The sequence below is a fragment of the Chiroxiphia lanceolata genome, chromosome 5 (assembly GCF_009829145.1).
Source record: "Chiroxiphia lanceolata isolate bChiLan1 chromosome 5, bChiLan1.pri, whole genome shotgun sequence".
Lineage (NCBI taxonomy): Eukaryota > Metazoa > Chordata > Aves > Passeriformes > Pipridae > Chiroxiphia > Chiroxiphia lanceolata.
In genome coordinates, this window is record NC_045641.1 from 43,530,945 (window position 1) to 43,675,123 (window position 144,179).

At 37.6% G+C, this 144,179-nt stretch overlaps 1 protein-coding gene across 2 annotated transcripts; it reads right to left on the reverse strand.

The window, feature by feature from the left end:
* Window positions 1–1,383: 1,383 nt before the first annotated feature.
* Window positions 1,384–58,676, reverse strand: KITLG (KIT ligand). 2 transcript variants are annotated; one of them, XM_032689323.1, is made up of 10 exons: window positions 58,400–58,676; window positions 33,291–33,404; window positions 23,407–23,469; window positions 18,709–18,888; window positions 16,651–16,813; window positions 15,671–15,766; window positions 8,819–8,928; window positions 8,096–8,172; window positions 6,526–6,610; window positions 1,384–5,359 (listed from the first exon to the last, which is right to left on the reverse strand). In XM_032689323.1, exons 1-9 carry the CDS (start codon window positions 58,412–58,414, stop codon window positions 6,571–6,573), a joined length of 858 nt encoding a protein of 285 aa, XP_032545214.1. In that variant the 5' UTR covers window positions 58,415–58,676; the 3' UTR covers window positions 1,384–5,359; window positions 6,526–6,570. The 2 variants fall into 2 exon arrangements, with proteins under 2 accessions (XP_032545214.1, XP_032545213.1); XM_032689322.1 differs by having other exon boundaries at window positions 1,384–5,362.
* Between the last annotated feature and the right edge of the window lie 85,503 nt (window positions 58,677–144,179).

The following is a 144,179-nucleotide window of genomic DNA, read 5'->3' on the forward strand; positions in this document are numbered from 1 at the left end:
ACTCTAAGTACTAGAAGGCTGTAATAAGGTCTCCCCAGAGCCTTCTCTTCTCCAAGCTAAACAGCTCCAACTCTCTCAGCCTTTCTTTATAGGAACATATTTCATCCCTCTAACCATTTTTGTGTCCCTCCTCTGGACCCTTTCTAACAGGTCCATACCTTTGCTATGCTGAGGACCCCAGAGCTGGATGCAGTATTTCAGGTAGGGTCTCAGGGCAGAGTAGAGTCATCTCCCTCAACCTGCTGGCCACAGTCCCTTTTTATGCAGCCCAGGGTGTATTTGACACCACTCAGATTGGTGTTGTCTGCAAACTTGCTGAGAGAGCACTTGATCCCACTGTTTGTGACATTGATATTAAACACTACTGTTCCCTCCTCTGAGGGTCACCCCTCACCAACAATCCCCACACCACAGTCAATCTGGACATTGAAGCAGATTATCATTTACCAGCTCCTGACTCCAGTGAGAGTTGTTTTGTTAGCTAAGAATTCTTACATCTCATTTCCAGGTACCTAGCTGTCACTTTTGCCATCTTGAAATACCAAGTCAAATCTGCCTCCTTTATGTTGCATGAAGTTTGCAGCTTTCACATGAAGTTTGCTCATTTCCAACTCTGCAGCTACATGGTACTCATGTAGCCCTAGCTGAACTGAGCGTCCATCATACTGTTGACCCACCTGAGCCACCAGTGCTGCTCCTCAGGGCACAATTCCTGCTACAGCATCAGTGCTACTCCACTGCTCCATGGCCTCCTTCAAGTCCATCTGCTCTGCCTTTCTGGGTGTGTCCAGACCAACAGCCACAACTCTCATTCTTGTCCATACCCTAAATTCTGCTATGCCCAAATCCTGCTGCCCTGTGTCCCAGTCCACTAATCCTGCTCTCTACCCTTCCTCACCAGTCCTGTCTTTACCTCACTCTTATTTCCAGCTGTATCTGACTACTGCAGCTTCACCTCTCTTTCTTCCAAGGCTCCTTAATGCTCTCCAAGGAAGGCTGAAAGTCTCAGCAGGTTTCTCTCTTCCTCTTAGGCCAGCATCCTTTCATTCTCTCTCAGGAATGAAGATGTGCCAAAGCTCACTGAGCAGCTCAGTTTTTTCCTCTCAAACTCATTCTGTCCTGGACTTCTTACAGAAAAGTCACAATAAACTGTTGAAACCTGAAAGAAAGGATGCCATTCTCACAGAATAAGCTCTGGTTTCTACTGAAAAACCCTGGTGAATGCTACTTACTGCGCAAGAAGTGCACCAGCAACATTCATGAAACGCATTATGAAGGAGTCTGCATCTAGTAGCATACGTTCTGACGGAATTCTTCCAGGTGATACAGGACTTAAAGAAAGGTCTTAAATGGGATTGACACAAAGCAATATAGTAATTATTTGGCAGTGCATAATATCTTTATTTAGAACAATAAAGTATATGTATATAATGTAAATTCCAAATTTGAACTGATATAAAAAAGGATGTGGGAAAACATCTATCTTCAAGAGGACACATATGTACACACATCACATTTTATAAACTTTGTTGATTACCTTCAGCCAGAATGTAACTATGCAAAACTGTGCTGACAGTTACATTTAAATAAATGAATTTGCCCATGATGCAACCAGCAAATGTCTGTGTCTCTGTCACTAAAGAGCCTGAAGTTTCCGTGTTCCATCAATTTGATAACATAATAGCAACATGTCACCATTACTGTAGATCTGCATTTAAGGCAGTTGAATCAAATTCCTGAATTGAAGAATGTTGGATAATTTTTAAATGTAAATCTAACTCAAAATATCAGTATTTTATATATACAGTTAGATTTTCAATTTAGTAGTTGTACTGTGTGTACTGAACAGTTTCAGCATATTACAAAGAGAGAGCAACAGAGAAAACAGAGCTGGTGAAGATGAGAACCTAAAAAAATGTGCAGGTTGTACACATACTCCATAGTCAAGCACATTTATAGTCAAGTACATTTTATAAGAAAGCTTATAAAATGACCTTGTGATGAAATAAGTACCATTAATTCATTCAAGTAAACACAAACCTAAACAGAGTTACTCAGCATATCACTATCTGTTTGTTGTTTTTTTTATCACAAGGCCCTTAATAATTGCATGCAAAAGTGAACTATTTCAAAGGAAACTTAAAAATGTTAAGTTTCTCACCGCAGATATCCAAAAGCCAAATTTGGCTGACTTTTGTATAAAAAAAATACAACACCCATTTTCCCCCAATTTCATTTTAAGAGGAAAGGTGTTAGTTTTCCAACTGTGTTAATGCGTAGGCTCTGTCTAACCAAAAAGAAGACTGAAAAACTGATCACTCTCCAGGAGTTAAACAGCTTACAATGGAATACAGAGACAGTTAAAAGTCTATTTCTGCTACCCCAACTCCCACTGAGCAGTAACTTTTTCTATTTCCATTTATTTCAAAGATGTCTCACAAGTCAGTTGTCTTTCAAAATGTCACTATGTCCAAAGTAAAGATCTCCTCGGTGGCCACAGAAAGTTTCCAATAAATTCACAATCCCATTTCCAATGCCATGCTATCTACTGTATCTATAGAACGTCTAGAAGTGTCCTGCTTTGCAAGAGGACCGAGAACACCTGATGTTATGTTCAGATCTCTCAAAAGGCAGAGAACGGGAAAACAATGAGGTCGAACAACAGTTCTGCTACTCCATGTGTCATACGTCTTTGGTACGTATTCAAAGAACAAAGTTTGTGATGTGAAGGTGGAAAGTTTGTATATAAATTTTCTTTCTGTTCTCATATAGCCTTAAATTTCCCTTGCTCCGCAGAAAGATTAAAGCATCTGACATTATTTGAAAGTGATTTAGCTACTTTTTTCTGATATTGCTCTTGGAAGGTGAATTTTTTGTCGAATCTGTGTTTAATGCATGTTTCAATTCATAGCTGATATTTTCTGTAGTATTGAATAGTGGACTAAGAAGCCTAAAATATTGCACATTTTGAATATTGAAGTATAATTTGGGGCACACCAATGTGCAACATCATTGTGCATTTGATTTTCTGGACAGAATGCATTTAGGAACAAGAACATTAATAAATGCAAGGTTATTGTTTGACTGAATCTAAGAAAATTTTTTTAAAACTTCAAACGCATAAGCTTGCCTTAATATCATATTGTATGAAGTATTTAAGGTTTTTGTACAATGTGTAAGGATAACTGCTTCTGGACACTTTTCCGTTCAGTCAAAACTAAAACACAGTTATTCTCTACATTACTGATAAGGTGCAAATTTCCATCAAATAGGTCATACTGAGATTTTTTTTAGGGTAACTCTTAAATAGGTTTGAAACTCAGAGTCTGAGGGCCTTGTGAGTAAAGAACGACAAAATGTCAAAGGAAACTTAACTGCAGATGGGGAATTCTGTTATTTGAGGAATGCACTTGCTTTTTAGATGTGATTATTAATTGGATGAGTTCTACAGGAGCATCTTTCTGAATAAACATGAAGCTTCTCACACTAAGCTTCTTTTGATCTTGTCTAAGAGAAGTTCCTCAGATGATGCAAAGTTGTGTTATACTTAATGGAATTATGTTAATTTATACCAGCTGAGTAGGACTTGAAGACCCTTCTCTGACATCCAGGAAATGCAAAAAGGGCCCAAGTATAAATAAAAATTCCACATGATCAAATCCTTGCATCAGTAAATTCATGAGAAGTTTTAACAATGATCTCATAGAGTAAGAATTCCACACAGAGTGGCTACATGCACACATCAGCTCTGTCATCAAACATGGTAAGGTTCTGAGGTTTTGTCTTTTTAATAAGTATGCAAGACAGTTTTACCAATAATACACACACACTCACACGCGCACACACACATACATGCACACATACGTATATATTACATGTATGATATATTCTTTTTATGCATGGTTCTCAGAAAATTCAGCAGAAGAAAAAAATTCCACAGAACTCTTAAAAACTTTAGTGACTATACATTTTAAAGAGAACTCAAACTTTATGCAAAACATTAAAAGGGATTTTTTTTCTTTTTTAAATTTCTTAAGTAACTTAAAGTAGAACTCTTGCTGACCTGGTCAATTTGATGACAGATGACAGTTTGTCATCTGAAGTGAGCCTTGACCCTTTTGGGAGTAAACCCCCTTAATACCGATGAATAATCACAACCATTATTCGGAAAGAGCCAAGATGAAAAGATGCACAACTACACTTGTAACTTTTACCATGGTATTTTTAGGATTTACTTGAAAATACATGTCTGTACATCAGTCCTGTACATATTCCATTGATGCTATAACAGCAGAAGACAAGTGAGAAACAAAGGCTTTCTCTTTTGTTTCAAAAGAATTAACCTTCAAGAGTGGAGAATGCCAGGATATTAAAGCTTACTTATCACTTAAAACACAATGCAAACATTAATTATAGCTGATGTAAGTAAAAGCTAAATACACTCTCAGTATCTTTCAGATTTCCTACTCTAGACATTTAAAGACAAAGTATCAATGGCATACATCATCAGAATTTAAAACACATTTCACGGATTTGTCTTTATTCTGATGTTTGAACGCAATTCAGACTCTTTACTTTCCCTTAGCATGGCTGGAAATTTCACCAGTGTTCACATCCCCAGCAGTTACTCTGAATGCTTCGAAACTCTGTGAGTTACATTCACCTCTTGTTTACTTTGTCTTCATCCAGTATTTGCTTCTCCTGAACAGAGACCATCAACGCTGATAAATTCTTGAGGCTTTCTGGGGTGGGCAACCAGCCACCTGGCACCTGACAGAGACCACATGTTGCTGTACACACGACCTTTGCCAGGCATAAACACAGCTCCTTATAAGTAAAAGTCTAGAACTCTAGTTCATGGCATGACCTTACTTTCAAGTTTTATATACAATATCGAACAGTATGTTATCTGTATCCATTTCTGCATTTTCTGTCAGTTCAGAGATCTCCATCTGAAGACATCAGTGTAAGGTAGAGAACACAAAATTTAAATAAGGGTGGAAAGGTATTTATGACTTGCAATGATTATACATAGTTGGAGGCATTTGAAAGATGCTTTTTGTTCAGGACATACTTTGTTTGCCAGAGTCAGATGAAAGTATTAATGCAATTAGAAATCCTCAAATGTCACACAAGGTAGATATTCATATAAGAGACAGTTCTGCTAAGTGCACACTCTTCTTTAATTGTTCAATTCACTGTTGGTTTCACAGTAACAAACACAAATTGTCCTCGTTTCTATATCATGTCTACGAAGTCATGGGCAGCAACAACAGATGCAGACTCAGTCTGTCACTCCAGAAGGAATACGAATGTGCTTAAAGCTGCTTCATTTATGAAGCGAACATGGAACTGTTACCTGCTTGAAGAGAAAAACAGAAACTGATTTTGCTGATTAGTCTTCCTCCCTGTAAAACTCACAGACATATAACAGAGATGTTTTTTCCTTATAATTTTGGAACTAGATAAATTTAATGACACTTGTATAGACATTTCTTTACTCAGAAAGAAAAATGTTATAAGATATACTTTCCTGGTCAAGAACATCTTTGCCTGCAAAAGCTCATTGAAGTCATCTAAGGTGATGAAACAACCGTCGTGGTTTTACAGAAGTGTTGTTTGTGCATTTTGGTATCGGCAATCTCTGGCAGCAAACTTCCCCTTGAAGTCATCTTGGACAAGTCAATACCAAACTGAGTTTACATGTTTGGAAAAATTGAATGACTTGTCCAATGCAGTGACAATTTACCTTCTCACTGAGCAGGTGTTAGAACAAAGCAGCTAAGGAGTCTGAAACTCACTCAAGTTGTAGCTAACATGATCACATCAAACACTTGAGAGTGACCGCTACAGGACAAACTGCAAAACCTGGATTACCTGTTTACTTTTACATTGTTCTTTCCATTCATGATATAAAATGAACCATTCAGTGCTGTCTGAATCTTCCAGACTCTTTCATACATGGGTTAAGAACAGCACAGTTCCTGTGGTAAGAAGCCTCTTGCCAGAGAAGCACATCATTTTGCAGAGGACAGCTGTGACTGAGAAACCTCACTTGCCTTTGCTGTTCACTCTTGCATACTAAAGCAAGAATGATGAATCTGATGAGGCTACAGACTGCAAACTGTGCTGACCAAGCAACAATTAATAAAAGCTCAACTCTGTTTGACCTGTTCTCCTACGCTCACCTGCTACTTTTAGCAGATTGTGTTTTTAGTTCACATTGCTTTCAAACTGCTGTAGGACAACAGCTGAAGGCTTCTCCATCAGCTCTTGAGACAAAAAGGAGTAGCAGTAGCTGTACTTCACTTTGGAATTCTTGCACGTTTCATTTTCAAGCATTCAAGTTAAAAGTCAAGCGTCTAAATTAATGGTACAGGATTAATTAAAGTAGTTGCTAAAGATCTTATGCACAAATCAAGCCTACTGACAGCAAGACATATTCTTTTTCCCAAAATGGACTGCTGAATTGCAGAAACTGAAAGTAATTAAGTCTATGGTAAGATTGTTACCAGAAGAACTTACCAGTACATGAAACAGTAACAGTGTTGAGGGGAAAAAAAGCAACAGCTACACTTGTAGATGTTTCTTTTCTTTTTGCTGCAACATACTGGGGGAAAAAAAAGGTACTTTATTACTATAATACTAGTTTTTTAATTCCAATAGAATAGAAGGATCTGTAAGTTACTTAAAATAAAAGGGAACCCAAAGTATTATAATTTATGTTTGCTATTAGTTCTTTCTATTTTTAGATGAATATTCCAAATTTCTCAGGAAGGAGAAATTTCTACTACTCATCTGTGCCATATATGCCAACACATATGCCACATATTTAAGAAGACATCTGATGGAGAATGCAGTCTGTCTAAATTTCCTGCTAAGGTCCTCTCCTGCATTTAACTAATTTTTTCCTCTTTTCTTCATATAAAACAGTGTTTTATATTTCCTGTGAAGTTTAAAGGAAGATGCATGTTCCATTTCACAGGTTTTAATATCTGTGAGGATGAGGTGCAGAATGAGTTACTCACAGCAACTAATATATTTGGTGAATATACAGTCTTTCATTCTATATACTATACATGAAGTAAATTTGTTTTAAGAATTTATTATTTTAGCAAGCCTAAACACTGAAAATTTCAGCTCCTGTGACCAAACTCCTAGATCAGAACTTTGCCTGTTTCTGCATTCAACAACAGGCATTTCACACAGTGTGAGAGGACTACAGTATGTGTCCTTCTACCAACCGCATCAGATCTTTTCGTAAGTCCCTCATAGCTAAAATCTGACAAAACGTCATGAAATATGAAGTTAAACAGTACTCTCAAAATGCTAGAGCATGAATATCCCTAAGTCCTTTTCTGAATTCCACAGAATTCTTTGCGCAAGTCATATCCAAGGAACTTCAAAGTCTTTAATTGTTCTTTCTAAGGTATATTTGATTGGCTGAGTTACACAGAACTTCTTCTGTTTAAAAGTCTGACAAAGCCACGTTTAAGTATGAGTTTAACTATGAACAGAGCCCTGAATTGTTTCAGGATGACCACAGGAAGTGATTAGGATTTAAATGAGTCCTTGTCAACTTTCTACAAGCATAAAAAAAAAAACCTGGAAAACACAATACCCTGGGGAATACAAAAAAGTAAAAGAACACAAAAAATGTTAATGTAAAAAGTATTTAAAAGGATTTAGAAACACAACCAGGAAGGCACTGCTTTCTATTTATTTCCAAATCCTAGCTTTACACTGTAGTGTCAGCCTAGCTTTACACCACACAGCAAATGACAACATTCATTTTATTTTGTTGCTTCCCCTATAGGTCTCAGCAATCCTTTCTCACAATGGGAGTAAGGACAGACAAAGTAAAGGTAATGTCTTCTTTATAAAATTTTGTAAGCAGAAATATTCTCCATATGAATTTCTATATTTACACCAAAGGGTCCTTTAAAGGACATATTTTAAGCACATATTTTACGTCTGCAACAAGACCCCATGTTTGCAGGTTTTTGTGTTTGTCATAGAGCTAGAGAGTAACAGGAAGTAGCTCTCAAAGATAAAATCACATTTTCAAATGTAAATATCAAGTGAAATACTATACCTTATCTCATTTTCCTCTTGACAGTCATGACACTGCGTAGTTTCAACACTTTCTGGTCTGGATTCGGGATGTGTTTTCTAGGAAGAAAATGCATTAAATATAAATATTCTAAAGCTTTCTTTAGTAACTCCCTAAACAATTGCAGTATGTTTCAATTTGCTTCATATTTTCAGTATCAAAGTCAGCTTGCACAATGCAGGTCAAATCTTGCCCTCTAACATACATCTGCTACTGATATAATTTTACTATTGAAGTCTTTTTATTGAAGGGACAAAAGCAAAAAAAATCTATTCTCAATATACAATAGGAGAAATGGAGAATTGGGTGAATCCCACATCGTGCCTTGCAGAATATACCACCTAAGGAATCTTTCTACTGTGCCTTTTGCAACTGGATGTGCCTATTTCGTATTGGCCTTTTTAGCCACCAGTGCGCTTGTAACAAACGTGGGTAGAGCGCTCCCCAAATCTTCATTCACTAAGCCCAGCCATGATGAGTTTCCAATTAGGTGGCGATCATGCTGATAAGACAGGATTTGCACTTTGACAGTGGAATTCAAGAATTTGACATCTGCATTTTATTTACATCTACATTCCACAGTTCAGTGAAAATCAGAAGAGGTGTCTCCTGTTTTCAAATGCAGAATGGTTCTGTTCTCTCCACCTTCCCCTAGCTAAGAAATGTAGTATCACTAGGTAAACAATTAAATGTAGTATTTCTTACCTTCCAGTATATGGCTCCCAAAATAAAACCAAGAAGAAGAGACAGCAATGATGTCAATGCTATGCTGATCCCTTGCAGGCTGGAGCTGCTAATGAAGCCAAGTGCTTCTTCTGTAATTAAAGATACTCTGTTAGTGAAGGCAGATTTATAGAAGAAAACTCTCTTCAGGGCAACACTATTAGCAAGAGCACTTTCAAGCACCACCTACATAACAGCATCTTAAATAGCAGAACAGATACTTCTGTGCTATGTACATGAAGAGCATGTACATATGTACAGTGCTATGTACATGAAGAGCACTTCATACAAAATCTTACAGGAAGTTTTTGACCACGAGGATGCTTCACCCAATTCTGAAATAACTGTGTTGAAAAGTACCAACACTAATTCTCTTTCTGTCACTTGTAGAGAATTCTCTCTTTCCCACACTTCAAAGTTTTGGATTTATTAATTCTTGGAGGTCTTATTTTGAAACGCAAAGTAATTATTTGCAAAACAATATATGTTAATTTGTGCATTTTCCTATGTTCCATCAGAGACCTCCCACTGACTGCAGACAGACACTTTTCCTTGCCACTAATGAATGACCAACATGAGGCCACTTGAGGGTGGTTAATTTAACAAAAGCCTGACCATTTCTAACATCTTCTTGGAAAGGTGCCACTGACTTCAGCAATATCAAACCCTTGGTACCTTGAGGTCTGGCTGTGTGCTATTTGGTTATAACCATTTCTTGATAGCTTTTAACATTTTAAACAGAAGAGCAGCAATCCTAGTCTTTCCATTCCCCTCACAGGAAGCTGCACGCATGCTGAGACTAAAATTTGGCCCTGCAGTTATTTAATGAAGAGCAGGATGTGAAAAGTCCTAGAGAGTCACCTGGGGATTCTCCTTCTGAAATGCAAAGTGAGCCATAGCAGACTGTTAGTTTAGACACCATCCACCCCATTTTGTTTCATTTTAAGATTGGGAGTCTGCAGTTCCAGTAGTGGATATATTGTCAGATTACAGGAAAAGAACCAAACTGTAAGTGCTGGAAAAGTATAGCTGATTGGATATACGGAAAGAAAAATGAACTGACAGCACTCCAAATTTGTGCAACTGATGCAAACACAAATGTCTAAGCACATACAGTCTGATATACTGGGTCAAACAATGTGTTTAGTGCATTACTAAACAGCTTCCAAAAAACACTTCAGTTTAGAAAGGAGCATTCTTACAATTACCTAACAACTAATTTTCAACTTTCTGAGATTTTCTGGTTGACATTTAGTAAATTTTAGACAAATATCCTTTTAATCCCTGAAATTCAGCTGTGTTTTCTAGGCTCAATGCAGACAGAACTAAAAAGTAAGACAGCATAAAGTCTGTATCTTATATATTCATATAATACATAGCTCTCTCTATCTCATACACTGTTTACAAAGTATAGGTTCTGACTGTAGTGGCTTGAATTTCACTTAAATCTGGTAAGACTCGGCACACTAAAAGGAAGCATCAGTCAAGCAGAACCAATGCTAGCTTACAGTGAAAGAAATCTGTCTACAGAGGAGAAGGGAAAGATAGCAGATAAAGTTCTACAGAGGTGAACATCAACTGAAAAAGAGAGGCTATTGATTAATCTACCTCTGCCTGCTCAGAAATTAAAGCCAAGGTCAGAAAATAATTGGGGGGACATATCTTTTCTAACTTTTTCTCCCGGATTAGGCACAGAGAATGTTTGCTTGCAGAACTGATCTTCAGAAAAACTGGGTAAACTCAAGTGGGGTAAAGCTAGCCTGAACAACTCAAAAAAGCATTCCTGTCATTACTTTATCTGAACTGTATTCTCAGAAGAAAATTCCTACATTGCTCTTGTGCTCTAGGCAAGAAAAGTGTAACCCTCATTTGCCTAATGCCATTCCTCCCAGTGAGAGACTACTGAGTTACACAACTAAATTATGTAAATCGTATGGAGATGGTCATGTTTTCCAGATTCTAACCTGCAAACTTCAGAAAAAAATTAAAAAGTTAAATAAAAATCAAAGGAAAGACTCTTCAGGTCATTTAGAAAATAATGTATTTGATAACATTATGGTAGAGTGTATAACCTCAAAAACCCTCTACCTACCTGCAATGCTGGGCAGCATGTCATGGCAAGTATGCTGTTTTCTAAATGAACTTCTAGAGAAACGTTCTGTATGCAGGGCAACCAGTGATAGTTTAGCACCCTTGTTTTTAACAGTATTTTTCACAAATTTAATGGAATACTACACTATAGAAGAGACCCTTTAAAATGAAGTATCTCAAACTGAAAAAAAAAAATCTGATTTTTGAGAACTTATCTCCAATATAGATGATTTCTGCATCATCTATGGAAAACTGAAAGGAATTCATAATAAGCTTTCCATGTGGGGACCTGTAACCCAGAAACAGAGCCTAAATACAGACTCATTGTGACATCCTTCCCAGTCCACCTTCTAAAAATGACAATAGATTTACTTTTTTCATGACTTGATATATCATGCATGAATTAATTTGAAAATTAAGTAACCCTTAACTACCTTAAAAAACAAACAACAACAGATTATTTAATTTTACACTGAAGTCCTGAAAAAAGTCTCTTGAAAGATCTGGGGAGAATGAAATGAGTCATGACAGGTTCCTTCATTGTCTTTTATTTATATTAATATCTAAAACAGAACAGGTTGGAGAATTATCTGTCTGGAGAACCTCATGGAGACTTGTGTCCTCATGAAGAAAAGGGAGATAATGAGAGCAAAGTGGCTACCATTAAGTTTTTGTTCCTTTCATAGAGACCGTTTCCTCTGTTAGAAACTTAAGAGCTCTACACAGAAAGATTCTGACTCCCATCAGTTGAAAAGACAGAGCAAGACACCAGGTGTAACAGGAACTCTGTGAACTCTTTGGGCAATACTAGAGAAGGTGCTGGCTTTGTAGTTAGTATATTATCTACTTTAACAGACTCTATCCAGCAAAGTACAAAAGGGGAGTGGATACAGGCCACCACCTCTCAGAGCTCTCACTCTGCATCTCATGGAAGATACCCTAAGGAGTCGAGCTCAATTAATGCTGATTTATGTGTAGTCTTCATGGACATTGGGATGTTCAAGTCATGAACAAAATATATTTACATCAAAAGCCACTCAGCTACACAACTAAGTTACTGAGCTGCTTCCTACTTGAGCCATATGTGATTATGATTCAAAGCACTGACTTGATTTTTTTTTTACCATATATGTCTCAAAGGAATTTGAAGTTTACCTCTGCTCAGCTCCAACACAATTACCACAAGATCTTATCTATAAAAATGCAGAGCAGCTCTCACCTGTTCATTAGGGTTTTCCATTAACTACGAAGTTGGAACAAAGGAACAAAGGCACAGAAGGCAACACAAATTGCATTAAGCCACGGGTGAACATTTTCAAATTGTAGTGCAATTACTGAATTAAACTATGGTATTCTTTGCTTAATTAAAAAAGGAGACCTTATTCCTAAAAGCAATCATAGAGATCTCTGTGTTTACACATTCTTTGAGCTTCTTGGTACTGAAAAACAAAGCTAAATTATTATGAGAAAATGATAGGCAAAAATGGAAGAAGGAACTACTGAACTTCTCTTGAAAATATAAAGAACATCATGGCATTAAATTGAGGAATAAATGTTAGTAACAGCTACTAAATTCAAGCTTTGATCAGAGCAATATGAAATTAATCTTATGGGGAAAAAGATAAAAGACTACTATTTAGTGTTTTGTTCAACCACTGAAAGAAGAGATCAGGACTCAAGTCTTCCTATCCTAACGCTTGTTCTTCACACAGGAACCATCTCATCTGAATTCTCTAGACTATGTGAGGTATAATGATCCAGAGAAATACCAGCAAGACTGGGACTTAAACAGTTAAATGGAATTTCAATTGGACTACAGTCATGGAACACAAAGAGAAAAAAAACAAACCTCTTTAAATAAATTGGGAATGCTGGTGGTGGTGTCTTGAGAATTCTATGGAGGAAAAGATGGAGTGGGAACATGCCACAAATCTACATTCAATATTACAGGAATGAAAACAACACTACTGCCATTCAAAAAAAAAAAAAATAGAATAGCATAATTGTTCTATTTTACATTTAGTTGGGCTAAGATTTTTGGTGTAGATATAGTTAAGATTCTACTATATTATCATCCTTTAGTTTTACTGTCGTGTAAAAACAACAGAGTCGTGAAACATGGCACTTTCAACAAAAGCAGGAACAACATTAAGACACATAATTTAGCTTATTTATATACAATTTATATGATAATTATTTCACAAATTATTTTATTAGATGATGCACTTCAGATTTGTCTAAGTTGAATTTAGAATGAGGAGCAGTCCAAGTCATCTGACTACACAGATTTTATTAATAAATTCAAAATTGGTTATTAATCTGGAGGGGTTCTTTTGCAAACACTGAATGCTTCTAAATGCTCTAGAAACTACTAAACTAAAAAATAGCTCAATTTAAAACTATTTAAAATTAAAGAGAGTTATTTTTTAAAAAAATTACTGCAGTTCATGACTGAAGATGTTTTTTTCAGGCCTCCCCTCTTCTCTAAATGTTTTTCTTTTCGAAATTTGAATCTAGTGGTGCTGTCCTGAAAACAGTACTGAAGCCAGGGAACCCTGTGCTAGGGAGTCTTCACATGGGAAATAATAAGGTTTATTCATTGTTGTTCCTTCCAAGAAGATAAGGATTAACTAAAACCAAAACTTCCTCAGCAATAAAGTCAAGACAAAACTAAAATCAGTACTGAAGGCCATTTCAGGGAGTAAAACGGAGATGCCAATAAAGATTTCACAGCTCTCTCCCTGCAAAAAACTCCAAACAAATAACTGTAGTCTAACCAGTGAGCATTCAAGTTAATGTAATTTAATCTGATTATGAGTTCAAACTGTCTCCAGCCCCAGACACGCAGTCCTCATGTCATTTCTACATAAGGCTGTTAACTGATATCCAATTTTCCAATAAATTGCTTAAGAGAATGATAATCAGTTAAAACACACCTGCACAGCATATGGCAGCCAAGCAATTTCTTTGACTTACTGCATTATTTTAATTAGGATTTTTTCCTACTTGATTATCAGTCCCAATTATAAAACAAGATTAATAATCCTGCTTCTGTGCTCTCCTCCACAGTACAGACACAGGTGCCACACTTCACTGCACTGCCCGGCATCCCTCCTGATATTGTACTGGGTCCAAATCCTTTTATCTGAACTACTCCTGTAATCTCTCTATCTGTCTTTTGGCTCCTTGATCCATTCCCATTGCTCCAGGCTGTGGCTGAATATTTTTCCTCTAACAGTGACAGCAAAAATTATCACAAGTTCAGACCCGAGAGAGAAACAGGTATGCATTCTTTAACCTCCTCCTGGTGCCTCACAGTTGGCCCTGAGCTCAGTAAGTTGCTCGCTGAGGTCACAGCTCTGCGACCTCTTGGCAGGGAATCTATGGCAGGGAGGCTTCTCTTTTCCAGAGAGGTAGGCTAGCAGCCAGGAGTTGAGGGTGGTTTTTTATTCCAGCCTTCTACTCTAAGAGTTCTGGGATACGATGACTTAAGACCTTCTCTTAATTAGAAAGCAATCAGGAAGGGCTTCAAATCTGATAGCCTCTGTGAGCCAGCTAAGAGATAGCATGCATGGTGCCAAAAGCCTAGAGAGTAGATTGCACATTCCCAAGAGAAGGAGCATGAGCAGAAACTCAGGCTTAGTAGTATCTGTCCCACCAACAGGACAGATTAGGCTGCCAACAGGCTGTGTCCAACAGGCTACATTAGGCTGCCTCCTTGCACATGATTTCTTATGCACAGGGATTACCAGCCATACGCTTCACCATCATACATTATGATAACATAGATGTTCGTGAAGTGAAAACTGGAAATTGTAAAGAGAGACAGACACACATTGTTATCCTCACGTGTCTGGGAAACAGGAACAAGGAAACAATAGCACGATTGAGCTTTGATCACCATTTCAGAAATCTCTAAGGAAAATCCCCTTCTTTTGTTCACATGGGAAGCTCCAGAGATTATTCACCTTGTTGTACGATGTCACTAAAAGCCCCTGAAATTTCACTGTTTCCTCCCACCTCAGATTCCTACACCCCTTCTGACCTCACGATGGGTAACCTTGAAGCTCTTACATCAACAGTTCTGGGCTCTCTTGACAGATAAGTGACAGATAAGACATATAATACAGTGACTAAGACAGATGAGAAACGTGGAGATGATTATGCAAGAGAGAAAACTACAGCCTGCCAAAAGCATAGTGGCTTTGTCATTGACCCCAACCGAAAGCATACTGATTGTGGAGGCAACCCTACTGCAACTACAGCTAGCAAACATGGGGACTGTCTTCAGGTCTGGTGTAAAACCAGATTGACAGTACTACCAAAATGCAATGTACAGGCAATCTCTTTGTCCATGTGAGTATCCTCAGCTGATTTATAATAGCTATTCTGTTCACTTGGAGCAACTTCCTTTTCAGAGAGTTAAAATGAAGTGTCTGGGACAGCCAAATTTGCTGAGGCCACATGACTAGTGAGACCTCACGACAGCCAAAAGAAAGAGGCCTGCCCTCTTCAAGTTGTAGAGAGCTGTCACATCATTGTAACTCGATAGCATCTATACATTTTGGTTAGATAAGTTCATTGCATTTCAATATGACAGCTGAGAAACACATAGTACACCATTAGGATCATGTAACTTCCCATTAATTTGCACAATTAATGACATTCTTTTCCTCTGAGCTCTCATAAAAATCAGCTACTAGAACAAAATGGAAACACATATATTCAATCACTTGTACTTACTGTTACTGCTAGTGCTACTGCCAATGCTGTCATTCCTAAGGGAGCTGGCAGCAACAGGAGGAAACAAAAATGTGTTTGTGACAGCGACTCTGGAATCTAAATAGAAAATGAGTGTGTCAGTATTATGAAACTTAAAATACAGTTCCCTCTATATAAGATGATGGGCTATAGGGCTACTCTGATGTGGCTATAGGATTGTTTTTCAAAATTGGATGTAGGGCTGTTTATAAAGTGGATTAAGCAAAAAAAGACAGTTTCATTAAGAAGCAGTAGTGTCTACACGCTGAGATGCTGTTGAATAGCTAATCTGGAAAAGCAATTGCTGCAAACAAGCTCTTAGGTTATGGTACTGATCTACTAGTGGTGTAACTGTGCAACTGGATATGTTGCCTTAATTAAAAAGCTAATAGCTGTCACTAGAGACAGTAAAAGAAAAGATAATAAAAAACTTCCTTTTACCGGAAGGATGAGAAAAAACTGCAGGAGCCTAACTCGAGCTTGTTAAAATTTTTGAATGAAGTAAACATGGCCCTTTTCAGTATAGGGGAGATGAATATGAAGACGACTTGAGGTTGCTGCAATTTGCAGCTTGTCCTGTCTTCCTGTTCTTTCAGCAGTGCAATCTTAGGCTCCTTTGCTGCCTTATAAAAACTAAATAGAGCATTAAAAGAAGATAAGAGCAATGTAAAAAGACAATCCAGGATATATTTGGAATGAAAAGAAGCAGAGCGATGCACTGTGAGGTTATCTGGATTATATCAAGGAATGATGCCTCTAGGAATGATGACACTACTTTTTCTGTCACACAGAATTTGCCTTCAAACAGAAATACAACCTTCAGTGTCAGTAGTAATTCTAACTTGCTCTAAAAAAGGTGACATGGAGGTACAGTATCAGAACCTTAGTATCTCCGAAATTCAAGCAAAATCACCCATTTATATCTACTTAAATTCTTTTCCCCAAAACAAGAGCCATCTTACCATTCTCTGGTGTTTCTACTGTTGAAGGCAGAATGCAGTCATTCTTATCCAGTGTGTCTGCAAACTCCTTGTAGACCTCAATGGTACTATTAAAGTGCCTAAAAAAATCCTCAGGAATGAAGCGACCTTCTTCATAAAGGTGACCATTTTCTTTTACAAAATCCTAGCGTAAAATACAGAATTCAGTTTGAAAGAAGGTCAAGAGAGATGTTCATTTCAACACCTCAACAGATGATAAAAATATCCCATGATGACACAAAACAGTTTAAATTTTTAACCTGCAGAAGACCAGTTGGCTGTGTACAATCTTCATAAAACATACAAGTCTTCTGATCTGAGGATTTCAAATTAGCTTTGCAAATAGAAATTAATTATTAATGTAGCGTTGTAAAATTGCCAAGGAATGAAAGACAGTCTCCCATCCTACATTGAAAATGAAGAGATGCTTTTTTAATTCCACTCATTTAAAAAAATACCTTGGTTTCACATTACTTTGCAATGTTTCACATGATTCTTTTAATCTGAACACATGAAAACAACACAATCATTGGTATTGTCATTAAGAGAACAGGGAACAGAATACAATAGCTGAAATACACCACTGCACAGAAGCTGGCTGAGATCCCTGATAATGTACCTAAAAATAAGAGCAGGACTATAAACAAGGAAGCCAATCACTCTGAGGCCTAACAGACAAGTGTGTTATGCCATACTAAACAATAAGATTGAGATCTATGTTAAGATGATTGAGAGTCATCTTTTTTTTTTTCTTTTTACCTGATTCTGGCTTTCATAACAGCTGTTTCTTATGCCAGGACGTCAAATTTGGCCTGGGATTAATCTGTACTCCCAAGAAGGAAGACAGAGGTAAGAATGTGGTTTAAATAAGTCCTAAGGAAAACTTCCTGGTTTTGGCTCCAAAATTATTTTATATTTAATGCTGAAAGTGGTCGACTAAAGATCATTTTTCTCTGAGGAAATCATTAGCTAGTTGTTTCTCTGAATTACAGGATATTTACTTCTCCATTCTACAAAATAAAATTCCTTTTCCCCAACCACATCCCAGCTGAGTGCTTTGAATCATCAAGACAAAAATTAAAAATAAAAAAAAATTATATATACATTGAAGATTTGACAGAATTCAGTTTGAAATGGAAAGCAGGGAATGTCTAAATACTCTCACCAATGTAACGCAAATACATGACAAGGTTACACAGTTTTTGCTCTCTAAATGCACCTGAGTGTTTTAATTCATTTGATTCATTCTGAGTGTTGAAAAGGTACAATTACAACAGCTAAGAATTTAGTTGACAAAAATAAACATATATGGAAGATGAAATTCTTGCTCTAAAGAACATGATAGATTTTGCCTGTTTTATTCAGTGGAAAAAAACTTCAACTACTGAACTTACTTTTAATTACTGATTACAGATATATAAGGGACTAGAAAATTAATTTCCCCCCCCCTTCACACAAGAGAATCAGCTGTCTCTTGAGTGAGACACCTGGAATCCTTCCAGCTGCTGTAGGAATCCAGAAACACATGGAATGGGCTGATATGCTATGGTCTTTGCTGTGCCTTTGTATAAAAAAGTTCATTAAACCGTGGTGAAGCTTACAGAGCTTCACATACTAAGAATATATTAATAGTTTCAACCATATCATCTTTAAATTTACATTAAGATCACTAGCAAAATGAATCATTCAAGCTGGGTACACAAGGAAGATATCTGCTCATTTCAAACAGTCCAGGATGAATGAATTATCCTAAATATGATGGTCATATTTTCGACTATTTAAATAACTGTACACAGGTCATTTTATACACTGTAATTCCCTGTAAGCCATTTTTGTTTGAAGCAAGAGATAACATCTAGCCAATGTTAGAACAGTGTAAACTGTTTCTAAACAAAGTAGGGTTTCAGAGGTACAGGAATAGAAATGAGAACAAATCTAAGGAATCTTTTTAAAAATTTTTAAACTACTACTGAGTACTGCATAACAGAAAGTAAGAATAAAAATATCCAGTATAAAAGCAGAAACTCTGTGTAAGATTACCTTGTTTTTATCAAAAGCAAGGCATGCCATAAGATCATTAATTATCCTTGTGAGATTATTGATGATTGAATAGTTGCTTAAAACATCTGACATATCTGAAATATCTGAAAATTTCTGGAGAAGATTATGCAGACTCCTTGAAAATTCAGGCACCATCAAATGCAACCAACAGTGATCAGGCTGTCAGGGGAAAAAAAGAGAAACAGAGGTAGATTAAATATCAGACTTTTGTAAAAACTGGTTAAGCAGCTCAATGTGCAAAAGTAGATTAGACTGTTCTTTCCAATTTAAATTATCTCAAGAGTCTAAATTAAAATTATTCTTCTTTAGTGTGGCCAACTTTCTCTTCAGTCCTTTTGGTCAAATTTCTATTCTCACTGATACTGACATATTTATGGTTGTCTGTTAAATGACATCTCTTCATTAAAATTCTTAATGAATGCCGAATGTCAGTCTGTTAAGAATTTGAGCCTTGGGACATGTTACTATGAACCCCTAATCCATGGTTTCATTAACCTATTTATTTTATTCAAACACCTACTGCTTTAACAATTTTTTAAACCAGTATCAGTTTTCATTTTATTATTGTTACCTTATATGACTCAGTTAACCCCCAAAGATCCTTGATTTAAATTTCTTCTGGGGAAGGTTTCCAAAAATATTTTGCATGAAATCCTTGTGTGCTTTCATGCACCTTTAAACTAGTTAGCTTAGTTAATTTCTTCTCTTCAGCTTTTTCACTAAATGCCATTACTGGGAACAGTTTCTAGATCTAAACAGTTTCTAGATCTTTTTTTCTCTGACAAAAGGTTTTCAATGACAAAAGCATTCTGTGCAGCCTGTTGCTGTATGTGCCACTGGAATAGAGTTCAAATCCTTTCACTGACACCTATGCAATTAGTTTGCAGAAAAAGTTTGTACAGCTGTTCACATGACTGAAATCTTGTAATTCATCTTGCTGTCTTAGAGGGAGTCATTAACTTCTTTTACTTAGATTTACATAACAAATAGATAAAACAGTGGCCCAACCCTGGAAAAACCCTAAGTCAATATGATCAGCAAAAATACAGGTAATGCACTAGTCACACTGCAACTCTTATCTGGAAATCCCTTCCCAATAAATGCTGAATTTTTACTGGTAAACGTTATGGGAATTTATTCCATATGTGAAGTTATTTTTCCATTGTTGAAAATGTCTTAGGATCATTAAAGCCTTCCAGATACAAAAATCTTGGCCCAACAAAACCTAAGTACTCTCAGTATCACTAAACCAGTTTCCAACTGCTGCCCAGCGCATGGGCATCATCCACCGAATCCATCTCCTGCAATGCATAGCAAATGTTTGGTGATGTATACACTTCTAGGCTTAATCTCATTTTACTCAATTTCTTTAATAAACCCTCATACAGAATCTTTATTAAAAAAAAAAATTATCCACAGGTGTTGTGCTGCTTTGATGTGTAAATGTTTTTGACAAGAAAAAATACACTTCATGTTTTTGAAGAATAATCAGACTATTAGGCTTTCAGGCTTAGAGAACTAAATGTAAATACATTGTTCAGCTCCATTTGACTTTCCACTTCTGTGTATGACTCTCACAAAATGATAACAAGTGGAAAATCAGTGATACCACCTTCTGTAATTATGTCAATTACTTTTTCTTTAAGAACGAAACAAAAAGTGGAATGGATGGCATCTGGCCTGATTCAGCTTCCCTTTTTTCCTTCAAGCATAACAAGGTGAGGGGAGAGATAGAAGCAAATAAATCAGAGAAAGCTTGTTGAAACATATTCCGTTCAAGCAGCATATGTTGTGGAACGTCCCACTGCCACCACAAGAGAGACTGCATTTTTTTTCTTCTGCTTTGGTGTAGGAACACTGACACAGAACTGTGCTTCTCTGAACTGGAAACCCTTTTCCTCTGAGGTTTTGAGGGTGAGCATTCTCCTCTGGCAGGAACTAGAAGCTTGTTGCTTCTCCTAGTAAGCATTTGGCAATTCCAGCAGGGAGTCTATTTTGTTGCTCCCGCGGTTTAGCATGTGTGTGGGCGTCTCCTCTGAACTGTTCTCACCTACAAAGCTGTATTTCATGAGAGCTCTTAAGTTTTCTTTTCACTAATATCAAGCTGTGCAATCACTTGCTACCTCAATACCTACCAAAACAAGTATGAAACTGCTCAAATTGAAAAATTTGATGTTGTTTGCTAGGAGAAATGGAGGTTTAACTCTCAGTTTTTTGTGTAAACTTTGACCAAGATTTACATTTTAGGGAAATTGCAAACCTGACTTCTCTTTTACTTCCAGGTAGCCCTCAGTTAGCTTTTACTTTCTTCACCTATGTAACAGTTTGAAGTTTATATCATCTTCTGAATTCAGCCTCTGCTGCTGTCATCTTTGCCTTTTAACCTGCAGGTTAGACTACACAGTTCATTCTACGGAAGACTACTTTTAAAGCCGCTCAGTTACCTTGAGCTCATGCATAATGCAACAACCCTTCTCATTAATGGATTGGTCAGTCTGTTCCTGTTACATGCACTACACTGGATTCCCGTCTGCTTTGTGTTTACCCTGCCTTTCTACCTCTAGTCATCTATATTTGAGACTTGCTACTTCGGGTACACTATCCACTTTATGCATGCACAGAAGATTGAAATCTATTGAAAAAAAATTGCAGAGCACCATTTCAATCCCTTCAGAGACAAAAAGAAGGGCATTTATTTAAGGCAAAGCTGTGGGTTTCCCAGCTTGCAGGAACCTTGCAGAACTCAAAGCAAAGCCTACTTATTCAGCCAGCCTTTGCTGTGGTATGCATAACACAACCTGAAATTCCCAGAGAGAAATTTGGCAAAGTGGGATGTGAATACTCCTGCAAAGGCATGTGGCCAAGAGCCCAAGAGCCGCATCTCCCATTATGATGACTGAAAGTGGCATACCAGTCAAGGGAACATGGAAATCTCAGCTCTGAACTTCTTCCTATTTATTTCTTGGCTGCTCGTCATAAATGTAAACTGGATCTAAGTTTCTGGATATGACGCATCAAGATGACATGGCATTTAAACTACAGAAAAGAATCTGCATATTGGCAGTCAAAACTGAACAACAGAGAGAGGCAAGAATTAGACAGTGAGAACAGCCAGGACTCATCGCTCGAGCAGGCTGCCTGGCCTTCTTCAGTGACAACCTCTCCAGGAGCGCAGCGGAGGGAGCAGCCTCAATCCAGCCCAACAGCTACTGTGCTCATTCTGGAAGCTGGGGGAACAGCACTCAGGCTATGGCTGCCCTCCACAGATGTGAATCTCATCACATCAGGCACCAAAATCATTGAATTTCGAAAAGCACAGCAGCCAGGGGATGGTGGCAGCCAGTCTTACTTCCTTTTTCTCTGAATATGGGCCATTATAAGAAATGGAAATTTTTCCATTAGTTTTATTTATATAGGATCTAGTACCTGACTTCCATAGCTTTTGTTTTAAAGAGTTTTTCTCTCTAAAGAATAAAGTTTGAACTTTATTCTTTAAACTCTAAGTTTTAGTAAAAGCCTCGAGCTTCCAACAAAACTCTTAACAATTCTACATCTGGCATAACCCTTCATATCCTCACAACTCAGGGCCCTCCACTATCCCTCAGCCTCCTTTTCCTCCTCCCATATTCTTGTTATTCAGGACTGAATATTGCTTCTGGCATCATTCTCCACTGTCAATATGGAATATTGCTAGATTTGCTACAACGTTGTAGGATAGGGTGCATTTTTAGATGTTTATCACACAGGAACTGGACTTTCCTAATGAAAAACTTGTAAGGACACAAAACCAGCTTCTTATATCTAGCAAATGATTTTCAGGTACTGATGTATGTACAATGATTAATTCTTAAGACAGGCACAATATTGTTAAGTTTACTGACAAAATCATCCTTTTCTTACTTTTTTCCTTTCCTTAAAACAATATAGCATTCAGCACAACTTGTATTTTCACCTTGTTTCTTTTTCTCCTTTTTCTTGCAGTGTATGCAACAACCAAGTGAGTATTTACAGTACAGCATTCTAAAATGATTTTTTTGTTAAATTGAGGAAAACCAAAAAATACTTAGTAGATTAAGCAAGAAGATGATATGATTTTAGTAGAAAATGTTATAGAATTTTAAAGTATATAGATGATGCTTATTTAATAGTATCACTATGTATTAAATATGGGATTATACAGAAAGAATAATACAAAGCAGGTTTGAAACCCTAATGTGTTGTTTATTTACTGACGCTACCTTTTGCTGAATTTAGGGTTCTCCTTACTGGCTACTCACTATTTGTTGTGCTTTAATGGCACTTCCACTGGCTGAAACAAGAAGGCCATTGTGTAGTACAATTAGAGAGAACCTACGCAGGAAATTATTGGTAAGAAAAATTAATTTTCAACTGACACAATGAAATAATACTGTAGTTTACTTTTTCCAGAAAAAAAGGTTAAAAAATTTAATATGAAGAAACATTTTTCTAAGATTCCTGTAATTTAAAAGATTTTAAGGGACTATGGGAATCTCTCTACATTTTTTTTTAATAAATACTTGGGAAGCATATGAAAAATTAAATAGCCAACATTTAACTGTAACTTACTAAGCCATGGGACTAGGCACAAAATGTTACAGCCACCACTGCTTCCAGTGGGCTATTTTGTTGGAATTAACTTGAAGTGGTTGTACATACCAGACTATCCATCTTTGGGACATATTTAAGGGTTATCATATAATCATTTGGGAGATTTCCAACCTACAATAAAAAGATAATAAAAATGTTATTACTGACTACACAAAACAACACAATTTCCACTACCATATTCAACAAAAGCTATCAAATATTCAACAAAAATTTTCAGTAATTTGCCAGGTGCAGGTGAAGTTAAAGGTTTGCCTCCAGTAAAGGTGCAGGTAAAAAAGGTTACTTTCATATTCGGTTTCCTGTGGAACCACTATTTACCCTTATTTGTTCACAAGTGAACCACTCTCCACCGTAATATACCCAGCTCTGATCTGATCATGTTCAATGCTACCACTTCCCAGCAGAATTAAAGTCAACAATGTATTGAGGAGTAGTGATCTGAAGTTATTCATTACTAGAGAAACTCTGCTGCATTTTCATCTTTTAATGGCATGTCTTGAAGTGTTTACCTGACAATTTCTACATAACTCCAACCGCTGTAGACAGTAGAGGACACAGAGGTATCTAACCCTTTTTCCTTCAAATAATTTCCAACTTCAATATGCATCTGAACCTAAAGAAATACTTACTTGCCTTGTGGTTAGTTATACACCAGGTCAGAAAAACACTTGTTCACAACTTTAACTTTGAAGTTGTTCCTCCTACTAGTGATGAGCAAAATAATTATGTCATAGCAATGTCCTGGGGCAAAGGAGAACTTCCACACTTTAGCTGAGTGTGGTTTTGCAGATGTGGGAGAGCATGGAGTGTGGTGCAGCAAAGACAAGGAGTGGAAGAAGGGTTCTTGTTGAATTATACAAACCAATCTGCCACAGATGGGATCCAACACTACTGTGAGACACGGTTGAACATCTGGGGAATGTGAAGAGTTGGGAAATGAACAGTCCAACAGTCACTGGACTGCCACAGTCTTCTGAAGTATTTTTTCAAAAAGTTTACCAATAATGTGATGCTTAATGATAGAGTAAATCTATTTTCTTTTGTATCAGTGAAAGATTCAATTAATGTTTCTCATCCTTGTTTGAAATCCATTTACTCAAAAACAATACGCACAGACATAGATCCTCTGGTGCAAAAGCATTTTTACTTCAGGTTAAAGATCATTCTGTTATGGTGATGGTTTTGATTTTGCTGCTATAGCAACCAACACGGGGATCTTTTTTTTCCCCTGTGCAGTTTTTAGGTAATATTTTTTTTGACAAAATATAATGTCTGATTTGTTAATTAAAATTTAGTTTCAAATAAATAAAAATTAAAACAGCTATTTCAAAATATTATGGTTCCAGAAATGATCAAGGACAATACTTATGCACAGTCAAACACAAGTGAATTCCAAGTATTTTTTTTTTTTATTTATCTGGGCTAAGTCACAGCCTTTCAGTTCAGTCTCACTTATCTTTCTCCTACATCTTTAAAAAAAGCAGTTGTTCTACAAATGATCCTGGTAAAATTCTTTCCAGATATAAGTTTTTTCTTTTTTTTTTTTTTTATACCTACAGATTCCCAAAGCATCAATTCCAGAAGTGTCATTAAATTTTCTGTATTTCTATTTACCTGAAATTTTGAGGAGTTCATTCAAAACGCTATAAATATTGAAAAATATTTGTTCTCTCTTTAGAGCATCTGATTTATTCTAAATCCTCATCCAAATTTTTTGTCTATTTTTCCTTTTTCTAAAAATATGGCATCATGACATACTAATGGGTAATCCAGTTTTTTTTCTAGCTTCCTTTGCGTGCCTAGAGAGGTAGGATTAGCAGCGCTTCAAGCAGCATAGATAGTGAAGATGCTACTCTATGTGTGAAGTTTCCCATACTCACTCTAGAGGGATTCCATACTTAGCAATATCAGCAAAACCACTGCTCTGTAAGAAAGGTCACTGGAAGATTAAATTTGTTCCATATCAATGAACACTACAAGAATTGATATGCATTATGTATACAATCTACTTTCATGGCATGAAAGCCTGCGAAACACTTTCCATGCATAGTTAAAAAAATTGAACTGCCCAAGAGCTCAACTTCTCAATCAAAGCTGGAGAATACAGCTCAGCCTCAGACATTTTTTTCCTTGACAGACTGTGAATCAGGAAAGATATTTTTAAATTTACTACTAAAACTGAAAATCACTGGGGAGAGCATGTCAAAGACAAAATATATGCCCTGCCTCAAGGTGGAACTTGTTAGTTTTATCGACTAAACTCCACATCAGGTACTCTGCTGGTAAATGATGGATCTCAGTCAAAGTGAGAGAGTTATACTTGTGTCTCTCTTGGACTTCCTAACTCATACGCAGAAAATAGGATAAAGCCCCTGATGCAAGAGTGAAGGATATGTCTGTACTAAATCTGCGCATTTTGTACTCTCTTGCTTTCCTGAAATGAATCTTGACATTTCGTTGAACGCTAGCCATCATTAGTGAGCTGCTGAAATACTCCTGAAAGGAATGAAAGCAGTCTGCATAGCCACTCAGTGCAAGGTGCCTGGCTGCTGAGGCTTCCACAAGGAGCAGATGATGAGGGGGTTCTGACCTGCTGGAGCAAGGGTGGTTGGAAAACGACTGTCCCCTGAAACTCCCTGCATCCTTGAATGGCTTTTCTATTAGTTTCTCTACTCAACTCCTTAAGTACAGTGACTAATTCTGGGGGCCATAAAACACCTGCCTGCATGACTTACCTAGGTTTAAACAGAAGTAACACTTTTGATGATTATAGAGAACATCAACAGATAACCTTGGAAAGGAATGCATAGAACTAAAGGAATTCTGCATTGCAGTTAAAATGTCACAATATCTTTATCTGATTTAGTGTGTATGTGTGATTGTAGAAATCCTATTAGGCTCTGAGAAAAGGTGAAGAGCAGAGAATCCACACTTATGTCTTCAAATACATATAAAACCAACACTAAGTGCTATATTCCCAGCTGTAACGAAATCTCAAACTCAGGAATGTAAGATTACTTTTGACATAGAGACATCTGAATATTTAATACAGCACTGTTAACATTGCATAACTCAAATATGCTTTAAAAATATGCTTACAATCACATAGATGGGGAAAAGAAAAAAGGATACAAAAGTGATTTGGGTTCCATAAACTACTCTTTCATCGCAACAGCAGAATTAAGAGAGATGACCTATCTCTGCAGTCACATGCTTTGAAATGAGGGCTACTGTTCTGGCAACTTCTCTTTATTGTGACTGTTCTGAAAATTATAAATAGACAAGCATATATGTCATTATTTTTTTATACATATTTCAAAGATAAAGGAAGTAAATAAAAGTTACCATTTCCCATTGCCAGTGTTTTCTTTTTTTACTCTGAGGCATATGATGGGAAAAAACATACTATGCTTTTGAATATCCTTTCTACCTCCCATTTCTCTCTACTTGTTTCCCTTTTCTTATTCTTTTCATGGAATCTGAGAATGGTTCGGGTTGGAAGAGACCTTAAAGATCATTTAGTTCCAACCCCTCTGCCATGGACAAGGACAATTTCATTAGACCAGGTTGCTCAGAGCCCCATCCAACCTGGCCTTGACACTGCCAGAGATGGAACATCCATAACTACTCCAGGTAACCTGTTCCTGTGCCTCACGACCCTCACAATAAATAATTTCTTCCTTATATCTAATCTAACCTGTCTCTCTTTCATTTTAGAGCCACTCCCCCTTGTTCTATCCCTAAATGCCCTTGTCAAAAGTGCCTCTCCAGCTCTTTGCACTTCTCTGTCTTCCTTACTGCATCCCAGGCTTTTCTTTTCCTGCAGTAGCTTCCACTCTCTCTGCTTCTATCATCTCTGCAATCTACTCCATCTCATTTGTTAATGAAACAGTTAATAAAATCTTCATCATTTGGCTTAAGACAACATGCTAATGATTTCCGTTCACACTTCTTACAGTCACACTGGCAGGTTATTTGCAAGATAACAACACTGGATAATTTTTTACAACCCCTTCATGCATGAGAGTTAGATCCATTTTAAAATAAATATCAAATGTTGCAGAGAGTGTAAAGTACATATTTACAGCAAAGATGTAATGTGAAAGCAAAGTATTTGAAACAGCATGTCTCAAACAAGCAACCTGGTCAGTAAATGCTGACTGTTATTTGGGCTTCCAACATTCAAAAGTAGAAAATTGCTTTAGAGAAGTAAATCATGAAAGAAGAGGTATCTTAGATTTAGTTGATGGACAAAATCAAAATATCTAGATATATTCTATACATACTGCAGAGCTCAGTGACAATTCTATTTATATGTAGGTTTGATATTAATATTTAACAAATATATATACAACAGATTCCTAATTCTTATGCAAAATTTAAGTCACAATTACAGCGATGCAGCTTTCTCCTGACTTACTGTGCTGAAAAGAACAATGGGGACAAGCTTTATTGACAGGTGCTGCAATTACAGTTTTATAATACAGAACATTTGTTCATCAAGTAATGTGTTTCCCTCCAGACATCTTCATTAAAAAAGAAGCAGGAGTTCAAGTGATTAGTAATGCAGAATGAATAGTCTCTAAATACTTTCATTCTGTATAGGTATGAAATTGCGCTCTTTAAAAGTTCTCACTATTAAAAAACAAAAATGATTGTTCAGTTGTTCTTTGCTTCTTAAAATCATTTTACTTAGGGCATATTCTTCATATGACAGAATTATATTACATAGATGTTAATAAATTTAATCTTACAGAAAATACAAGTCACTTTTTTAAGAACAGATACCAGTCTGGTTTGGTAAACCTTATTGTTATTGAATTTGCTCCTTCTTTATGATTCTATCTTCTGGTGTAAGTCTAGGATGATGCTAGTGAAAATCCAGATTAAGACCACTGAAAACAAGTTACGCCACACATCTGTCCTCAATTTATTACTCAACACAAAGTTGATTAGGCAAATGACCCACATTTTCAGGCACTGCACAGCATGCCTTATTTATTCTCCGATAGCTTAGGCTTAGTAGACATCCCTGGTCTATATTCACAGGGCATCTTGACTGAGGCATGTACTTCTCATATCCCTATAATACAATACAGCTGAGCAGAACACAGTCACAGCCATGCTGAGGACTTTCTAAAAGCAATGACGGGGGTTTACAGTACTTGGAAGAAGCCCAGTACCAAATAAAGGAAGGCCAGGTTGTAGGGAATTGTGGCACTGTTTTGAAAACTGCAGGTACGCTGCAGTAGGAATAGGGAAAAACATAGCAGGAATAAGAGAAATGAGGGACATGGATTCATGCTGCAAAGAATTTTAGCAAAGATAGGAAAAACACGAGAATCTGCCTGGAGTACATCAAGGAGCATCTTTCCTACGGCCACAGTGTAACAGATACCACGGATATGATGAGAAGCTGGTACGAGAGGGCAAACTGAACATGTGTTACAACAACACAGGTAGTGTTAATAGTACCTTTGAAGATAAACCCAAGAAGCTTGCCACTGAGACTGAAAAAAAAAAGGGAAGAACAGCTTGAAGGAAATAAGAAGATAAAGGGTCAGAGCAGCAGGTTAACAGATAGAAGGGTAAAATTACGGAAGTCAAAGATAGAAAAGACTTTTCATGGACTGGATTTTTATCCACCAAGAATTTGGAAGAAAAATGTACTTATATGGACAGAGAGCTACAAAAAACCCCACATTTTTCCTATTGTGACAGGAAAAACAATGAAGGTTTAAAAAGTGAACTCAGAAGGGTCTATGAAGTATCAAGAGAAAAGGTCCAGGGAACACTAATATTCTGGAGACACAAAGAAATCATAATCTACCTTAGTGGAGAATTCAGACCAAACTGAATCTAGGCTGATATCTAAGAATTTGTGATGAGACAGAAGGAAGAGAAGCCAATATCCTAAGCTAAATGATGCAATTTGCACACTGCTGCCAAACAGATAGTTCACTGCACACAGATATGGGACTGTACTCATGACTGTGGACAAAAAGGTTTAAAGAACATGACAGTCTGTCTGAGAATAAAGCATTTAGAAACAACTATTGTATCACTGCTGGCAAGTGTGATGGAGTTTGTGGATAACATCACAATAAATTATGAGCAATAATTTTACACATAACCTTCTCTGAAATCCTCTGCGCTACAACTTGTTCTCAGTGTGAAAGAGGAGGATATTTTTTAAAGACACTATGTTGTACTAGCACAGGTTCTTTGGATCAGCAAAGAAATAAGACTTTCAAAGGCCAATAGGATCTCCAGTCAGAGGGAAAGTCTGTGAATCTAGTCTACATGGACTTCAGTAAAGCCTTTGATACTATCTCCCACAGCATTATTCTGGGGAAGCTGGTAGGTCATGGCACTCTTTGTTGCGGTGAAAACTGGTTGGATGGCCAGGACCAGAGAGTGGTGGTGAATGGTGTCACATCCAGTTGGCAGCCAGTCACTGGGGATCAGCCCTGTTTAGTATCTTTATTGATGATTTGGTCAAGGGGATCAAAGACATTCTCAGTTCACAGACGACACTATGTGGTCGGGTCGGCAGGATGATCTGCTGGAGGGTAGAAAGGCTCTGCAGAGCGATCTGGACAGGCTGGATTAATGGGCCGATACCAACTGCATGAGGTTCAATAAAGCAAATTGCCAGGTCCTGCGCTTGGGTCGCAACAACCCCACGTAGAGCTACAGGTTGGGGGAAGAGTGGCTGGAAAGTTGCCTGGAGAAAAAGGACCTGATGGTGCTAGTTGAGAGCCAGCTGAACATGAGACACCAGTGTGCCTAGGTGGCCAAGAAGGCCAATGGCATCCTGGCTTGTATCAGCAATAGTGTTGCCAGCAGTGATTGTCCCCCTGTACTTGGCATTGGTGAGGCCACACCTTGAGTGTTGCATCCAGTTCTGGGCTCCTCACTTCAAGGAAGACATTGATGTGCCAGAGCGTGTCCAGAAAAGGGCAATGAAGCTCGTGAAGGCTCTAGAGAGTAAGTCATATGAGAGGTGTCTGAGAGGTTGTTTAGCCTGGAGAAAAGGAGGCTCAGGAGAAACCTTATCACTCTCTACAATTATTTGAAAAGAGGTTGTAGCAAGATGGAGGTCAGACTCTTCTCCCAGACAACTCCCAGAACAAGAGGAAATGGCCTCAAGTTGCACAAGGGGAGGTTCAGGTTAGACATAAGGAGGAATTATTTCACTGAAAGGGTGGTTAGGCATTGGAATGAGCTGCCCAGTGAAGTGGTGGAGTTGCCATTCCTGGAAGTGTTCAAGAAACATCTGGACACCACACTTAGTGCTACAGTTTAGTTGGCTTGGTGGTGTTTAGTTGAAGGTTGGACTTATCTTAAGAGGTCTTTTCCAACCTTAATGATTCTAGGATTCTAATAAAGAACCCAACCACATATGGGTGCAATATCTAATTTTGAAGATACACGTCATCAGAATGTCATTCCTTAATTCAATGAGTATATTGTGTTTCGAAAAGCAGAAGTGGTGCAAAACTTTTATTGCAATTTACATGAGTTGTAGGGTCTCCTGAACCATGTTTTTAAGCAATATAATGTTAGAGTCCCTATTATATGTACTAAGGAAATAGTACATATAGCATAAAATATTGTACTTGCTGCAAAATGATGTGATCATTCAGTATTCTCTGTGTACTTCTCCCTTCTTGTATTTACACTGTCAGCTAATGATATTTTGTTTTAAAAGTATTTTAAAACTTATTATATATTTTTTTCATTTCATTCTCAGTGTCAAGTTGTCATGGTGTAGAATTTCAAAAGAAAATGACCAATACCTACTACAGTCACATTAAGTGAAACAAAGAGTTCTTATACAAAACTGAAGGTACTAAACTTATTTTCACCTTATCTTTTCAATTCTCAAGTGGCTTTATTGAAATTGTTTCTGCAAATATTAATACAGACAAAAGAGGGAGACAGACTTTCCTCAAAACCTTCTCTAACAACTCAAGAAACTCAAAACAAAGACAATCCATGTGTCTGGGCTTTGTATTTCCTGTATCTCTCTGTTCTTTCTCCAATTCAAAATATCTTTGAACTTGCTAGTTAACTTCATCCAAATTTTGCATTTGGTAGGAAGATCTGAAAGGTATGGGTCTAAGTCACGAGAAGGACCATACAGCATCCTCATGGAGGAGCATCTGGAGGAGCTCAGCCCTACCCCACTCTGCTCAGGGTTGGCAGCAGAAGCACAGTGTAACCTGGACAGTTGGCAATGGTTTTCTTGCAGGATATGCAGCACATACACCATAACAATCACCACACAAAGTCCTTTCTGCCCAGCCAGCAGCCCAAGCAAAAGGGGCTATAAATCCAGCAAGCACTGGTAGGCTCCATGCCTCGGGGGCATGGGAGGGAACTAGTCACCATGCTGCATGTGGAGAGCTAAGAGGGCATGTGGAGAACTAAGAGGGTATGTGGAGAACTAAGAGGATATGTGGAGGGTAGGGGTATGAAATAATAATGCTGTGGGGATATGTACAGGCAGTGCAGCTGCTGGACTCCAGAAGATGACGTAGGAAGACGATTTGAAAAAACACAGTCAAATTAAAGACTAACCTAATTTTTACAAGATTAGGTTTCCTTTAGAATTTATCTCAAGAGCAAAGCTTGTTCAAAAGCAAAGGTTGTCCAAGCTACATGCAAATTTTTTGTAACCTGTATTTATACACTCTTAAGTTTAAATTGTACTAAAGGGAAAGTTAGAGCACTTGTTCTGAGGACACTTAAGTGACAAAAAGTTATTGATAACCCTGCACTGCACAATTTCACCAGCTCTCACAGGAATTCTTTTGTTCTTGCATGCTTTCAACAGATTTACAAAACTTAATACTCTTCCAACAGATGAAATATTATCTGGAATAAATATGCCAGTACTTCAAAATTCTGCCTAAAAAGACTAATTTGAAGCACTAAGTAAGCATTCGAGTAAGACTATAGAGTATCCCTAGAGATTTACGCTATGTGCCAATATGTATAAAAATGTTCAAAGAAGAGTTAAGAACACTGCGCTGGCAACAAATGCTAGGGACTCCAATTTAGGTGTTTGATAATAATAACACTGGTGTTGCAACTCTTCCCACAATGAAACAAAAATTTTCAGCTAGATTCCATATGTAGATAAAGATATGCTTTTTAAGTGTTCGGTGTGTGTTACTTCTTAAAAACTTTGGTATTATATCCCACACTACTGCAAGTTAGCATAATTGCTGACTTCAGTGGAGTTAAATACCAACTGACATCAAAAGAAGATGTAGTTTTTCAGGTTAATGTAGCAGTCAATTAAGTAGTTAAAATCTGCTTAAATGAATTCAGTTCTTATATGAAGCTGCGAGTCCTTTAGACTTAAACTTCTGGGTACAGTAAGTAGAGAAACATTTAACGAGTGTAACCCACTCACACCTAAAGGCTGCAAAAGCTGTTCAATCATTATTGTCTTGATTGCTACAATGTTGTCTAACATCACACTAGTTTTACATATGGCACTAGTCTCATACACATGAAGTAAAGACTTTTGGTTCAATTCAACTAGTTTGCCACCAGTCTGCTCCACACAAATCAGTAGCACACAGACAATCATCTTTCATCTGCCTGGGAAACAATCTGATCTGAAAGAATGTTTGATGAAATTAAGGCTGTTGACAATTTTTATTGAAGTTTGGAGTCAGGAAACCACATATGTACATACACTCCGTCTTGGTCAAGGTCATGTCCTCAATGAACACTGAAACTACCCTCCAATCTTCGCAAAAAAGGTTTTGTTCAAGTGACAGATGTTGATGGATTAGTTTTTCTTTTAATATGCCACCGGTTCTAATATAGATTTACTAACTTCACTTAGAAATATGTGTCATTAGACACTGATTGTTTAACATAAAGAATAATTTAAAATAAAAGCTACTTACCAATTTTGCAATGTCATTCACATCATCTGTGACTGGATTCCCGCAGGAACTCTGGGCTTTGGCAAGAGGATTAAGTAGGAGTAGTTGAAGACAAAAGCAAGTGATAATCCAAGTCTATTTAGTAAAAAAAAAAACAAAAAAAAAAAAAAAGAAAGGAGACAAGAAACCCCAAGTAAGCAATCGCCAAATGTGAAGTAACTAGAGATTGTAGTAAGGTTTTTCATATATGAAATCTAGATGCAACAATACTCTTTATCTTTCACAAGGACATACTCATAACTGTATAACATAATCTTCATGGCATGAATCCATGGAAATGCACTTAACTGATCTTTTCTGGAAGCAACTATCTTTAGAATCTTTGAAGTAATAATGGAAAATTTGGTATCGAGCCATCAGATTACTTGCACAGGATCCTGCTTAGTTTGAGTTTTTGTAAAATTTTCAGATACCAAAGAATAGAAAGATATAAACCGTCGTGACAGAAAGCTCTGGAATAAACTTTGCAATATTCTTTATCAACAAAATAAAGTTGACTAAATGCTTGTCATTCACTTGACAATGTATTCGATAAATCTGCATCTCTAATGCGATAATGGTTGATAAGGAACAAAATTATACCAGACCACAGCAAGATAAAAGGAGAAAGTTCATAATCATAGCCATTTCATTTGAGTACTTAAACTGCAAGCAAACCCACTACTGGACTCTGCCCAAATACTGAGATCTCAAGTAGCACTGCAGTACATTTTCTCCAAGTGACATACCCTGGTGTCTCAGAAGTGCCAGCTTGGCTTTGGCACTACATTCCCCTCCTAAATCCAATTAGAAACAGCAATGTAATGTACTCACACAGGCTTGCGAGACTCAGCCAGAAAAGTACCAGATAACTAGCTGTGATCCACCTGGGTGTCTCCTTGGCTACACTGCCTGAACTTCCTTGCCTTCTGTTGTTCCTTGTGTTTCACTGGTTTCCCACAGAGTCCTGTGCCAAGTTTAAGCTGCAGATCTTTATTTCCAGAATGTTAAAGCATTTAAGCTATGGATAATCAAAAGTTGCCTCAGGTTGTGAAGCTTTTTGTGCCAGCTGACTGAAGCTGTCAGCAAAAGCGGATGATGGTGTACATTTATGGCAAGTATGGAATTTGCCTGTGCAGGTTCCTCAGCCTCCATGAGGGAAGGACTGAGATCAGACTTTGCTTTTACACAAACCATGATACATTTCAGCCCCTTCTGTTCCCTGTGACAGGTAAAAACCACCAGGTCTCTAGCCTTACCTTCATACACTATCCAACCTTTCAATTTAAGACCAAAACAAATGAAACAACATAGACAAACTTTCTAGGAAAACAAGAAAAAACCCACAGATTAAAAAGATAAAGTATCATTATAGTAACCTAGAGGGCCTAAGAAAGTATGATAATAAAGATCGGTCAGGAACTACATAAACTTCACAGAACAGTGCCAGGCACTTTACCTAAAAGAGTTTCAAGAGTAATCTCTCTTGTATCTCTTAGATCTTGTATCTATTCTACAAGTAAAACTGGTCATTTGCTTTCCTAGGATACAGCTTCCTGACTCATTTAGTTAAAACCACTGTGGGCTGTTGGTGGAAAAGACAATCCAGCCTCCTCTCCCTACTTCTTTCCCTGGCACTGATGAGATGGTTTAGTCAGTTATAGCAGGTGGATAACTTCCATTTTTGTCTTCCTGTAGTATTTTTCAGACAGACCAGCTTTCTGATCCAGATAACTGAGACAGCCAAAATGCTCTGTTAAGGATGGGACAAGCCAGGACTGGCCATTACAGTGGAGCCTGCATTCGGCTTTCCCTAAACTACCTGCAGGCATACACAGGACATACACAGAAAGAAATCAAAAACATTCCAAGCAAAGTGCCCATTCAATATGCAACATGTTTTTTGAGAATGTCTCTTGCTTCAACAAAACTAGCATTTAGAAATACTTCTATTTTATATTTGTACAAATAATTACGGAGCATAATTCCCTGTGTGAAGAATTGAGAATAATTTACAGTTTTTCTCACAAAATCTCTGTATATCTTATGTATGCAAAGCTTTGTATTTATACATATATGAACAATCTGAGCTCTGCGGAGATTCAACAAAGATGCTGCTAGTCTCTGAAAGGATCTTTGAGAGCTCCTTGAAGTGTATAAGAGGTCAAAGCTGTTTAAGAACTATCTTGAAGTGGTCAGAGAAACACGTCCCTCTCCTCATATAAGATCCAGAATCACAGAGGAAACCAAAGGGGACCTCATGTTGACAGACTATCTCTTCATTCACAGTTTTTGGAACTAAATTGTTGGAAAAAGGCAAGAAGTTAATGACAACCAGTTCCAAAATTAACTACACTGTTTTCAATAATAAAAACCCCTGTAGTTCTACTTTCAGAGTTAAACAGTACGCTAGCAGTTACACTCAGTTGCCCTGTTGAGTTCCTTGGAAATAGAGTTCATACCAGAAACTGATAATTTCTTTATTGGGTTCCTCAATACTGACTAGTAAGTAAAGATGGGATTTGCTCTCTGACTTGTGTCATAGTCATAGGATGATGTTTAGCTTAATAATCAAATAATCAAAAAGTAACAAAACTCTTTAACTAGAAATAATTTTTCACCAGATCAACCGAGTAAGATTAAAATCTGAAAATAAAGCCAGAACTTTGATATGCATTGTAAATTTTCATACTTCTGAATCTAAAGACAGTCCACACATGAAGCTTAAAATCACTACATATTTTGTAATTATGCAAATCAATAAGAATACATTTTCCCCCATGTAAATAATAGGATTTAAAAACATAGTAATTTTATAACTACTATTAAAACCAAATGATTTGTAAATTTTGAGATTTGAGGTTTTTCTTGCTTATTTGCTCCCTGTGTCATCCAACAGGAACTGAAAATCTTCAAAATACTGCTAGTTTCAACATGTCTATTATCCAAAATCCTTTATTTATTTGCACTTACAAAATATTTATATTACACATGCCTTCAGGCGTGTTGTACGTAAAGATGGTACAGATCAAAGAGCTAAGCTATTTTTGCTATATTTACTAATGACCAAACCTGCTGTTTGAGCAAAACTTGAATAGACTGAATTAAATCAAGGACAGAACAAAAGGGAACCTTAAACAATAGCTTTATAAATAGAGATGCCAGTTTCATACTTTACTAAGCATAAATAAAAGTTACCCACACAGCACTCACAACAGATTTCCATACGTAATTACCTCTAAGTTAACAGGATTTTTCAAAGTTGCCCTCAGGATTTAATCACACATCATATATTAGTATTAAATTGAAGAACTATGGCAGACAGGAGGCAGGCCCATATATCAAAGGGTCTCTTCCTATTTTTGGCTCAAAAATTATTTAATTTTTCTTAGATCCTGTAATCTCTTAAATACTGAATATTTAATTTTGTGAAAGGGAAAAAATCATGATTAGACTGAAAAGGATAATTAAAACCGAAGACTTCCAATATACACATTTGATAATTCTGAAAATGATTTGCACTATTGCTTGTAAGCCACAATGTAGAATTTCAGGAAATAGCATTTTAGAAGCTTAGCTGCCATTCAATATGTTGAAGGCTATCCTTTCAGATGTAAACCAACATCCTTTTCATTTATATTCTTCATTTACCGTCTGAAGTGTTGACAAACACTGCTGAATGAGTGGTTTAGCATCTCTTTCATAGAGTATCAAAGATACTCAATCAGCTGGTTAATGTTCAGCTAATTCCTTAAGTGGGAAGTAACAAGGGGAATACCACATTACTAAATAAAATAAATATTGGAAAGTTTGGACATTGCCAAATATCTAGTTTGTTCTGATAATGATTCTAATCACAACTAGGGAGGGAGAAATCATATAAAAAGGGAAATAATAAACCACAAAGAGCACTAAACATAGGGAAAGGTAATAACTACACAGATGAATGGGTTCTCCATTATAAAATTTCTTGCATTTAAGTCATATTAGCCACAGAATTTTTCAGCCTAGTTTTCTGAGCAAATCAGCCAATTAACCACAACCAAGCCATGGCTGCAGTAGGGTTAGCTGACAACGTGGAAAAACATTTAGCCTGGGCCAGGCTTCCAAATTTATTTTTCAATTTTGTTAATGCTGGGGTAGCAAAATCTCTTAATATCAGCTCATCAGAAAGCATTTGCACGCTGCTGTGCTGAGGCACAGCTTGTGAACTTCTGCCACAGGCAACATCGGTTGGTCAGTCATGGATAGCTAACAATGTTCAGACTTATGCCTCAAAAAGCCTTTTGTAAGGAGATTCAGAGAAAATGAAAATAGCAAGAAAGATATTTCTCATCTTCTTTTTTAAAACCACACAGCACTGCAATGCGTAAACGCATAGTAATTCTTTCCTACACCTACTAATCTATTTACTTATTTAGCTGTGATAGGGATTAAATAATAAAGGTCATGGAAGAACTGTCTTTAACCAATTAAGAAATTAACTGTCAGCATGAAAAATCTTAAAATGAAAGAAAAGTATTTATACAGAATGTAATCCAATTCCCATTTTCATGGTATACAATGATACCTTCACACCTGCAAATGACAGTGGTAACCCAATACATTTTAGGCTGTGCCTAAATACTACTTAAATACTAGACATTGCTCAAGTGCCCCAAGAAGTGAGTTAAGTCTGGAAAAAGAAGCCACCCACCCATGACCACTGGAAGCAGTGAAGTATTTTGACAACCACATTTGGAACTGGCAGTGTCCCTACACACTCTCAAGTACCCAGAGGAGTAGCTGAAGGAATCACTGTGTTAACACTGAGTTACACACAGTTGAAGCATTAAGTCTAGTGTACATCCACTGTCCATCAAAAGACTGGCACTGGTTTCACCAAATATAATAGCCTATCAGCTAGGGTGCTCACTAACAAGTGTCAGGCCTGGGTTAAGATTCCTATAACTAAGGTAATTCCAACTCATGGGAGTTGGACTCTTTTCCTCTGGAATCTACCTTCTTATTACCATAGAATCATTTAAGTCAGAAAAGACTTCTAAGATCATCAAGTCCCGCCATAACCCCAGCACTGTCAAGTCCACTGCTGAACCATATATCTAAGCGCCACATCTACACATCTATCACTGAAGCTACTTTCCTATCTATGATGGCTTTCTGGATAAAAGGGGTAAACTAGGTGTACACTGGTATTCCCATTCCTTATTTTTTAGAACATTTATGCATTTTATACTATCAACACAAAACACAGAAAAAAATACATGTTTACTGAACAGGTATCAGGTTTATGTGTATCCTTGTCCCACACATGCGCTCCCATTGGGCACCTTAACTTCTGGAAAGCTCCCCAGTCACCATGTGAGTTTTCTTGAACAACATTTTAGCAGTACATTGAACAAAACATTGGCTAGCTCCATTTCAGTGAGTCACTCTGCTGGAGTGAGACACCTAAAAATCTCTGGATCAGACCCTACATGCTTTATTATGATTACAAAATACAGTTGCATACTTTTCTGGTGACTGATACAACTCCTTTTTTCTTAACGATGATATATAGTAGAGAGTATGATGATAAAATAAGCAGTGTAGTATAAGAGCAATTTATTTAGGTTCTGATTTAAACACAGCCTATAGAAATGCTAGTCACTCTTTCTCATAGTAAGTTTTGGAGTGGATTAGATGAGATATACTTGAACATATATTCAGTTATTTACAAAACATATAATACTTTTCTACCCAATTTATTATATAATATCTGAAACACATAATACGAGGGTACTTCAGGGGGTAAAGGGGAAGGAAATTAGCAAGATCTTTTTAGAAATATAAGCAGGGAAAGGTGCCATTGCTCCCTACATTCAAATGAGTTTGACAGGCAACCTGCTTTCACAGTTGTTTGATCTTTTTGTGACAATTCTGTATTTGCCTTTCCATGATTTTCCCAACCACAGAACCTCTTTTCCCACACCTTTTCACTAACTTGCTTACCCATATGGAACTCCTAAAATGCCTAATGATAACTGACAAGAACAGGACTTTTCATCTAATTGCTCATTTGGTTGCAGAATGCTAAAGTGGCACTTGCTAGACTCTGTCAGCCACACGTGCAAAAGCAAAACCAATTGTATTCCGATCCTTGTAGACCATGTTCCTTATAAAGTACAGTGTTAGTGAATTGGAAATAATTCTATTCAGGTCAATGGATAAAAGACAGTCCCAAAGCTGTTCTTGGGATTACTACAGAACTACTTTTTCAATTTTATTTTTTTTTCAGCTGGAAGGAGCAACAATTCTCTAGTTCTGCCAAGTTATGCACATCTATTTCCCGAGACAGGCAAATTTAAGACATATAGTCTTACAGTGCTGAGAAAATCATGAATCACACCATTCTTTCCCACCATTCAGATCTTGGGAAAACTAGGAAGCTGCTTAGACTATGTGCCAACTTCATTTCATGCAACCTCAGGCTACCATCCTCTACCCCTTGCAGCTCTTCTCCACAGATGCAGAAGCAGCCGGTTGGTCCAGCCAGTGTGCTACTGTTGTACTTGGTGAAGTACATCTGAACTCCTGCTGAGTTTGATTTGTGCGTTTCAGCTGAAGTCAAGATGAACATGATAAGCAAGAAGTGCAAATTGATACAGAGTTTGCCTTGCAAATCAATGCAATCCAGGTATTTTGTAATTACATCCAGTAAACTACAAAACAGTCTTCTTAATGTGTAAATTAACATATTTATTTTCAATCCCTGCAAGGATACCATTACAAAATATTTGGCTGTTCTAAAAATGTAGGCTTTGGCTCTTTAAAAATGTTATCTGATCCACAATAAATTCTGTCCATTCTTTAGTCTCACTTGACAATGAGGCAGCTTCCATGCATCCTAGATCTATCCTGGATGACAGCCAGTTAGTTTAGTTCCCAAATACTGGCAAGTGAACTTACCAAGAGACAGGTGGTTATACATGAATATTGCCTTTGGAACTTGTGTTAATGGTGTCCATGTAAGTATTTACTGATAATAATAATCAATCAGGTGGCATTCTAGTTCTGTAAAAGAACCAGGAGTTTTAAAGGACAAAAGCGTTTCAGTTGTAAAATTCCATAACAATCATCCAGGATTGCTATTGAAATTTTTAATTTTTCTATCCAATTTTAGAGTGATAAAGGCCTATACTTACTTGTTCTGTTAACAAAAACACTGAGATTCAAAACACATGCACAGCGAAAATAGAAATAAGCAGAAGATCAGACTTCAGTTGACTCAACAAAACCTTTCATAAACTCCAAAGAGGAAGTTGTCTTTTTTTTTCCCTGCTAGCATAGATCCAAAGGCATTTTTAAGTAATTGAAAGGGGAAGGCAATGCAAGGTACAAGATTATCTTTGCAGGGAGGACAAGCTTCTCACACTGTATAGAGACGGATTACCTGACTTCCTCGGGGAATGAAAAGGCATTCTCTTAAATAAGGTAACTAATTAAAGATTATTTCTAAAGATTTATTTCAGAGGTCTTGCATCTTTGCCAAGTTCATGCAAAAAAAGTCCACTATGCTGAATATTCTTTTGAATTATAATGAAAATATATACAAAGTAACCTTTTTTAATCTTAGACCTTCAAGCACCAGTAAAGGAAATGGAGTAAAACTTGTTTCAGAAATTCTGTACTGGATCTTTTCCATCTGCTACAAACTACATGGAATTCAGGTTGGAAGAATTATTACACTGACAAAATAAATGAAAAAAAATATAATTATCAGGAAGAGTGAAAACAACAGCCATTTTGATACTGGGCATACACTAAAACTCATGTACATGATGAAAATGTCCTCCCTGGTACTTCATTCTATTCTGTTTCTGAAGACTGATTTTTTTTGATAACACCCCCAATTGGTGTTGTATCTTTATAGGGATATAAATTCAGAACTAATTTCTCTGACCTGCTTGATATGATACCTCATCACAAGAGGATAATTTCTGAACACAGATTAAAACTAGATGCCAGTGTAGTCGAGATTAGGTGTGTTTCATCCACCTACTTTAATTGTATTACATCCTTACAATTACAAGCTTAGATGTGATTAAAGAATACTATTTGAATCTCTTGGATATGTCAACACCAGCATAAGCTTTGACAGTGCTGATGGGTGATAATTTTTCACATCAGTATTACACTCTACATTGTGAGACTATTAATATACTGACTTTTTACAGCTGCTGTCTACATCGGTGGTCTACCAAGGCACTCAGGGTAAGGTGAGAAACAGAGGGTACACTAATGATATAGTTACCATCATGATAAAGATCATGGGATTCAGCACCAGCCATTCTCCTCAGTCCCTCTGTCATTGTGAAGGTCTTATGACCAAAATCAGGCAAATGTGGTACTCTGTAGTCCGTCCAGAAAAGCTCTGGCATCATCTGCTACTAAGGCAAATGATATCAGTAATATCAGGGTGATATCAGAATACAGGGCAGTTCTCCTCAACAGGTATTCAGAAGACTGGTATTCTTGGAGCATAAATCTCTTCACTGACTTTATCTGCCACCACTCCACAGCAGATATCAGCTTTCAGAGTCACTGTGGGCTTCAGGTAATTCCTAAAATAGGTAGGCTGCAGATAACAATTCTGTTATATCCCACTCCTTTGATAAGGTAGCTTACATTTTTAATAGGACTGGATAAAATCAAATAGAGGGGAGGAGTAAAGTGGGAGTGGAAGTAATAATCACAGAATCATTTAGGTTGGAAAAGACCTCTAAGACCATCGAGTCCAACTGTTAACCCAGCACTGCCAAGTTCACCACGAAACCATGTCTCTAAGTACCACATCTATATGTTTTTTAAATACCTCCAGGGTTGAAGACTCCACTTCCCTGTGCAGCCTGTTCCAGTGCTTGACCATCCTTTTGGTGAAGAAATTTTTCCTAATGTCCAATCTAAACCTCCCATGGCACAACTTGAGGTCATTTCCTCTTGTTCTATTGCTTGTTACTTACGAGAAGAGATTGACTCTCACCTGGTTACAACCTTCTTTCAGGTAGTTGTAGCAAGTGATAAGGTGTCCCCAAACCTCCTTTTCCCCAGGCTAAACAATCCCAGCTCCCTCAGCTGATCTTCACAAGACTTGTGCACTAGACCCTTCACCATCTCCATTGTCCTTCTCTGGACACCATCCAGCATCTAAATGTCTTCCTTGTAGTAAGGGGCCTAGAACTGAACACAGGGTTCGAGGTGAATCTTTGGAAACTGTCCCAGATCTTCACTGTTCTGATGGTTAAAAGCTTTGTGCTATCCAGTCTAAGCGTATGGTAGTGGTTTATATCAATGTGTTCTTGCGGCAACACTGCTCCTTTGCTTATATATTTTTACTTCCATCTTTCTGGTTTGTTCTCTTCATGCACTTGTGAAGATCAACCCTACTATCTAAGTCTTTCTTAAGCATAATTAAAAAGTCTATTTAACTTTCATTGCTTCATGACACAACAGCAGCATAAACACCTTCCCCCCCAAAAAATCTCATGGAAAATAAACAAAACATTCTCTTTCTCTTACCTCTTCTCAGATTACAAATTGTACTTATTTATTCTCTGCAATACCTTAGTTTCACAGGCTCTCCTCTCTCCGCTTCAGCAAATGTAAATAGAGGACTACCCTAAACCTTTACTGAATATTGTTGCAATTGTCACAATGGATGCAGTATCCAGTCAGGTGGTTGCTTTCTAAAGTGAAGATGAGCAAATCAACAGTAAGTCAAGTAACCTTTATATGGGATCCCTCCTCATTATTCAGAGCAGCTTCTCCCATTGATAAGTGACTGCTGACATAAAAGGTATTCTAAATTTACTTTCACAAAAGCTGGCTTCTTTGGATATATTCCAGACAGTAGCACCTGCCTCCATTTAAAAAGGTTCAAAACAGGAAATGAGAAGTTTTCACTCTGATCCCCCAAAACTTCGGCTGATAAATTTCAAATTCTGATGTAACATGTATGTTGGTGAGGGAAGTGATTTTGTATTGTGAAGAGTGTCATGGTCTAACCCCAGAAGGCAACTAACCACTACACAGCTGCTCATTCACTTCTCCTCTCCAGCAGGATCAGGGAGAGAATTGGAAAAGTGAGAAAACTCATTGGTTCAGATATAAATAGTTTAATGGGACAGAAAAAGTAGAAAATAATAATGGTAACAATAGTAATAAAGTAATTAGAATATACAAAACAAGTGATACACAATGCAATTGCTCACCACCTACTGACCAGCCAGTTACCAAGCAGCAGTTGCCCTTAGCCAGCTTTCCCCCCCAATTTATATGGTAGCTTACCATGTGGCACGGAATATCCCTTTGACTAGTATGGGTCAACTGTCCTGGTCATGTGCCCTCCCAGCTTCTTGTGCCCTTCCAGCTTTCTTGCTGGCAGGGCATGAGAAGCTGAAAAGTCCTTGACTTAGGGTAAGCACTACTTAGCAACAACTAAAATTATCAACATGTTGTCAACACTATTCCCATACTAAATCCAAACCGCAACACTATACCAGCTACTGGGAAGAAAATTAACTATATCCCAGCTGAAACCAGGACAAAGAGGTGTAAAAAACCCCCCCAAAACCAAATAGATAGTTAACCAGGCTTGTGGTCAAAAAGTTTTCAACACCAACTATAACATCCATGAAAGAAGGTCATTCTGCTTTTCCACTGCTTTAAATCTTGGATCTTTCGGGAAATACTTAAATGATATTTCAGGTTTCCTTCTATCATCAATAGTGACACCTAAAATTTTGAACATAAGGTTCTTTTAGAATTCAAAACATACTTTTACAAGCACTACTCCAAACATAAACGATTACCTTGGGGCATGTAACAGGGGTGAAAAGTATTTCACACACACTGATCTACTCTAGGAAAAGGGAATGCCATTACATAACTCAACTGCAAAAATGGGGCCAGGTTATGGTGTTCCATAGTGAAGCCTGAGTTTCTGCTCCTTCTCACTAATTTTCATTTCACTGAGAAATTTACTATATTCCACATAATGTCTAATAATGATGTGCTATTCATGATTTAGAAACATGGTTTTACAGATTTAATGCAATGTTTTACCAGTATCTTGTAAATGCTAAGTCGATAGAAGACAGAAGACCTAGTATGTGCCATAAGAGAATGAATGAGGAAAACTCGACATAACAGTGCCTCATTCATTAGAATCAGTTTGAGTTTTAAGATAAATACATAACCCTTTCCGCACCATGTTCTGTTTCCAACAACATGTGTTGTTAGGCAATGAAGTCAGCTTCTGGCCCCATAAACAGTCACTGCAGACATTTTAACAATAATCTATAGTCAATTTTTACAAAAACTGCAAAAAGTTTCGGGAAGACAATTTGTCAGCAGAAAAGATTACAAGCACCTACAGGAAACCTGCTTAAAAGCCAGCATACTGAAAACTAACAAAAGTGAAAAATGAAACCTGCGTCTCCTGACTTTGGTGCTAAGTTTTCATCTTCTTTCATCAGGAGATACAGGAAAATCACTGAAGACTTTCAACATGTTGAATTCATTTGTTGCAACAAAAATTCTGTTCTTCTTTGTACATAGCATTTCTTAGTACAGTAGTTAGCTAATTAATAGCTAGCATAACATCTGTTAGGTTATTTCTCTAGGAAATGTGTAAATTTAAACCTTACCACTCAAAAACTTGGAGCCCATGATTCCATATTTGTCAACAATCAAATAAAGTTTCAATGAGCCCTTCAGAAACAACATTGCTAGGCTTAGATTCTCCCTAAACCTATTTAAAATGATATATTTTTGAGGTTTCACTAGATACTTCTTATCACTGTACCTGGCCAGCTGAGCTAGACATACTAGTAGTGCTCCAAGAGATGTTTGTGAGAGTCATGCAAGTTTATCTCATCTATTTCCAAATAACACAGAGTAAAAGAAAATCAGATTTGAAACATTTTCTGATTGGAGAGAAAAACCCAAACAAAAAAGACCACAACTTTTTCAAGATCCTGATTTCAACTCAATTCTCTCATATTTTTTTATGAAGGCTACCCAGTAAATAATTTTACTTCCAAAAATGCTCTAAGCTCTCAGACAGCATTTCATTTCCTACATAATTTGAATTGTATGTTTTCCTACACATACTCAAAACCAAAGTGAATGACTTAGCTTTAGGGTAATAATCTGTAAAAGGATAGCACAATCTCACATTTACATTGTTATTAGAAAATAGTGCATTAAGAATGGATCTACATTTGTTTGTGAAAAGAATATTTATCCAAAGTGATGGACCAATGGATGAGATTAGTCTCAAATGCCTTGAAGCTTGTGGGACTGCTGACAAATCAGGTAAGCGACACATCAAATTAGAAACTAATCTTCAAAACATTTAAGTATGCTTGCAAGACAATGGAAGCACTGGGTAGCCAATAAGCCATTTACCTCAGCAAGCTGGAATTACAAACACATTTTGCCTTGTCTTAATTACACTTATATATGAGTAAGAAAAAAAATCTACTATATTTTTTCAAGTTTTTTATCTAAACTGAAAATATTTTTATATGGTTAAAATGTCCTTGTTTTTCAATATTTACTAAAATGTATCATACCATTATTAATTTTAAAAGTTCTTTCTGAAATTATTTTCCTAAGTATTATGCTTTTTTTTTCTTCTTTTTTTTTTTTTTTTTTTAAGAAAGCCAATTGTAAAAATGGCCATTTTAGGAATTTCAACCCATGTGTAATGTTCTTTTTTTCCAGGACAATGTAAGTTGAAGATGGTAAAAAATGGGATGGGACTCGTCAAAATGCTTCCTGTAACACAAAAAGCCAATGACTGCATTACTGCATCAGAAACTCAAGTATATTTTTGATTCCTATGCACCCCTAAAAGGGGACAACACACTTTTAAGTGCTTTTTTCCTGTTGATACTGAAGTACTGTACAAGAGTATCTTTCAGGGATAGTATGTGGAAACTCCACTGGTTTTCGATGATTAGAGCTATGAAACATGACAATTTTGCAGAAAATTTTGAGTTCTCACCATTCATAGTCACATGCTAAAAGAACGATCTTTCAGTATAAATGTCTCAGCTGTCATTATTTTCACATGTAATTTGAGTTCAGCTACAATACATCTTAAAGTGTTTTCCTTTTCTCAAAGCTAAGGGCTGAATTGTTACAGATGGTAATTTTGGCAGATGGTTGTATATAAAACTGAGTTTATAATTAGGCCAAATCTGACTTGTACAATTACAACGACGATTTGGAAAATAAGAAGTGTCAGATCGGTACAGGATCGATCTGGTGGCCAACAAAATCTGAAGAAATTTGATCATTGACATTTACAGAATATATTGCCCATACGAAAATTTCTTCCTAATCACATGAATTAGAAGATAAACAACCTTTCAAGCTCAGAGTGTAAACTCAAGTAACCATGGCTTTTTACCTACTTAAGTGTATAATCCCTTTTTCTTCACTTGAGGTTAATGAGATGGTCTGAAGCAACCTAACATCTTCCTGCTGCTGAGAGGGGGCTCTCAGCATCTCCTTCTCCACAGTTTCCTTCTCTCCCTCCTTCCCAACCCCTAATCAAGTCAGTAAATTCAAAGACAGTGACTAGCCAATTCAGCTCAGAGACAAAAAGTAATCCCTGAGGAATGAGGGGAGAAGGAAATGAGATGTGCAATGATGAGAATACTAGGACTACCCTTTTTGCTGGAAGTGACCCTCAGGCTCAGTCTAACATATATGAAGCTTCATTTCAAGTCTTATTATATCTAGTGTCAAAAACCTTTCCAGAGTAGTAATTGTGGGTGAAGGTTGCCCTTTTCAGCATCTTCTGATTTTCATCTGCGTTAAACATTTATTTGTTCTTGTACCAAGTAATATCCAGCCATCATTCTCTCTACTTCTTGCATATCATTCAGTAGTTTCCTGCCATCAACTTTCAGTCCCCTTCATGTTCAAATTGTTCCCACATAACACTTTTCCTTATTTTTGGACCCCTATTTCTGTTACGCCCTTTTTTTCCAATGGGGAAAACAGAACTTCTTCCAGGGTGGTTGACGATCACCATCATAAAAGCATTCCCCTTTCAAATTTCTTCCTGTTCCTACTGCATCCCATTGTGTTGGCTGATTTGTTCTACTATGGGTACAACACAGGGATTTTTCACTCATTTTTCCTGACCAAGCATTGCTACAGGAACATTAGAAAAGAGCTCGTAAGTAGCTTTTATAACAATTTGAAACTGTTATTATTAATGTAGTTACAATTAGTTCAAAACATTTCTTCCAAAATGCATCCCCTTGCTCTTCAACAGAACAAACTCCATTTGCCATCATGCCATCTGTTCTCCTATCTTCTCTAAACCTTAACAAAGTTCCTCAGAATCTCTTTTAGTTTCAATTAACCTGAGTAACTTATGTAGCTTGCACATATTGTCATCAATCTGTGAACCCTCTTACCAGATTGAACTATATGAGGTTAGTGACAATTAGAGAATATTACCTCTTAGGTTTTTGCCATGTTACAAATTAATGACTTATTCCTACACTTTGCTTTCTGTCCTAAGTAGTTTTTTCCTCAAACTGTTATGATAAGGGAGGTACAGTATGGGGCTACTTAGGATTTTCTTCTTAGATCTTTATTAAAAAAAAAAAATCTAGATAAGTAATTTCAATTCTTTCTTCTTATGCACCCATTTTGATATACAAAGACTTTTAGTGTATTGAAAACGTTTCTTTTACAGGAACTGGGCTTTTCTACTCCTTTCATTGAACTCTGTTAATATAGAGTTCTCATCATCTTTCTACCAATGCTGATGATTTAAATACAGCAAATCTGCTGACAACACAACAGTAGAGGCAAGTTGGTAAGAAAAATTCTTTTAAACATATTCATTGACTCTAAAGACAAGAACTAAGAGTTAATGTGTTAATAGTTACTATATACATAAGAAAATTTAAAAAATATAAAAACACCAGGATCACCTATTTTTATGAAGTTAGAAACACCTTGCCTTTACTCTAAATTTAACCCGATGTATAATCCCGACTTATAATTTATATCCTCCCCCAAACTTCAGACCTGTTCATACAAATTGTATTTTTAACATCCTGGGGGTTTGTGAGTGGATTTAGGGTGTTTCTTTGGTTGGTTTTTAGTTTGTTTTTGGTTTTGATTGGGATTTGTATAGGGTGACAACTACAAACTCCATCAAAGCGTTTCTGGTATCGGTGTTTCCCCATAATTCTCCTACGTTTCCAGGAAGAGCAGGCACATTCCATGATATATACCAACATGCAAGTGCTTTCAGCTTACAGCAGAGACACAGGATGTATTCCAGCTATCTTTGTCATCATGGAATTGTGACCACAGAATTAATACGAATGTAATTCAAATGCTGTCTGGATGTTTTTGCTTGAGTTATGCTAACTAGAGAGAACTGTAAATATCTAATCTTAAACCTGAATCTCCACCTGTGGTTTTCCTTAAAAAACACAGAAATTGTGGGATAAACATTCTGAAAGAAGTTGAATCACTCAGTTTGCAGCTTGGTATGACTATGAAGATGCAGCTATAACCGGAAAAAAATAATCTGAGAAAAAAAAGCTCCCCAAGTCTGTACAGTTTTGAAGAAATATAAATGCCTATTAGATACACATGCCTATAAACTATAATTCTATTAAACCAGTAACACAGTTAAATATACTGAATCAAAATGTTAGGTATCCTCACAGTGTCTGCAACAATACAACAGAATGCAATATCTTGAAAAAACTGCTATTTTACTTTAATTTTACTGATAATTTTCATAGGGGTTACTTATTAAAAAAATAGGGTTGCAAATCGTGTGTAGTGTGATTACACCCAATAGAGCTTTACATTTCGTCAAAAGTATTCACGTGAATTAGAACATGCAGTTGTCAGTAGCGAAATTATTCTGGTACATTTCAACAGTATCCTTGTTACAGATGCACTGATAGAGAAACTCATACAAATATCGACACAATATGACATGATTTCTTAGATTATTTTTACACCTAGTTCTCAAATGTTTCCTAGGATCACTCTTATTAAAGAACACACATTGAGTTGCCTGACCTATTATAAAATTTTTTTGCTTCCTTAATTAGGAAAGGAAAATATCAAAGTCACAGAAAATATAACCCATCATCAAAAAGATTCATGTAAATCTCCACAGGACATATAGTTTTTAATGTATATACTCTAAAATTCCAGTAAGACTAGTATTTTCATAACTGATGCCATTTCTTAGCAAGATTACTTGAGTGATATTTGTCAACTGGTACAGAAAAAAAATTCTTCCCAATTTTATAGGAATTGTGCCATTTACTTTGAAATAAGTAATGGAGTATGCATTCTGAGAAGACAACTATCATAGTGAATAAAGCCAAAAAGAATATAATTGTTTGATAATTAGCACTTTAAACAGATACTAGTTCAACAGTAACTGAAATAATGTTCTTGGATGCAATGGACTTGTTTCAACAGAAATAAACTAGATTTTAGTAGGATAAAATAGATTAACTTCACATATGTCACCATTCGTAAATGTCAATAACATCACATTAAAGTGGAAAATGACCAAGAGTACTGTAGACAATCTGACTATTACTGGTAAATGTCTAGTTGATCCCTAAAACCCGTGTGTGAGAAGAGAAAAAGAAGAAAGACAGGAAATTCATTTCAGTTGATTGAAAGAACTTTTTAGGCTAGAATTTTTTAAAGGTCAAATGAAATCACAGAATCAGGTATTTCTGACTTGGTTAGGTAACAAAGTTGCGAGATACAGCAGGGAAAGCAATAACAATTACTTCTAAAAGGGTTTCCTTTGGTCTCAATAAGTATCTGACTTTAAAAAAAAAAAGGGGGGGGGTAAGAATTTTCTTAATATATTAAGAAAATTACTGACTTTACAGAGTAAAAGGTATTGTCACTTCTAGAAACGGCAGACCAATATTTCAGAGGGTTTCTCCAAACTGTAGTAATAGCTGGTGAGTGTCATAATGCAAAAATGCAATACATCCCACAGAACAGTGGATTCATTCTAATCCTGAGACACTTTGTTTTTAAAGATGAGACAAAATACAATAACAACAGGTTATTCAGAGGACTAATATTTGAAGTGGGCCTCCAAAAGGTAATGGGAAATAAAAATGGCCACTGGATAGACTCCTATGAAAATACGTAGAGAACATTCACTGGAGATGAAGCTTAAACTGCATGGGAGAAAAGATGCTGATATACACACCTTCAGTATTTTAGATGCTAGAAGTGCTGAAGTTTATAAGAGGTGAGAATGCTGACTTAAACACAGTGGAGACCAGGAAAGGTGCACAAAGAAACAAAGTTAGATTTTATCCTAAGGGGGAGAGGAGAGAAGCTTGCAGGATAACCAAGTATCCTGTTTAGTAGCCTGAAACAAGGGCTTTCACTGTGCAGTGTTATGCTATTAGTGGAACAAATACCGAAGAAATATGTCTAAAGTTTAGAACAGACTACAGTTATGGTCAGAATTTTTAGAGACTGCGCGGCAAATCTAGCACACATTCTTTGCCAGGGATTATAATACAGAAGATCAAACAGCTTCAGTGACAGTATTTAAGCTTACGGTTTATAAGAAAGGTTTGTGTTTCCTGGAAAATGAAGCAATACCCCTCAGAACCGTTTAAACTAGTGTCAGCTAGAGTGCCGATAGTTACTGTCGTTAGAATGCAAATGCAATCCACACATTGCTGAACCACAGTAACTTGAAAAAGACAGCAATTATGAATGCTGGATATATTTTTTTTCCTCCTTTTTAAAATAACCATCAAAAACCTCTGTTTATTCAGGAACATATTTTTTAATCCAAATGAAATATGGTGCCAAGCAGTGTTATACAAGCTTCCTAATTTCGTTTGGCTGACTAATGTTCCTATTCCTGCATGCTTCAAAGTAGTAAAAGAAAAACAAATCTCAGGAAGAACTGACATTCAGATCTATATCAGTTTAAAGACATAATGCATAATATTGTCTGCTTACCATTTAATGCAAAAGACAAATTTTGCTGAGTTCACTTAATAACAAGCAAATGGAGGCTGAAAATTAGAGGGCTGGAACTTAGGACTTCTTTACAATAGACTATTAGCATGTTTAAATTTCCATCTCCCTAAATTTCTAAGTACTTCTTTTCATTTAGTGAATTATTTTGCATATATACAGTATATTATTAATTTAAATGTACCATGCCTGACTCCTTAGTGTCATACTTCAGTTAGACCACAAAAGTCAGCACTTTGATATCTTACTCCCATTTCATACACCATTATGAAATCTCCATTAAGAGGCAGGAATTTTTTTGGATCAACATGAAATGGAGGAAGAAACTTCCCTACACACTTTAAAACTTCTACATTTACAAGCACTGTACAACAATAAACATGATAATATTTATTGTTTTATATTAATATTATATATTAATATACTACAGTTTATTTATATATCATATTAACTTTTTTTTAAACAAACTTTTTAGATCATGGTATTACTCCATATTTTCGGTATGTGCTGTATACACATCATTGAGTTCATTCTTTTTTCCAGAAGCAACTCTAACAAAAAAAGTTGCTGCATGGTTTGCAGAGTTCATTTTCTGTTTTAAACAGAGATAGATTGTCAGGACATGCACAACTTAGTTTCACAGTCTGACTTATACTGACTGAACAACTTTTTCTCAGAAGTAATTAGAAGTCATGCGTTCCTAAACAGACCAAAGAATCCATCCAGCAATGATATATCATGCTGCAAACACAAATGGAAGACATACCTTGGTCTGCTCCTATCAAGGAAGCACAAGATAGTGAGAAAAATTACAAAATAGTGTCATTCATTTAGGAGGAAAGACATTGGAAGATTATCAGTACAACTAATCCTGACTACACTGAGTAGAGAGATTCCAGACACAGCAAATGCAGAATGTAGGTCCACAATAAATACACTCATATTCTTAACATATTTCTAAAGCTATACTTAGGGTGCTTCTAAAGCCATACTTACAGTGCTTCTTAAAATATATCTAAAGAAGAGATGATAAAGGTAATTGGACTAAACTTATCCCTGGCCTTAACTGTCAGTGAACTGATATCCCTGGATCTGATGTTAACAGAACAAATGAAAAGCAGAGCGTCCACTAAATAAGGCACTGGATGAGGGTTTACTGTCACTGAGACAGTTAAGGTGATTGCATTGAAGCCAGGTTCACTCACATAGGACTGTCAAAGCTACATGAATAGACAGGACCGACAGACTGATATTTTCAGACTCGGACTTGAAAATGCTTAAATCTTTCTGAATGGAGGTTCAGAGGGTGGCATGATTCACAATCTGTGAATTTGGACTTGTCTGAATTACAGTCCCCCCCACATTCCTGGCTCATATGTAAGCCACCCTCAAGACTGAACAAATAAACCTTCAACATAACAGCTTCAACAAGACAAACTAGATAGTAGAACCTTCCCAGAGACCTAAGAGGCTACTCAAGAAAAGATGTGAACCTGTCTCACTTCAGTGAGTATGCTCATGTAAATTCTTCTAGATTAGCTTTTTTCTGTCCATATTGAATCAAGGTTGTTCGCAAACTCAGAGGCGACCTCTGTACACTCATCCTATCGTGACAATGCAGCCTAAACCTACAGGCTTTGCAGAGCATGTCTAAGCTAAAACGTGTAGCCCACCCCTGCCCCAACTCCAAGGCTGCTAGCACTCCCCCCTCTCTGACTTTCTAGTTCTGCTGCCCAAAATCAGTGAAAAGCCAGTGAAGATGGAATAGTACTGAGATACCCAGCTGGACTCCTAGAAATGCTTCACTGGAACATTAAGAAATACAGTGTGAATGACTGTTATACAGGTAGGAGAATGGGTAGCTTTTGTGGCTTGGGCTAAATATGATCTTGAGGGTCCTGAACCTGATCTCCATCCAGTAGGTTTTACAGCAAAAAATGGAGAAAAGTAACCAAATACTGCGGTCCCTGTATGCTTACAAGTGTTCTTTAGCAGCAAAGTTTAGTGCTAGGAGATAAGTAAAAGCTGGGTCTACAGAAGACTTGCTTGAGAGATCCTTCCAGGAGCACTGGCCACAGTGAACTAGTGATCAGCTATTGCACCTACAAGGGAGGAGCCTGCATTTGATCCCCCAAGCCTGCACCAGCTGGTCTTACTTTTAATGTCACTTCAAGTGGTGATGAAATAGTTGGAAGCTCAGGATTTACCCACTTGGCAAAACAGTGTGATCCAAAGCACAGGTGCAAAGCTGTGAGAACCACGAGGGCCTTCTTCAGGTAATACCTGCAGTGACATCTTAGACCTGATGCTATTTTCACCTTGCACTCAAAATTAGGTCTGCTCCACACAGCAACAATAATGGCAAAATGCATATGGAGCAGAAAATTCCTAATCAGATTTAAAATCATTACCACATCCACCTACCTTGTATAATTTAAACATGATTTAAACTGAAACAGCAACCAATTGTTCACTCAGTCGTTATTAGACAACAATAGGAAATTAGATGACAATTTATTTCCTATATTAATGTGATCCAAAGTGTTCATTAATCTGAATTCCTAAAACGGCTTGTATTTAGACATACAGTAGAAATAATGTCTTCATTAGCATATCTACTCTCATCGACCTCTTGATATTATGGATGCTATTAGCTTGAACCGAATAAAATACTTAACACTATTTTTATTTTCTCATCTTTTCCTTTACATACTAATAGATGTCTGATACTATTTACATTTGTCAATAAGTAAAACCACCCAGCAAAGAAGTTTGTATTTCATGTGCTCCCTGCAGCCAGTTATTTCAGCATTGGTGATATTTACAAAAGTTGGTTTTGCAGGTTTACATGTGACTGGGTAGGCCATACAAGCACGGGACAAACAACAAAATTAAAGAGAAGTGTTACCCTTCTCCACTTACCCTACATTTGTCCATCTCCTTTTCCCACAAACACATGAAGAAAAAAACAACCAACCAGGAGAAAAAAAACCAAGCAGATTTACAGTGTTTAAAAGGCTGACTAACCTCAGGTTTGGGCGAAAACAAGCACTTTCGTTTTCATGTCAGCTACCTCAACACTCAAATGGAATTCCGTAGAGAGATTTTTCCTGCCTTGCTTCAAATAAATGGGTGTTGTGTTTATATACTGCATACTGAGCATTGCCAGTCCAAAGCCAAGGGCTGCATCTTGCCAACTCTTAACTTTTGCACAATATGGCAATTACATGAGCCAGCATACCATTAAATCACACAACAAAGCTTGGAGAATGACACTGTCAGCTTACAGAACTGTACCTAAGGACTAACATTCAGTGCATAAAAGGAGAAACTAGATTTCAGTGCAATGGCAGAACTGGGTCAGTGGCCTCAGTTTAGATTACAAAGCCAAGTGCCAAATAGTTCACAAAGATAAAAACTTGCAGGCCCACAATACAAGCAGGTGAAGAAAAAAAATAAATAAAAAGATCACTAAACATGCCTTACAAAATGCCCCCCCCTTGAGTCTTCCAGGCCAGCTGCTGTTTATTCCCCGTATGACTCTATTCCAGGATGTTCCTTCCAGCTGCAGTACTCACAAACTGGCATCCCTTAAGCAGAGTCAAAATAAAGGGATCAGAGGAGACATAGCCCATTGCTCAATGTGAGTAGCACAACATCTTTCTGGTTCCAGCAAATTCTCTTTTTCTATCTAATGAGCAGCAGATCTATACCCATCATGAGCTCCAAATGTCTTCCAGTGCCTAATGTTCAGGGTTTTTTTGCAGAATGAGCAAGAAAGATTGGTGATCAGAGCACGTTATTTCCCCTAAAAGCAAGCTCGCACCAAGGTATCAGGTATCTACTTTGCGTTTCTGATTTAGCCTGTTCATATGAAACTGGAATGGGCAATTTGTGTCTAATTCTTTTTCCAGGTACTGGTCCAAAATAATTTCTACACAGGCTTCCACCTCAGTGACACAAGCATACTACAGACATGACAGTCTAAGAACAACTAGCAATAATGTGCACGTTCAGAGGTAAAAGTTGAGCTGAGATCAAAGACGTTTTTAATACTGATGTTTCTAAGAGGATGTGCATCTAAGTCACTGCAGATCAAGTGCCTGAATCATGTATCTGTGATACCTTAACATCAGCAGCCTTCAGAGTTACCCCATAGGTGACCCCTCTTTGCAGCCTATTTCTTAGTAACTTAATCCTATTTAGATTTTCTTCAAATCAAACAATGAACAAGCAAATCAGAAAACTGCTACACCTTTTTGCAAGATCATATCACACTAGCATCACTCATCTTGTTTTATACAAAATGTAAAAGGCTGTACAGACATCAGTGACATTTTATTTTTTTTAATATTAACATGCAAAAGGGCATAAACTCACTTCTGACAATAGTTTTAATTACTAAGTATATAAGCCTGTAAATCCTCTCATCCAAGTAATCCTTCAATAAGATTAATTCATGGAAATAGCCCCATTGAAAAAGGATTTGTATGACTAGACCCTAAATGCTTAATCACATTTTTAAAGACATTATGACTTTAAAAAAAAATCCAGGTGTTGGTATGTTTAAAACAGGGGGGTTATATGTCTATCAAATTACATAGTTTCAAAACATCACTTCTAGAACTGACACTTGGAGAACATGTTTCTGCAGTTCCAGTGGTTTCTCAGATTAAGACTGATTTAAACAAAGGGACCAACCTGCTCACTTTGAGTCTAGCATTCAGCACAACTTTTCTTTCAGCACTTTCATTGCACTGATGTATGACTCAGCTACTCCTTCAGCTGCACTAGTTATATATTGTCCCTGTGCAACATTACCTTAAACATCAGAATCTCTGAGTTATTTTAAGCACTATCCAGTCATTACCAAGTCTTTTCAAGACTCAGTGGTTTTTGCTTTCTGTACTATGTCTATTGCAGAATATTTTACTATAAGAAATATTAACTTCTTTTCTGGCTTTCCAGTCCTGTTCTTTTCACTATGCCAGTTACGAGTCTAGGCAATGACCCAAGTAGCCACAGGACAGCATATAGATTAAGATTTACTTTAATGTGTCGAGTGCCCCCATGTGCTTAAGTCTACCTTCTTGTACCTTCTTCACTTGCTCTCTCTCTTTGCACAGGGTCTTCATAATTTTAATGGAAACTCTTCCTGAAGTATGTCCTGCTCTGATCCTCTAGGAACGATTAGTGGTTTGGTACCACATTTTTTTGCTAATCCTTAAAATATAGGAAACAACCCTTTGGAGAAGTAGGAGTCTGTCACTGCATCCAAAAAGCAGGAAGTGTAACTGCTTGAAGGCTGACAGATGCTTCACCACCATGACGAGAAACCGTTCCATAGGCTACGGTTTGTGAGCCCCTGAGTCAAGCCATATGGTCCTGAATGCCAAGACTGCCTCTCTTTCCCAGTTTATTGGGAGAGACGGATTGTTCCTACTTTGCTCTAAATTTGCAGAAGTACTCCATTAATTTTTAAAAGTTTACAGTTTGAATATAATAAAACACTTGCACTCATAAATCTTCATTCATTTGCTGAACATTTTTTCTTCATGATAGAAATAACCCTACTTCTACGCTTCCATGGGCTAGGATAACAATCTTCTGACTTTATTGCTATCCATTCCAATATTAAATGAATGGACAAAACTAAACACACATAAACATGGCTCTCAGACTTTAAGAGGCCCTTCACAATTAATAATCTATTCAGCATATTTAAATACACTTGTATATAGGGTCTGAAACAACAGCTTTGAGGTACAAGGCATCTTTAGTAATCTAGTGGGAATAATAGCAATGGATATACACTGCTAAAAATCAGAGCTGATAATTTAAGATAAAACCCCACTGTACTTCAGCATCACAAAAATTAAGTCTTCACGTTATAACTCCTTAAACACGGGTACATTCTCCAGTGCTTTGGCCGGTTGAGATTTAAATATTTCAGAAAGTGACTATTTCTAATTCCTGTCACCTCTTGATAAATTATTTAACTGCCCAAAATACTTCAGTAAAGTCTTTAACTTTCTTTTAAAATATGTTTTATGTCTTTTCCAATGACTGCATGCTGAGGTGTCTTCAGGGTACTGGTGTGTAGGCGACCCAGCAGTTGTCAAGAAACAGACGGAAGCAAAAAGTATCTTGCTTCTAACCAAGAAGAAAAGGGGGAGGCAGAAACCCCCAGCGCGGAGGCAGCGGTGTGCGTGTCCATGCATTGTTCTCTCCCGGAGCAGTCCTGGCTCTGGCTGGAGTTTACCAGGATTGAGGGTATCAGCACCTTGCAAAGACCAGCCTTAAACTTTCTCCCTTTAGAGTTTCCCTGAGCTGCTTCTTGTTACAATTTTCCACTCGTGTCTGTCTCTATCCTTCTTTCTAAAAAACGCACAGCATAGCAACTGAAATCTCTACGGAACCTGGAGAAATAATGGCAGGGGCCGACGCCGAGGCACTGAGCGGCACTTTCCGGCGGGATGCGGGAGGGCGAGGGGCGGAATGCCGGGGTTCCCACGACACCCACCCGGCGCCGCACGCTGGGGCAGCGTGCGGGGAGACAGACACCGAACACCGCAGCCACGGCGCTGCTGCCTCCGATTTCGTGTTCTCGCACTCGCCCGGGTAACACAGACAACTGATTTATTACGGCAATTTTCCCCACTGCCTTCCGAGGTCTCCTAAGTCTCGGCAGACGGTTCGGCCGCTTGCTACAACTTTTCCACAGGCTGCGGGCGCCGAGGGCAAGACCGAGTGATAATTCTTTTCTTCCCCCCAGCGCGCTCCCCCAAACAGATCACCCACTGCAGCGGTTCTCACCTCGGCACCCCTCACCTCTCGGGCAGCCCGGGAGCCACAGACCCCACCGACCCCCGCGGACGCGCACTCTCTACGGGTCGGCTGCCCCGGGTCGCGCAGCCCCTCCGCCCCAGCCGCCCCCGACCCCGCTCCGCCGCGGGGCAGGTGGGTGTCCCCAGCCTCCCCCCGCCGCCGAAGCCTGGCCCCGCACTCACTTGTGCCTTCTTCATAAGGAATGGCAGCGCTGCAGTCCAGCCCAGCCGGCCGTGTGCAAACTCCCTTCAGCGGAACTGTAGCTCCAGCATAATGCAGCAGCCGATAGTCCACGCATTGGGGTTGCCCACGGCGAGCCCCGCGCTGCCTCCGCCTGTCCCGCCGCAGCTCTCCGCGCCCCGCTGCGCCCCCTCCCCACGACCCGAGCGTCTGCCCTGACTGAAAGCACAGTCGGACCCCGGCCAGGTCTTTTATATCTCCGATCTGCCTCCAGCAGCGGTGGCGGCGGCGGCGGCAGCCCAGGCAGGACACGCCTTTCCCCACCCTCCCTCCCTCTCTCCCTACCGGAGGACCGGGAGGCCAGGCAGACCCTGCGGGGCGGGGTAAACCCGAGTTAACTTGGGCGAAGTTGGAGGCAGGAACAAGCCGAGCCTGCCCCTTGTCAGCGCCCGAGGGGAGTGGGGTCGCGGGCGGGCCGCCACGGGTAGCGGCGGGCGGGGATGCGGGGAGGGCGGGGAGCGTGCGGGGCGGGGAGCACCGGGTACGGGCCCCGTGGGAGTGAGTGCGGAGGGCTTCTCCCGCCCGGTGCCCTGGGGGCTCGGCGGTGCCCGCGAGAGGTGACCGCAGCCGACCGCGGCGGAGCGGGGCGGGGGTCTCTGGCCTCCCTCGCGGTGGGCTGTGGCAGCTCGCAGAGGAGCCGCCGCGGCACTCGAGATCAGCTAGGCTGGCGGCGCCGAGCCCTTGGACTGGGTCCCCCCACTCGCGCTGGTAAGAAGAGGGGTGCCCCCGGCGGGACCCGCCGCCGGGCGCCGCCTCGGCCCGGGGCGGGAGGGCAGCGGGCTCGGAGGCTGGTGGAGCTTCCAGCACTGCCCGGTGCTTCAGCGCAGCAGCCGCTGGAGCGGCGCGCAGAGCCGGGAGGCAGCCCCGGCTTTGCCATGGCCATTCCAACGCTGCCTTCCCATAATCGGTGAATGCACCGGTACTGGGATGAGCATTTCAGCTGGAGCTTAGAAGCTCCTTTTACTTACTCCAGCCACAGAAAAAATTGTTGAGCAGTGCCTCCTAACGCTTCTGTTAAAGGTGATCTTGCAAATTTTTTCACATGCTATTACAGTTTGCATCCTGTGTAAATAATGTATTAGTGTTGGCGTGGAAAAGCGACGCACAACTTTTACATGCACAACTTTTAGTACGTCGGGTCTTCTGGCAAATCCATCACAGCAGTAGCCACAGAATTTGAGTCCTCTTTAGAGAAAACGGTTCCGAGGTTAACATGGATTAAATCTTAAGCATGCACTAAATGGAAAGTAGAGCAGTTTATGGAACTAGTATTTCCTGAGACAGTGATGCTTGCTGAAAATTTAAAAGAACATTAACAAAAAGAATAGTCTGCCCAAGTCAATTTCCTAAGGGAGATTAGGTATGCTCGGAGTACACAGTAAGAGATTTCATTAGAAAAGTTTGTCTAATTTTCACCTAGAATTAAGATAAATTTTTAAAAGGCTATATTTCTGCCAAAGCAAAGGTGAGCTGTTCAGGTACAGAAAGATTTTAAACCCATCCCCAACTCTGCTATATATTTGGATTTCATAGTAGAGCAGATAAACAACTAATCTCTTTTTTGCTTTTACATCCAATCCGGAAAAATAGGTCGATAATTTTCTTTAGAGCATGACAGTACTGATTAAATAATTCTTTTTTTTTTTCCTTTCTTGATTATTACTGTGATGAATCACCTTGGAGTTCTAGTGTTACTCTCTGAGCTTTGCCAGACTGTTTTATACATATATAGTAATAGTCTCTTTTTCTGAAGCAATACACAAGCAGTGGGAAGCCTGTAACAACAAAAAACATCAAGGACTTCACTCACTGAAAGGACAGTTTGTATATCACCTAGTAGTGGTCAATCAAAGCAGCTTTCACAGTCTACACATTTAGCAAATAGGGCCAGGAAATTCAAATGTTATGGCATAATTCCTCCTTAGAACAGATGACCAGTTTAATCTCCTGGGGAGAAGCCCTGGAAAGTGTGAAAGAGCAGTCTGTCATAGCAGATACCTACCTTGGTCTTTCTCTACCTTGAGAGAATGGGTCTAATTAAGTTTCTTTACTACCCTGACATCATGCACCTTTTCTCTCTATCCTGATCCAACTTCTTGAACCTGCCCTTATGTTTTACCAAGCCCAGCTATAGTGGAATAACGCCCTTTTCATTTGTTCTTTGTGCTGGCAATTTACCAGTGTATTACTACTGACATTGTCCTCAGTTTTGTTTGGGAAGTCTTTTCTATGAAGTTCAGAATTTAATAGTTTAAACTCATTAATAACTTATGCCCACAACCCATAAGAAAGCACGATTTTATTAGTCTTGCCCATTTCCAACTTTTGACTTACCACGTGAGAACTGATTAGCCGTAGACCATTAGTGCATTGAGTGGTAGGTTTCCAAAGCACAATTGCAAACTTCATTCAGTCTTTTATGGCCTACCTCATTTGTATTTCTAAATGCTTGAGAGTGAGTATAGGCCCCTGTCATAGTTTTCTGAAAACCTGTTCCTTCACAGAAAACAGTCTTAGTCATTCCAGCTCTTCATAGGATTTAGTTTCATCCATTCAGCAGGATTGTCCTCACCAGGAATACTCTTCAGCATATATGGAAATACCAGCAATTGAAAATTAAGCCTATCCAGTCTAACATGAATGGAAGGCCCTCACCATCTTCTCCAGCTAAGAAATGGCTGTTAAATACTGTTTATTCTGAAATGTTATGGAATATCTGCAGTGCTTTCTATAGCTCTAGCTCTGAAAAGAATGACCCCACTCAGTCTGTTGATACCTTGGCTGCTGGCTGGAACAGCTGGAATTTGGGAATATTCAGAATCACATCCAGCCTCGGCCACTGAAATTGCTGGATTAAAAAGTGTTCTGTGTCAGCTTGGAAAACTGAAAAATTTCTTCTATGAAACTATGTAAACTGTGAAGGTAAACACCAGTGAGTGAGTACTAGAAAGATAGCACACTAATCCAATCCAACTGGGTACAGATTCTGAGCATGTGGAGGCTTTGCTGTCACAGAGACCCAGTCTGTAGCATTAGCTCAGTTAATTCCCCCATCCCTGGTTTCTTTTAAGGACATGGAGTACTAAGTACCAGCTTTCTTAACCTACATGAGGCACATAGAAATAAAAAATAAGCATTAAAATTGAGTTATGTAGAGTCAAGAAACTCAAAAGTTGCCCTCAAACTTCTTTAGGTTTTATTTACAAAAGTACTTAATTACAGAGGAATAACTTCTCCATGGAAAAGAAAAATCTTGCCAATTTGCAAGATCTACAGAAAATTATATGAGTTAATTTGACATTGAAGAAGTACATAGGGATAACTATCTCCTTAAGAGACCTTCTCTATCTGTGATACCATAAAATGTTCTACCGTTATTCTGTGATTGAGAACTCCTTTATTCTAATCTCAGAGCACAACCGTAACTGAGTGTTAATACTTTAATATTGAATCAAAGAACATATTTTGAATTTCTAATTGAGCCTTCTCATGCTTAATGTTTACCAAAGTGACTATTGGTTTCTTTTGAGCATCATACATCCTTTATGCTTTATACAAACAACAGAACTTCTGCAGTTATTCAATATCACTAATCAGTCAGTGATACACCACTGTGTGTGGAGCCACTTTTATTTATTTGACTGCCATAAGAGCACAGGATTCAGGTGCATTTTTTTCATTCACATGACCTGGCTTTAAAGCTTGATTTGCAAAAGGAGTTTCTACATAACTGATTCTTCATAATATTAGTACAGACTGGCATTTTAGGGATAATGATGTTATTATATGATAAAATCACTAGCTGGCCAGTTCATTTGGCAGACTAATTGGCAGACCAGCTCTAAGGACCTAAAAAGCACAGTTGTCTCTCTCAAACACTGTTAGGGCCACAGAAGGACTTTGCCATGAGATAGACACAGAATGGAGCAATGGGATGATGCTAATTCCAAGCCTGACAGAGACAAGATCTGGTTAGTACATCCTGGTTAACACATCCAGACAAAAATTCCCACTGTGGCAAATTGTGTAAAGAAGCAACTGCTCGTGCACATATCACCGGTCAAACAAAGGTCATCCAAAGTTATGGCACAGATGCCACCTGTGACCACTAAAAACCACCGAAGCCCCCCCTGAATACGCCTCCATAGATACCTGGAACTTGGACTGTAAGTTAAGCCACCACAGTGGGAACCTGAGATAAGATAAAGGTGGTACTCTTGCCTGTGTGTTATCTTGAACCTAGGGGGAGGTTAAAAAGCTTAGGAAGAAAAATGTAGCACAGATAATGGACACAAAGAATGCAGAATTTATGGGCCATGAAGAAAGCCAACTCAGCAACTGTGCTGAAATCAGCTCAGACTGAGTAAAATATAATTCTAGCAGGAGGAGATCATGATCACCGACTCATGGTCCACCGACCCAAGAAACCTACCGACTCAGGAGAAAAGACTGAGCATGCAAACTAATTAGCATTAGAAGTGAGGGAATCATTTAACCAGTAGTAAAAGAACTAAGAAGTGCAGCATAAGAGTGGAGCCAGGTGGCTTCAAACTATTAGAAATCTGTTCAAGAAGTACCAGTGAAGAAGGCTAGAGTTATACAGTTGTGTGTAAGATTTATTTGTCCAGAAGGAGCTATGGAGACAAGCAGGTAGAAAAACCTAGAGTGTAGTCTTGGCGTCTCTAGAAGGAAGGTGGATTTCATTTGAGTACCATCCTGATCTGAAATACTGATGGAGTGAAGGAATGATAGATTTTTACTGAAAGCCTAAAAATTCTTCTGTCTTTAGTGGTTTATTTTGCTGTAAAATGCCAATTTATTTAACCTGCAAAGGATAGTCTGTTTTACTAAGAAAACTTTTTGGCAAGGAAGAGAAGCCAAAAATAGGAAGTTGCACTGATGCTGTTAAAACTCAATCAGAGCCTGGAAAAATATAGCTGCAGTGACCATTACTTGACTTCCATGAAAGCTTATTTCTACTGTTCTTTCCATATACTATAGTTTTAAGCTGGTCTAAAATGCACCTCTGAAGATCTCACTGGCATGGGAGAATTCTCAGACAGAAAAGAAGTAGTACATGGAGAACACAACCTGGGAAAAGCTGATACTGATGGAGTTTTGTGATCCTTAGTGATGCCCCTTTGTCTTATGATGACTCTCCAAATGTTAATGGACGTTAGTAGAAATGTGAGGCTCCTTGAAACTCTCATAAAATTGTGCAGCCACTAAGATCCCAAGATCAGAGGACAGCAGCATTTCAAAGATTTTTTTGGTCTTAACTCACAGGTTTTTTTCATGTCTGTGATGATTCAGCTGGGATTACACTCAAAACCACTATGTTTTCTTCTGAGCAATTACTTACATACTGTGATTTTGAAGGATCAGGGAGACCTACTGGACTGCGCTGTGATTACTCTGATTGCATGCTTCTGTTTCCTTCTATGGTGAGGGAGGTTGCAGGGATGAATGGTGGCCATCCAACTCTGGTCTTGGCATTCAGTCAGAAAGAGACCTGAGTATACATGGGAATGGACAGATCGGCTGTTTTCCAAGCCTCAAGTTTGTGTACACCATGCTGTGGTAGTTGCTACTGGTTATGTTCAACAGTGTTCAGCACGGCTTAATTTACCAGAGTACAAACCTTTGTTTTGTTTCTGAAATGATGGAATACCCAACCCACAAGGACAATTTACTCTTACTTGCACAGGTTTCTGTATTTGGCTTGGTTGAAGGATTGGAGAGCAGTGCTCAAGTCTCTCATCAGCAGATGCAGTTATTAGTCCTAACTCTGAAGAATATTCTCTTGCTGAAGTCCACCAGCCATCTGCTGAGTGTCACCTGAGATTTGAATGAAAAAAGAGCAGTTATCAGATATTGATTTTTTCAAGGTGCTGTAGCTGGTATGACTTCTAAGGATGAAATTTATCCTCACATTTATACTAGGGGGTATTTCAGTACCCCCAGGCTTCCGGTCATGGAGGAACAGGGAGGTTTGTCGTTACTGCTTAAATAGGAATACCAGAAGCACAAGCATGACTAATCAAAAGTACTGGAGCTCATGATTCCAAGGAGCATATCCAAGGAGAGAATAAAACACACTGTTTACATCAATTGCAAGGAATTATATTAACTGTATTAAATAATCATTATTTCCCAACATTCATATGATTTTTAACTTTTCTCTCATTTTGCCCATTTTCCACTTTGGGAGAAAAGAAGACAAATATACACTATGGTCACCAAGCAAGGCAGAGTTGGAGGTAAGCAGGTTAGAGCTGATACATCCCCTTGAACAAATACAATGCAACTAGATGTTTATTACAGGACAAGACAACCTGCTTATTATGTCACAAATTCATTTTTTCTGCCTTTCATGAGGTCATGCCTAATGTGTTAAATATAGTTATACAAACTAAAAAAAAAAAAGTGTTACTTTGCTTGTACAATTCTGTTTCCAAAGAAAATAACAGTTTATCATTTGTACCATACTTAACTAGCCCTTTGTTATATTCATATTTTGATTCCAGTAATTTGGAGATGATAAATGTATGAGAGATAAACATCTCTGTTCCTGGATTTGTTGCCTATGCATCTTGATCTCCATTAGTATTTGTCATCCTAGTCACAACCCCAGGGAATTTCAAAATAAAATGGGTTCATTTGAAAACAAAATCCTGTGTAAGTGGTATTGGATATAAATATTCACTGTTTACAGGAAAAACTGAGGCACTTCCTCTTCAATGAAAAACTGATTTTTTTTTTTATAAAACATTTATTCGGAATAAAGGGAGAGGTAGAGCGTCAGGGATGGTGACTTCATAGCCATATTATGTCATCCTTTCTTTATTTTATGAAGTCTGATTGTGTTACGAGTGTTGCAAGAACTGAAATGTATGTAGGAGTAGAAGGACTTTCTAGACTGAGGCCCCTGGCCACAAAGACAAACTGTATCATTCAGTCTTTCTTTTGAAGGTTTATCCATTTCCAGCATAAAATGAGTGAAGTTTCTTGCTCCTACTCTTCTATGGGAATGTCGTTTTAGAATTTGACTCACCTCGTAGTTGGAATCCGTATTTTAATTTGAAGCCTGATATATTCATTGGTGATTTATACATTTGTTCTTGAGCTGAAGTTATCCTTTACCACAAATAGCTTTTTCCTTTCCCTACTGCTTTTTGATCCACCTGCCCAGCCTACTGACAACACATTAACAAACGAAACAGAAACAAAGCCTGAGCTCAAGTACTGGCATGTAATGATCTCTGGAGCTTAACTTTTAGTACTCAATTTGGCACGATTCTGGTCCAGCCAGCTGATGATGTCCACGCCCGAACCTAGCCAGAGGAAGAGTACAAGCCAGGACCTGTTTCTAGCAGGCAATTTCTCCATGTTCTGGGGAAGGAAGAGTGTTTTGCTCCGTGAATGAAAACCATCCTCTGCCGCTTACCCTGGGGCCAGAGAATGAGTCCAGGCCTAAAGCTGTGGTTTGGACTGCCTCTTCTAGTGTACACACTAAAAATAGTATTTGCAAATTATATTGAGAAAAAAAAAGTTTGGTAAAACAGGTGTTCAGGAAATGCCCGACCACAGCACCTGTGCAGTAAAAGACAACCTTAATTCTGAAATTTCATCCCTTTTGAGGTTTGGAAATGCAATCAAAGCATTTTATTAACATGAACAAAGGGGAGAATGCAGAAATGACCTTATGCTGAAGTAGTCTCTTGCTGTCTAAGGTCCTGTGCTCTTGGAGCTCTCCAAGTGAGTGAGATCTTGCTGTGCCAACAAGAGGTTATGGTGCACTGAGAAACTATTATCCTCATGTATTACTGCAGGGAAACACTCAGCTAAAGCTTCTAAACTTCTGAAGAAGGGAGGATGGGGAGAGCAGGTGATGAATCCAGACCTTTTGTAGGAAAAAAAGAGAGAAATGGTAGAAAGTTAATGATTTTTTTCCATTTACAAAGACTCAGTGTCACTAGCATGTCTTCTATGCTGCTGTGGAGAGAGACTCTGTTCAGCACAGGAATGGTAAGAAATGTTTGAAATTGGTTTTGAGTGATAGTTTAAATCCCCAAACTGACAGTTCAGTTTATTTTACTTTGTGTTTATTTGCATAAGAAAATACAGAACTAAGCTATCCTACTTCGATTTTCATTGAGATGGCACTGCTAATCCATGCACGTGATCTGACAGGATACATCCTCAAGAAACGTGAAGATGAGATTTTCTCCCACCTCTCAGTTTTGCAATTAATGCAAACTGGAGAGCTGTGATACATAAGCCCGAGTCCTTCCTCAGATGAATTTCATGTGAGGTTAACCACTATATTGCTCTTCCACTGGACATAAAAAAGTAACACATCTGTGGTGAAATGGTGATGCATTTTCCTGTTTATTTTCTTAATTTTTTTTAACAGTGGTAATTTTTATTCAATTAATTCAATCTGTTAAGTCTTGCATTAATTTTGAAGAGTGGCTAAAAACAAGGATATGTAATTCAGTCAGCTTTCACTTACGTAGTATTTTGAATTCAAAGTATTGTTTTTAGAAGGACAGAATCATGTCACAAATCTTTCCCCAGAGTTTCCATCTCTGGAAGATGTGCAAAATGATTTTCATTTTCTTTCTTTTTCTCTACATGCAGTAGTGTCTGACAGTTATCATCCTCAGCTGTTTTCAGAGGGATAATTTGTCATATTTTCTCACATAGTCCTAGGTTTAGTGAATGTATATTTCAGAAAGCATTAGAAAAGCAAGTGAGAGAGAGAGGACATGTAATGCAAATATTTTTTTATTCACTTAATTTTAGTCTTAAAATTTCAGAAATTTTTCCTCAGTTATTGTATTGGTATCAGTTTCATAAGCTAACTATTCATCTTGTAAAATATAAGTGATTTATTTTAAACAAACTGCCTTTCAGTATCATTTAGTTACCTTGTGTACTTTAATTATTGTAGAATTTACAGAAGAGCACTTAGTATACTTTTGATGCATCATTATTTGTTACATACCTAACACATATCTGCTTATGTTTTCTCTAGACTATTAATTTAACCTTTTTAGTGCCTTTTTACAGAAAAACCATACAATGACAGACAAATTCCATTATCTACCTTTTATCATAGCTTACTCTGTTAAAAAGAGGATGAAAGAAGAAAGAAGGTGTGTGTTTGTTCTGTCAGACAGGAGATGAGGTTATGTAGTGATGCAGACAACACATTTCAGGTTGGTACTGGAAATGATGTAGTTAAATCTGACCAGATCCAGCTGCTAAAAATTGCCATCAACAAATTCTGCTGCCCCTACTGTCAGCCTTTCCTCAGTAGCTCTGGCTCTCTGTGCTTGAATGGCCTTTCCTCATCCTCAGACTGAGCCCTAGCTGTCCCCCCTTCCCTGCATATCCATTTGTCTGTATAGGAGAAGAAGGAGTGTATGTTTGCCAGCTTCTTGCCTCCTACCCCTGGCCCTGAAATTGGTTGCTGTTCCCTTGGCAGTGTGTGATCCTGGAGCTCTACAGCTGTGTATTGCAGCTAGTGACAAATAGACAGCTTTGAGCTTCATCTTCTCTAAGATGTTTATTTTTTCAACACATTCATTTTCTATATAAAATGAAATATTTAGTCTAGTCCTAAAAGACAAAAATCACAAATCTGGAAAGCAGAGGTTTTCTTTAGTTTTTGAAATAAAGTTTTTTAGTGAAAAAAAACCTCTTGTAAAGGAAAAAAAGTAAGATCAGATGTGCTTTTTGATATTTCAGAGACACTTGTAAGAAAATGTAGATGTTAGTTGGTCCACCATACACCCTGCAGCAATACAGTACTGTTGTGACATGAGGCTCTCTTAAGTTCTCACCTTTAATAATAAAGGAAGAATTCTGTTAAAACCACCTTAAGAAAAGATTATTAATCTTGAACACCTGTAAAGAAGGTTTATTTTGGAGAGTGGAGAGTCTGTTTTGTGGAAAAGAAGATCTTGGTTTCCTTGGTCAACAGCTAAGACATACTTTTCTGTGGAAGTAAAGGAAATAGAAGTAAAGCAGGAACAGTAACGTGGTAATATTCACAAAAGGATGTGTAATATAAATTATCTAATAGCCAACTTAGCCTGGAAACACATAAACCACACAGGACTGATATTCTGGATTGGTCTTCCAAAATGAGCAGGTGGAAGAAATCATACCCACATGTAGTTTAATCAGAGTATGAAGCTCAGAAGGTTCTATAGAAGGATCTGGACAGGCTGGATCAATGGGCTGAGGCCAATTGCATGTGGTTCAACAAGGCCATGTGCCAGGTCCTGCACTTAGGCCACAATAACCCCATGCAGATCTACAGGCTGGTGGAATAATGACTGGAAAGTTTCCCAGTAGAAAAGGACCTGGGGATGCTGGTCAACAGCCATCTGAACATGAACCCGCAGTGTGCCCAGGTGGTCAAGAAGGCCAGTGGCATCCTGGCTTGTATCAGGAAAAGCGTGACCAGCAGGACCAGGTGAATGTCCCTCTGTACTTAGCACTGGTGTGGCCACACCTCGAGTGCTGTGTCCAGTTCTGGGCCTCTCACTACAAAAAGACATTGTGGGCTGGAGCATGTCCAGAGAAGGGCAGTGAAGCTGGTGAAGGCAGTAGAGAACAAGACTTTTGAGGAGCATCTGAGGGAGCTGGGACTTTTTAGCTTGGAGTAAAGGGGGCTTGAGGGAACCTTATTGGTCTCTACAACTACCTGAAAGGAGGTTGAAGCCAGGTGGAGATTGGTCTCTTCTCCCATGTAACAAGTGATAGAACAAGAGGAAACATCCTCAAGCTGTGCCAGGGAAGGTTTAGATTGGATATTAGAAAAAATTTCTTCAGCAAAAGTGTTTTCAAGCACTGGAGCAGGCTCTCCAGGAAAGTGGTTGAGTAAGCATCCCTGGAGGTACTTGAAAGACACATAGATGTGGCACTTAGTGTCATGGTTTAGTGGCGAACATGATGCTGCTGGAGCAATGGTTGGACTTGATGATCTTAAAGGTCTTTTCTAACCTAAATTATTCTATGATTCTATGAAGCGGATGATACGTTGTGCTTGTAGGAAAGAATTGCAGGTTGCACAAAGCTGGAAATCAGTGCCATCTCTTGCTATCCTGTCAGAAGGGGGATAGTAATCATAACTTTCTGGTGAATGTTAGTGGATTAAATTCTTTAAGATCCAGTTTTCAAAAAAAAAATTAATAACCAAGTATACCCTGTAGACAGGTATGTGATGCCTCTCTACAACAAAAAGCATTTCCCTGTCAAGCGTTGTCACCAATGTCCTTTATAATCTTGTGTTTGTTCTTCCAGAAATAGAACCACCTGATGTGATTTTATGTGGGATACAGTGAGTGATACAAGAATATAAGGTCTAAGAGAGTTTTTCCTAGCCTGCATAAGGTAATGGCATATATCTTGGTTATTGTAGGGATCAGTATGTGTTCTAAATTCTTCATAAGTCATATGTTGCTATGCTGTGAATCAGGAAAAATACCTAATTACACAGTAAAGGTAAGCTAGAAATGAAACAAATTATGTTGGAAGGAGCTGTAAATATCTTAAACTTGTCTTTTACAAGACAGTAATGGTGACTGGAAGTGATCTTCCAAAAAATATATGAATGTGTCCATAATTTATAGTAAGAGAGACTGATTGTTTGCCGGTGCTGTGACATAAGCTAGATCCTCAGCAATCTAAACCCCTTCTCTCTGTGCTTTCCATTTGTATAGGGGAGGTATGACATGTCAGCTTTGGATATTTCAGACATGTTCAGGTATCCTCAAGTAGTCCCACCTATTTCAATACTCTGGGGGGGTGGAAGGGTATTCAAAATTGAAGAACTAAGAATGGTGTTGGAAACTGATTCTATCTCTGACCCAGGGAAATGTTATTGACAGATTTAACAGTGAATCTTACCTCTGTTAATTTTACAAAACCTGCACTAATCACTGGCCAAAACACAGGATTACAAAGGACGACACTCAATTCTCAAAAAATCTGTTTTCATAATTGACAGTTTTCCTGGGTTGACTGGAGTAGTTACAAAAGGCTGAAAAATTATATTAAGTGGTTTACAGCAAAATATATTCATCCTGTTGAAAAGTTCCTTTAGCCAAAAGAAGTTTTTATTTTGAGCAATATAGGCTCCATATTGGATTTTCTTGTAAACTAATGGAAAATCCCTTCATATTCTTTATCTTTTCCCATCTACTTTTTAAGAGAAATCTAATTGTACAGTGAAATAGTGTTATATATCCTAGTCACTTTATGTGTGCCCATGTATTTATTTCTAATTGCTATTTCTGTGAGAATCATAAAAACAAATTAGATCTTTGGCCAGCTATTCCAACAATTTCATTTTACTCAGTGGAAATAGTGTTGATTTATATATATAGTCACATGATCAGAATTTGACCTGCTGTTTAGTTTTTTGTAATGCTGTGTGTATAATAACAATATAATGAACTTGTGCCGTTTCAGTGGCTGCGCTGACATTAATAAATGATCCTGGAACACAGCAAATATTCCTCAGCAAGATACGATACTATAAATTGAGCTACTAGAACACTGCAAGTGATGATTCCGAGGTTTGATTTTTAAGCAGAATAGCTGTGTTAATCCAATCTTCATTGAATGCACAAAGGAAGAATTTATGGTAATTAGGAAAAGACAAATGGTAGCATTCAGTTCTGGAATTCTGGGCCCGCAGGAGCATGCAGTAACCACTTTAGGTCTTTAGGTTTCTTACTTGGCAGAAAAGGAATTATATACAAGGGGAATTTTCGTATTGGAAGGAGGCTCCGCTCTGTCTCCAGACATACAGAACTTCTACAGGATGAGTGGAAACAGGTTTATAATAATTATACAGGGAGCTGGAAACAGTGTCATTGCCTAATATGTTCCATTTTCATTTTATATTTTTCTTGTATCTGTTAAATGTTCTAATACCTCCTCTAAGGCTGCTGCAAATCAAAAATTTAGCCCAGAAAAATATGTTTTTCTTTGTCTCATGAAACTCGCTTTAAGTTTGTCTATATTCGAAACTGCAAAAAATGCAGTTGAGACTGGTATTCCCCAGGAAAACTTTAGCAATCTGCCAAAATGCTAGCTGAACATGAGCAATTTGAGAGTGAACCTGTTCTGCTCTGTAGAGCTACATGAAAACTGCAATTGCCCTAAAGCTTTCAGGGCCATGATAATGGAAGTGAAAGGTGAAGGAGAAAGATGGGTATACTGTCTGTGCTTTCCAGACTCAACAAAGCACAGGGTTCTAATGATGGGAAAGAAAAGGCAACAGGATGGACTTGGCTTTCTGGAATGGTGGTGGTGATGGCGGCTCATTTTCTGCTGAAGAGTAGAAGCTGCCTTGGCTATTAGATATTCAGATGAGACTGGCAGCTCAAGCCCAGGTCTGCTTGCATGCTGAAGCATTGAGTTTAGGGGTTTTCCCTGGTCACATCACTGAATTTGAAAAACAGAAAATTCCTCACCCACTCCCACCTTTTAAATAAAAGATAAGAAACTCTTTACAGAAAGTGTAACCATTAGACCATATTTTATGAATGTCCCAGAATTTAATTTAATAAATTGTACATATACTGTGTCTGTCGAAACCATACTTATGTGTCTTTGGCAAATTATTTGCACTAAATGTCTAATTATGTGTCTACCTTCTGCTTTCCTTTCATTTAATGTGTGGGACAGACGCATAAAGAAATAAAGTGTCCAGACTAACCAATGCAAAACTAAATACTGATTTGGCATTTCCTCAGATTCTTAGTCCTTTTGCTTTCTAAAACTATTTTAATATGAGCAGGATGGTATTGGTTTTAGTATTTCATAGGCTGGAAAATGCATACCAGAACAGCTGTAATCTCTGCATATGGTTTAAAAGTATAACTCAAACTTTGTGATTCTGGAGGTTCCGTACATAGTGACACTTTATAATTCTGTTTCTTGAGGGAGCAGAGATAACAAAGATGCTTCATCCAGAACACAGTTTCACTCCCTATGTGTGTATTTATAATATTTAATCCAGTCTCTATGTATGTATCACTCTCTACAAATGAAAAAATTAAAGTGTATTAATTATCACAGAAATATATTAGTGATTTTGAACAGAGTTAAAACAGAGGAGAATGGGAAAAGAGTCACCTTAGAATAAATATCCCCAGGAAGCAAAGCTAGACCCCATCATTTTGCAAATTTTTACACAAGCAGAATTTATACCACGCTGGATGTCAAAGACTAAAATATGATAACATAAAGGCACCAAAGGGAATTCATTGCCTTGTGTGTCAAATGAAGTTTGAAATGGCTCCTGAGCATGGGTCTTTTGCAAAAGATTATACAATCAATGTATTTTAAGTCTTGCTTGTATATTGATATTCATATATTTGGTTTTGAATCCTACACTTTGATCCTCGTGTAGAAATTCTGTCAACTTTTAAAATGCAAAATACTAAAACTTGACATTTTAAAGAATTCTATTGAGTGTTTATATTCAGGTGGCCTAAATCCCAGTACTCAACTGCATGCTTATACTAGGAAAGAGTTGGAGTAAAGACCAGCTTAATATTTGGCCCTGCTTGCTGTCAAATTTGGCATTAGAAACCTCTCAATCAACCAGGCTACAACTACAATGGGTAGTTTTCTCTATAATTTTCAATTTTTATTAATTGGGAGCAATCCTTACCTAACCATTCTATTACTATTAAGCTTCTGTTAAGAGTAATCACATAATTGTTTATTGTATCAGATCCTTGAATTGTGATTACAAGTCAGTTCTGGTATAGAAATAAGTTCAAAGCTTACTGCAACCTAGCTATTATTTACATATATTGAAATAGGAAAGAAACAGTGAAAGAAAACATTTCTTTTGACCTAAGCCTATAATACCTTCTGAGAAGGATCAAGTCTTTTCAGAAATTCACTCAGAAAAATAATCACCTGAACATACCAGTGGTCCATATTTAGAAAACAAAGTATTCTCACATGAATATGCTCTTTAAATTCTGCAGTGATTACAGCATAGGAGCAGAGAAGAAAAGATAGATTTAAAAATCTCTCTCCTAGAGCTGCAAATGTCTCCTTGTGAAGCACTGGAAAAATGATTAAAAGCCTGATTTTATTAGCAAAGTTTTTTAATAAGGAGCTACATATTTTTTTCATACAATCTTTCAAGATGCTAGGTCGGATTGGGCTTTGAGCAGTCTGATCTAGCAGAAGGCATCCCTGCCCATGGCAGGGGGTTGGAACTTGATGATCTTCAAGGTCTGTTCCAATCCAAACCATTCAATGATTCTATGATTCTGGGAGTCTATGGTTCTGTGCTTTATTCATGCAGAACTTTAAATTTAATAGTACTATTTGATGTTGTTGCCATTGAAAATTTACTTCCTTGACTTCCATGGAAGCAGTATAAAGTTAGTAATATTGATTTTGTTTGCTCTATTGATCATTGATTTGATTGGCTTTTGGATTAGGTTCTAAGCATCTTTCAGATCTGCATTAGTGCCATATTTGGAAGGAGAGCTCTGGCATACCACTCTGCTCTTTTTTTCATCATCACAGGAGGAATCAGCAAACAAGCACCTCAGAAATTAATTATGATGGGTTTTTTTAAAAAACTGACAAAGCTCTTCTCTGATATCTCAGAAGAAACACCTTGTATATGCTATGATGAAAACAGTGTAATTAGTACCATATGCTAAAGTCAGCTTTCGGAAACACTTGATTTAGTTCTTGGGAGCTCCAGGCTGCTGACTTGTTTTTTCTGTCCCAGGGACCCCAACAGGGCTTGTAAAATATTTTAAGAAAACTACTATGTTAGAGGCATGTGTGATTCTTTTCTAATGACTGTTAAGTCAATACGCATACTGGAATTATTGGAATGGAATCCTCAAGATATAGTGCTCCTTTTGCCTCAGTAGAAAGCTCCTGCATGCACAAACCATCTTTCCACTGAAAACCTAAAGAAACAATATAGCTGTCATCACCAGAACTGGACTTTAACTGCCTGTTTTCATTGTCTTGATTTATGTTACTTATGAGTTCATTCCCCCTGGCAGAGACTCAAACACGGAAATCTGCTTCTCCTCTTTCAGGTTATATTTCTTTAAAAACACTGTAGTCTTTTTCTCCTGGAATGTTACAAAACAGCAGCCAGAATATCAACCAGTGTAAATTGGCCAGCTGTATTTACTATGATAAACTCTGCTAATTTACATCTGATGATGATCTGGCCTATGTTTTTTAACTTTCAAAATGCAGAGGGCTCTTTCAGGGACCAAAAGAGCTGTGCTCAGTCTTTACAATTACTTATACACGAGCAAGACAAGAGAAACACGTGTTTGTTCTTAATCCCTTACTGTGTTAAAATTTAAACAAGTGCTTTAAAAATAGTCAAGGCCAACATTAAGCACATTAGTGGGGCTAACAACATTCTCATTTTTTCTCTTTTTGTTTTCTGACACCTCCAATTTCATTTTAGCCAAGGTTAGACCTGCAAGTGCTAAGCTAACTTTGCTCTGGGGAATAGAGGAAGTCATATACCAAGGAAGGCATTTTGGTGTTTGTCTCTAAATAAGGCAGTGAGTGAATAAAACATTAGAGCATTTGACCCAGAAAAAAATTCAGATAAATTGTAAGTTTTTCTAATCATGGTGTTCAGTCTGAGAAACAAAACTGCTCAATAAACATGCTGTCTTTCCCTAGCTTTCATTCCATCAATTTTTCCAGTTACAATCATTTTATCGTATATCTGGCCTTTAGTACCCATCATTCTTCCTTGACAGTGGCAGTGGTACATGTCCAACAATTTTTATTGCCCATTAACACAAACTGAGTTGCCTGACTTGGAGGTTTGCTGCTTTCACTTCATTAACTTGTACAGCATTTAAATTGTCCTCTTAGTTTCCAGATCAGCCCTGTTTGGCCAGCATCAGTAGTAACCCAGATTAATTCTACCTATGCCTTCTTTTCACAGCGCAGTCATCTCTATACAGGGTGGCAAAAAAAGTGCACAGAGTTATATCACACAATAAGTTAAGGATAACAGGCAACACCCTTACAGTTGTTTTAGTGCTAGGTGCCTGAAGCTAAGAGAAGTGGAAGTATCATGTCTTGCTACAGTGGGGTGATTCTCCAGACTTTGTCCTCCTTAGACAGGACCAAGTGGTTTTTCTTGTTCCAGGAACAGTCAGCCATAGCCCTGCTGCTTGCAGGGATGATCCTTCACTTGTCTGATCACTCACTTTTACCCTGTCCCATCTATGCTGGAGGGGAGGCTGTGCGAATAGTAGAGAGCTCCAGCAGTGGGTGGAGGAACATGAAGCATGGAAAACCAGGTATTTCCTGGCCATAAGCCCTCTCTGATTCTTCCCTGCAGATGTCTGCGTTGCAGCCACACCAGCCCCTCCAGCAGGGTTTTGCCTACACCCTCCAGAAGGGCGGTGTCAATGGAGTATGTCCGTTTCTCAAATGGAGGTAAATTTTGCTGCTCTAAAGATGGAGATAGAACCTGGTTTCACTTGCACAGATGAAGTTTGGAGCTAGTTTTTTATCAGTATAAATTTTACTTTATGTGCAGTCAAATCCACAGACTGTCAACACTCCAATATTGCATGTAGACTTCATGTGTTGATTCAGTGCAGTAGTGTAGTTTTGAAATTAACTCTCAGTCATCCCCCCTTAATGCATATTGACTTGATTTATAGAGCAGCTTTTGCGCATCACACTAGCTTTTATCTGTGCAAAATTAAACTGGAAGATTTCCTCCAGGAATTTACAGATGTGCTCCAACCCCTAGTGTAGGTCCGAACCATTGACCAGTCCTTGCAGCAGCTATGAATCATATACATGATGGAGATGTTCAGTTCAAGGCATCAAGACCAGATCTAGTCTGAAGGACAAGCCCTGAAACACACATAGTGTGGATGTAGGGGCATCAGTAGCTTCAGCCTGCCAATCTGCTTTTGTTTGCTAAATTACATGTTAATGTAGATGTAGCCTTAGATGCCTGAGGAGAGATTTGTGGGCTCTTCAGATTTTCTATGGAACCAGCCCAGAGCTAGAAGGAGAAAGGGCTGAATAACCTGTGGTAGATAATGTCTATGGGAACACCTAGAGACTTAGGTTCTATAGAGTTGTTTGGTGGGAATTCATACTTTATGCCTTCATTTCCTGGGAAGCAATTAGATGCCTTTTTAGATGCCCTTTTTTCATTCCACATTGGAAGCTCTAACTTTGATCATTTCTTGAACTTGCCAGTGGGCAAAAAAAAGCTCAGAGGCATAGACTCTACATACCTTTGGAATCTCTTTTATCGAAAGTGATATAAAAGTGATATAAAAGAATATAAAATACAATAAGTTCTAAGACAATATTTTTATTGACTTCTGCTTGGTTCCTGATTGGCTGTGGTACTTCACTCCTGAATAGGTATATGAATAATACCATTTTTTATTCTTATCTAGAAAGTTATTATATTTAGTGCCATACAAATGTTTAAACGTATCAGAACAAATATAATTTTTTACTTACATTATTTCTGTTATAATTGCTTAATAAAATTCTTATTGCATAGCCCATATTAGAAAAAAAATAAAAAAGAAGAAACTCAGATGGGGAAGAACAAACTTACTCTTACATTTCTTTTTTTTTACTTGTTTGTTTTGATTTTCTGTTCTATCCAGAGAGTGAATTCCGGATGTTTCATAGTCTTTCCACTTATTTCTCGTGCTATACTATGTATTTAATTAGACATTGTTTGCTGTGTTTGAAAGTTTTTCTCTTTTGAATCTGTTTTATAGAATTCATATGATTATATAAATATATATCAAATTGCATATTAAATATTACATATTGTATGTTATATATGCACATATTTGGTTTACATGTATTCTATAGACATATTTTATTTAAGTTTCATCATTGCAGTCTACACACAGATAAGAAGAGAATCACATGCTGTAATATCATATATCACATGTAGCATAAAATTTTAACTGGTAACATTACTATAGCCCAGCAACTTGCGTTTCTTCTAAATGGATCTTTTTGATGACAACTTCATAGTGATTTGACAATCAAAGAATCACAAGCCTTTGGCAATCTATTTGGTAATGGAAAAAGCACAATTTTTCACTAGAACAGTTAGTCATTTGGGGAAAAGGGATATTTCTCTTCCAAATTCTTCATAACGTTTGATCTTAACATCCTGTGTTTTTTGTAAAATGAATAAGAGAATATGAATGCCATCTACGAACACCTAACACACTGGAAACAAGAGAGATGAATTCTTTTGCTCTCTGAGCCTAAACTGTGCAGATTTATTTAAAATAATGTAATTTCTGAGTTTATAAAGAAGCTGATGAATTTACTGGTAACATTCTTCATCACTTGTCCACTCAGTGCAAGCGTGAATCTCCATATAAACTCCTTGTGTATAAAGTGTTGGTGGAATGCCTGTATTAGCAAGAGTGGTACCAGTATTTGCCAGAACAGGATACAGAGTCATGAGGGCTATGTTAAGAAGCCAAGTGAAACTGCTGGTGTCCTACTTGTTGTAGAATTTAATTCTCAGTAGAATGCTAGTAAATTTAAAAATTATTAGTAAACTAATAGAAAAACTAAGGAGAAACTACATTATAGGAAAAAAACTATATAAATTTACTTCTAAATTCTAAGTAGAACAGCTTAATACTGTAATGTTCTTTTGTATAGGATTGTTTGTTACATAACTTCAGATTTGATAGATTTTGTAAAAGCTTCATCCTTTTAGAAAAACGTTCAACCGAGATAGTTACTTATAATTAGCATAGAGAAAAAGGAGAAATATCTACAAACTTGGGACATAAATGTTGACCTAAATTTTTGACAAGGCACTGACTCTTGCTTTTTAAAATATCATTGAAGAACTTAGAAAGAACAAGGAGTAAGAGTGCTGTTTTTGCCTGATGCTAACAAGTCCAGAAGCCTTTCTTTTCCTAAGCAAGTGTATACAATGCTGCTGTTTACAGTACTGCATATTTTATATTTGAATGAGAGCTGTAAGGCAGAGTAATGACTTTCCAGAATATGTTATGATTTTGCACTATGACACATCTTAATAGCAAGTTGTGTCAAGGAGGTATTCAGAAAATCCTCAACTTCCATAAAACAAATGTGAATGAAAGACTTCTATATGCCCATGAAATAAGCCACATATCACTAAATCATATTCATGCATATGACTAGCAGTCTACAAAAAAAGTCTCATAATTAAGAGTACTGAAAGTAAAAACGAAATAAAAACTGTTGGATTTTGATGAGTCAGCCTTGCATTGGGCTGAAGTAACTCTGAATGAAATACTGCCGTGTAAATCTGTTGTGTGGCCTTCCTGTAGAAGGCGTATATGTGCACAGAAATGTCTGCTTTCTACTGTGATGTGACAGTATGTACGTTCTTCAAGATACGAGTGCAAATCACATCATCGCCCCTATCCACAGAGTACCCGACCTATGCTATTGTAATTCCTGGTGGCTCCAGCTTTCGGACAGGAAAGGTCCAAAAGGCTCATCAGCCAGTGCTGTAATTTCCATGACGAACTCTAGGCATTCACCAGCCCAAGCTACTTTCAGCAGATTCAGGAAAACTTGGGCCAGATTATTTAGTTTACTGCACAAAATATCAGAAATCCTGAAATGGTAGAAAAATGGCATATCTTTAATATGGCCCAGGACTGCAGTTTCTACACAGCTCCTCAGTATTTCCCATTCCAGCTCATATATCTGCTTAGCCAATTTTCTGTAGGATGTGATCTAGGGTGTTCCTCTGTTGACCTTCCTAACACCATGCTGCTTTGCCTTTTAGCACCCCTGCTAATTTCTTTCTGTTCTTATCCAGTTCTCTTCATCTGCTACTTCTCGATGACTTAACAATAGCACTTGATTTACCCCATGCACTTCTTGCTGTTCCTTTATACAGATTCTTTCTGATGTGCATTTTGTTGTGTTTTACCTCCAGTATGATTCATTTCTGCTTCAGTTGAGCCTAATGAAGCAAAAACCATTCCTCCTCTCTTCTTTGTGTATCAGATTAGTTGTGTGTTTGATAAGGTTTTTTTCAGTAACTACTTGCTTCTATGCTTTGCTTTCCCCTTCCTGTACCTTCCCAGGAGATCAAGCCCACACATTCCTGAGTTAGATTTTATAACATCTGTTTTGTTGTCCTTATTTTGTTGCTTTCAGTCCTTCCCTTCCTTGCTCTTTTTAGAGCGGTACTGCAGTATTTTCTGTTCAGTTGCATGCAAATTGTTGTCCATTTTCATATTCTCAACTATTTCATTTATCTAATAGTCTTCTCTAAGGTAGTAGCCCCCTAACAGTTTCCTCTACCTCCAAGATAAAAAAGTGAGCCAGAGTGTTTTTCAATATCTTGTTGGAGAGTCTGGAGAAAAAAACTTCTTTCAAATGAAAGTAGCTATAGGAGTCTCATGTACTGATAATACACATATTCTTTTTTCTCTTTTATTTTCATTTGTGCACATTCTTTTACTCAGCTTTTCAACTCTTCCTGTATACCAGGTAATGTATTTTATACATCTATACATGTTGTATTTCTACAAAACATATAGCAGTCAAAATTTACAGTAGAGTGCCTTCTGCCACATTTCCTTGCTTGGTCTTCCTGAACATGTCACATTTTTGGCAGCAATATGTCAATCCTGTGACTGGCTTTTAAATTGCCAATTAAACCTCTATCTTCACTATTTACCAAAAAAATGGTAAATATTCAGTTGATGAGTTTATCTCTAATACTGATTTTCTCAAAGGACTCAAATAGGATATTTCAATCTATATTATTTGTGAGGACTTAAGTATTATTTCTTCTTGAAAGCATAAAGGTAAAACTCAGACGGTGAGTCTTATTTCTTGAAGCTGAAAATATAAGTGATGCATTCAACTTGCAGAGATGATGAGTTGCTACTGAGCTTGAGTGTGACCATGGGTTTTTAACGGTGTGTCTGATGCATACATGTGTATGAGATTTGGTATACCGGGTTGGACCAAAGCCCAGATAGCCTACTAGCATATTTCCAGCATTGCTGAAACTTAATACATCGTAGAAATACAAAATCATTTTGATTGGAGAGAACATCAGGAGGCCTCTAGTCCAACCTCTGTCTTCTCAGTAGCCTTTTCTTAGGTATTGGAAGACAGTTACTAGGTCTGTCCTAAGCCTTCTTGTCTCCAGGACAACAAATACAAAAGTAAAGAGAGCCTACGGTATTACTTCCCTGGAACACTCCCTGGACTTTCAAGAATTTGCAGCTTGGTGACTAAATTTCTTTGTGTCAGGGAGGATATTTTTTAATTGCCCTTGATTATTTTGTCTTTTATTAGCTCTTTGAAATTTTTTGGCATAAAGCTTCTCGGCTCAGATACATTATCTTGTTTCTGATCCAGCCAATTACTAGTTGTATTTGTTGACTCCTTTTATTGAAAGAAGAAGGGTACAGTGTATTCAGTGACATTTTAATGTTCTCTGTTTTCTTCTTAATACTTTTAGACATTGTTTGTTTTCCCTGACAGTTAGTGAGTACTGAGCACAGGAACATCTACTATCCTTGAACTCATTCCTGTGGGGCACTGACCCATCAGCACTTTTTGTTTTCTCTTGTGCAGTGCTTCACTGAATTTTATCTGCCATTTTAGCATCCAGTCACTAAGTCTCATGCTTTCCTTCTACACTTGATTGATAATGCTTATCTTCACTATCCTTCAATAATGTAGTAGTCATAGGAAACACTGTACTCTGGCTATTTTCCAAAATTTTCAGCAGCACTCAGTATACATGCGTGCAGACCTTCTCCCAGGGATCAAATTAATCCTACACTGTGTTGTCTATCCTTATTATATCTTTAATTCATGGGTAAATGTTCTCTCTTATTCTAAGTCCCTACAAAAACTTTAGATGAAGCACCTTGTTCAATGCTTTTTGGAAATTCAGGTAGACTGCAGCAGCTGTGTCGTGATTTAACCCCAACTGGCAGTTAAGCACCATGAAACCACTCACTCACTCCCCATCCCCAGCAGGATGGGGGGAGAAGAGAACTGGAAGGGTAAAAGTGAGAAAACTCATGTCAGGATAAGAAAATAATAATAGTAATAATAATAATAATAATAATAATAATAATAATAATAATAATAATAATAACAGCAATGATAGGAAAATAACAGAGAGAAGTCAACCCCAAGACATACAAGAGATACAAATGAAAACAATTGCTCACCACCAAACAACCAATGCCAATTCATTCCCTGAGCAGGAACCTCTTGGCCAGCCTTCCCTCAGTTCTATATGCTGAGCATGATGCAATGTGGTATGGAATATCCCTCTGGTCGATGTGACCCATTGTCTCAGCTGTGAAGCCCCTGCCTTGCAATCCCCCCAGCCTCCTTGCTGGTGGGTTCACTGCTGTATTTACCACCAATTTCATAGAACTACTTAGGTTGAAAAGAACTGCAAAGATCAGCTATTTCCAACCCCCCTGCCATAGGCAGGGACACCTTTCACTAGACCAGCGTTCTCAGAGCCCCATCCAACCTGGCCTTGATACTTCCAGGGATGGTGCATCCACAGCTTCTCTAGGCAACATGTTCCAGTGTCTCACCATCCACACAGCAAAGAATTTCTTCCTAATATCTAATCTAAACCTACTCTCTTTCAATTTTAAGCCATTCCCCTTGTCTTGTCACTACATGCCCTTGTAAATAGTCTCTCTCCACCTTTCTTGTAGGCTCCTTTCAGGTCCTGAAAGGCTGTAGTTAGGTCACTCAGAAACCTTCTCTTTTCCAGGCTGAACAGTTATAATTCTCTCAGCCTTTCTTTGTAGGAGAGGTGCTCCATCCCTCTAATCAACTTGTTGGCCCTCCTCTGGACTTGCTCTGACAGTTCAATGTCCTTCCTGTGCTGGGGACCCCAGCACTCCAGAATACAGCACTCCAGGTGGGATCTCTTCAGAGCAGAGCAGAGGAACAAAATCACCTCCCTCGCCCTGCTGGCCACGCTGCTTTTTATGCAGCCCAGGACACAATTGGCTTTCTGGGCTGCAAGTGCACATTGTTGGTTCATGTCCAGCCTCTCATCCACCAGCACCCCCAAATCCTTCTTGGCAGGGCTGCTCTCCATGTACTCATCTCCCAGCCTGTTTGCCCCAACCAGGGTTTGCCCCAACCCAGGTGCAGCACCTCGCTCTTGGTCTTGTTAAGCCTCATGAGATTCCCATGGGCCTACTTCTCGAGCTTGTCCACGTTCCTCTGGATGGCATCCCATCCTTCAGGTGTGTCAACCACACTAGTCCAATTTGTCCAGTGCAGACAATAAGCTTACTAGTCCTTAGCTCATTGACTCTGTCCTGGAACCCATTTTAAAAAATGGCATCACATCTGTCCCCTTCCAGTCCATGGGCACTCAGGCGCTTCTAATTCAAAGGTTGTACATCACGATTACTGGCTAAGCTATTTTATCCTTGAGTTCCTTGGTGAATGACATCTGGTCCTGGCTGTTATCATTCTTTTTGTCTATTTCTTCCGTAACTTAAATTTGAGTCAGCTCCTGTAATGAGTTCTAAGTAAAGAAGGTTTCTGACTGAAAAGCCTTTTCATTTGCATCCACAGTGAACAAAAACCACAAGTTTAATTTTGTTTCTTTTTTTAATGGCCCTGTCTTCCCCGAGTGCTTCTTTTATCTTCTGAGTATCGGCTGGGTCTTTGGACTCCCTGACTGACTTCCTTTGACTGATATATTTGAAAAAATATTTATTGTTGGTTTTTTGCAAACTTTCTTTAAGTGGTCTTCTGGTTTGTCTTACTCTGTTTTTATGTTTAATCTGCCAAATTTTCATCCTCTCTAGTTTCCATATTTGGACACTACTGCAACATTTTTAAACTTGCCTTCTTGTGTTTGCTAATCTTTCTTGTACTGTTTAGCCATGCTGGCTTCCTTTAGCTTTTCTCAAATCTTTCATGACAGGAAGCATGCATATCCTTTTTACCTTCAGTGTAGTCTCTAAATTGTGCTCCTGCTGCTGTCAGGGATTTAACTCATTTAGTCAACTTTTTATCATCTTTTAGCTACCCTCTTTAGCATATTTTTAACAGGCTTCGTTATTCTTAGATAACTCTTTTTGGAGTTGACTGCAAGTATTATTTTTTTATTTTGTTTTGTTTTGTTGCTGTTGCCAGTGTTTTAAAGCAACTCACTTTCATAGAGTTGTTCTTTGTCAGTAAATCATGAATAGAGCTGAGTTGAATTGAAATAGAACATATCTTTAGAAGGTAAAAACACACCAAATTTTTGTCTGGTTTCTTAAGTACAATTATTTCTCCTAAAAGTTTTCCTAGAATTTTTCATTTTGGGCTCAAACGTCCCTTTAAAATACGGGCTGGAAACAGGCTAAGCAATTCTGTGTAGTGCAATCTACTACATCAGTGTCTATCTGTTTAAGAGCATAAGTGAAGCATAAAGGCAATTATTTTTAAAATGTTTTAGTATATCTGGTTAGACTCTATTGCTGAAGCATCCTGCCTGTCTTGGCACAGTCATATGCTAATAAATGTCAGAAGAGCAGAATAAAACAGGCTGCTCAGACCCTAGGGATTCACCAAACCTGGAACAATTTTCATAAGACTCTTTAAAACACAGTTACAGGCCTTTGCTCTCACTGCATTCAATCTCAATAATATTATTTTAATATAATTAGCAACATATATTCAGAGTATGTAAAATAGAATGAACATTTTTTGAATGGTTTGACTATATCTACCTTTACCTTCTCTTTTTAAATCTTCTCTTATCTCCAATAACTGATTTGGTGAAATAACCAGCTGAATTTACTCTAGCAAGCACTGTGATATCCCCCATAATAGCAATTTTCGCCATTATCTCTAATTAACCCAAAATCAATTGTGTTAGTAGTGCTGGCCACCTCTGACTATTTTTATTAGTATGGGATGTGATTCACTGGTGATTGAACATACATCAGCTTATTTTGTTGTTTTGTCGTTTCTTACAGAATTAATAACCTCTATTATTTTTATTTAAAAAATAAACTGCACAGCTTCATTTTTAACCCAAATATGTTCCAAGTGCATAACACAGCAAAATAAATCCGTGTAGGTATGTTAATACTTTCCTAGTCCTATTGCTACAAGAAGTTTCTTCTTCTTCAGCTAATCGAACTATGACTGCATATTTTTAGCAAGTCTTCTTCAGCCCAGTTGGAGTCCTTGCTTAGATAACCCTGTATAGCCCCAGGAATGGACAAATGATAGAGGGTTTAGTCTAAGTTACTGTTTTAAACATTTCATTCAGAGAACTTCAAGCAGGAGTATAAGGTAGCAAGATAATTTTTAAGCTAATTTGTCCTCTTCATACTCCACACATTTCATGTCAACCTTTACAGTCATCTGACTCTATAGAAAAAAAAAAGATGAAAGTTAGTTCAAAAACTCCTTTTTTTTTTTTTTAATTTAGAGCAATTAATTTTATGCTGAGCTGGCTCCCAGATCACCATGGAGATAGAAAATAATGGGAACTGGTAGTAAGGTCAGAGGAGGAAACAGCAAAAGAAGTTTCTGAAGCTATATATCTAACATATAAAGACTTTGACTTCACTGTTAGCTAGATCTTTATGACATTAGGGACATTAGTAGAACATTTGAAATTGTTTACTGTCATATTCCAAGACACCATCTACCCATCCTTAATGGCAGCCACTACAAAGTAAGAGAACCTGAAACTACAAAAAACCCCTGATTTGTCGTAGTGACTGGTAGAAAATTATATTTTGAAGGGTAAAGAGCTATATTTTTTTACAAAAAGAAGAGAAGACTAAGTGAGAATTTGAAACTACCTTGCCTTCAGTTATGATTTTTCTCACCTGCTTAATAAAACTGTCATTTTTGCCAATTTCTACATTTTCTCACAACCTTGTAAGAACGGCTACATTCACTGAGACACCACAGTTATTTTCCCTGTAGCTTCAGTTGGCAGAAGACATTTTAAAACAAATCTGGGTGAAGGGATTGGCACTACCTATGGTTTACACTGCATGTTGTATTTTTAGGAAAGAAAAAATAAAAACATTTTCTTTCAATGAAAGGGCAAGCTATGAGAAAATTGCACACCAGAAGTTGTGCAATTCAGATGATTATGAAATCTTCACATTTTTGTCCAGAATGTGATGCATTTAGCTGCCAAGTCTGGAACTTACGTCTTTTTGTTTTCTATTTACCACAGAAACTACCCTGTGATGAAACTATCCTCCTTCAGAAAATGGAGACTATTGACTAAGATGGAAAGCTCAGAGAGTAAATATCAGATCCCTCTTATTTCTCATCATGCATTATCTTTGTTATTGCCTGTGACAGTTTCCTGAGGATCACTTCAACTTATTGCCTATTTAACCTATCCCTTCTCTTTATATATATATATATACATATAAAAAATAAAAATGGTTAATTTTTTTATGTTCCCAGTTTCAGTGGCTGGACCACATTGGATCAGAGACTACTGCAGCTGCAGCTACTTACCAACAACAGATCGAGTCTGAGAGAACAGTTGACCAAAAAAATTCCATCTTCCCACTATTACCTCACAAGGGTCAACAATTAAGGAGAAACAGTGTATTGCCCCTGCTCCTAGTGGGTGATTTCTTTGTCTTTCTTGATGAATAGGGCTTCAGCTGAAGAACAGTAGTGATTGAAAAAGAGGACATAAACTAGTTGCATTAAAAGCACTGTTGGCTGTACAGTGTCTCTAGTTGAACCATGGAGCCATGAAATAACAAACCTATGTCCAAGGTTATTACCTGTTGGTTTGTAGCACGTGTATCTGGATGACTGCTCTGTTTTGGCTGTTTCCACTCCCAAATGTTTTGGATTGGATCTTCATGTGCAGTGAAGAGAGAATATATATCATTGACTCACTGATATCTTCCCTCCTTGTCTTTAAACATTTTGTTTTAACCTCTTGTTTTTAAGATTGGAAATTCTTGTTAGAGACCAATTTGCTGCCAAGATGTCTATGGGAAACATTTGAAATATTTTAATTTGATTAGCTTGGCTGTTTAGTCCAAAGATATTATGATCTTCTACAATGATAATTTGTGATATGGTGCCAGAAAAGAAAAGCTTTTTAGTTTTGAGCTATACTACCTTCCTAGTACTTCTTTAATGATTGCAATGTAAGGAGTTGGAAGGTGTTAAATGAAGGAAGCTAATGGGGAGATGCATTAGAATACTTCAAATCTCTTAACAACATTAGATTTAGTTTTGTTTTGGAAGCAGGGCAAAATGGACAATAAAGGCACAATATTTTAAAAACCACACAAATTAATTCTAAATTCTGACAAACATTACAGCTTCCTGAATTTCAATCAATTAAAAAAAGAATAATTTTTAAATTTTTTTCTCTCATGTTGTTACATTAGTATTGGTAATGTCACAAAGAAGTTCTTTGCCTAATTCCTCTGGAAATAAAGAATTGTTTTGGCATCTTGCAATTCTCTGGCTTGGCCAAACATTCTGCAGGAAGGAGCAGGCTGGTCCACAGCACCCACACCTGTCATCAGGGGTGGAGGTGGCTGCTGTTCTAAGAAGCCGTTGTCTTCTGCTGCTGGGAGCTGAACACTTGGTTTCAGAGGTTTCACTGGGTAGATTTCTGCTGGAGCCAAGGACAAGTGGAGACCTTCCCAGGCAAGTGTATAGTGACTGGGATTTATGTGTCAGGTAGGAAGAATTTGGAAAAGGGCATGGTGATTTTGAGGAAAGAGCTTGGGAGGAGGGGGACTACAGTGCTAGTGCATAGAGCTTGGGGCAGACCTGAGAGGTAGAAGCCTTCTAGATTAAGAGTGTGACTTCTGATATTGCAGGGAGAGAAAAAGATCTGGTCTTATGCCTGTTGAATATATTTCAATATATTCCTACTAACTTCAAGTTGTGTTTGTGCCAGTTCTTTGACATACACATGAGAAAATGTGACATTTCAGAATGAGTATGCAAGGTTGGCACAATCACAAGAACATTTATTGTTTGTAAACTGAACTAATACAACACAAAAAAATTTGAAGCATGATGCCAGTTCCACAATTTACTTTTCAAGAACAGAATAATAATTTTAAGACCAAAGATGCACCTTTATGAATAGATAGGAACAAAATCAATCTTTCTGTGCAGGGGTATGAGGTGATTTTAAGAACTTCTGTCCTTAAGTTTCTTTTGGGAAGGATAAATTAAGATTCTTGATGATGTCAGTGTAGGGAATTACTTCATTTCCTTCCTCCTAAGACAGTAATGACAAAAATATTATATACAACCTCCAGATATCAAAGGAGGAAGTTACACCTATTAGTAGTGGGAAGAATAATATAATCACCCTTGGCTTTTCCATCCTGTATATGACTTCAGAGACAGAAAACTGTAAAAGTATTTATGACTGTGGATCTCTCCTTTGGCCATCTGAGAGATTAAAACCATGTTCAGTTCTACCTCTGTTACCGTGTTGCTCACATAGAACAGTTCATTTTGTAGCAAAACTAAAGGAAACCTTTAAGATGCATTTACTGTGCAGCCACTAAAGCTCTGTTGCTAGAACTGAATCATTTCATTATGGGATTTTATTTAACTCTGGCCAAGAATATAGCAAAGCAGATTGTGCAACATTTTGTTTTTACAGTTTCTCTTTAAGCATATTAAATAGATTTTTCATAAGAACTTCATGATACAGTAATTCATTAATAACAAACAGAGAGTTATACGTCTGGTTTGTTAGTGACTTTTAGAAATTCTGATTATGGGAAACTTGCAAAATTAAACCTGAACATTCTAATTCTAAACACTACCAGAATTAAGCTGAGTGAGACTCAGGCCATGCCAGCTCCACTGTAGGCTTTCTGCAGAAAAGATGTTTTTTGTGAATACATATGTTTCTGCCCATTCATTCAAAGCCTGTTCTTCCTTCTTTTTTTGTGTGTTCTCTAAATTGAAGCCAGGATCATTCCTGTCTCTTTCCCACCCTTGATTTTTTCCCAGTCTCATTTTTCTGGCACAGACAACTCTATTTACTTCTTTCTGGCTTTCTTCTAATCTACGTGTCTCTTCCTTTCAACTGTCTTCTGCTAATAATCTTTCTTTCTGGACTCTACACTCCACCTCATCAACCCTTATTCAGCTCCCCAGTTTACCTTCCTAATCACCACCACATCTTGTCTTGCCCCCACCGCTTTGAGAGTTGTCTCCTATTTCTAGTCTTCGAGTTGTTCCCATCTCTCTGTCCTATACGCCCCTGATTATTGCTGTGGATCTCAACCTGTCCCAGTGCCAGACTTAACATAGAATCATAGAATAATTAAGGTTGGAAAAGACCACCAAGATTATCAAATCCAACCTTTGACTGAATACCACCATACCCACTAAACCGTATCATGAAGTTTATGACATCTTTCACTTTCTTAGTCATAGTGGTCTCCATTGTTCCAGTCATTTTGTGAGTCTGCTCTAAAATGCAATGGTACTTTACAGAGTAGTTTTTTTCTTATTTTACTCTACTAAAATTCTCTTACTGTATATCAATATCAACTTAAATTTTCCTTCTATTCTTAGTGCCTTACTAAAAAATCAGTATAGTTATTGTGTTCTCAAATAAACTGCACCGATTTATACAAGCTGAGGTTTTGGTTCTAAACATTTAGACATAAATAATAACTGAATAATAGTCTTTTTCTCCAACCATATCTTAATAAAGAAAAAAATAAAAGCTCCATTAATTTCTTCTTGTAAGTCTTCCTTCTTTAAGCACTTTAAAAATTCTCTGAACAGTTATCAGTTTGTCCATGCTTTTTTTTTTCTGACGTACACTTTATTTCACATGTAGTGTCACCGTGTGTCTCCACAGTAATAGAGGATGCTTTCCTGTAGTGTGCTAATTGTTCCCTGTGTGAAGCTTAGATGGTACTAGTATTTTTGCTGCCAAATCTCTCACACTGAATTTGTTGAACATGGTATCTTTCAGTCATATAACACGTCTCAACAAGTATCTTGTCTCTATATTTTCTTTTCCAAAATTTATTGCAGTTACTTGCATTTGAATAAGATTCTGATAGTTCTAATAAAGCTGGTACAATTGGCATTTTATTTCAGCAGATTTGATAGGAATATAGGATGATATTCAATGTCAGAAAGTCTAATGGTCTGTTTCTTTATATATTCTGCCCATGTTTCTACTCTTACTCGGATCTTTATAGTAACCTATTACTTTCAAATATATTGGAATTCCTAAGTGATTATAACCTGTGACTTTTGCATTTTAACTTTTTTTATATTGCTGATATTCCAGTATATGGTATTTTCTGAAAGCTCAAAAGACTAAGGATGTAATACAGAAAAGTTAGAGAATTTAGATAAAATAATAAATATACAATTAGATATGTGATTACATATTTTTATATGTTGTATTTATGGGCACATGAAAAAATATTACATGACTATTCTTTGACCACTTTGGAGTTGTTCACTTTTTTAAAGATATCACGAGTAGTCTTAAGGAAAACATTGATTGATTCTTTAAAGAATATTCGAGTAATTTAATGAGTTAAATGAATTTTAAAACAATTCAGTTTTTATAAGTGGAATTGCAGAAAATGGAAAGATACCTATAATCAAATGTTGCATTTCTGGAAGAGTAGAAGGTGGCTTGAAGTATGGCTGAATAAATTTCAGGGCACTAGATTAGCAGAGAGAATAAAACCTTTGATGCTGAGAAATAGCAGCTTGAATTTTATTCAATGGGGATTTCAGAGTAGGCATAGAAAGATCATAATGATAAGGAAAAAATGTGTTTGTGTTTAAAGTAGATTGAGCAAAGTAGGTGTCAAAATACTTGTTTGAGTAAAGTTCAGAGATGAAGATTTGAACAAATCTCTGTACATTGAAGAAGAAATAAAAACTGTCTCCTCCAAGGTAATTGAAGCTACTCTGCAGTAAAAGAATAGCACTTTTTTAATAGAGAGCTGTGATTTCAACTGGGCTAATAAATAATTTTAAGAATATCTAAGGTGACTAAGGTAGTCACCTTGGTAGTCACTAAGGTGTGAAATTGGAGATTCAAAAGTTTCTGTGAAATTTAGTTTGCTGTTTTCTCCCCTTATGACTGCATGTTATGGCATAATATTCATTTGTAGAACAGTATAACTTCCTGGTCAAGGCAGAAAACCATCCTTTACTGAGGGAATGAAAAACTAAAGTAGTATTAGCATTCTTAATTTTCATGGAGTCCTGTAAGAAATTGTAATTTTTGTTGCAAAGGTAGAATCATAGAGTCATAGAATAGATTAAGTTGGAAGGGCCCTTAAAGATCATCTTGTTCCAACCCCATGTCATGGGCAGGAATACCTTCTGCTAGACCAGGTTGCTCAGAGCCCCATCCTACCAGGCCTGGAACACTTCCAGGGATGGGGCATCCACAACTTCTCTGGGCAACCTGTTCCAGTGTCTCACCACCTCCACAGTAAAGAATTTCTTCGATATGTCTAATCTAAATCTACCTACTTTACCCTCTTTTAGAAGTTGAGGACAAAAAGATATTGAAGAATGTGTGTGATTGGCAATATCAGGCCTCTTGCTTGAGTGACTATCACGGTGTAATTAGCTGTCTTGTCATTGCAGATTTTGGTTACTGGTGATACCTAGCAAAAGCATGGGATTTGATGTAAGCAAAATAAGGCTCAATATATAACAGATTAACAGATAGTGGAAGATAAACCATGAGCAATCAGGGAGCTTTGAGAAAGAATGTACAGAAAAGTCTGCGGAGAGGAAAAAAAGTCAAAGCTTATGTTTATCATTACAACCAATGATTACAAAGATTGTCTTAGTATGACTACTCCATCCACACAAAGATCCTGAGTGTTTCCTCCCCCTTTCTCCTCACCCATTCCAGTCCTAGTCTTTTATCTGCTTTTCGACACTACAACCAAAGGTTTCTATTAGTGAAAGCTGGGAACTGGAAACTGTCTGGCATGCCTCCTACTCAAATCTCTCAGGAAACAGGGATAAAAATACCAATAGGACAAGTTAGATTGGAAAGCATTTGAGAGTAGTTGGCATAATCAGCCAAGTGTTGATGGTGGCAAAGCAGCATCGAGGATAAATTGGCTAGAAGGAGCAATGCTGCAGAACCTTGGAAGGTGGACTAGCTTTTCCACAGGGACCAACTGGACGCTATTCATCATTTACTAGTCACCACCCCTGGTGGCAGATGAAAAAGGTCTAGGAGAAGACAAGGACAACTTAGAACAGGAATGCCTTCTTAGATTATGGTGCTGGGAAATATTTTGGTTTCCTTAATCAAGAGTCAAATTCTAAGCAAAGGGAGAAGAGTTCATACCACGAAGAATAGGAAGAATACCTTTGACCACAGATTAGCTAGACTTGTGAGAATGGCATTAAGCTAAGATTAGTGGTTTCAAATAACACCACATCATCAATATTAACAAGGCAAATGCATAAACAGGACTAAGATTTAGGAGAGATTTAGATACTTATAATAAGGTCCTAGAAGACACAAACAGAAAAACAGTATGGTAATCTGAAATATCCTCAGCATTCAAGCAGCACAGTGAGTAAATGAGAAGACTTGGAGATCTTGATACATTATTTGTTTTCTTTATAATTTTCATTATTTACACTTAAAGACATTTGCTTTGGAAAAAGTAATTTCTGTAAAATCAGCCTCTGATAGTATGCCATAGACCTCTCAGCCAGGAAAATGATGCCAAAATTTCTCTGAGGAACTAAGGGATGCTTTCAACTGGGAACATCATAGAGCTGGTACAACCCAGGCCAGAAGATTCCTAAAAGACCTGAATGACAACTTTATGGAACAGGTCCTAAGGGAGCCAACTCAGAAAGGTGCTCTCCTTGATCTGCTGCTCGTCAACAGAGTGGATCTCGTGAGCTAAGTGGAGATCGGTGGCTGCCTTGACCACAGTGACTATGAGGTGATAGAGTTTAAAATCTCTACTGACAGGAGGAAAAGTGCCAGCAAAACCTCAACTCCGGACATGAGGAGAGCAGACTTCAGGCTGCTCAGGGAATTAGTAACAAGGTCCCCTGGGAAAATTTTTTTGCAGATGCTGGGGTCCATCAGTGCTGGTCACTTTTCAAACATCATCTCCTAAGGGCACAGGAGCAGGCAATTCCCAAGTGTCAAAAGTCAAGCAGCAGAGGTAGAAGGTCGGCTTGGCTGAGTAGGGATCAACTCGGAAATAAGGCAAAAAAAGGTGTATGGCCAGTGGAAGCAAAGTCAAGTGACACGGGAAGAATGCAGAGATGTTGCTTGGCACTGTAGGGAGAAAATTCCCATGCCCAATACTCAGCTGGAGTTGAAACTAGCCAGAAAAAAGAGGGAGGCCAATAAAAAGAGTTTTTTCAAATACATTAATGGCAATAGGCAGTATAGAAGTATCGTCATCCTGTTACAGGGTGGGGATGGTCACCTCAGAAACAGGGACAGAGACAAGAGGTGTTTAAGGCTTTCTTTGCCTCTGTCTTCAACACAAATGACAGACCAAGGGGGTCTCAGTGCTCTGAGCTAGAGAATTATGACTGTGAGAATGATCAGCTCCTAGCAGACCGTGAAATGGTGTAGGATCTGCTGCTCCAGTTGGATCCCTGCAAATCTATGGAGCTTGACGGAATTCATCCCAGAAGCCTTAAAGAGCTAGCTGATGTCATAATGAAACCTCTCTTGAGGATTGTTGAGAAGTCTTGGGAATTCAGAGAGGTCCCAGCTGACTGGAAGCTGGAGAACATTGTCCCCATTTTCAAGAAAGGTGGGAAGGTGGACCCTGGAAACTAAAGGCTGTCAGTCTCATCTTCAGTGCCTGGTAAATTTATGGAGAAGATTATTCTAGGAAATATTGGAAAATACCTGAAAGACAACACAGTCAGTGGTCACAGCCAACACGGCTTCCTGAGAGGAAAGTCCTGCTCATTTAACCTGATTTCCTCTTACGGCAAAGGTAACCCACCTAGTTGATCAAGTAAAGCCAGTTGATGTAATCTTTTTGGATTTCAGTAAAGCTTTCAATACTGTCTCTCACAGGATCCTTCTGGACAAAATGTCCAGCTCACAGCTGGATAAACACATCATGTGGTGGGTGAGCAATTAGCTCATGGATCGAGCACAGAGAGTGAATGGGGTGACATCAGACTGGCAACCTGTCACTAGTGGGGTTTCACAGGGTTTCATCTTAGGCCCTGTGCTCTTCAGCTTCTTCATAAATTTCTTGGATGCAGGACTGAAAGGGATATGAAGCAAGTTTGCAGAGGACACAAAACTAGGAGGAGTTGTTGACTTCCTCAAAGGCAGGGAGACCCTACAGCGAGACCCCAACAAATTAGAGGACTGGGCAATTACCAACCATATGAAGTTCAACAAAGGGAAGTGCTGCTTTCTACACCTGTGATGGGGCAACCTCCGATGTTTCTACAGACTGGGCAATGAGATCCTGGAAAGCAGTTGCATGGAAAGGGACCTTGGGGTCCTGGTCAATGGCAAGTTGAAGATGAGTCAACAGTGTCCTAGCAGCCAGGAGGGCCAACTGTATCCAGGGGGTATCACCAGCCAGTCGAGGGAGGGGATTGTCCCACTCTGCTCTGCACTGGTGTGGCTTCACCTTGAATATTGTGTGCCGTTTTGGACAATACAATTAAGAAAGATATTAAACTATTAGAGATATTAAAGATATTAAACTGTTAGAGGGAAATGAAAATGGTGAAGGGCCTTGAGGCGAAGCCTTGTGAGGAGCAGCTGAGGTCACCAGGTCTGTTCAGCCTGGAGGAGAGTGAGGGTGATACCTCACTTCAGTCTACAACTTCCTTGTGAGGGGAAGAGAAGGGGCCGGCACTGATCTCTTCTCTGTGGTGACCAGTGACAGGACCCGAGGAAATGGCTTGATGTTGTGTCAGGGAAGGTTTAGGCTGGATATTAGGAAAAGGTTCTTCACCCAGAGGATTGTTGGGTACTGGAACAGGCTCCCCAGAGAAGTGGTCACAACTCCAAGCCTGCCAGAGTTCAAGAAGCATTTGGATGATACTCTCAGGCACATGGTGTGACTCTTGAGGATGGTACTGTGCAGGGCTAAGAGTTGGACTCAATGATACTTATAGGTCCCTTCCAACTCAGCATATTCTGTCATTTTGTGAAGTACTCTTGATACCCATTGGAGTGGCAGCCATTTCATGACACTAGTCACCCCAGTTCTTAATCCTCTAACAGACCTATGTGGAGTGGGAAAACCCCCAGAGGATAGCCAGAACAACAGGCAAACATTTCCTGGTGAGGGAAGGGATGAAAAGGAGAAGATCGCACGCTTCAGTCAACCACTTGCTTTTGGGAGAAGAGTGAGAAATAGACCCTCACAAGGATCATGATGAGGGAGAATTGGGCCTGCAATCACTGGGTCGTTGCATCACTGTACTAAATAACAATTCTGTCAAGGTTGCTGTTTTGGAGAACACTCAGTATGGTTACATCCAATAGTCATCAGGAAACACCATTGGATGTGGGTGGTCATTGCCAGGATGAATTATTGGCAGCTGCCCAGGTACACTTTAATGGTATCTGTTGTGTGTGGACAGAATGGTTCACAATGACAGGATATGGCATGTTTCATTACCAGGAGGTCCTTGTGCCCCAAGCCCTCTCTAATCAGGCCTGGATTTCCCCTTTGGAGCCAACAGAGATAAGGGGATGGTGGAGAGAAAGAGAGGGGGGGACAGGATCCTGAAGCCTTCTCCCTCTGGCAGGATGTTGCTACTTTTCATGTCCTGGCTGCCAGTCCTGTTCAAAGACTCATTTAGTGGATATCTCTGAAGCCAAGTTTGCATGCCATTAACTTTTCGGCTTCCAATACCTTTTTGCCCCAGTACAAGAGCATATACTGCCATGCGCTCACCACAACTCATTTTGCAAGAGTTCCATAGATCTGCACTGTCCTACTTACCCTGAGCCCATCCTGAGAAGAATATAGTAAGGAAATGGTCACATACTGGGCTTCCAGTCATCTCAGTCTGCAGGTGGTGAAGGAGGCCCATCCCCAGTGTCCTCAATCTTTTTCATGTCATGTCTACTATTCTTACTGTGGAGTGGATGGATGAGGGAAGACAAATTAGAATTTTATCAAGTTGTCAGTAAAAGGGGCAGTTATGTTGTTGTGGCCCCATTGCAAGTAGGGGTATAAAATTTGTTTGGGGTTTATGTCTTTGGTTTTCTACTTCATCTGCACTTCCACTACAAACAGGTCACAGTCCTTCCTTGATCCCAGGGACCAGTGCACAAGAATTAAGAGCAGAACATCAGGAAGGAGAAAGATTTTTTTAATTTTTATAAATACATAAAAAACGAGGCTGCTTACTAGCAATGGAAAAATTTATGTCATTTATGATTCTCCAAAACAGGTTGGAAGAATATATATCACAAATGTTTTTAAGGATGGTTGGTTTGGCCTTGGGACAGTAGTTTGGATTAGAAGATACTTCAGGGTTCCTTCTTTCTCTGATATCTGCTGTCCTATTTTAAATAAAATGCAAAAAAACCCCATAGTTTTGCTCTTTATTTTGGCAATTTTTTATTTATACAGTTAAAAAAAGTACTATCAGGGAGCAGCTGAGAACACTGGCTCCTTCCACATCAACTTCTAGACTAAATCCTCAAGTGACAGCAATATGAAAAATGCAAAAGAATGACTTAGTATTGAAACACATAGGAAAATAAAGGGTAGAAAAATTATTTGAGAAGCAGTTGTTATTTACTATCAATAATAACCAGAGGAAAATATTATGAAACAAAGCTCTGAGTTTTGTTTGCATAACCAAAGCTGGCTGTCATGTTCAGGATTATTAAATGAGAAAAAGCTTTCAAGTATATAATACCAACACACTTTTAAAACAAGTTCTTACAGAACCTTTGATAAAGAAAGAAGTCAATAAGCCTATATAAGCCTCTGGACATCTACAATTAGCTAAACCAAAGATGAAATGCCTAATGAGGGGAAAAAAATTGAAAGTATTTTTATGTGTTTGAAAATCAACTATGTGTTTATTTACTATACACTTTTGATGGTAGACTATTACTGTTATCATATATCTAACCAAGAAGAAAATACTTAAACATAACAGCATTTATTAGCCTCTGTAAATACAGTCTGGAGTAAGTAGCACATAAACTAAAAGGCATTTTTATTTGAAAAATCATTTTTCAAGTTCTTTGGCTTTAATAACTAAGAAGTAAAAGACTGGTAATTCAAGTTTCATGGAGGTATGATATGCATGGGCACAGCAAAAGCTTCGTCTCCCTTGTTTAATACAACATAGTCTGTATCCTGACCTGTAGCAACCTTGTTTTCATTTTTAACTAATTCTTGTTTATTTGATGAGAACAAGCCCATCATTAATCTGGGAATAAGTTTTGTGAATTGGATGAAGATAACGTAAAGCAAGATCAGGGCCTCATTTGTCGTGTTAACCAAAGACAGATATAGCTTTCCACTGGAAAGTTTGGTAATGAACACAGTGAGCCTCAGGTCTACAACCTGCAAGGTTCTGCCTTACATTATTTTTTGAAAATATGTCTCTGTGAACATGAGGGCATTTCTCAGACTATAGCTAGCAACTAGCATATGGTAAGCCATATTTCATTTTCTTCATAATGATGAAAAATATATTAAAACAAGAAATATCAGAGGGGGAAAAGGCCTTTTATTTATGAGGCTTATGTATATTGTAGAAAGAAGAGTGTTTATATTCTAAGAAAGAACTGGATTTAAATTAAAAATATTTTCTGGATGCAAGTCTGAACAGTGTTCACAAAAATGTACTTTAAATAGGACCCTCAAACATAAATATTAATGCACTAAAATAATGTGTTGTCTACTACTCTGCCAAGGAATCTTACCATGATGGAAAGTAGATGGTTCTCCTTCTGCTAGGAACGAAGTAAATTAAAACACTCCAAATATGAACAATAAGATAGACCTGGAGACAGAATGACCTTGGAAGTCTGGTACATGCAGCTGCTTTCTCATGTCACACCAGAAAATGTAGAGCAATGATGCTGGCCTGGGGTTCCACTCTCTTCGTCTTCCACAGTATGTTTGGACTACAGTAATCTCCCCAAACTGGGCACCATGACTGGATTAAGTTAGGGATAGCAAGTTGAATTTTAGTCAGCAGTGCCCTGGCAGCCAGGAAGGCCAATCATGTTCTGGAGGGCATCAAGCAAAGCATTACCAGCCAGTCGAGGGTGGGGATTGTCCTGCTCTGCTCTGCACTGGTACAGCCTCACCTGGAATATTGTGTGCAGTTTTGGCCAGTTCAATCTGGAGAAGACTGAGAGAGGACCTCACTTCAGTCTACAACTTCCTTGTGAGGGGAAGAGAAGGGGCCGGCACTGATCTCTTCTCTGTGGTGACCAGTGACAGGATTCGAGGAAATGGCTTGATGTTGTGTCAGGGAAGGTTTAGGTTGAGTATTAGGAAAAGGTTCTTCACCTAGAGGGTTATTGGGTACTGGAACTGGTTCCCCAGGCAAGTGGTCACAACTCCAAGCCTGCCAGAGTTCAAGAAGCATTTGGATGATACTCTCAGGCACATGGTGTGACTCCTGGGGATGGTCCTGTGCAGGGCTAAGGGTTGGACTCAATGATCCTTGTGGGTCCCTTCCAACTCAACATATTCTGTAATTCTGTGATTTTCAAGCTAAAGCTCCCATACACATTCTTTCAGTTTGCTAGACAAATAGCTCAGAGAAATGAGCCTCTGAAATAAGTTATTAGGGTCACGTATTTAAAGGTCAACAATGCAAATATCTCCAGTTTAAGCTCCTGTGAGAAGATAGAACAAACAGGCTTACAAATTAGGGTTTTTTCATAGTTGTGAATGAGTATTCATAAAGTATGATTTCAATATATTTGGTTTAAAATGTGCTAAATGGGTTTTTAGTTACAATAACTACTGTCTACAGAGCTCTGACACAGTCCTTAGCAAGATATTTCTAAGGTGCAAAGTCCTGACCAATGTTTTAAAATTAAATTCAACCAAAATTTAATATAAGATTGACTCTGCTCTCTGTCTGTTCTCCTATCAAAGATGACAAACAGAGGAGAATGAGGCAATAATTGTTGCCCATCTTGAAATACATTTTTCTTGAAAAGCCATTCCTGCTGATCAGCATCTGCTCCCTCTGTTTTGCCACATACAGAATAACTTTCTCTCTTTAAGCAATTTGATCTAAGAGAAGAACAGCAGATGCTCAGTGAATTGCATTTTCTGTCTATTGATAATTTGATTTTAAAAAGGAAACAGGAAATATATTCTTTCATTTAAAATAAAAACACTAGTTCAGCCCCCCCCCTTCATCTATTTATTCAAATGCCACAGATTAGAAATCTTCTCCTGTAGAAAAAAAAATATAAAAACATCTGATGCATGTCTTCATGGATTTTTTTTTAATGTCCTTTCCTATCAGGACAGTTGCATGAAGGTGTTTAAAGGCCTAAACAAAAAAAAAAACCTAAACCAAACCAATGCTGCCCAAAAATGAAAATACTGAGATTAATAATGAAATAATTTATTAAAAGTTTTGTTTTAGAATTAAAAGAAATTAATTGCAGTAGGAATCTGGAAAGCATCTCCTTATTGCTTTTATAAAATAAGATTTCCCTTTCATTTTAATAGTTTCCTCTCACTAAATGCTTAGCCCTGTATTCAATGCTTTTAGACAGAGAGGACAAATGACCTAGTCAATTTTGAAGTACATTAGTGATTGCCAGACTCTCACAACTGTAGAAAATTGTATTTCTGTATAGCTACAATGGAAATCTAAGTGCCTTGTCATGTTCATATCTGAGATCATCTACCGAGGCTCTAGACTGCCCTGAATTCATGAAGGGAGCACAATTAAATGTAGGATTAAAAAGTAAATAGGCTAGAGAAATCACTACACAATTTAATGTAGAAGAGTTTTAAGTAATGTGCAATGGCTTTCAGAAGACTGTCAACACCAGGTTTTTAAAAAAATCTACCTGTGCTAATAAATAACACAGCATAAAAATGTAATTAATTTGAAATATAATTTGTTTTATAACAAGTAAATATAATACTGAAAATTCTTCTATGTGGAAATTTGTTAAACTAAACCTAGAGACTTCATTGTATGTAGACTTAGCTACATAAAGTATACAGTATGTCTCAACTTGTTGTGTTTATTGTGATTTTAATGCAGCAGATCAAAAGTATTTTTACAGAAAAAGTGAAGTGAAAATTTCTCTGGTATTTGAAGAGCATATTTTGCATAGCTGTCTTGCCTATTTGAGCTTAATAAAACTGTAAGTCTTCAAATACATAGCAATCTAAGCAAGGAAGGGTCTGCCATCAGTCTTTCTAATGAAAAGAATGAGTTAAATGAATCCACCTTCTGGGAGATAACATGCTCTCTGTGAGGTGGGAGGCTAAACGGGATGGTATTAATTACTTTGCAGGGTGTCTAATTTTATGTTTATTATTCTTTTCACCTTTGACTGGATATTAAGCATGTCGGAAAGTTTAATGACCTTGTAGATCAAAGGCTTAATAACTTTGGAAAAGAGACAGCACATAGTATGTAGCTCTAACTTGTTATCAATGTTCCACAACTTTGTCTAATCCTTCATTCTTGTCAGAGAGTCACAGTGTTTGCTCTGCATCTATCCAGCTGACCTTTTTCTGTGAAATCATAGAAACATTGCTGAAAGAATTTTGATGTTCTGATATTTTTCAGCTGTGGAATGGGAAACTGGAAAAAGGTAACAACTTGCTTTTGCACAGACCATTGATGCTACTTGTGTATTCCATTCCGTCTATCCTCACATCTTCTCCTAGCTTGGTTTTTGTGGAACCATTTTTTCTGCTCTAACCACATGAGAGAACTATTTTTCCAGCCTCTTTGATTGTATTTATTTTTTCTATCTGTACATTTTAGAGTTTTCTCCTTCTACATCATATTGATAGATGTTTCTTGACGCTGCTCAGTTTTTGCTGCCAGCCTCCATTTCATGGTTTCTCAACTTTTTAAGAAGTACTGCTATTTTTCTTGGCCAGTATGCACACATGGATTGTTTCTCTGAAATTTCTGAATGTCCAACTAATTCTTCCTCTTCTCAGTTGTCCTCCAAAGTCTCCTTTGCAAGAAAATCTAGACAGATGTTCTGGAACATGTTACCAGCATGAATGTCAGAGGAGAAAATCTCTATTTAGATGTAGAGAGTATATAAAAAAAGCAGTAATGAGTTGAAGAAGTTATGCTTACAGCATAGTTATGCCCCATGATGGAATATCATATTTGGTAATTTTAAAGTACTGTAAAAATTGGAGAAGGGTATAGCAGCAAAACAAAAAAAAAATGCTCTAATATCAGAAAACTGCTCTGCACTGAGAAACTCAGTCTGGTTACATTATTAAAAATGAGATGATACAATGACTTGATAAAACTTTCCTCACATGGAAGAGACTGGTTCATGCTGTGCCTAAGTGAAATGTGAGGTGGTGTATTTTTCAAGGAAGAATAAGGCTCAAGTTTTTAGAAGGCAATGTAGCAAACTACTACTGCTTCCACCTCTTGGAGTTCTTACTGCCAAAACTGAATGCCTTTATCAATTATCCTCTGGATAAATGCCAATTATTATACCTGTAATGGAGTGACTGGTTGTGCAGCTTGTAGGACTCATTGATCTAATAAAATTATATCATTTAGTTAATTTTTGTAACTAAAATAAACACTTCTGTAGGAAATGTACAAGGATCTCAAGTATTTATTGCTGATTACTGCATTCTTTGCATCCCGATTATTTCCAATATGACACAATAGTCAAGGTATCAGACGTTAATTCATCTGCCATTGTGTCTTTCTATATTATCTTTTTTCTCTGCTAATGCTTTGATGCATTAATTCATTTAATTCTAAGACTATGGGTGGGCTTTTTTTTTTTTCCAAGTGAAACTATGTACTAATTTACAACAGGGCCTTTCCACGGGAGCAGTCTGCATATTCCCACTCTGTGGAAACATGAGAGAGCTTATCCTTTGGAGAGAGGAATAACCTCCCTATCATTTACCTACATGTGCCTCAGGGTAAGAACATTGCATATGGGTAGTTCCTGAAGAGAAACTGATGTGGCAAAGATTCAAACATTAGCATACCTTGGAATAACTTGTTTGTTTGCTCATGTCTTTAATTTTCTAATGTCAGGAATGTTTTCAAATGCATTTGTTCACAAGCAGTATGATGGCTACTATGCTTCTGTAGAGGATACATAGGATGAAAAATATTTTTTATAAAATGAGAGAACAGTACATTTTCATGAGTTGGTATCAACTAATCTAAGATGCCATTTTTTTTTGGAAAACAGAAAAGAAAAAACAACTCTCTGCTTGTCTCCATTTAATCTTAATAAAATCAATGCAAAAGTAAGTGTGAGAGCAAGATTTGCTCTTCAACCTCCTCTTGTTCCTATGGTATTTCTGGTAAACAGAAGCATCTTAATTTCTATTTATTAATTTAAAATTTATGCTGATATCTTGAAGTGTTTAACTGAGAGGGAACTAATAATTTGCTATTCACCTTGAAATCAGACTAATGTAAATTTCCTTGATGGTTTTTTTTTTGAGAAATACATCCTGTTTTGGCATCTGGACTACTCAATTCATATATTTCATCTGTCTGCCTAATTTAAAAAAAAATCCTTTTCATTTTGATTTTTTTAACTAGAGTACCTTACATCCTTCTTTCATGGCTAAGCAATTTCCTTCAGGTTTTTTTCCCTTGTAACAGACTTATGTACAGGATGTTAAGTGAGTCTTCATTTTAAAAGAGTGGTTGATTTTGCTCACAATTATGCTTTTAGATAACATTAAGGTCTTCACTGCAGTTGTTTATATCATTAGTTTCAATATGTTCATTAATTAGTGTCCAGGAGATAGTTTTCCAACTGTATCTCCTGTAGAATTTTTATCTCTAAAATTATAACCACTGGTGTACTCATTTGCCCAAGGTCTTATATCTTAGGGGCCTTAGGCATTAATAATTCAGAAAACATAAATTTCTAAAACTGCTTTTAAAATTCCACATTGATCTCACAATTTTCAGCATAATACAATAATTGTGTTGTTATTCCTAGTTCCAAGGGAACTTCAACAGTGTTGAGAAGGAGTAAAGCCAAGGTCTAAGTTGGAAAGCATATTTCTGTGACCTTGCTTCAGATTTTTGGTGTAGCAATGGCCTTTCAAACATAAAAAAGTTCCTGGAAAAATTCTACAGATGTTGCAAGAGTTGAGAGCTTATAGATTTCTTCATAAACTTTCTTTCTAGTTTGTAAAGAGGTAGGGGGAAAAAAATGTATTATTTTGATGGTTTAAGAGAGGCATATCTCTCACAGTCCACAGGTTTTGTGAAAGTTCCACTAAACAGTTTTAGAGAACCTTTTTATAAAGGTGCTGTGTTTTAATAATTTGCTTAACTTTATACTGTCTAAGAAACATCTATATAATTCTTAAGTTTTAAAGAACTTGGCGTACGATACAGTGTTTTGTTGGCATTGGAATTGCTATTTATAGGCAAGGAATGAAAATAATTGATTTTGGCAATTGTTTCAAATCAGCAGGAGTGTTTTTAAAAGCCATTAAGAATATTTTTCTGTGATCTGAAAGGCAATCCAAGCCTAGCTTCTTTAATTATGATTTTAAAAAAAAATAATATGCTCTTATGGATCATTTTAGAAATATTACGGTTTAAAATATTTTACAGTAATGTAGTAATTGCCAATATGTATATTGTCTAATGTTTCTTTACTTTTCTTTTTTCTTTTTTTTTTTTTTTTTGCATTTAGGTAACAATTCTGTTTTCAGAGGTCAGCTTTTTCGTGTTAATTGTTCAAATGTCTAAAAAGATCTAAGTTTCTTTGATGATGTCAGTTTTCAAGTGCTTCAAATGCAAATACTCTTATACTGTTGACACTACTGTGTAAGCAGTACTTTTTCTAATACAGCAGTGGGAAATCAACTGACCTGTAGATAACTGTAGCAGAAATAGTAATGGCTGAACAGATACGGTGTACTCTTTAAGAGCTCTCAACTGCCTAATCTGTCTCCCATGATGGAGATGAGTCAGTAAAACAACTCTAAAATTCATAAATAAAACCAAATACAATTTGTTTTCTTGTCAGTAGAGAAGAACTGTCTGGATTGCAGAAACTTGAGGAAAGACTTGAAGAGAAATGACTGCTGTATTTGGGGGCAGTTCGTCACTTTAAAGGAGACGTGCTAGTTCTGGCTTGGATGTGAAGTAAGAAGGGAGTTTAAAGCTTTTCCAAAAAGATTTTGCTATGGAGGTCTGATGAGATAGTTGTGGGAAAGATACCGATACCATAAAATGGTTCATCTTCCTATCCCATCCAGGAAAACAACCAGCTTTCAGCCCAGTCAGTCTTCAAGGGAACAGCAAATAGTTCATCTTATCAGTCCTCATCAACTTATTCATTTTCTGGAGGGGCAGGAAAAGCACTAACAACTGCCAAAACTTTAGGGGCATCCTGGAGAGAAAATTAGCTCTCCAGGGTATAAATGCAAAATCTCAGACTCTTTCAACCAAATTAAGAGTTCAGACTGGTAAAGTAATGAACAGTTGCTTATGATTATGGATAACAAGGTAATCCATTTTGTAGCACAGGGAGTTCTCACCCCACATCTTTGTTATACTTCAGCTTTATTAGTATTTTAAATTAAAAATTTATTTAACTTTTTTGTTTTTCATTTTGATCAAAGGACATTAAAATATTTCTGTTAGCCAATAGTCCTGTGTCTGTATTCCCACACATACTACAAGCACTGTCATCCCATTCCCACTGAGGAATGTTCTTATTTACCTTAGATACCATTAGATCCATGTCTGTCAATGCATTTTTGCAAATGGCCTTAGAAACCATTTTCCAAACCTCTGCCTTTAAATTATTTTATGCTGTGCCAGTAATAATTCTTATTCCATTTACTCCAATGAGTATCCCATCCTTAGCCCTAGTATGGGAGCATCTGCTGCCAACTACTGCAGCCACCAGCTAGTACAAATGTTTACACATTTACAAGAGTTTACACATCTGTGAAGTGAACAAAAACCTTAAGAGGCAGTGATTACCTTTTGAAATTTAATAAAGAAAGAATTGTGCCTATCTTTAATTGGCCTTTTGAAATGTACTTATGTAGACAAATATATTGGATAAAATTCTTGCACAACTTTTAGAGAAAATTGTTTTAAAGAAAAGTCTTTTATAAACACATGCCAGAGGTAACTAGAAGGAAATTCTACTTCATTAGTATTAAGAACTTTATCAAAAATTTTGTGTTATTATGGGAATTATATCAGTTTTCATGTTAGTTAGATCTAGCTCATCAAAAAGGGGTGTATCATACCTCTTTTGACCTCATAAGGAAAACTGTTTGGCACCTAAATCTAGTACATAGCAAGAGAAAATAGAAGTCTGATTTGAAATCTACATATGGAAAACCTATATATCTGTGTTAAATAGTGTTTTTCATTTCAAAACCGACCTCATCTAAGGAAGAATCACTTAAAGCATCACTTAAGTGTTTTAAGGAAGAAAAAGAAATCAGATTGACCAGAAACTAAATTTCTGAGTATTTTTAATTTGCCAGATTTACTCTCCCCATTTTTTCTTTCTCATTCAGTATGAACACACTCTTGAATTCATCTTTCTTGTTCTGTGGTCTCTGTTCTATCAGTGATAATGCTGATTTCTTCTCTTTTTTAATGTCAGCTTGCTCAAATTTAAAGCAAGATAACAAAAGGTAGATATTTATAATTCTTTTCAAGCCTTTTCTCATTATTTTTTCTCTGTATCTGTTGGCAATACTACTGTTCTTGGATTCACAAATATTTTTAGTTAAGGTATTTATTTATTTGCTATACACTTATGTATACAATCTTTATAGAAAATTTAGTGATTTTTTTCAATAATTTATTTCCAGCATCTAAATTTACCTGTCTAACTGCCTGATTCTTATTTTGCTGTTATCCCTGCAGTTCCTCCTTGGCCCTATATAAATGTGTTAAAAATACGGTTAATGTTATTCTCAAAGCTTACTATTTTTGCCTTTTTAATTCTTCTATGAATGAGTACCATTATTAACTCATCATATTGTACAACATCAGGAATAAGCTTGCCATTCTTATTTTGAATAAGTTTATAAAATTTTTATCTTAATTAATAAATAATAAATCTTATATCTCATCGGGTTTCCCAGCCACCCTACTCCACAAACATTATAACTTTGACTCTTCATTACTCATTTTACCTCAGTTTCCTTACTATTACCCCACAAGGTTACTCAAAAAGTTATGATGCTGTGCTTCACACCAAAGATTATCCTGTTCCTTACCATTATATGCTTGCCTATATCTTCAAAAATAAGCTTACAACTCTGTCAAACAAAGTCTATGAAATTAATTGTCCCAATAATTTGGGCATTTCATTGGAAGTGGATTTTGGTAGAAATACAATTTTGTTTAAAAAACCCCAAAACATAAAACATACTTTGCTATTCCTAGAAATTTGCAGCTTTCCATCAAGAAAGTGAACTCTTCAAAATCACCCAAATTTAAGATGAGTATTTCATATCTCAAATGTCTGCCCATGAATGCTTAAGTAATCACTTCTATGAACTGAATAAGATACATAAGGCTTCCAAGTTGAACACCAAATGAAGTTGTTTTGACTGGGGTCTATTTGTGTTCTTTTTTCCTCTTCACTGTTGCACAGTGGGTCACTGTCTTCAGAAGAAGGCCCCTGCTTGCATAATCCTCTTGACATTTGGAGATGGTTGCCAGTTTTTAAGATCAAGCTACAGGGGAAGATAACTAGGAAACAGCTATGGTTTGAAAAGCTGATTAAGACAGTGTGAAGTAGTCTTTTACTGACTAAGGTATGCTTCAGAGAAAAGAAGGGAAAAGTATCAAAAGCAGAAAACTGGATACACAAGTGAGACAGGATCAGATCAGGAATCATGAGCTACAGGGGCAGAGATCAAAAACACCCTAGGGGATTCTAATCTGAGATCAAAGAAGTGTTTCAAACTGCTGAGGAAACTGAGACAAGGGAAAGCATGTAGGTGTTTTATCTAGATTTGTATACTTACCCTAATGTCGGAGGTGTAGAGATTTGGTATCCTTATAGAGCCTGTAAGGCTGTTTGCTGCAGTTATCACTTGCCTTGAAGAAATGAATTATCCCTCCTGGGTTTTCTTTTTTTTTTTTTTCCCCCTCTGGGTAGTCAATCCTTGCCTAACAGTAGCAGTGCTGTGAGATTGTGTGGTCTTTACTCTGTGTAATGATGAAGACAGTGTTTCATAATCCTATTGTGGTGGATGGAAACAAGGATTCATCAGATCTAGCACTGTTCAAGGGTCTGTAGTGGGCCAGGACCTAAACAGAACAGCCCAATGAATACCCTTTTGAGAAAGAAGTATCAAAACTCATTTGACTGTGTGTGATTATAGTAGACTTTTACACACTGGTTCCAATCTAGGTGGACGCTACCCCAAGTATTACTGTGATATTTCTTGTGGGAGAAGAAAAATTAGAAAATCCCAAACCACCAAACCTGGGCATTTTTGTTGGACAGCTTTATTTCACTGAAACAGTACTGAAGCAATATGCCAAAAAGTTCCAGGGTTGATGCAATTTTTCAATTTCCTCTTTTCAAACAGAATTGAATGAGATCATTCATACAACATGACCCCCATCTTCTTTGAAAACATCTATTCAAAAAAAACCCCAAAACAACAGATATAGTTTGCAATCATTCTTTCTATTTGCAGGTAGAGCCCCCAAAAATTAGCTCCCAGTAATTTCAACACTTATTTTAGCAGCTGGTACACACAAAAGAGTAAGAAACTTGTCAGAACAGGTGACACAAGGATGAAATTCCCTAAATCTGTTTAGCCTGTGGACTCATCTTCTGCTTGATAGTAATTTCTCTGTGATTGGGAAAGAGATTATAGTGTGTAGTAGTTTGAACCCCTATGCAGCAGCCATATTCTCCTCAGTTTTACCCAGGTTGTAAAACTCACTTACTGTTAAATCCTGTTTAAGAAATTTTATGTATTATTTTATGTATTTTTTCAGAAATCAAGATACGTATCTCTGGAATGTTGGAAGACGCATATAATGTGTGTTTGTAAATTATCCTGAAACTGCAGAGGGGCACGTATATAAATTCTGTGCCTTTGGGTACAGGTCAGCTAGCAGGACCACCTTACAGAAAGTTTTTCACAAATATTTTGTAAGTTTTGGAATACGTAAACAAAAAAAAAGGCCTTTTTTCATGAAATAGCAGCATTGCTTTTTGGGAAAGAAGTTAATTTTCTATCTAATATTGAACCGATTGACAAGACATTTCTGCCTTGAAAAAACTATCTAAAAAACCCAGCATCATACTGTATTGTTTACTAATAATTCAGAGAGCCTTTTGTAAGTGATTTCATTAAATATTATTGGAATAGAAAAGAATCATACATCTAATAATCCACTTCTATCTGTCCAATTACTTTAAGAACTTGCATGTCGCAGTTTTATATTTTATATGGAACCACTAACACTCGGCAGGACTTCATTTTTGTGTGATATAACACCTTTGCACTTTTGAGGGAGCGCTTTTAACAATGTCCTAGAAAAGGTTGGAAAATCTTCAAATATTTAAGAAAGGCACATCATGATACTTTGAAAATGTTTTGTTAATACTCAGTTTGTCACCACTCATTTATAAAACTTTTCTCTTCCTCTTTGGCTCACTTATGAGCTCCTAATAATTTGAAAATTTATAATAGGGATTATAACTCCTTTCTATTATGACTTCTTTCTGTTTCTCTATATCCCATGTTACGCTGCAATTGTGTGGAGCAAAGTTGTTTATTAGAAAATCCAAACCAACAGAAATGTACATTCTTAATATTTAAGTTTATTATATAAACACGAAAAAACCCAGAGCTGTTTCCAAAACAGTTCATTAACTGCAGGGGAAAATAGACTCAGTATTCAAAAATTACAGCTACATGTCTGAAAGAATGCAAAAATATTTGGAAGCATATATTAAAGTGTTTCTTATAATTATTGAATTATTAAATGATCATCATTAAATATATTGAGTGCTCTGAGTAAATCACTTTTCAAAATTATATTGAATAGATGATGGTATGATATTTCAAAGATATTCTAGGAGAAATGAACTGCTTCATACATTTATAACAAGTTTTTGGACAAAGATCAGAAGTCAAATAAAGAAGATCAAAGGCTTCCATTTTTTAATTCTGCTAAGATAATTATCTCCTAGCAATAGATTCAGATCTCTCATTCTGTGAAGAATTCTCCACAAGTATTTTATTCTCATATTTAAGAACTGCTGGATGTACTTATGCATGAATTTGACAGTGTTGGTATATTGCAGGCAAGTCAAATGATTGTTGAACATGACAATATCTGAATTATTGATTGCCTAAATTGCCCAAAAGTTTAGCCATCATTACTGTTCCTTATTCAAGAGGACGTATTAGTGCAGAAGCACCCTGTAGGTTTTGACTTCCCTTAAATACCTTTACCTCATTCTACAAAAAGAGTGAGCTGTAAAAATATACTTTTTAATGGTTCAGTCCTTTGATTTGACAGGTTATTCTTGCAAAACCTTTGTGATGTGTGAATGGGTGGCTTCTCAGAATGAGATGCCATTGTTACATTAATCTGTATCTCTTCCTTTTATAGAGAGCATAAAATCAACTGAGGAACAATAATGACTACTGAGTTTTCAGTGTGATGTCTGCAGAAGTATGTAATAGAGGGAACCTGCATAATTGCTTGGACATCTAAATTTGAGTCAGTAAAAAAAATGCTGAGAAATTACATGCAGAGTTGATCATTAAATGTCTTTTTAATGTTATTTTTTATTATTATTATTTTTAGATGACATTAGGTTTCTATGATATATATGTGCTTAAAACAATAGACTTACCATTTGATATCGTAACATTTCTCTAATTGTGAAAACATTTTCCACAGTGTTGACACTATTATTATTTTCTTCAGATAGATAATGAAATAATAAAATATGTAAACCCAAAATATAGCATAATTTTACATTTATAAGATGTGGTTTCATTAATAATTATAAACTCCAAGTGGAGAAGAGTAAAAAGATATACCTTTCTTCTTAATTCAGCTGTTGGTACTTTCCCCTTTTTATCATTTTCTACTTTAAACTTCTTCTCCTTATTCCTTCTGTATTGGACTTTCCTTGCATTTTTTTTCAAATATTTTGCCTTGAACAGTGCAGCTTCTCAGCTACAAGTTCACTCCGTATTCCTACAATGTCTTTTAGAATCTCACTTGTTCTTTATTATACCAGGAAATCAGAGAACATCAGATCAAGATAACTAGTACAAATTTAATTCATTCTCTCTTCCTCCTCTATGAACATGTGTCAGATGATGTAGTCTCAAATTAGATGCTTAAACAGCTTTTTTCCATATTTTCGATCTTCCTTCAGTAGGTAGGATGGCTGATATCTCTAAAAGTGGCCACTCAGTATTTTATTCAGTATGTGCATCATTACAGTAAAAGGTACTGCATCTAGGCTCTTTTCTAGAAAGGAAGTCAGGGTTCCAGAACTTGATTTATGTATGTGACATTCTAGAAATCTCCCTCAGGTGCTAATAAAATCCTGGAGCACCAAAAACTCTCTACAGAGCACTGTGGTTTTCAGGGCTCCTGGAGGAACTAATCCTTTGCTTTTACTCTGTAGGGCATATTTACTACAGCCACTTCAATAGACACAAGCTCACCCTGATTGTGTTCCAAAGGAAGCAAAACCAGGAGACTGTGTCACTGTGGCACTAACTGTGCCACCAAGCCCATCAGCTCTGCTGCCAGGTAGAGAGCCTGTCTTCCAATCTGCTTAGGTGCAAAGGGAAACTGGGTTCTAAAAGCATTCCCATAAGTGAGATTAAGGCACAAATGAGGCTAGATGCTGGATTCCAAAATGCTAATTCAACTTTATTTTGTAACACAAAAGAGAAGAGAGAAAGAAGGAAGACAGAAAAGTGAGAAAAGCTAAGGGTAACTGTTAAAAGCACAGAACAGGAGTTACCACCATGAAGTGCCGCTGGCTTGCAAGCTGGTAGATCTCTGCTGGGCTTCTTCCCTGGTCACCTTGTATACTCCAAGGAATGAGCCGAACCGGCAGGGTAAGAGGGTGGCAGCACTTCCTACAGCAGTCCCCAAACAGCCCCCCACGCAGTCCCCAGGTATGGCCCTAAATACCCTTGCCGTGGTAGCCCCTGGATGCCCACTGGCCAGTTCACTGGTATCCTAGGAAAGGTCACCTGGTACCAAGATGGGCCCTGAGTGTCCATTGGCTGGTTCCCCAGTCTCCAAGCAAGACCTGCCTGACATACCTTATTTGGGAAAGTCCTTGCCGTGTTTTTTGATTGTAACAACTTTTTGTCTTTTTTGCTCATCTACCTGCCTCTGCTGGCTTAGTAGGTGCCTCCTGGAGATTCTACAAGTAGCTCAGTTCCTGCAGCAGCCCAGCTGTGGCATCAAGGCTTTTTAACTCCATGCTCAAGACAATGGCAAAGCAGGCTCCATCTTGTAATCAGTCCACTACACCTGTCTTATGAGGAAAGGCTGAAGATTCTCCCTTCATTGGAGGTTTTCAAAATGTGATTGGACAGGGTGCTAAATAATCTCATCCAGACTCCCCTTCCCAGAAAGGGTTGGACAAAGTGATCCTTTAAGGTCCCCTCTTACCTGGGCTGTCCTGTGATTTCGTGATCCTTCCAAGCTCTCTGTCTTTTTCCAAAGCTCACATGGAATGCCTCCAGGCTCTTGAATGCATCCAGACAGTTCATGTTGCGTTTGTATTTGCTGAGTCACACGATAGCTTTTAAATATCAACACTACATTGTGCAAGTATAAACTAGGACAGCTGACTCTTCTGTGGGGGTCCAGCAATTCAAACTAGCCTGATTTGGTGTCCAAGTGCTCAATTTCTTCTTATTTGAAAATGTAAGTCTTTTTCTCCCCCCTAATTGAAGAGGCAGATATCAGCCCTTCCATCATGAATTACCTTATGAACCTTTGCCTTCTATTAGTAATTATTCTGGAGAAGAGGAAAGATTTGTAGTACACCCTTTAGTTTCAAGTTTTCTGAAGGCTTCTCCTTGCTGAATGCACTGCTTTTATAGACAGCACTGTCGAACACCTAATTCTCTGTATGTGTTATTTGGGGATACTATACACAAATTGAATTGCATCATAGAAGCTACAAACAAAGCATCACACCCAGTAAGTAAAAATTCGAGAAGTACCATGTGTCCTTCTACAACTCCCTCCTAACAATACACAAATAAACTACGTTGCTTGGTCTGTCCAACTAATTCTTATATTTTTCAGATATTTCCATCCAGCAACTTTCTGAAACTGATCCATGTACTGTAAAAGAAATAAAATAATAATTTGTGACCAAGCAGAAGCAAACCAAAATTTTTAATGAAAATACATCTAACATGTTTTTCACATTTAATTAATGAAAATGTTTTAATCTATCATGCCTTCATACTCTGTTTGTGGAAAACACTAGGTAGATGCATTATGAAATCCACATTCTAATATGGTATCTAGAGGAAAAAATCTTTTTAATGATTGAGGGGAGATATGGAGAGCAAGATAATGTCATTTTACTGGAACATGTCATGCTTAGCGCTTGCTGGTGAACACTGGATTCTAATTTCAAGAACAACTCTAAAGGTATCTTTTAAAGAATTTTAGAAGAAAAAGCATAGAAATCCTCTCAGAAAGCTTCTCTATGCAAGATGACCTTTCAGGATGCAAAAAGCTCAAACATCTTAAGTAATGCTGTGAACCCACCTTCTGTTTCCACAGGACATGTTCTCATTCAGGAAGTCTGGTGCTAATTACTTTGAATCAAAAAGCCGGACAAGCACATCCTTCCAGTTTGGAAGATAGGCATCTGGTGGTGTTAAGAAGGGATTCTGCTAACGCTTAGGTAAATACAACATGGGAAAATATTGCCACTCGTTCTTCTGTTTAGCAAAAGTTATTACTTGTGTGTGAGTCACAAATAAATGGAGAGTAAACAGAAGAGATAGAATGACATTTTAATTCTTCATCTTCTTTTTCCACATATTTGTATAGAAAAATTTTCTGGGGTGCTGAATGCTGTAGCATAGGAAGAATCAAACCCAACATAACAAGGAAAAGAATTGCTTTTGTTAGGTACATTTGCTAGTGATTTGAATGAAATTAAAGTTACTCTGCCAAATCAGAAAAATGTGGTCAGGATCTTGCAGCTATTTGTTAGGAATTCCACTGTGAGTTGCTGAATAATAATAGAGTCACAGAACCACAGAATGTTTGGAGTTGGAAGGGGTCTCTGGAGATAATTTAGTCCAACCCCCACACTGAAGCAGGTTCATCTGGAGCAGGTTGCACAGGATCATGTCCAGCCGAGTTATGAATATCTACAGAGAGGGAGACTCCACAGCCTCTCTCGGCAGGCTGTTCCAGTGCTTTGTCACCCTCAAAGTAAGAAAGTTTTTCCTCATATTCTGATGGAAATTCTCGTGTTTCAGTTTGTGTCCATTGACCCTTGACCTTTCACTGGGTGCCACTGAGGCCACACAGGGAGTGCTGTGTCCAGTTCTGGTGTCCTCAGAACAAGAGAGATACTGAGCTCCTGGATCAGGTCCAGAAGAGGGCCATGAAAGTGATTGGACAACTGGAGCATCTTTTTCATAAAGAACAACTGACAGAGCTGGATCTGTTCAGCCTCGAGAAGAGATGACTGAGAGATGACCTCATCAATGTGTACAAGATCTGAAGGGAGGGTGTCAAAAGGATGGAACCAGGCTCTCCTCCGTGGCGCTAAGCAACAGGACAAGAGGTAACAGGCACAAACTGACGCACAGGAAGTTCCACCTGGATATGGGGAAGAACTTCTTTACTGTGCAGGTGACTGCACATTGGAATAGATTACCCAGAGATGTTGTGGAGTCTCCTTCTCTGGAAATTTTAAAGAGTCATCTGGACGCAGTCCTGTGCAATGTGCTCTAGAATGAACCTACTTGACCAAGGAGGTTGGACTAGATGAACCACTGCGGTCCTGTCCAACTCTACCCATTCTGTGGTTCTGTGAAAAGACTCTGGCCCCATTCTCTTGACACCCACCCTTAAGTTATTTGCATTAACTGAAAGGATCCCCACTGTGTTCAATATTATTCCCAAGTTGTCTCTGTGTTCTTATTTATTGTTGATAAGCCTTCAAAAGAACAAACATTTCATTCTCCCATACTATAAAATACTTGAAGGTTTTCCTGAAAGACCTTTTCTACGCAACCATACAGTTAAAAATTGTGTAATTTCAACTAAGACTTGTTGCATCTTTTTTTCTGACATTGACTAATATAAAACCGTGTGCTTGTATAAATATTGTTTGCATTTTTTGGGTGCTGTTGTAAAGAATATGCCCCTGACTATGTCACACATTGCTTTGTAGCCTGAAACCCAGTCTCCTTTACCAAAATATGATACTTGGGTTTACTTTCAAAACTACCATTGCTTTTATCCCATTCTTCAGCTTTCATTAATACAAAATATCATTTGTCACTTTAAGTCATCCAGTACTGCAGCTTTTTCCCACTTTTCGAATCATAGAATGATAAATAACTTGAGTTTGAAGAGACCCATAAAGATCATTGAGTCCAACTCCCTGACCCTTTCAGGACTACCTAAAACTAAGTGGTGTGACTAAGACAATCATTCAGATGCTCCTTGAATTCTGGAATGCTTGATGCCATGACCACTTCCCTGTAAAGCCTCTTCTTGTGACTGACCACCCTCTCAGTGAAGAATGGTGTCCATTCTGAACTTCCCCGATGCAGTTTATGTCCCATAGCTGGTCAGCAGGAAGAGGAGATTGGTATGTCCTCATCTGCTGATTCCCTTGAGAAAGGTTTAGAGTGTGATGAGGGCACACCTCACCCTTCTCCAAGCTGAACAAGCTAAGTGACTCAGTCACTCCTCAGGAACGTTGCCCTTAAGACCTTTCTCTATCTTGGTTCCTCTCCTCTACACGTACTCTAGTAGTATAATTTCCTTCTTATATTGAGGCACCCAAAAATGCACACAGTGCCCAAGGTGGGGTCAATCCAGTGCACCTCCTTAGACTGACCAACTCTGTTGTGCTTGGTAGATCCCTGATCACAACTGGCTGGTTTTGCTTCCAGCTCACACTGTTGGCTCATACTCAACTTGTCACTATTTGAACACAGTCATTCTTCTTTTCACTGTACATCTATCTATTTTCAAGTCAAATCACCTGTTTTTGTATTACCTATTTGTCTCAGAGAAGGTACATGGGAGTTTTGCAAGCTTTCACAAAATGAGCAGAAGCACAGAAAACATTCACAAAAGTACCTTTGTTTCTGAGACTAATGTTTAAACAGGCTGTAAGCAAAACAAAAATTAAAGGCATGAGTTAATAGACTCATCTCTTTTTGCTTTGAACATCTGAATCTTCACAGAACAAATAGAAAAATGCCTAAAAGGATGAAAAGATTAGTTTGATGAGTCATGTAAGAAGATGAAGAAACCACTTCCATTCCTGAAGCTCAGTGTAAAAGCTACTATTAAACTCTTGGAACTTTAGCTAAATCAGCTGTCTGCAATGGTCAAAGCAACGTGGATGGAATTAATCAATTACATTAAATCTAATTCCTATGTTGCTTTACTGTAGGAACTGAGCTGTTGTACCTTTGGGCAGCAGTGATTCAGTGGAACAGAAATGTTGTCTTGTTAACTGACGTTTCTCTGTATTTTCTTAGTTAAACTGAGGGCAAACGTGGCATAACTGATTTTCTGCATCGGTTTCACTGAACTGAATAAAAATCTCTTCTGCCTTCTGCTAACAAATTTTGGTTAGCTGATGCTTTAGTTTTTTAAACACAGCCTTTTGCTCATCTTCGTGAATCCACAATACCTTCATTTTTCTTGTGAAAAGGCAACCAGGAGATAATATTAGGTTGCAGACCTTGGCCACCAACCAGGTGAGGAGGGGACAGTGCTGAGCAGTTGGGACACTTTTAAAGGGCTCCAGGGAGCTCGAGCAATCCAGAGTGCAGCAAACAGGAGTGGGCAAATGGGCGTAGCACAGCAGGGAGGGTGTAGCACAGCAGGGAGGGTGTGGCACAACAGTTCGTACTGGTAGGGTGAGCAGGAAGGGCTCTTCTCTGACCATCCGGGAGCAGCCAACAAAGGCAGAAAACAGACTCAGTAGCTGGTAAGGAAGAGCAAAGAGATCCTTTCAGCCCCAGTCTTATAAACACATTAATTTAAGCTTCCTCAGTTATGATATTTACGTACCACAAAGCTCTGTCCCTGGTAGCTGCAGGAGGCACTGAACTAGCTGTGTCACAGCCTCCAGACAGACAGACCTGCTGATCGTAGACACAGCTCTTAGCATCACAGGAGTACCTGATACCTCTTCATGAGACTGGGTCCAACAAACTATTCTTTTGCAGAAGGTGTGCTGTGGATGAAGAGCTGTGTCACCACGTGGAGGAGCTACAGGAGGAAGTGAACAGGCTTTGTAGTATTCAGGTGAACGAGCAACAGAGAGGACCAGTTATTTTCAGAGACGCTACAGCCTCAAGACTCTTGGGAGTCTCAAACCTCCATTGCAGTGGAGAAGCAGGTAAACTCAGAACCTTGCAGGGTAATTAGTCAAAGGGCTGTTACTCAAGGGTCTGTTAAAGATGAAGGCCAGAAGTGAGTCATGTACCAGGAGGATGGTTCTTCCTCCTTCTCAGAATTTGACAGGTAGGACTGGTACCTTCTACAATAGGTATGAGGCTTTGGAACTAGAAGGCCAGACAACTGATGAGGTGGGCAAAGGTCCTTCTGGTATTGTCAGGCCTCCTAAAACAACACCACCTGTACCCTGTATCAAGACCTCCTCTGTTAACCGGAAAAGTAGGTCAGCTGTAATAAGAGGTTCCCTTCTTAGGGGAATGGAGGGTTGGATGTGCAGGCCAGACCCAAACCACAGGGAAGGTCTACTGTGTCCCAAGGGCTCGAGTAAGAGACATTACTGGAAAAATCTCCAGTCTAAGAACACACTCTGATTATTGTCTGCTATTGGTTGTTCAAACCGACAGCAAGAGAAATATGAGGCCAATCAAAAGAGACTTCAGGGCCCTGAGATGGTTAGTGGAGGGATCAGGAGCAGAGGTAGTAATTTCCTCGACTCTTTCAGTAATGAGGAATAATATTGATAAGAATAGGCAGATCTATCAGGTCAGTGAGTGGCTCTGAGGTTGGTGTGATCAGAAAAATTTGAGCTTTTTTGACCATGGGACCATCTACTCAACACCTGGTCTATTGATACCTGATGGCATGCACCTATCTCAGAAGGGAAAAAATGAGTTCTAGTGCAGGAGCTAGTGAGACTTGTTGATAGAGTGTTAAATTAGCTTGGAAGGGGGAAAGGAACAAAGCCAAGCTTGCCAGTGATGAGTGATGGGATGATGTGCCAAAACTTAAGAAAACCAGCACTCCTAGGATCCCTCATTCTGCTTCAGGAGGTATTGGTTACAGTGTACCTCACCTGAAATGTTTCTATATCAACACATGAAGCATGATGACGTAGCCAGACATACATACACTGCATCTCTGAGACATTAAGTATTATTGGTGTACTCTGAATGTGGTATGTTAGAAGAGTGAGGAATGTTCAAAGAAACAATGGTCTAGTGGACATGGAATCTGGAAGGCTGGGTACCAGATGCAGTGGATCATGACATCACCAAAAAAGTTATTTTGTTTGTAAGAGAGACAAGTGGTAGATTTGTTCTTGTGTCTTACAGTTTGGTCTTGTATTCTCTTGTTGTAAAGTTGTTTTTAGTTATCTGCAGATGCAATGTTTTTAAGAGGGGATTTATGGCTTTCTTTGTGATTCCAAAAAGAGGCATGTGTTTTCCCAGATTTCTGGGTAAGGCTTTAGCCACTGACTCAGTTGAATTTAGTTCAACCCTAGATATTTAAACCTGGCAAGAAAAACATAGTTATACGTTGTGAAAATGAACGAGCGAATGAATACTAAAAGTCAAAAGGCAATTATTACATGTCCTCAAGGAGAATAGTAAGAATAGTTATGGGTCCACCGATGCTGTGTTGTATTAATAGTCTTATATTTTTTCATGATATTTTAGAAATTAAATGTATTGACACTTCACCCTTTATTCATCTAATCGTACTCTGTAAAAAAAATTTTGATATACAACCAGACTACCAAACAATCACTCATCATAGCTTCAGGTGCAATTTACTATTTTACCTGTGGTAGTATTGTAAAACAATAAATTATTTTTTAAAAGAGCATTGATCTTTTTAAAAACTGTCTTAGCCCCCATTATTAGCTTGTCAACTATAAATTGTGGCTCTCAGAGTATACCCATAGCTCTCAAGGTCACATTGACTCAACATCAACCAAACATACCTAAGGTTTGGTTGTTATTTAGAAGAGTAATTTACTTGCTCAGAAATTATAAAATTGGTTTCCATGTAAAACGTGTCAGATAGACATATAAGTCAGATAGACAATTGAAGTTTTCCTCTGGGAAACAGATAATGATCAGATATCCACACTGATGTTTCATGAAGTCTGCTGATCTGTTCTGCTGATTAACTTTAGGATACACCTGAAGACCTTGACAAAAACAAACAGAATAATTCTTCATTCTTGCCCTTAAATGAAACCTCAGGTAATAGTCTATCCAAAGAGAGGTCTCAAGTATAGATTCCACTTTTTGTCTTTAGCGTGTATTTCGGTTGTTAGGGGAGTTGTTAGGAGGCAGAGGAAATGATATTACCAGGGAACTGCTTGCATGTAGTCCTGTGTCTGAGGCTTGGACATTGCAACAAAGGACTGTACATATTATCTACCTGAACCGGAGGCATGAAAGGGAGTGACTTGTCTGAAATTGAGACCATGACTGAGATTGTCAGAACACAGATGTCAAATAATGAGTTATGGAAACAGATACAGAAAAAGGAAACAGAAGATGACTGAGAATTAATCTGCCATTACTTGCTAAAATTCATGAAAATGGGAATTTAGGACAATTTTAGGCTTCCTAGCTACCATTTGGTGATCCTTACCCAGTAAGAATATTATGATCTGTGTTTGCTTAGTAATCAGCCATCTTTTGAAAGTAGCTTTTTGCTACTGTTTTTTATTCTGTTGCTGCTTTGAAATTACACTACTGCATCAAGCTGATATAAGCAGCCAAGGACTGAAACTGACAAGGAATAAAAGCGTTCAAATTAGTGAACTATCAATTTGTGTGAGGCAGGCAGCATCACATCTTCTAAGGTCTGCACTGGTTGCTTAATTGTTTCCAGAAGCTGTTTAGGATGTTGTAAATCATGTAAACCTACAAAATATTGTATTATCAAATTTCATATTATCACATCTGCTGCTAGGAGAGGCTTCAATGCTGATTTCTTCGCATTCTCCCCTCCCTTACTCCTTTTCTTTTCCCTTCTCCCTGTGCACATATGTGTTCTCTATAACTGCTCTAGGACTGTAAACATTGCCTCTAGCACCGCCTGAGTCTGTAACTTCCTGATGACAATACTCTTCTTTTTCAGGTTGCAAAGGACATAATTTTGAGAGAGTACAAATAAAGGTGTTGGAAACTGTACATCTTACAAAGATGAGAGGTTGGAAAAGAGTGTCTGTACGTTTCCTGTTTGCTGAGTTGCCAATTAAATCGATGTGGATGTTATTTTCTGTATTGTGTTATTAATAAGCTAGCCTACTTGGAGCTTTGGATAAGTGTTATTAATTTTAAGTAAATGTATCTTAAATTATAGTTATAATAGCAATTTATAGTGCTATTCATTCTTAAGTATTTGCATCAAGCTCTAAACCCAGTGGAATGAATTCTAATAGTTGAAGAATAGATAATGTGAAATTTAAGTCTCATAGCCTGTACTAAATTATAGTTGCTAGTCATGTACCACTTCTGGGAAAAAATGAAGTATTTTGTATTTACATTTCCCTAGTTGAATTTATTAGGCACAAGAAATAGATGCATTTCATTGCATATTAAACAAATGGCATATGGACTGAGAGTAATTAAATGGTTTATTTAATAAAATATATTTTTACAGACCATGAGAATATTTAATAGTAGAATATGTTAGGTTCAAAAACCGGAGACCTATTATGATAATAACAATATAAGACATATACACAAAAGGAGTATGATAGAAGTAGTCAGAATTTTCATTCTCATTTCTTCTACACATTAACATTCCTTTACTGTTATTTTGTAGCACATATTGTCATTTTATATTTTATAACAGTATTACAATAAATTAGTAACAAAAATTACAAATAAAAAAAATTAATCTTGGTTCCTGCACCCTAAATTACTTCCTATACCAAGGTTTTTGTAGAATAGAGATGGAAATTTTTACAGTGGAATACATCTCACCTAATATTAATGCTTAAACCTACTCTAAGTAAAATTTCTAGGCTTCCTAGGAATTCCCAACACTTAATGGAAAGAGATAAGCACACTCACCTGAGACATTAAAACACCTGAAATGAAGTAGGATGAATTTGTATTTCTTTATTTATATTTATGGTTATAGAACTTTACATGTGTTACTATATATTGCTGTTGCAGCACAGCATCAGTTTCATAACTATACAGCTACTTAACTGAGGAAATATTTGTATTAAGTTGGATTTAGATTTAATTAAAATTCTATAGTTTCTACTTGCCTATAAAATGTTTTTTTTTAAAGTATAATAGTTTCAACCGCAATTGGATACAGCACAAGAGAAATATATAGAGAGAAACATTTAGTATGATGTTTTGTCTTTAGTGTTTTGAAATTAATTGCTTCCATTTCTTATTTAGACATGCTTTAATACTACTAATCTCAGTACTGTAGCCCATGTGTAACCAAAAATGAATTAGAAAATCACAGACCCAGACTAAATTCGTAGTTTTATGCACCATTAAATATGCTGACCCAGCTGCTAAATTTCAAATATAGTTACAAATTATGAGCTATGCTCTGGCTTCTACTGTTTAGATATATAGCAAAATTCTTATGGAATGAAATATAATAATTTGAAATTGCACCATTAGAACAACTTCCAAATATATCTCCAGCTATTGGGTTCTTTGTTATGAAAATATACATTTTGTTATGTGTATTGCTGACTGTACTTTGAAAGCAAAATATAACAGCTAAGTTCTTATTTGAGCATTAAACTTACTTTGAACAGAGAAAAGATACAGATGTGTGTTGTGTAAGTAGTTATGCTTAAAACTTAAATTGTGGCATGGGAAAATACTTTTTTCAATATAGCAGATGCCCTTCAATGTCTTCAGGGGAAGTTGAATTATTTTACTGACATCAAAAGAATGTAATTAAACAACTATGATGGCTAAACAAAATAATAGCAAGCAGAGGCTTCTTCACATTACATTAGATAACTATACTCTCACAAATGGGTTGGGCATTTCCTCTGACAGCTTACATATGAAATTTTATTTGGATTAATTAAAATTTGTGGTGAAAATAACATGTACATTTATTCCACATCAGAAAAATTAAAATAATTAACAATTGATCTCTAAGTGTGGGCTCGCTACTTTGAGCAGCTTTCTAGTATAAAAGGTGGTGCCTGTCTACTAAGAAGAGTACTGTAATTGAGAGCACAAATAAAATCATGGAAGAGAATGTCATATGGCCGATCACTAAAAAAACCTGCTCAACAAAAATTCTCAGTGCAGAATTTAAGTAGAGAAGAACTTTAGGAGCCAAAATTTGTTTACCTAAAATTTTAAGACCTGAAAATTCTGATTCCTCAGTTATTAATAGATATATTTTCCATCTTTAACTTATTTGTTCTTCTACTAACAATCTTCCAATGTCTTTTAATTTCTAGTTTGTCTCTAAATGTAACCCCATGCAGAGATCCACTCTGTGGGTACCTAACAGGGCATGTGAGATGCATCAGTTGCTCCTTACTACTCCCAAATATTTAAAGAGAAGGACTATGTGTAAGAAGAATTGTTTAGATGCCTAGCTTTTAGATGGCTGAAATTACTTAAGACTAGTATTGCTCTAATACGATTTGAAAACATACCTCTTGCCTACAACCAGCTAGCAACCACCACGGGTTAACAGAGATGCCTCTTTTCCTATATTAGCATGAAATCTTCATTGGAAAGGTAATAAAATTTCTTCTGATATGTGGTCATTTTCCCGAATGAATTTTTTTGTTTTTCTAGTCTTCGAACCTCAAATATTGTTACCTTAATAAGTCCCCAAGACACCATGAAAATGTAAAACTTCCCAATTTTCTGTCTCTGACAACGGCCAGAAGATACTCAGAAAAAAACTATATGTGGAGTAGTTGGTTGCAAATTCTTTCTCCCTGTCTCCCTCTCCTCCCCTCCTAAGGTATCTACTAATAAGTAGGTTTGGGATTTCCATTGGGCTGAATCAGAGGGTTCTGATGATGTCAAAATTATTTGGTCTTGCATTACAAATCATTTCACCTAGTACTGAAGAGATTCAGAATGAAACCAGTTCCTTGGTTTTGAATGTTTTGAGAACAGTGCAGAGACGTAGATCTGTATCTACTCTGTTCTAAAGACAATACACTCTATTTCCCACAACATACCCTTCAGTTTACTCCCAGGCTACACAGAGAAAATATATACTGAGTGCAGACTTTGAACAGTAAAACCAAAGCCTGGAGAATTAATGACCAGTACAGTAATGTATTACAGACAAAATTGCAGGCCAAGTTCTGTCAAATGTCTCCATCTCAGCTGTCAGACCATGTAACAGGAGAAGTTTTATGCTTCAGTTGTATGTAGCAAGTTCTGTCTGGATTATGGTAATCCAAGAACTCTTACCTATCCCACTTTTAACATGAACTTCAAAATGAGATTGCTAGCGTGATTGGTTTTATGGGAAGAGTCAGAAGCCTGCAGGCATATTACAGAGGTTGTTTATGCAAGGAGTCATGAATTCAGACATGAAAGCAAAGAAAATTCATTGGCATGAATATTTAAAGTCACTTTAAGACATCAACATTTGCACCACATTGAAAAGGTCAGTATTATGGGAGTAATTCTCTTTAAGGTCTTAGCTTTTGATGTTATCTAAAGATGTGCATACTCAGACGTTTTTCTGATCAATGAAAAAAAGAAAGCTGACTGTTTGGAGAAAAGGAGTTATTTTTTTTTCCTTTTAAATCATTAAATCCTGAAAACAAAATTCTTTAATAGCTCAGAGGACTGAATCTGCACCATAAGGGCCCTCATCATGTCAGCAGAAAAAATTTAGGTGCATAACATTCAGCAGAAGAGGATATTGTATGTTCAGTATCAACCCGGCTTACAGGACACAGCAAATAGACTTCAACCAAGTTACAAAAAGGTTAAAGAACTGCCCCAGGACTTGGAAACCAAGTAGTTTGCGTCAACAGAATATTGTTCAACCAATGTTACCTGAACTCCTCTGACAAGGTATTACTACAACTGTTGAATGCTAATTTGTGACTCTATCACAGCTTGCTATCGGCAATGTACAAAGATTTAAGTTTTTAAATGATTGTTTGACAAAATGTACTACACATGCAGTGGTGATTTCATAGAGATTATAGAGAATAGCCTACATACTATACAACACAAACAAGGGAAAGCCTGGAAAAGGTATTCACGTGTTTAATGAATTTGTGTTATTGTAGGTAATCTACTAAGAATTACAAGAATTGGTGGTATCACATGGCTAATTCTAAAACATCCTAAAATTTCTAAGCATCTTCTTTTCTAAAAATCAAAATCTAAAGCATGTTCATAACCAACCCAGTGAAATGCTAACATAATCCTAATTCTGACAGGAAGAGGGAATTGCTGGTAGAGTTATAAGTGAGCTTATCACAGAATTAGAATAAATCAGGCCGTATGGGACCTCTGAGGGTCTTTGGTCCAGCCTGCTGCTTAAAGCAGGATCTACTCTGAGATCAGACTGGGCTACTCAGGTCTTCATCCAGTCAGACAAACCTCCAAGGACAGAGATTCCCAACTTTCCAAGCGCTCTGTTCTAAGCCATGGTTAGTGCCATAGTGTTTTTTTTTTCCTTATGTAGAGTTGGCATCACATTATCACTTGTTATTCTGTCATGCACGTCAGTAGAGTGTCTGGCTTCATCTTATTGATGAATAAGATGTACCTACACCTTAGGTACTGGAAAGCTGCTATTAAGCCCCTGTTAAACCTTCTCGTCTTCATGTCAGGCAAGCCCTTCCCTCAGCCTCTTCCCTCATCTGTCATTATGCTCCAGTGAATCACATTTACAATGTACATATAGAATAGAAGACATAAAAGTAAAATATACATGTAATGATTTAAAGAGATCCTATCACAAAGCCAAAAAATTACTTACAGCTAAATCAGATAGTAGTAAGAATTTAGCAAGATATAAATGACATTTGGATACTACTTAAAAGCATTTTACTAGTTACTGTCAAGCTTACTATCAGACCATTAGGGAGATTATTCTTATCAAAACCAAAGAAATTAAACTAAAAAAAAACCCACAGTATTTAGAGAGGAAATGAAAAAAATAATAAAAATACTTATAAGGAGTGGAAGATGGGAGAAGCTAATGCCACTGAACAACAAACAGAAACTAAGAAGTATGGGAACCTATTGACAAAGATAAAGGGTACAAAAAGAAAGTTTTTGTACAAAGTACAAGGATAAATAATTATCTAATGTATAATAAGAAATAAAGAATTCATGTTAAGTTATGATTTGTTTTCTTATTAAGTAGACACTGGTAAAAATTGTTATTAAAACTTTCCAGAGATCTGTCTGTTCAATAACTGTTGAATAACTACATGGAATGATCTGGGTATTTACTGGCCTGCTCACCCAACTTTGATTAAAGGCAAAATAGAAAGTACTCAATATTAGATATTATTAATAAAATATTTAAATGGGGCAACCTAATTAATTGATTTATGAATAATGACAGATTTATAAATAATGACAGTTATATATACACATATATATCCTGATACTTTTCTTTATGGTTTGTAAAACTGTTGATACATTTTTTGTAGAGACTTATGATTAACTGTGGCACTACCTTTTCATTAGATGGAATGATACTAGAGCAATACCAAGAGTCCACTGGCTTACAGATTACAGACCTGCAACTGCAGACACTTCTACTGAGGTCTTACATGAGCTTATTCTTAGTTAAACACTTTCAACGTATTTTGTCAATTATATGGTGTGAAATTACCACTGACAAAGTTGCAACTGTGACAATAGTAATCACTTGGAAAAACAAATCAATGCTATATAAGAATTCAAATCACTTAACAAACTGGATAATATCAAAACGTATATGTGAAATACATCCAAGTGTAACATTGCACTTCTGGATGAAAAAGACCATGTGCTAGAGGTATAAGGTGAGAGTATATTCACCCAATACAGAGGCTTAAACTGCTTCAGCATTGCAGTGAAAGCACTTGCTCAGAGCACTGAGAAGAGCTCAGGTAGCCGCTGGATTTAAAAATAGTGGGATAAGTTGTAAAGAGAAGTAGGATGATTTTATATCACTTCCTTTGGCATTATTTTACTGGAATATTGCAGCAGACTAGGGAATTAATAATTCAAAGAGGAAGTTGAAAACTCAGACATTGAGAAAAAGACATAAGTCTAAATCAATGCAAGTTTTATCTCCTATTAGAGAAGACAGAACGATAATGTGACAGTATAGTCTTTCTTGAAGATAATTTCTTAAAAATAAATAATAAATCTGGGTTTTTTTCTTCATTCCAACAGCCAAAGCAATATCTAAAAGCAAGAATGGAATAAAGATAATAAACAAATCTCAGTAGTGAAAGTAATTTGTCAATGGAAAAAATTTACAAAGATATTGTGTGGATTTTTTTCTTCACTTAAAACCTTTATATTGAGGTTGCATGTGATTGAAAGAGAGATGCTGTAGCTCATCCTTAGCTTTTGGATTGGATGCAGTAACTGACTAAGATAATCCTCACAATTTGTCACGTGGGACAGGTTAAAGATGAGCAGAAGAGTCTTTCATAGTCTTAAAATCAATTAAGTATAGTGATTCAAGGTGACAGTTCCATATGGTCAATTCATTAAGATGAAGATGTTGATCAATGTTGTTTGAGGAAAGAGTGCTCTTTACTATTCCATTGCCAATTAAAGTAGCTCTCTAGTATATGTTTTGGTACCGGTTGCTAAATGCTGGAATAAGTTTATCAAATAGCAAAACTGTGAATAGCCTGTTGCCTATCACTAAATTCAGGATGTGCCTTCTCTGATACTGATACTACTTGCTGTATCCAGTAGGATGACATATGAATAGCTAACTGCATTTTTTTAAAGTGAGTTCCTTAAAGTATTTGTCTTAAGGGGGCTGTTGTCTCCCACGGTTTTGTAATGAGATTAAGCTTGTCTTCAAGTAAGACAATGAGTCTAAAAACATAAAAGCAGTCCTTTGTGTATTTAGTTTAAGTAGATGTAAAAACATGTGTGAATGAAGATGTAAAATAGCATATAAAAGAGAGTAAGAGACGATGAGGGTGAGAGTGCAGAAAACACAATCCACAGTGGTAAAGTAGAATTTTAATAGTTACTTTTTTCTGAAAAACTTAAATAAGTTAAAAAGGTAAGAGGGAACACTGCTTAAGATCAGTTTCAGTCACCAGTACACTCCATAGATTAACATACCTGTTACAATGTGGACTCTTTAAAATAAACTAAATTATTTTTTGTAAGGACTATGATTGTTCAGTATGAATTTATTTAAGAAGTCTGAAAAACTAATCTTTGGTTATAATTAAATAACACCATGCTGTGCTACTAACATTTTTGTTTCTTATTGAATCAGATCAGAGTTGGGATTATTTTTTCTATTTTTTCTATTGGACAAGAGATAACAAATATATTTCATAACCCCAAACCATTTTGCTTTTTCTTAGAGTTTCTCTGTGTCTGTATTACCTTACTTTGTAAAAATTAAGCTCCTCTGTATTGGGTTTGCATGGCAAGGTTTTGGTAGCGGGAGCATACAGGAGTGGCTTCTGTGAGAATCTGATAGAAGCTTCCCCCATGTTCGACAAAGCCAATGCCAGCTGGCTTCAAGATGGACCTGCTGCTGGCCAAGGCCGAGCCCATCAGCAGCAGTGGTAGCACCTCTGGGATAACAGATTTACAGAGGGGTAAAACTTCTGGGCAGCAGCATCTGGAGAGAGGAGTGAGAATATGTGAGAGAAAAGACAGACACTAAGGTCTGCAGACACCAAGGTCAGGGAAGAAGGAGGGGTAGATCACCCTACACAGCTCAGGGGAGGAGGAGATATTGCAAACTGGGAGTAAGGGTAAACCCAGGAAGAACGGAGGAGTAAGGAGATAGTGTCTTAAGATTTGTGTTTATCTCTCATTACCCTACTCTGATTTGCTTGGTAATAAATTATTCCAATTTCCCCAATTCAATTCTGTTTTACCCTTGACAGCCATGGATGAGTGATCTCTCCATGTCCTTATCTTGACCCAGGAGCTTTTGGTTGTGTTTTTTCTTCCCTGCCCAGCTGAGGAGGGGATGGATGGGGCTTTGTTGGGCATCTGGTGTCCAAGTGGGGTCAAAACAAAATAGTCTGCTAAGGAATCATGTATGATTTTGTACTATTGCAAATGAACTGAAATAAATTGAGGGTATCAGGAGAACTGGTATGTTAAAAACAGAAAGCACTGTAGGGTATAAGGATTTGTACTACAGGAATTATATCACTAAATGAAAGCAAGGTTAGTGAAATATGTGTCATCTTGAAAATTATTTGATTTGTATACGTGATTAAGTGCTCCCAGGTGAATGTCCAGGTAATTCAGAGAATAGCAACCAATATTTGTGACCTGACACATGACCCTTCAAAAGGATGTTGCACAATGGATTTATTTATACAAAGAAATTTGTTGATTTGTTATTTGCTGCTTTGTGGCTAGCACATGAACTGAATGCATGATGATAAGAATTGCTTGCATTTGACTGTATGCTTAATGTATGGATAACAGGCAGTTAAGAAGGGCATGCTAAAAATGTGAAAGAAGGCAGTAACCACTGGAAGACCATGTAATGGGAATAACTAAGTACTTGCCTGGGGAAACAGGATGTTTTAATCTTTGTGTTCCAGTCACTCCATGAGTCAGGCACCTTTTTTTACTCTTTGATAATCAGTGGCAGTGTTATGCTTGCTACCTCTAGTACATGCTAGTTAAGAATCTCAGTATGATCAAGTCCTGTGCCAAGGCAAGCCTTAACAAGCATTAGCCACAAAGGCACAATCATAAGCAGACTTAGAGATAAATTACTAACTGCCCTTTCTGATGCCTGAAGGACAGTGGAGCTCTTTGAGTGTCCAGATTAGTGAGTGTACAAAGTACACCTGCTGTATATAAATAAAAATACCTGCCCTTTTCTGGGACTTCTCAGCAGGTGAGCCTTCCATTTTCAGGGAATTGCTTTATTAAAAGAGTATTTTAAAAGTTACAGTTGACCTAGTTACCTGAAACACATTCAGTGTTGGTCCAAGCTGTATGGATAATTACGGATGTGCATATGATGATTTTGAAATTTTCTAAAACTTACTACCCCACTTCAACACCAACCAAACAATACACTTCAAGCTGATGCTGTGTTTAAACTCACTCTAGTTATTTGTTCTACATGTCATATCATTTGCACATTGGAGTTGGGTGAGGAGAATTTTTGTGTTTACTTTCTAAAATATCAGTTGCTCTTTTGTAGCTAGAGTCCTTTTTTAGCTGTAAAAAACCACTCCTCTTGAAGATACAAGTTTCTCCGAGATTATAAATGTTTATTTCTATAGCTGAGCTTCCTCCCTGCCAAATCCATTCTAAATAAAAGTGACTATCAAATACAATATTTTTTGAGGTGGCAAAATTTACTTAGGCTGAGTGGGTGAAAGTGCCTATATCGAATTACAAATTATTATCCTGTGAGCTGCTACCTACACTGTATATAATTTGACAACAGATACTTTCTTTATAATTGCTCTCATCAAAACGGCACTCAGCATACCAAAGAATATATCAGACATATTGCTTTTTGCCAAGGATTTTTCTCACTCTTTACCAAAAAATCTGTATGAAGAAAAGCATTAGCCCTGTGATATCAAAGCAGTCCCTTCATTTTTCAGTTCTTAGGATATTTGCAGTCCAGTAAACCTCTGATGTCTGCAATCTCCTTCAGCAAATTCACTACACAGTTTCCCAAGAGAGTCATTTAGATGCCTATTTAGACTAGCTTTTCATGATTTTGTTTCTAAATTCCTGTGCACTTGAAAAATAATAGTAATCCAAACAGTAGTAAATCTTCTAGACCATTATAACCAAAACTAAGAACCTTAACAGTAATTCAGCTTAATAAAGTGTGTTGGAAATATACTGTTCTTTTAGGAGAGCATCATGGCTTCATCTGTTATATACACTTGTTAAACCATACTTTTTTCTCCAACTTAAGTAATATATCACAGTTGCTGAAGTGACTCTAAATAGCATCTGAAAAACTAAGCAAATTAGGTGAGGTACCATGTAATATGTTTTTAATTCAACAAGCTTCATTTATCTAAATTAATATCTTCACTCTGTTGTTTATAACTTATCAGTTGTGGTCTTTTGCAAGCTGTCGGTTTGTACTGTGTTTGCATGCAGAGAAATTTTGTTACATCATATAAATTTTGAAAATTCATTAAGCAGTGACAAGCCATTCATTTATGTGTTTGCATACAAAATAGGAATATCAGCACCCATCCTCTTATAGGAATGCATTTTCATGAACTTTAAATTCAATTTTGTATTGATATGTATGTGAACCAGAGCAATGCATATGTAGTAGTGACTAGAAACTGCTTACTTGTGCATATTACTACTGTATCTATTTAATTGCAATAAATTCTACCCTTCTCTGAGACTTTGGTTTCACTAATTAAGTTCTGAAAAAGAAATCTTAAGTAACTTCTAAAGGAAATGGAAATAAACTAAAATCACAGAACTTCATTTCATCATCTGAAACCTAGACCCTAAAATGGGTCAATATGCCTTCTTCCCCATTTTCTTACTTCTTCTCCTTCTGCATTCTGATTTCAATGCACGAGTATTTATTTTAATGGGATTTCCGCATTGAAATGCCCTTTAGCAACTGTAGCTTGAGCCTTACTAATCAAAACCACTGTACCCAGAAGATAACATACAACAGTGGGCTGGGTTGACCTTGGCTGGCTTCCAGACACCCACCCAACCACTGTGTCACTCATCATATTCAATAGGACAAGGGAGAAAATAAGATGGAAAAGCTTGTGGGTCAAGGTAAAGATAGGAAGATCACTTGCCAATTATCGTCATGGGCATAAGAGGCTCTACTTGGGGAAAATTAATTTAATTTTTTTCCAATTGAAATTGGAGTAGGAAGATGAGATACAAAGAGAAAAATTAAAGCATCTTCCCCTGCTTTTTTTTTCCCTTAGTTTTTGACTCCTCTACCCAGGCAACCCCTTTGAGCAGTGCAGGGCAATGGGGAATGGGGGTTGCAGTCATCCCATAACAGTTCCACTCTGCAGCTCCTTCCTCATCACTCTTTTTCCCTTCTCCATTGTGACTCCTCCACAGGCTGCAGTCCCCCAGGATAAATCTTCCTCAGTGTGGGCTCCTCTCTGCAGGCCACTGCTCCTTCAGGCCATATTCACCTGATGAATATGCTCTGACATGGGGTCCTCTACAGGCTGCAGGGAAATACCAGTTCTGCCATGGCCCTCTCCATTGGCAACAGGCAAATCTGCTCCAGCACCTCGGGCACCTCCTCCCACTCCATCTTCTCAGACCTTGGGATTTGCAGAATTGCTTCTTACACATTTATTTCCTCCGTCCTCAAAGCCCAGGGGGTATTTTGTTCTTTCTTAAATGTGTTTTCTCAGAGGTGCCACCAGCTTAGCTGACAGGATCAGCTGTGTCCTGGGGAGGGTCCATGTTGGATCCAGCTGGACTCAGCCATGTCTGACATGGGGCAGCCCCCAGTTTTTCACATAGAGGTCATCTGCTGCATCTTTTTTATTGCCAACACCTGCATACTTACACCTGACAAAACACAGTGCACTAAAAATATCTACCTAGTACAAATCATAAATTAGGTCACTTGGCAACTTGCAAAAAAAATTTGTGTGTTCAATCAGAACTGTCACTCTAATATTTAATACTTTTTTTTCTCTCAGAATATAATCTGCACTATATTTTTATAGATTTTAATCATGTTAAGTGTTATTGAAATAAGGTTTCATTGGGTGATAATAATGCAAATGGATTTGTATTTCCTATGGGAAATATTAAATTGCCTCAGTCTGTGCTAACTTCACACAGATTCCCAAAGGAGCCAGAAGCAATGTAAGAAACTTGATGGTGTTGCCTTAATCTGTTTTCACGGAGACTATTATTAATTAAATGTTATTAATGCTTTTGCAAATTACAGAAATGACTTTAGGAAATTTCTGTTAATCTTCCCAGACACCATGTGCTCGACAACAACAGTTCTAATTTTCCCTTTTAAGAAAATTAAATGAGGGACAGAATGGGAAAAAGTATTAGCCACTTTCCTTTACAGATAATTTATATATTCATATCCAGAGTCATCCTTTCCATTTTTTTGGTATGTCTCATTTAAACTTTTTCTATCTGTTAAGAGTAATGGATGCATGAAAAGGTGTGGTTTGTCCTCATTGTCTTTTAGTGAAATATGTAGTTCACAGGACCTGGGGATTTTTTTGTGGTGTTATTAGGACAGTTTCTGGAAACAAAAGTAGTCACCTGACTATGCTTATAAATACACAATTCATTATAAAATAATTCTCTGTATTTGTTTTTCTCATTAGAAATACTTTCCAGAACAATTATTGGTTAATTTGTTCATTAAATATTTTCAATATATTTTTTCCTCTCTTTTTTACTAGTTACCTTTTGTGATAATTTGAGTTCTTCTTAATGTCCTGAAGGATGTAGTACAGGACCAAACTAGACACTGCCTGCTTTTTCTCCTGTTACCTGAAGAAACTCAGAGGTGACATTTTTTGCTGTAGAGCCATATAAACTATTTAATTGACACAGACAGTGATAAAGAAGTATAAAATATCTCTGCAACTGCTATATGGCTTCTCAGCAGAAATTGGAAACACTTCCCTGAAATTAGAGTTGCTTTCATTCTGCACATATGAGTACAAACATTCCAAAATTTCTGAGGAGAAGGCACATATTATCATATCACAAACATGATTTTGACACATATATAAGTGGGATCCATGAATGATGTTTCAAAGAATAAAGAAACTAAATATTTGATGCTGACGTTTTATTCTAGGAAGACTTTGAATAGAAAAATACACCAGATCTTTTACTTTCAATACTAGAGAGGTAAATTAATTAGAAGTGTCCAAGAAGGTCAAAACAAAATATTCAAAGAATGAGAAAATATTCAGTGTGTGGAAATCCAACCTCAATATAGTTGATTTGTTACAAAGAATGATAGGGTTTTATCATTAATTTGATAGCAGGGCTTTTCGATTTATTTAACAAAGCTAGAACACTGACTATAGGTTAACACTGTGGAGAGAGATTTTAGAGATATCATATGTACTTTTTGCCACCTCTGTGGCCAATTGAAGAAGGGTTTAAGTGATAAATCTTCATCACTAAATACTTTTTAATTATAATGTAATTTTATGTAAAAATTTTTTAAAAAAACATTTTCTAAATTCACGTGATCTAGTTCAGCACTAAATTACTCTGAAATGTCATATGGCCATGTCATGCAAGTTAGACCAGGAAGCCCTTTTTCTGGTTTCATGATCAATAGATTTATAGAGGTCACCTTTGAAATTATGTAATTTAAAACAAGATTCTTCAGAAAATCAAGTGATACTGTACTTTGTGGGCACAGGATCCTGCAACTAGTTCAGTTTTTGTAGATAACTTTTTTCTCCTAAGTAAGAGACACTGGGGGTAACGGGCCTCAGATTTATTCAGAGAAATATAGTATATTTATTATCAGGCAGAAATAATTATAAATTAGAAAATATGCAAGGAAACATTTGTGTTATTAGAAAGTAATGAGTATTTATTTACAATGGTGGTAAAAAACATACTCTGCTATTCCTGAGAATCCTGTAGTTTACATAGGTAAGAAAAATATGGTAAATATTAAGGTCCTCTGAGGTATGGAAATAATGTGTTCAACACTATATCACAATAAAAGTGTCAGTTGTTGTCTGTTTCCTGGTTTTATCTTCATGGAGGCAATGATATATGACTATATGACTTTATTGCAAAGGAATTCACAGCGTTTCTGTCCAGAAACAGGTAAGACAGCCTTGTGTCTGAATAGAGACTATAGAGATAATTGAGCTAGGCTTTATTTTTTGCAGTCATATTGACTGCGTTATGATCAGAAGCTTAACTGAAAATCAAGAAGAAAAGGATCATGCTTTGCTTCAAAATAAATCTAATGCACTTCAAATGCCAAAGAATAATGGGTAGGTCTTGGGTACTCATAATGAGAAAAAAACCAAACCATTGCAAAAAAGCTGAGAGGGAGCAATAATTTTTGAGGGAAAATTGTACCTAGTGTAAACATAGTAGTAACAAAATATTCATTTTTCTCATGCAGAGTAGATACATAGTTTCCAGAAATTAGTGGAATCTTCATTTTGATGACTGACTAAATTATTCTCTGTGCTTTATAGTATGTAATCTAATATTTGAATTGCTATATATTTCCGCTAATGATTTTTATGTACCTGGTGAGAAAATAGGTAACCTCTTCCCATATTCTTCTCTCATTTGAAAGAAAATACCTGGGTATTTTTGCAAAAATTAAAGGTGTGTAGATATCTGGCAATTCTTGCCATTTCTGTCTCTTCATAATTTTTCTAAATCAAGACACTAACAGACTGTTTGCTTTTATCATTCACCTATTGTGCTGAATTTCCGTTTATTTTCTTTACTGATAACTGTGAATAGTAAAACTACATAAAATCAGACAAGTGAAAAGACTGACACTTTTGCAAAAATAAGCCTATATTTAAACCTGCAGGTAGGTCTATAGCAATACAGTTCACAGGGATCTTCATCAGGATTATTACATCTGAAAGGTGAGTCTTTCCTAACTGATAGCTCAGATAACCCAAGTTTATTAGGAGGACTCTAACCACCTGGTTCCCAGAAGTTCAGGTATGTGGAACTAGCAGCCACAAAGAACTGATAGTTCTACACAGATTTAAAATATGTTAGTATAAATAGGTGTTCCTGGACTCTGAATACCCAAGCTAATATGTCCAGAAAGAAGACCATGCATCACCACAAACTGCATCTCTTGGAATAAATTAGCGTAGTTGGACTTCTCTCCAATATAGTAAAATTTATGACTGGTTTTGCTCTATTCCTTATCAGCATCCATACGGAGAGCACACCGTAGTTGAAATCCATTGAAACTGTTTTCAATGTAATAAGAATAGTCTTCTCAAAAAGCATCTGAAGTATTTTTTGGACAGAATTATTAGTTATCTATTTTATGACTGGAACATGTACTGAAGAGATGCAGACAGAGAAATGGACTGAAGGCTATATGCAACCAGAGGTGATGTTTTCTACTGCACTGTCTAGTAAGTATCTCACAGAAAACTAGAGACTAAAATGCTGAAAGCTTCTTCTTTATTATCCTTTTCACCAGAAAATTTTTACATACTGTCATACTCTGGAAACTGTTCCAGCTTTATTAGCCATGCCTCTCTGCTGCAGTTAGCCAACTTCTTTTTCTAAAAGTTTCAAAGTTTTTATGTCCTCTGCAATATTTTGCCCAAAGATAGTGCATTAGATTTGCTGTATGCTGAGGTTTCCCTCACGTTTCAATATGGTTGTTGCCTTTCTCTGCAGCAGCAGCCCGTGTTTATAACTGAGCTGTTCAGTTTGTTTGCCCAACTCTCTTTACATTCCTGGGACTTACAACTCACTGCAATATTAGTTCTTGTTGCCAGGGCACTTTGTATAACACTTGACTCTATTTTAATATACACCTATTTTTGGAGCAGTGCAATGAACAGAGCTTTGCCTTAGTCGTTTATTTTGCTCAGACATTTATTTGGAAGATATTAGTTCTGTTAGGGTATCCACAGATGACGGATTTCTCCATTCATCGGTAGTAGACCAAATATGGCCAAGACCAGATGCTCGTGGCTTAAATGTGAGCACAGAAAGCCTTATACTCTGTGTGTAAGACTAGTCCCAGATAATCTGTGCTGATAATACATGTTCTTGGTTTCCTTCTTTTACACTGTGTTCAGTTGCTTGTCTGCAAGAGCAAGTTGACTGTAAACTACCACTATTGAGTAGAGTCCTTTAGTTTGGTGCCATACTCTGAGCTTTAGTTTGGTTCCAGCTCTGAGCTAATATGCCTAATTAGCTAACTTTCACCAGTATAAAATGATGTTGCTCTGAAGGGATAAAACAAAGCTGCTAAGTCTCTACTGTGTATTTGTATAACCAGCATACTAATGTTTGCCTTTGGCTGAACTATCTGATCTCTTCTGCACATGCTGTGCAGTCTCAAGTGAGGCTGTTCCTGGCTCTTTCAAGAAGAAAGTCATGAAATCTCTGGACTCTTTAGCATATATTACCTTAGCTGACAAGTACAGTGTCTGGATGCAGCCAGCCTGAGCTGGGGGTTCAGGTTGGCTTTCCCAGCTGCATGGTTTAAGTCTGAGACAGATATTCCCATTGGGGGACAAAGCAACCAAACACTGCCACCACTTTTCTCCTGTTTTCTCCTAGGAATGTTTTGTGTTGCCAGTATTTGAACAAGATTTGGCTTTAAATCTCAACTGAAGTGAGGTACCTGATTCCAGAAAGCAAAGCAGTCCATAAAAATGGGAATTGTGTGCATTGAGTGACAACACAACAGTTACATGGAGTGAATGATACCTTTGCAGAAAGACTGTAATTCATGTTCATTAAAAAACAAAGTAAAATTACAGGTGAGTGAGGCAGATTGGGAAGCTAATCTGTATTTTCACACCATTATAAAATGCCCAGATTTTCTTTTTCAGATTTTATACAAATAGCACAACAAATCTCAAGTACTCAGCACTGTTAAGTTTAACTTAATTACATAGTCAGTAATTCCTGCTTCACTGTCTTTCCCCTACTTTTTCCTTGTCTAGTGTTTTCTCCCTATTATCTCAGTAGATACAAACTAGAATGGTAAAATATTTTTATTAGAATGGTAAAATATTTTTATAAAAATGAAATATTTCTTCTTATCAAGAGCAGTCATTTACTGTGCAATTACATCCAGCTTTTTCTGTTGTTCAGCCCATAGGCCATTTTGTCTGATAGACTTAATTCAGTGCATTCCTGCAGCTGCATAGATTGACTGGTATTAAAAGGAAATGCAAAAATCAATACATAAGGAACCTCTGAGGCCAGTTTTCCCCTAGGAGATCAAGGGAGGTATGGGGATGGAAAAAGGGTTGATTCATCTATAAGGAATGTAACCTTCTGTGTTTTGCTCTACAGAAATCTATCCTGTATTATCCAACTAGAAAAATATTTTTTAGGTTTGAGTAATAGCTTCTGGTGTCATAGATGTGAATGAGAATATAATATGTGAACAGTAGCTCAGGAAGGAATTTTCCCCAAAAACTGACAGGGGCAAAAATATTTCTAGGTATGTGAACACAGTCAGTGTTATCAAACAGCTATTCAAAGAGAACAGACTTTTTCTCTGCTTAAACCTACTGTTTCATCTTGTACAACGGTGCTGTTTGCATTCACTACTTTTACCTTTCAAGGAGTCCATCTGATGATGGACTTCCATGTAGATGTGCTGAAAGGCATCCCTGAACCTGGGGAAGGGACACATTACTTTTCACAGTTATTTTCTTAAATGAAACATAATTGCAAGCACAAAGCCTTCCAAAAGTTTTGGAATGTATACTGTCACTACATATCTCTCTAGGGAGAGATGGGAAGATGTGCAATACCACAAAAAGAATAACCATCAAAACAAAAAATACAGTTAATTGATAAAACTTTCAGATAGATTTATGTTCTTCTGAACAGATTTTATTTTGGTATGTGAGACAATTATCTTAAATGTAGACCAAACAGTGGCATATTCTACTGTTATAGTCAATCCTCCAATGGCACAAAGGTTTTGGCAGCAGATAACTCGTATTTTTTCCAAGTTTGCATGTGGTAATACATCCAAAGCATGTCATTTGTCAGCATAATGACAATTCCTGTATTCCCTGAATGCCTAGAGGAAAAGGTTTAAATGTAACAATGTTTCTGGCTAAGGGGTAGTCATCTAAAAAGATTGAAACTTAAGCCTCTTGTTAGTTTCACAATATCTGGGAGATCTGGTACAGTATGTTCCTGCAAAAGCCCTGTTTAAATCTGTCGCCAGTTTCTCCCAAGCTATGATCAAGACAGAGAGCACGCATGAGTCATTTTATTTAGATTTCTACAGCAACATATTAAAGACTGAGGCAGCCTGACAACTGATTATTTCAAGAAAATACAGTTAAAATAAAAATGCGTGAAATCAGTTGGGCTCTGCAAACTCTCAGGACTTCAGTCCTTTTTTAGCACCACAGCACTGGAGACTAGTTAGTCAGAGGAGGATACTGTGATATGTAGAAAGGAACAGACTGCTAAAGTTTGCTTTCCTCTTTTCTAATGTATTTCAAGGGTTATTGGTATAGAAAGTCCAGAAACCTCAGACAGACATACGGTTAAGAAGTTAAAAGGCAACATGCAATGAGCTACCTAGCCTTTCAACTGTCCTTGGTGGAGTAATCTGAAAGCCAAAGTAGGTCACAAGTCAATTCATTTTGTAGACTTGACCTTGTACTCAGTGCGTATTTGATCCCATCACAAAACCACTGGATAATGTTATAAATACCAATTTTGAAACAACCCTTTTGGGACAGTATCTTTATCTTGGCAACTGGTTTCTGCTGAAAAGAGACCAAAAGGGTTTAGGATACAAAATTCTTCTAAAATACAATTCTTCTCCTACATCCTGTGCACTTGTCGACAGCTGGATATTCCAATTGCATTCATTTCTTAGGTTCTGAAAACATGTACAGAAAATGTGAGTAGAAATACAACCAGGACATGAAAACTACCCTTTCAGTTCTACAGCTCCTTTTCATTTATGTAGCCTTGCAACATTTTCTTTGCTTCTCCTACAATTTTTTTTCCTTCCTCTGTTTTTATCACTGCACTATCTGCCGCTGCTACTGTCACTGCACTGTCCTGCTACTGAGGCTTAGCAGCAACCAGTGATTAGCCCTTCTATATGAATAGCATTAGAAAGTAGTTCACTGTGAAGACTTCACACCAAATGGAAGAAGAATCAGGAGTGAAGGATAGGACCTGCCCATCAAACTTCGTATATATGATCAAATATGATCAAATATAGAGTATTGAGATCTGGAGTTATTCTAAGCATGAACTTGTTTCTTTCCTTAACTTGTGTTGTTCTAACTGATAAAAAAAAACCAAACAACAAAAACATGTGCTTTGAGCTCAACTAACTGTAATTGAAATTCTTGGCAGCTTTAAAGACAAATAGATTCACATGCAGTGCTTCATAACAACAGAGCATTGGATATTGAATCTATTTGTTTTCTTTTACATGTATTTGCTTTTGTTTCTATTTTTAAAAATAAAATGTTGACACTTTGGGTTTGGGCTGTGGTGTTCTTTTTTTTTTTCACTCTACAAATGGATGTAGATTGGAAAATTAAGTGTGAGGTTAGGCTCTTTAATGGGATACCTAGAAAAGTCAACCCCCAAATTTTAAAACTATTCAGAGCTGGTCTGTTAACAAGACAGTGTACTTGAGCTGCCTGGAGTGAGAAAAAAAAATAGTTAGATTTTTCAGGTTTTCATGGAAGTTATTGAATTGATTTGACATTATTGAAGACCAAGGAACTCCTCGATGCTCATGACTGTTGAGAAGCAGCCTAGACCTGTACCGGGATTGGCCACACTCCTCTGACTATTGGGGCAACTCAGGAGTGGGTGGACCATGAGGACCCATTTCAGCACTTCTCTGGGGGAACTCAGGGTCCCAAGAAACCTGAGCTCCAAAGGCTGAGTAAGTATCCTCAAGAATCCAAATGGGGAAAGAGGAGAAATCCAAACATACCAGCAACTTCTGTGAGAAGGAAAGAAGTTTTGAGGACGGTAAAAGTTAGATAAGTTAAAATATATGACTACCCAAAGCAGTTGGATACTTTCCATCAGATGTAGAAAATCAAGTAATGCATTTTAATGAAGGAAAAAAACCCCTTCGGTAGATAATACCGCTCGTGTATTAATAATATGCTTTATGCTTTGGCTTCAGACCTATAAATATTTTGCTTGACTGCTGATACTGTTGGTTTCTACTGTTCTCATCATCTATTTTTTCCATCTATTTGTTCTAATAAAAATCGAATAAAGATTGCAATTTATCAAGTGATTTATCTTTGATAATTTAGATACCAAAAAGTTAAGTATAAAATTAGACTTGAGTAGCTTTTCAGGCTTTTCATGTAGCTGGCAGAGATAAATAGACACCTTCAAGTAGTGACTCAACACCTTTGTAACATATGTATTAGACAACTGGAATCCATTAAATCTATTTTTATTTTTTGTCTCTCTTCACTGCAGAGAGAGTATGGATATCTATTGTAGACCTGTTGTCCATCTTTCAGACAGTGAAAATGAGGAAAAGTGAATCCTAATTCTTCTGCATGGATTGAGTAATCCCCCATACAGTACAGTCCTCAGCTGGTTGATGTCTCCAGTAGTTATTGCAACCTCAATAAAAGCCATATATTTAGCAATATTTTAACTCAAGCTGAATGAGAAATGTCTGTATTTTGTCTACTGCTTTGTAGTATTTCACATCAGACCACCTATTAATGATGAAAGAATTACTAAAATAATAACTCTGATTTCAATGTTAGATTATATTTAATTCCCTTCCTCTCAAGAAAGAAATGTGATCCTAAATTCTAGAATTTTTTAATATATTTAGCCAATACCTACCATTTTTAACAGAAATGTTTTTTATGGTGCATTTTGGTATTAAATACTGAAATGGAAAGACATTATGTAGCTGAATATTTTTGTCCATTTAAGAGGCTCTAGTGCCTGTTCTTAAGATAAAAATGTGTATTGTGACAAAGCAACTGCAGAACAGAATTGTGGAAAAATACACTGGATTGCAAATATACTTATTCACTAGGTAAATGAGCTGAAAAACTGGTTTTTCACAGAGAGAAGACAAAGTCTGTAATGACAACATTGTCTTCATTTACTGTCTTTTTCTTCAAGAATTGTCAAATGTTTCAAATAATTGACCTAATTCACTTTACGGCAGTTAAGAATTCTGGTTCTCTAACCAATGTCAAATTGGTAAGAAGAAATAAGGACAAACTCTAGACCGCACAAAAATACAGTAGCTGAACAGTGGTGTTCCCTCTGGTATCTGTAGGTTTAAGCTCAGCAGGGGTCAATAGTAGTCTTGATGGTCCAAAATGGTGCTTGCTGGTTGCCTTTAGGGCAAGTTCCTAGAGTAACTTCTTCTGCAAGGCATCAAACAAGACTTGAGAAAAAAAAAATCACACCATATAGCTAAAAACAGGTAAGGTTGACAATGCAGTATGGATTAAATGAAAACTTTTGGTTTTTCTGTCTAATATGAGAGATTACATAGTATGATGTGCTGCACATCTATCAAACAGGAATTTCTTGGCTTCTTTGTTTGTTTATAGTCTCTGACCTTAAGAGTATAAATCCAGTGTCATTAGTCTCTGAACTTAATAAAAAATTCATGTTTACCTAAGACCGAACACAATGTGCAGCAAAACACTTTAATTGTAGGCATTACCAAGGAATTAGTAGAGAACACCTGGTTGGCCTTCTACAAATTCGTTTAGCATTTTCACAGTTACTAGTATTCACAGAAACATTGCAAGCTTCATCAAGTTCTTTCAAAGCATAGCACGCTGTAGGCCAAAGATGTATTTATTAAAAGATATACAGGAAAATGTAATAATACACTGAGAACAACAATAGGCTGCTATACTTCAAGGACCATTTTAGGATTTTCTCTCTAATACTAGGAGAGCCACAACTGTGGCTAGATTACTGGTAGGTGACAAATTGAGTATGAGCCAGCAATGTGCCCTTGCAGCCAGGAGGACCATTAGTATCCTGGGGTAAATTGGGAAGAGTGTGGTGGTGGTCGAGGGTCAAGGGTGGTGATCCTCCCCCTCTACTTGGACTTCCTGAGGCCACATCTGGAGTAATGTCTCCGGTTCTGGGCTCCTCAGTACAAGAAAGAGAAGGACCTACTAGAGAGGGTCCAGTGGAGGCCACAAAGATGATTAAGGGTCTGGAGCATCTCTCTTATGAGGAGAGACTGTGCGATCTGGGCCTGTTTACTCTTCAGAAGAGAAGATGGAGAGGAAAACTCATTAATGCATTATAAATATCTCAAAGGCAGGTGCCAAGAGGATGGTGCCAGACTCTTTTGGGTAGTGCCTAGTGATAGGACAAGGAGCAAAGGCCATAAACTTAAACACTAGAAGTTTCACCTCAACATGAGGACAAACTTTACACTGAGGGTGGCAAAGCACTGGAACAGGCTGTCCGGGGAGGTTGTGGAGTCTCTGTTTATGAAGACATTAAAAACCCACCTGGACATGTTCCTGTGTAATCTGCTCTACCTCACCCTGCCTTGGCAGGGGTGCTGAACTTGATGATCTTCAGAGGTCCCTTCCAACCCTAACTATTCTGTGATTCTATGATTTTGTGATTCTGTTATTTCTGTGAAACTACTTGATAAAACCCACTGGATTCTGTTATTTAGTTACATTGCTCCCTGTTGCTAAAGGCAATTTTAATTTTTGCCAGTATTGAACAAGTTAAAGAAAAGCCATAGCTGTGGTAATGAATTTCCAGTTTATCTATATGCATGAGTACTGTGTTTTGGTTTAAGAAAAATCCTGGAGTGGAGACTCCAACAAATGAGACCCCTCCTCTTTTATTAAAACCTCTCCCCCTTTCACCAGTACAGAGAGAAAAAAATGTGAGGAGATATGAATGAAAAAATAACAGTCTACTGAAAAGAAGTATAACTAACAATACAAACAAAATGGTTTAAGCCAATAAGAGACAGAAATTGTTCCTATTCCTAGTCTCTTCCCCCTTGGTTCACAGACAAGATGGTAGCCAACACATGCTCTCCCCCACCTCTTCCCCCCAAGACAATAGAAAAATTACTATGGGAGACAAGTTCCCATGGTTTAATGCCCTGTCCAGCTAGACAAAAACCACGTGGAAACAGGGGCAAAGCAAAGCCTAGATGTAAGTATAGAAGAATCTTTCTGCAAGACTTATTTTGGGGAGGCAAGACTATGTCGCTCAAGGAAGCTTTCCTGGTCGGGGCATCTTTCCCAGGATTAGGCTTATGTTTTTTCTCCTCCTGCATTCCAGAGAGGTTGACTTCCTGTTACAAAAGCAAAAAGTTTCTAGCAGATATGCTTGGACTCGGTTGCACTTGTCTGGGACTCTGCAGTGGGATTTCGTGGAGTGGGATTTGTGAGGTGGTGGTGGCTGCTTCTCTACGCCACCCAGCTGGGCTCAGCTTCATTCCAGCTCAGTGGCAGCAACTCCCATCCTAAACAGCAGCTGAGATGTGCGGAGCTGCGTGGCTGGCAGGGTTCACGTGGTTGCTCCCATTTATTTCTCCCAGGGAAGAAAGGTGGCTCCCAGATGGAGAGAGTTCCATTTCCACTCTGGCAGCCAGGACTACCCAGTACATGCTTCTTTCCAGCCCCCCCTTGTCCCCCTCGCCTGGCTGTGGTGAGGGGTTTACTCTTAAAGGAAGAGTTTCTCAAAAAAAAAAGTTAGAAAAAGGGAACAAAATACGAAACCTATTTTAACCATGACATGCTGCAATGCCAATACTAAAAGATCATAGAAACACAGATCCACAGAATGCTTTGGGTTAGAAGAGATGATTAAAGATCATCTAATTTCAAACCCCCTGTCATAGGCAGGGACACTTCCACCAGAGCAGGTTGCTCAAAACCCTATCTGGCCAGCCTTTGAACACTTGCAATCATGGGGCATCCACAACTCCTTGGGGCAACCTATTACAGTGTTTCAACACTCTCACAGTAAAAAAAAAATCTTCCTTATATCCAGTCTACATCTACCCTCTTTCAGTTTAAAACCATTTCCCTTGTCCTGTCACTACAGGCCTTGGTAAAAGTATCTCTCCATCTTTCTCATAAGCCACCTTTACATACTGAAAGAATGCAACAGGGTCTCCCTAGTGCCTTCCCTTCTCCAGGCTGAACAACTCCAACTCTCGCAGCCTGCCTCATCCTGCACAGACTTGTGTTCAAGTCCTTTCCTTCAAAATTCCCTACCATTCAATTTTACCTACACTCCTGCCAAAATTTGACACCTCCAGCTTTAGATAGAGGGTGCAAGACTAAGGAAGGTAGCACTTTAAGGGAATTGTTGCCAAGAGCAGGGAGCATGGTTGCCACCTACTGTTCCTGGTAACTGAAGCAATCCTAAAAAAAATCACTGGAGCCCTGTGACTAGGCTACAGAGTAGGTGATAGTCCCCTCTCCAAAAGAATAAGAAAAAATCTGTCAACACACTGTTTGGGCTAGGTGTCTGGGTATTTGAAGAGCACCTGTGCAAAGTAGCAAATATATTCACAGTGTCTGTACATTGGAGCAGATAACTCAGAATTTTTAATGCCTATTTTGGCAGCAATTTTGAAGCTAAAAGCCTATTGTTAAAGGAGACAGGAGAAATTTGATAAGACAAGAAGCAGCCAAAGGAAGTCTGAGGAAACTCTAAAAAAACTACTGGTGTGTAGTCTCTACACACCTATATGCCAAATTTTATTAGGCATTTTAGTTGTTGCTCAAGCAGTTTAGAACAGCTAACCTAGTTGTAATCCTAGCTTCACTTTCTCTAGCCAGAAAGAAGCAGCAAAGCATGAGAGGTGAATAATTTTCTTTGTTCCTCTCAACTGAGCATATGCTTCTTTTTAGTGAAAGTGTTTTCAAAATATGGTCAGTCTTGATTGGTATCACCTGCTGTGAATAGAGGTACTTCAATCTGGAAAGGAGAGAGCAAATCTAACACTCTGTAACATTAACTGTTACAGGATAAATTCTATAATGACAGACTTTACTGTCTCATTTCCTCACTCGATTGACTTGCATTTCACCAAATGTGAAGATTCTGCCTTTCTGGCCACAAGTAC

What these genes read in the sequence shown, in the direction of transcription:
- KITLG (XM_032689323.1), bottom strand. An exon ending in TGGGAGCCATATACTGGAAG is followed by an intron (nt 8,173 to 8,818) that starts GTAAGAAATACT and finishes TTTTCTTCCTAG; the next exon opens with AAAACACATCCCGAATCCAG. An exon ending in CAAGAGGAAAATGAGATAAG is followed by an intron (nt 6,611 to 8,095) that starts GTATAGTATTTC and finishes TTTTTCCCCCAG; the next exon opens with TATGTTGCAGCAAAAAGAAA.